Genomic DNA, 144,179 nt, shown 5'->3' on the forward strand with positions numbered 1-144,179 from the left:
GCTATAATCTTAGCAAGGCTTGGGAACCAGCGATTGGGTTAATCAAGAGTAAATCGAGCAAACGTATAGTTGTCACGACCACGGCGGACAGAGCCATTACACCGACGTCATCTCAGACGCCGTCGCAATCTGTTCCACCGCGCGACTGTGGCGCGGGGTGCGGACGGCGGAGGGAGCGCGCCGCGGGCGGAGGGTATTTAAATCGGCCGCCACCGCGACCGAACCCAGTTCCCTCTGAGCAGCCATAGCGTACGGATCTCCGTGCCGGCACGTTCACAGGAGCTCAGTCCGTCAGTTCACCTGATGATGGCGACATGTATGATCGCCGAAATATTGTGCCCGTTGGACACTATAGACCGGCAGCACACCCGTGGATATTTTGACTATCAAATACGCCGGGAGAAACTCAAGAATAACAACATAATGGTTCTCACGTGAGAGAAGACTTCAGACGTAAAAGCAATTTTAAGTATGCCTCAGTGGAATGTTATAGAACCATTATTTTCCACTGTAATTATAAGTGACCTTGTATATAACAGCGGAATTTCCATGAGGATTTTTGCTGGCGATGGTGCGATATAAAGACAAGTCGGAAAGCTACAAAATTGTATTGAAGTGTAAGAAGACCTGCAGATGGTCGATGCTTGCTGCAAAAAGTGGCAGTTGACCATCAACAAAACAAATGTAAGGTGTTGCAAATACATAGACAGAAAGACTGTTTATTTATGATTACTGGAGTTCAGAATAATTACTTGGAAACAGCTACTTCGCAAAATATATCGGCGCATGCGTACGGAGTGATATGACGTGGAAGTGCAACTTAAACTTAATAGCAGGTAAGGCAGAAGCCGTTAACAGGTTTGGTGGCGGTGTTACACGCTGTTAGCTAGGTGTCTCCTGAGGGTGACTAATTTTTCAGTTGGGTTCACTTACTTGGCACCATTCTAACTTGCGAGAGAACTGTAGCGCGGCAGGAATACCTGGGCGCATTATAATACTGCTTTGCTGCGACAGCTAACAGAAGGGCAAAAGCAGTTAATTTTTCAGGTAGATGGAGCTCTACTATATCCATAAAGAGACAATGAGGGTGCACGTGGCCACCCCACTCCTATGAGGATTTGTCGTGAGTCATTTCTTTCTCCTTTGTACGTCATGGTTCCTTCAGTGATAGATTTTCAACTATTAACATAAAAAGACAATGAGAAAAATGATATGAAACTAATGCGAAATGTGGGAACGTACTCTGTGAGAATTATTTGTTGCCTAGAAGTCTGTCGCATTACACATTAGACTCAAATGAGGTGCATCTGAGATCGGTGAAATTTCAAGGTTCTGTCTTTGATATTTCAGTGATACGAAGTATCAAGATGTTATACAATTAGTCTAATAATCTTCGAGGGGAGATTAATCACACTGAAACAAATTACTCAACGCAGTAAAGCCTAGACCCGAAACGCTCGGCTATTACTATAAAATTTGTAGTTAGAAAACTGGATGGTTGATTCTATGACTAACTGCAGCGGTACACAATTTCTTTCTGTTTCTGTGTCGGGTATTATACAGAATAGTGTTTTATTGACTCAAAGGTCTGTGATCACTGCCATTACTAATACGTTCCGCGTTAACGGGCAGCTACACCATATTTTAATGCTGCGTAGGGCTTTACGTGTCAGGCTGGGAAACTACCTAATTTTTCTGCAACATATTATACACCACTTGATACGCATGGAGGTAGACTCCGGAAAAAGAAAGGTTTAACCGATGTACCACGAAGCAATTATCCGAACGGGACAGATACGGAAATCAGGTGTGATGTATACGTACAGACAAAAAAATAATTGCAATTTCAGAAGAACTGGCTAATTTCTTCAGGAGAAACAGCTTCACAATATGAGAAAGTCAGTAACGTGTTGGTCCATCTCTGGCCCTTACACAAGCAATTCTTCGGCTTCGCGCTAATTGATGGAGTTGATGGAAGTGGTTCTGAGGCACGTCCTTCCGAATGCTGTCCAACTGGCGCGTTAGATCGTCAAAATCCCGAGCTGGTTGGAGGACCCTGCCTATAATGTTCCAGACGTTCTCAACTGGAGAGAGATCGGGTGACCTTGCTGGCCAAGGTAGCGTTCGGCAAGCACGAAGACAAGCAGTAGAAACTGTCGCGTGTGCGGGAGGGCATTATTTTGCTGAAATGCAAACCCACGATGGCTTTCCGTGAAGGACAACAAAACGGGGCGTCAGTATCGTCGACGTAGCACTGCGCTGTAAGGATACTACGGAAGACGACCCCCGAAGGGGTGATGCTGCTATGAAATAAAACGGCGCCCGCGACAGTCATTACAGGTTGTCGGGCCGTTTGTCGGGTGACAGTTTGGCGTCTCACCGTTGTCCAGGGAGGCTCCAGACACGTTTTCGCTGGTCATCGGGGCTCAGTCCGAAGTGGAACTCGTCACTGAAGAGAACTACTCCTGCCAGTGAGATTCCAGACCGAATTTTCCTGACGTCACTACAAACGAACTTGTTGGTGTACAGAGGTAAGTGGCAGCTGGCGCAAGGGGCGTCTTGAGCTCAGCCCTCTTTGCATGCGTTCCGGTGCTCCGTTTCTAATGACCGCGCCATCGAAGTGGCGTTATGTCTGACAGTCGCATTGAACAACAGAAACAAGAGACAGATTTCGCTTCATAGTTTCAAAATATTCGAAGTCATCTAAATATAGTAAACAACAATTTTTGAGAATATTTCTCGTGAAGAATATCAGCACTGATAGTAAGATATTTTAAAATTGAATTAAAAACAAGCTTGGTCGCCACAAATTTCTGTTGGCTGGCGTAAATGGTTTCGGTAAAAAGGCGGTCATCTTCACCCCGTATTACACAATGATGGCAAACGGTGGCAGTGAACGGAGCATGTATCATGGATCCATGTCTAGGAAATTAGATAGTTATCCGATCGTGCCATCTGGGGTCTTCGATTTCGTTTGTGAAATATGTACATAGATAAAATATCTGTATATTTATATAGGCAGGTATAGATTCATACAAGCAGATTATTTTTATATCGGCAGGATGAAGTGACGAATGAACAGTTGTGCAAAGGTTTGGATTCGGACCCGGGTCTCCTGCTCGTTAGGCAGGAGCGCTAAGCACTACGCCACCATGGCACAGTGGCTTTGTAGAACCGCACGAACTATGCTAGCAAGCCTTTTTCTCAATCCAAATACCCATTCACATCTCACCCGACTTGGTATTCCCCCTAAACTTGAACAGCATTGCAGAGATTTTCCAACAGTACTGGAATAGCACCTCCGCATCGAACGAAACGGGATCCTACCTGAAAAAAGGCATAGGTGCCTTCAGTAAATGAAGATGTGTGATTCCAGAGATCTTCTCAAGTCTCGATCACTTATGATGTATCCAAAATGAAATTTTCAGTCTGCAGCGGAGTGTGCGTTGGTATGTACAGGATCGAGACTCGAAATCGGGACCTTTGTCTTTCGCGGACAAGTGCTCTACCGACTGAGCCACCCAATCACTATTCGCGACCCGACCTCATAACTTCAGTTCTGACAGTACCTCGTCTTCTACCTTTCAAGCTGCACAGAAGCTCTTCTGTGGACCGTGGTTATCTAGAGGAGCAAAGCGTTGCTAATAATCAGAAAAAATACGGATCATTCCAGTTTTCAAAAATGGCATTCGACACAGTTCTGCCGTACCGCCTAATGAATAAAATACGAGCTCTTCTGTGAAACTTGCAGAATTACGTAGGAGACGAAGCACTGGCAGAAATGAAGCTGTGAGAACGGTCGTGAGTTGTGCTCACTCAGTTGAGCACTTGCCCACGGAAGGCAAAGGTCCCGAATTTGAATATCGGTCCGGCACACAGTTTTAATCTGCCAGGACGTTTCATTTATGATATATATTTGCAGAGTGAAGCGACGAATGAAAATTTTTACCATGGCAGGAATTCGAATTTTAATTCCTCACGTCAGTGAGCATATATACATCATACATGTGTGAGACTTGAAAAGGTCTCTGGAACCATACAGTTTCATTTAAGAGGATTGTTTTTTTGTATCGTTATTCTACATCTTAGTTTCAAAACTTCCTCTGATTTTGAGGTTTCTTTTGAGCTTTCGTTTTCCTTAATGCCATAAGTAAGAGACAAGACTCGAAAGCGACTGGAGAACACAATGTAAGTTAGTGGTTGTAACATTATGTGATTGCCTTATCATTTTAAATCATTCACTAATCGAGCAGTCGCTCGGCAACAGCTACAGTTAGCAAATAATGTTGCGAGAGTGTAAAAGGTGAACGACCTGTGACGTAACTTGTTTATTGTCGAAGCACCGTCAGAGATGCAGTGAGTTATTGACTTTGAAAAACCGCGGCGCGAAAAACGGACAGAAGAAGAACACTTTTGCACATTCTTTTTGATGTACGAGATATTCTGGATGAACAGTTACTCATTTTCTCTTGTCTCTTGTAACTTGTGTCTGACGCGCATGTCTTGCCGCCGTATTATTATCGTTAAAAATAATATTATTTTAGTATTAAGTAAAAGTGCAATACTGCATAGCAGTAGATTTATTGTGCGCCGTGTATGTGAAAACGTCAAAGGAATTATTTTCATTACGGGGAGAGAAGTGCCAGTCAAAATGGCATCCATGTTAAATCCTTCATTGCAGCGTAAGTTCATCTATTAATTGCAATAAATTCAGAGTTAAATGGAACTGGTGTATGGACTATTTATTTAATATAGAATCTATGTCTCACTCCTTCATGAAGTTATTTAATTTTTTTTATGTTTCTGCCAAATAGAGAATTCAAGGTCACGAATTCTTTCGTGTAAATCGGACGGAAGTTGCATGCGGCGAAATATTTTCTCCTCGCCATATTCTACTGGTAAATGCATGATAAACTACGGCCCCTTAGGAAATTCATGTTGAGCTATCCAAAAATAATTATATTTTCAATAGGCATTTACTGTCCTCTGCAGTGCAACTTCCGACTGATCAAACGATCCAACAAGAAACAGCCGCACACGGTCGGCGTTCGCAAATATATTTCCACCGCTGATTATAGCTACGTGTTACAGCATAAAAGTGAACATATTGTTATAATTAGCGATTACGAACGGGGACATTTACAACTGTATGTTTATGTGTACACATTACGTAATCATATCGTTATGGTCTGTGGTGGAAATGAGCTGGCAGCTTTCAGCATCTGGAGCCGGCCGCTGTGGACAAGCGGTTCTACGCACTTCGGTCCGGAAGCGCGCTACCGCTACGGTCGCAGGTTCGAATCCTGCCTCGGGCATGGATGTGTGTGATGTCCTTAGGTTAGTTAGGTTTAAGTAGTTGTAAGTTCTAGGGGACTGATGACGTCAGATGTTAAGTCCCATAGTGCTCAGAGCCATTTGAAGCATCTTAGCACCTGGAGGAAGCCGGGAGACTGGTGTGGTAAGGTGAGGTGTGGTGAGATGTGGTGAGATGTGGTGTGGTGTGGTGAGGTGGGGTGAAGTGAGGTGTGTCAGGGCGGGCGGAAGGCGCCGGCATCGACCGGCCCGGCGGCGCCGCTCCTCGTAAACCCAAGCCCGCGCCTCAGAGGGGCCGCAGCCCTGAATTACTGTCCGCGCCGCGCCGCGCCTCCACACGACGCCGACGCCGGCGGTGACACCTGCGGCCCCGGCCTCGCCTCCCTTCACCGCCGCTTAATCGCTGTGTGAGCAGCTGCAACCCACAGGCAAGGCCGCAAAGGCAGGTTCGCTCTCCGACGGAGAGCGGCTTTCTGTAGCGCTGTTGCACTGTGTGAAGCTGGGAGGAGAAAGTGTGAAAACACTAACTCAAATTCACGGAAGTGGCAAACAAACTGTTACAGGCACGCCTATTCAAATACAGAGATATGAAAACAGACAGAATATGGCGCTGCGATCGGCAACGCCTGTATAAGACAACAAGAGTGTGGCGCAGTTGTTACATCGGTTACTGCTGCTACAATGGAGATATCAAGATTTAAGTGAGTTTTAACGTGGTGTTACAGTAAGCGCAAGAGCGGTGGGGCACAGCATCTCCGAGGTAGCGATGGAGTGGGAATTTTCCTGTACGACAATTTCACGAGCGTATCGTGAATATCAGGAATCCGGTAAAACATCAAATCTACGACATCGCTGCTGCTCTACACGCTGAAGCTCTACAGTGACTTTACGCAAACTAGTGGACTCCACAAGTCCATTCAACACATGGAAGCAGACACAGCCAGCCGCGGTGGCCGTGCGGTTCTAGGCGCTTCAGTCCGGAACCGCGAGCCTGCTACGGTCACAGGTTCGAACCCTGCCTCGGGCATGGATGTGTGTGATGTCCTTAGGTTAGTTAGGTTTAAGTAGTTCTAAGTTGTAGGGGACTGATGACCTCAGATGTTAAGTCCCATAGTTCTCAGAGCCATTTGAACCATTTTTGAAGCAGACACAAAAGAATCAACTGGAAAATTACCAAAAATACTTTCGCAAGCCAAAACTTTTAGTCATGAAGGGGGAATAAGGATTGAAGCAGCTGGCATCTCACTTTTCTGTCAGGGTTTTTCTAAAAAGCAAGACATTCGCCTTTTGTGTGCTCCAACTGGAGCATTTCTTCGTAGGTTCCCATCCTTCTTCTGCTACAACACCGTGTTATATAAAACGAACTCTATAGATCAGTACTGTCACATTTATATATTTCGACGTATTTATATATACTGAAGCGCCAATCAAACTGATATAGGCCTGTGTATTCAAATACAGAGGTATGTAAACAGGCAGAATACGGCTCTGCGGTCGGCAACGCCTATATGAGACAAGTGTCTGGCGCAGTTGTTAGACGGTCACTTCTGCTACAACGGCAAGTTATCAAGATTTAAATGAGTTTGAACGTAGTGTTATAGTAAGCGCACGAGGGATATGACGCAGTATCTCCGAGGTAGCGATGAAGTGGGGATTTTACCGTACGAGCATTTCACGAGTGTACCGTAAATATCAGGAATGAAATGGTTGAAATGGCTCTGAGCACTATGGGACTCAACTTCTGAGGTCATCAGTCCCCTAGAAATAAGAACTGCTTAAAACTAACTAACCTAAGGACATCACACACAGCCATGCCCGAGACAGGATTCGAACCTGCGGCAGCAGCAGAAGCGTGGTTCCGGACTGTAGCGCCTACAACCGCACGGCCACTCCGGCCGGCAATCAGGAATCCGGTGAAACATCAAATCTCCGACACCGCTGCAGCCGGAAGAAGATCCTGCTACAACGGGACCAACGACGACTGAATAGAAACGTTCAACGTGGCAGAAGTGCAACTCTTCCACAGATTGCTGCATATTTAAGTGCTGGGCCATCGACAAGTGTCACTGTGCGAACTATTCAACAAAAAATCATCGATATGGGCTTCCGTAGCCGAAGGCCCACTCGTGTACCCTTGGTGCGTGCACAACACAAAGCTTTACGCCTCGCCTGGGCCCGTCAACACCAGCATTGGACTTTCGATGACTGGGAACATGTTGGTAGTGCGAGTCTCGTTTCAAATTGTATCGAGCAGATGGACGTGGACGGCATGAGACCATGGACGCTGCATGTCAGAAGGGTTCTGTTCAAGCTGGTGGAGGCTCTGTAATGGTGTGGGGCGAGTGCAGTTGCAGTCACATGGGGCCCCTGATACGTCTAGATACGACACTGACAAGCAGGAGACACGCACATAAGCATCCCCTCTTATCACCTGCATCCAGTCATGTCCATTGCACATTCCGACGGGGTTGGGCAACTCCAGCAGGACAATGCGACACCCCACACGTCCAGAATTGCTACAGAGTGGCTCCAGAAACACGCTTCTGACTTTAAACACTTCCTCTGGCCACCAAACTCCGCAGACATGAACATTATTCATCATATCTGGGATGCCGTGCAACGTGCTGTTCAGAAGAGATCTTCACCCCCCTGGTACTCTTACGCACTTATGAACAGTCCTTCAGGATTCGTAGTTTCAGTTCCTTCCAGCACTACTTCAGACATTAGATGAGTCCATGCCACATTGTGTTTCGGCACTTCTGTGTGCTCGCCGGGGCCTTACATGATATTAAGCAGGTGTGCCAGTTTATTTGGCTCTTCAGTGTACAAGAAACGCGTAAGAGGTCCCATTTAGGACTATGCAAAACCAAGAAGCCAGAAGAGAGATCGAAGTACGTTTCACCTTATAGCTTCCGTTGTGATCGCAAAGTGGGGAAAAATAGATTCCATTTTGTTTCCTTCCTTTTTATCCCTGTGCAACCAAAATGCAGTATTGGTTTAACTTTAACCGAAATAGATTCCGAATGCACAGGAGATCATTTGGAGCACGTCACATCTTCTTAATACAGTACCCGATAAAAAAGACGAAGCACCTAGAAGATATGATGAGATGTCACTGTGACTGCTTACAGGTACACACTGTGTGTGAATGATACACTTACAATGCCCTGTGACAGGTAGAATGGCCATCGTGATTTCTCTAAATCGCTCTAGGCAACTTCCAGAACGGTTCCATTTAAAGGTAACGGTCGACTGCCTTTTCCATCCTTGGCACAATCCCAACTTTTGCTCCGTCTCTAATGACCTTGACTTCGACGGGACGTTAACCCAATCTTCTTTCCTTCCTTCCTTCCTTCTTAGAATGGCCACCAGAATGCATTAGTGTTGACATCATTTAGTATTGCTACCGGGATCTTAATGTATATAAGAGGCGTGAACAGGATCCAATGTTGAGTTACTACTGTGAAGGACAAGAGGATGCCATATAATAGTGTGAGACAGTGTTACCAGAATTTTACCGATTGATCGATTCGTGGAATATCCAGATCTTTTGGGCATTCATATGTGACAGTGACCCGATGTTGGACTGCATGGGAACTTGAGGGCGACCATCCTCGTCGTCAAGATTTCAACCTACCAGAATAAAGGATCGCCATATCGTGCACCAGACATCATAACCCCTCATATCTGCGGCTGTTGTGCGAGAAAAAGTAAAGGACTCCCGCAACACTCAACAGTCTGTGTCACTCCGCATCACAGTTCGGAGACTTGCAGCAGAAGAACTAGGAAAATGCAACGTAACTCAGCCTCTTCGGTATGAGGATTTCCTGCCCTTTGTAAAAAGAAAAAAAAATGGATTAATATTTCAACGATAAAATGAAGGAGTGGCATGTGATGTTCATCCAGATCAAAGACCAAATGATGAGAACGACAAAGAACAAAATGAAGAATAAAAGCGATAAAGCGCATGCCAATAAACGGGGAGTACTCGAGATCGAATCTCGGTCGGTTCACGGATTTTTTCAGTCTTGGATTTAACCTAGCCTTCGTCTCCCATCGATGAGGTAGTGACGAGAAATAAATCGTGTTTCGGATTACACTTTATACAGTAGGTGGCATTTTCCCAGTTGGATAACTGGAGTAGGTTAGAGACATGCATGTCGCCAAAGTAGCATCCAATAGGACATGCACAGGTCATTGACCAATACGAAATAATAGTAATAATTATCATCTATGCAGGACTGTCAGAAACAGTTTGAAAATCTGGTAAGGGTGTTGCCGGATAGGTTGTGCTGAGGAATAATTGATAAGAAAAAATTCGATACGTTGCTCCGGTTCCGAGTTAATTAGAACTGAAGTTAGCCAATCACGCCATTGTGCGCTCGAATTCGAGCAGCCAACCAGATACAATGAGTGTCAGCTGTTCTCGTAGCGTAGGTGATAGCGCACGAAACTGCTCAGCCTTTGGCTCGGGTTCGTTACTTACCACTTTCCCATGTCCTATTTTTGTACTGCTCTCTTCTTCGGTTTGAGGAAACCAATCGAAGAACACGTTTATCGACACCGTCAGTGTCTGGCCGCAAGAATTTGTAAACGAAACGGCCTGACTGGCTAACTTCAATGCTAATTAACTCGAAAACGTCTTTCTTAGTAATTATTTATCAGCACAACCTGCCCTGGAATACCCTTAACAGCTCTTAAGACCGTTTCTTATCACTTTGTATACATAATTAAATTTGTACGGAAGCCTCAGAGCGTGAGTTCTTCTCACACTTGTCCGGTATTTTTCAGTTGGATGATGCTCGTCCATATATATGTCGTCTCTCTCTAAATTGTTTGCATGATGTTGAAGTTCTCTTGTGACCAACAAGATCCACAACTACAACTACGATGGAACACGTGTGGGACCAGCTTGGACGTCACCTTTATCCCAGTGCCAGTATAAAGCGTATGAAAGACCGGTTACAACAACTGTGGCCTAGTTTGCCTCATAGGAGCATGCGGTTTTGTGACACCCCTCCCAACCCAACCAGTGCATGAATCCACGCCAGCGAGGATCGAATCCTGCCTCGGGCATGGATGTGTGTGATGACCTTAGGTTAGTTAGGTTTAAGTAGATCTAAGTTCTAGGGGACTGATGACCTCAGAAGTTAAGTCCCATAGTGATCAGAGCCATTTGAACCATTCATACTCATATGTGGGCCAAGTCCTTTATAAAGTTTATTCGATTTTGTAATCACCGGAGTAACATCACATACCTTCTCAACCCGTGAAGTTTCATTTCATTTCGTCCTATCCTTCTGATGGGCGCTCCACATTTTTGATAGCTGGTGTAGGACGGTTGCCTAGAAAGTAATATAAGGGAATATTCACAAACGCTTGTGCAAAGTCTATGGAACATCTGTTGTCGTCGGAAGTACAGTTAGTCGCTGGGCCCGGAAGGTGTCATCAGAAGACGGTTCGCAGGTACTCCACGATATGCAGCGGAGACCATCCACAGCTGTCACAACTGATCCAGCTCTTTCGGATTTCCACTATTTGGGTCATTAATGGATGCCATTCGTGCAGCACAGGCTCCGCCACCACGACAAGAACTGCTATCGACAGGGCATACACCACCTAGTTTCGCGCTGGATAAAGGCCAGCCGGCCGCTGCTACGGTCGCAGTCTCGAATCCTGCCTCGGGCATGAATGTGTGTGTTGTCCTTAGGTTAGTTAGGTTTAAGTAGTTGTAAGTCTTGGGGGACTGATGACCTCAGATGTTAAGTCTCATAGTGCTTAGACCCATTTGAACCATTTTCGAGGAAGGCCATAGAACGGGATGGAGATTACATGGAAAAATAGGATTTGTAGATAAAACACCATTCTTTCGTGTATGTAATTCTCATTATGTTCAATATAGAATTGTTGAAGAAAAAATGTGGCGCGTTACCTTCATGGGAACCCTGTATTCAAACCTAAAAAAAATACCGTTGTAAAAGAGGATGCACATTTAAAATTGCTAATGGAAGACGTAGACTCTGTTAAAGAAATTGCATACAAGACGCTCGTAGGATCAATGCTACAGTTCTGTTGCAGCATTTGGTATCCTCGTCAAGTAGGTGTGACAGAAATCAACGACAGAAGCCAAGAGACGTGTTTCTAGGATCCTAACAGGTCGGTATGGCCAATGGGAAAGTGTTACAGATGTGCTTGGGGAACTGAAATTGGCAGTTTTGGAAGAAAGGCGGCAGAGATCTCGAGGAACGTTTAACAGTGCCGATGTTTGAGGATCACTGTGCCGCTAAGCTTGTGCCATACCGCCCAATCCTCATACGGATCATGAGAATAAGATAAGAGAGATAACAGACAGACATATAGACAGTTATTTAGTTATTTTCTCTCACTCACTAAGCGAATAAAATAATGCCAATAGCAGCAATTTTCTGCCTTCAGTACCCTTCACCACGCACTGCACACTGGATTGCGGCGCTGAAATATACATAAAAAACAAATCTGAATGTATAAAATGGATTGATGGGTTTGCTATAACACATGTAACATTGATACAGAGCAAGCTTATCCTGAGCAGTGCTAGATAACGTACTCCGATCCGTACTGCCTTTTTTTGCTTCTAATCATGAGCTTACTTTAAAGCGAATGCTGTTATTTTTGCAGAACTGCAAGTCTAGGGTTACGTAGTACGAGCATGATTGCACCATGTAAAACGAGTTCTTAGATCACTTGATACCTCCTATGTCCAGTTCATATTAGAAACAAACGGACAATTGCGAATAGGACTCGGTCTCTGAGGGGTCTTGTACAAACTTAATTATGTTTATAGACAGTTCATCTATAAGTTTTGATGAATGAGTTTTCAATTGTCACTGTATGTGACATGAATGATCTATCTTTTGATTGCATTGACCTAGAACCTAAAATTTTTTATACCGCCAAGGGACCGTAGATCTTAGTACTTGACATAAATTTCCACTTGTTGCCTCTAACCGTCCCTTAGAAAAAGAGCTCTAAAGAGACGGACAACAAAGTGATTCCATAAGGCAGGGGCTGTACATATTTGAGAATACCACGGGCCGCAAACTCCTCACTGTGACTGCATAAGTACCGCAATATAACAAGACGATGCCTAATTATTTCACAACATTTCTTTCACAAAAATTTGCCTTCTCCTGTCGGGGAGGAAATGAAAAATGGGTTTAAAAAATTACAAGAACTCTTCACCGGGGACAACCTCAAGCGATTATATGTATATAAATGAAACTTGATTTCAAATTTCAGATAAGTACTTGTAAGTTTTATATCCTAATCTGACTTCAACTCGCGAATATCTGAAGGCACTGAAATTCTTCCTCGAACACATTTCCTCCCTCCCCAGCGCTCTTCGCAATGAGGCTCTTCGGCTATCTCTATCGTAGAGACATATGAATAGTTGATGTAAAATAGAATGTAAAATAGAATGTTGATGTAAATAGTATGTATAGTTGATGTAAAAAAAATAATTGTATATGTTCCAAATAAAGCGGTGTCCATATAACATACTTCATTTTTCTACGCGTGATGAGTGTGTCCTGAATGTTTGTCTACTTTTTATGTCTTATGTAATTGGACTTCGTATTAAAACTGTTATGTAGGGGAGAAGAAGATTCGTAAAAATTTGTATTAGCAAACAAGTGTCGATGCAAAATTAATGGATTGTGAAATTGTGGAACAGTATTTCGTATGTTTACCTTACATAGACACTTGTTGCAGCCGACTGCGCATGCCGTTAAAGGAAGATATAGCTTTTGTTAAGCACTCGCTCTGTTTACGGGATCTGCCACCTGTTGCGGTGAGATTCTCCCGTACTGTCCTGCTTTCATTTTGTTCACACTGGCCACCGCTGTCACGACAGTGCTGTCGTAATGAATATTCAGCACGAGGCAACTTTCATCTGGCTCGAAAATTTGGCCATTTCTTAATTAACTGTAACTCGCAGTGAATGGCTTTACAAGTTTGCTGTTTCCTTCGTTTTACCTAAACTTCGAGCTTCTCGGAGAAAAGTGTGACGCAACAACAGCTAGCACTTAAAAGTTTTGTGTGCATGAAGACATTCACCTGCTTTACGGCATGTAAAATCAGAATCCAAAGAGAGAAAGAATTGTTCGACAAATCTAACATGCAACTGGTCATTCTGGGAAGGAAAGATTCAGTAGACAGAGATATACAACCAGAAATTCTAAGACTTTTATTGGTGTGCATGTACTGGATAAATTAATATGCACACCGTGGAATAAGAACCTAATTTTGGGAACTCAATCATTTACTTATACATAACAATGTGACCTTCTCTATGGCTTCCTTCTTTGTTGTAACTTCTCTGAGTTTGTCCTGAAACACCGGTGCATTAGCTATCGCTGTATAGCTTTAACCCTGCATCGTCATGTAAGACAATACAGATTTCCAATATACATAAATTGTCTATCGGATCGTGTGTCAACATGTTCCAAAAAGCTGTCCGCGAAATAGCATTTCTTCAGGGCGCCATATGTCAGGTCTAGCAACCACTTGTGTAGCTAGCGAAAGAACGGATGTATTGTAGCAATCCTTCTTTACAGGGTCAAAATTTAAACATTACCTACTTCCTCCGACCCAGGAAATTTGAGCAAATCGGTTGGTTCTTTTTCATCAGGTATGGACAAAGGTGGCCTATAAAAATCACTTCTTCACGGGTGGTTCCAGAGAAAATTCGGAAAACCACGATGCTTGTGTAAGAAGACTACCACTTGTGGAAGTAGCTATTTCTGTAACTTTTAATCAGAGCAGATCATCGAAATTTGTACCGTGTGTTCGTAAGATGATATTCTCCGGTAAGTTTTAAACTCTTTTTGTTATCACTATCGCTTGCTGAGATCGAGAGGTTCAAAGTTACTGTACTTACGCACTTAAAATTTGCACATAATATCCGGTCTGAGGAGTAACTGTAGTTTTAACTGACATAGTGAACACATTCAAGGGTTTGTAGAGTCATCGCAAGGGTTTTGACGTCACCAACCTGTGGTTTTAGTCAAAGTTGTTTCACCAATAAAACCTTATTCCGTGCTGTCTCTGTGTAATAAGCAATTGACTCCTATCCTAATATACCCAGTGTAGTGCTGCAGTGACAAAAATGGGATAGAAAAGGTCTTTAAATGCCTGAAAAAACCTTAAATGACTGTCGAAAATTATGTAAAACGATAGAGACTGCTAATTCAGTAAAATATATATAATAACATTTTTACCCTTTTAAGGTTCAAATTATAAGCTGAGTGGTTTTCGATTAATTACGATCGATAAACGAAGTATACAGATAAAATGCAAAGCAAACGATTTTATTTTAACCTTACTTTATGCATACTTATTTTTTTATATGTGTCAAACAGCAGTGAAGAGCTACCTGCCTAATATCATGTAGGGCCCCCGTGAGCACGCAGAAATGCTGCAACACGGAGTGGTCATGACTAATGCTGAAGTAGTGCTTGAGAGAACTGACAATATGAATTCTGCAGGGCTGTTCATAAATCCGTAAGAGTACGAGAGGATAAAGATTTCTGAACAGCACGTTGCAAGGCATCCCAGATATGCTCAATAATGTTCATGTCTCGGCGTTTGGTGACCAGCGGAAGAGTGTTCCTGGAGCCACTTTGTAGCAATTCTGAACGGGTGGGGTGTCGCATTGTCCTGCACACGCCCCACACCGTTACAGAACCTCCACCAGCTTGAACAATGCCCTTTTTACAATCAGGGTCCATGGATTCATGATGTTGTCTCCATAACCATACCCGTTTATCCGCTCAATACAATTTGAAGCGAGTCTCTTCCGACCGGGCAACATGTTTCCAGTCATCAACAGTCCAGTGTTGGAGTTGACGAACCCAGGCGAGACGTAAAGCATTGCGTCTGCAGTCATCAAGGGTACACGAGTGGGCCTTTGGCTCGTTGAATGGTTTGCACGCTGACACTTGTTGATGGCCCAGCATTGAAATCTGCAGCAGTTTGCGGAAAGGTTTCACTCCTGTCACGTTGAACGATTCTTTTCCGTCGTCGTTGGTCCCGTTGTAGCAGGATCTTCTTCCGGCTGCAGCGATGTCGGAGATTTGATGTTTTACCGGATTCCTGACATTTACGGTACACACGTGAAATGCTCGTACGGTAAAATCCCCACTTCATCGCTACTTCGGATATACTGCGTCACATCGCTCGTGCGCCAACTATAACATCACGTTCAAACTCACTTAAATCTTTATAATCTGCCTTTGTAGCAGAAGTGACTGTCTAACAACTGCGCCAGACACTTGTCTTATATAGGGTTTGCCGGCCTCTGAGCCGTATTCTCCGGCCGAAGTGGCCGTGTGGTTAAAGGCGCTGCAGTCTGGAACCGCAAGACCGCTACGGTCGCTGGTTCGAATCCTGCCTCGGGCATGGATGTTTGTGATGTCCTTAGCTTAGTTAGGTTTAACTAGTTCTAAGTTCTAGGGGACTAATGACCTCAGCAGTTGAGTCCCATAGTGCTCAGAGCCATTTTGAGCCGTATTCTGCCTGTTTACATATCTCTGTATTTGAATACTCAGGCCTATATCAGTTTTTTTGGCGCTTCAATATATATAAATACGTCGAAGTACATAAATCGGACAGTAATGGTCTATAGAATTCGTTTTATATAAGCAGCACACCCTGTTGTAACAGAAGAAAGAAGGAACCTACGAAGAAATGCTCCTGTTGGAGCACAAAAGGGCGAATATCTTGCTTTTAAAAAAAAAAAAAAAAAAAAAAAAAAAAAAAAAAAAAAAAAAAAAAAACCTGACAGGAAAGTGAGATGCCAGCTGCTTCAATCCTTCATGACTAAAAATTTTGGCTTGCGAAGGTATTTTTGGTAATTTGTCAGTTGATTTTCTGTGTTTGCTCCATGTGTTGAATGGACTTGTGGAGTCTGCTAGTTTCCGTAAAGTCACTGTAGAGTTTCAGTTTTTCTATGGATAAATGATTGGTGTCTACATTTGTATCTGCGATCTGTATTTTTATGCTACGTCTAGATTTTCGCTTTGCGTTTGTGTGTGTGTGTGTGTGTGTGTGTGTGTGTGTGTGTGTGTGTGTATGCGTGTCTACGTGTAAGATGGGGTCAGGAAAAGTTTCACGGTAATTATCCCATCCGGATACATTGTTTTCCGTAGCGTGTGCGAATTCCCCACGTAATCTTTTAAGTGAATTTTCTAAATTATGGGTTGTTTTGAGTTCTTTTGTCTGTGGTATAAAGCGCATGTGGAAATAAAGAATGGCTTGCATTTGCTTGCGCTTCTCCGTAATTCCCCCACCGTTTTTGGTATTAAAGTGACTCATATTCTAAATTAATTGAATTCTAGAGGTCTTTACGCGATTTATTTTATGTATTTCGTTGAGTTTCCTTTGCACATTCGGTACACGTGGACCAAGAGACATCGTGATGCGAACAGCATTCAGATACTGAGGCGTTGACACACAACCTTTTTTAAATACCTTCTGCTACTATGAAGGACAGACCATGCGATATTAAAACTGATTGCAATGTGTCTTCTGGTAATAGTATCGTCTTATGTGGCTAATCACTTTCGCAGGACGCAGATTCTTGCTCAAGTCACTGACGGTAACAATCTATTAATTCCATGTGCAGGCACCTCCGGCACCCGTAGCATGGACGGCGGAGTTATTTGTCTAACGTAAAACGCAAGAATCAGCCGAACGACCAGTGGAACTATTCGTTCCATTCTGTCCTGCGGTCTACCTATGACTGAAATCTGTCTTATGTGTAAACTGAATTGTCTTCACCGCATAGTCCTGATTTCAGTTAAATTCCAGAGTATATCTAACATTTGGTAAATAGTAAACCTTTCCCCCTGTTTTTATTGATTGATGTTTGAAACAGCTCACACATGTTATCCATGTAAAAGGTCCGTTAAAGGAAAAAATCCGTTGCGCAGATATAAGTGTCCTGACGTTCTTTAACAACAGGGAGTGCTGTGGCTACCGACAGTCAACCGGTGCCAGGCACAAACTGCACTAGACGAGTTCAAAAACGTGGCATGTTGCAAATGTCAACTGAGATACATTCTAAAAGTCCGAAGTAAACAATGATAAAAAAAACCGGGAACCCTTCAGACCAACGTTTACAGACAAGTACCGTTTCTGAGAGAAAATATATATCTTGGAAGATTAATATTATTTCACAAAGAAAATAGTACTAATGTAATATTTTTTGAAAAAGAAAATAGTGTTAACGGAAACATTGCGTCGGAAAAGTACATATATATAATGTGCCGATGGCAGAATTGTCGTTACCAGACTTTTTGTAAACGAGAGAGGAGCAGAGACATTTGTTCAGCAACAGCCTCGGAGCCACTGGAAACGCCGTTTCGGGCGACAGGTCTCACCTCTCTGACACAGTCACAGTGATCCGCTGGAAACGATAACGGAGTAAGGCTTGTGTGACAGAAGGCGTACTGCAGTGCGGCAGACAGAGACTGCACTGGACTCATTTTCTGAAGGGAAGACCTGCAGTCCTCATCTGACCGTCTCTGTATGTATTCCCGATCTCATTTGAGACAAATGTTGAGTGCCACGACCCCTTTCCTCTCTCAGTGCTCCGCGGCAGAGCTAGTCCCCTGACACAGCGAAGACTAGCTCCAGCAATACAGAGTATGTGAACTTAGTGTACTTAATCACAGCTACGTTTAAATACTTACACAAAGGGTTGTCACAAACGTTTAAATATTGTCTCGAAATAATCGGTTCCCAGGATCAGACTTGATGATCGTGTCAGTCCTTCTCCACATGTTCACTCTACGACGAGACAAATTTTTCCCTGGTGGAGAGGAGGAGGAGATTAGTGTTTAACGTCCCGTCGACAACGAGGTCATTAGAGACGGAGCGCAAGCTCGGGTGAGGGAAGGATGGGGAAGGAAATCGGTCGTGCCCTGTCAGAGGAACCATCCCGGCATTTGCCTGAAGTGATTTAGGGAAATCACGGAAAACCTAAATCAGGATGGCCTGAGACGGGATTGAACCGTCGTCCTGTCGAATGCGAGTCCAGTGTGCTAACCACTGCGCCACCTCGCTCAGTCCTGGCGGAGACCTTGATTGTAGAAGTCTGCCTTTTCGCCGTTTAGAAAACGTTCCGTCTAGAACATCATCTTGTCTTTATTTTGGAAATACCTACCATGCAATGATTTCTTCATTCGAGGAAAGAGGAAGAATTCACTGTATTTCATACCAGCAGAATACGGGAAGGAAGGGAGGAGGAACTTTTATAAGCCAATGAAACAACATGTGTGGCCGCATTCCTACGCAGAATGAGCTTGGTCATTGTCGCGGAGTTGGAAAGTTTTGCGCGGCGTTCCGTCCTGTCAGACTTCCGTAACTTCGTTAGTAGATTTCGTTAGTATGCTCCTGTGAGGTTTCCTCCTTGTGAGCATAATCCTAAGCTCCGCACCAAGGAATTCCCAATCATACATTACTGACAGACTTTAACCATATTACGTTCCCTCAATATAATCGCCCCACATCTCTATCACGTTCCCCCACAGAGATGGGAGGCGTCGTACACCGTCAGCGTGTCCATCTCTCTCGATGTGTCGGTGTCTCGTAAGGACCACCCTATGGCACGGATAATGTCATCTCTTGTGTTTTAGCACGTTCAATGCAGAGATTCTTTCATTTTTGGGACCAGATCGTAATCTCATGGACTCCTGACAGCCGAATATGGTGAATGTTTCATCTCCTACCCCAATCTACGCACGACCTCCTGCACGGGTTTCGCCTTTTGGCATCGTGCACTGTCATGAAGGATGGTGGGATGCAGTGCTAGAAGGTGCCGTCGCTTTCTTCTCAAAGCGGGACGACCGTAATGTCGCAAGAAGTTGCCGTTGTAGTCTGCAGCGACGATCTTCCTCTGCGGTACAAATTCATTCACGAATAACCCATGGATACACCACAATAACCATCACTTTTGTACCAGCTGGTTCACGGCGTACGTTCTATGAGCAGGGAGAACAGGGCGTTTGCGTTCATTGGATTGTCACTGCATTCATGGTTCGTACGACCGAGCCCAGGTTTCGTCCATAGTGACGATCCTTCCAAGAAAGTCTTCGTCCTACTTGTGGCAGTGCTTCAGTAATTTCTCTGCAAGCCCATAACGATGGCACTGTCACTCATTTACCATTGCGTGAGCTACCCTACGCGCTGCAATGTTGTAGACTCCACACATCGTCCTAAATGTGGGACGCTGTTTTGTGGCACGCGCCTACTAAGGCGGCTAACTCACGAGCAGCCCACCGCAGCACTCAGCAGGGAGGCAAGGGGCTCAGTCGTCATATTGTCCGTGAGGGAGGCGCGGGGGAGCGTTTATCGAACCGGGCTGTTCTTGAGTGACATACGTGCCATCCCGAAACAATTTCAACCATCTCAGCACTGTAAGATGTCACAATGCTGCATCACCACACATCTCACACAGTCCCCGAAACATTGTTGTGCGCTCTGACCACGTGCCACCTCAGTCTTCATCTATACATGTTGTTCGTGTTTCTTAAACGGCTTGTAGTGCGCTTGAACTGGCCTCCCACACTTTCAAACAGTTTACACTGCAACTGATTCAAACACAGCCGTTGCTGCTCACTTCACAACTTCGATTGACCTTCTGCCATTAGTTACATACAGTGCACATTCTTCATATTACGACACTGTTGCCACTACCTTTATCCAACCCTCGTACGCACCATCACCTTGCACAATCACGGCCGGATTTTCTCTGTGATTAATCCACATGTTTCCACTGACTGATCTACCTGAGTCTCATCGACGGCAAACTGTGGCGGAACTAATATCATACTTTAATTATGGCCACAGTACAAGTATGTCTGACCATACAGTGCACCAAACACTCCTAACAATGGATCTCCGCAGCCGACGACGCATGCATGTCCAAATGTTAACACCACTACATTGGTAACTACGGCTGAAATGGGTACGTCAACATCGGCGCTGGACAGTGTCGCAGTGGTAAAGCGTTGCACTGAATCCAGATACCTTCTTCAGCATGCCGATAGGTCGGCACGAATATTCCAGGGGAACAGCTCCTTGACACATGTACCTCGCAACGGAGACAAGCTGGCGGTGGCTCCATTGTGCTCTGGGGAACAGTGAGGGTCGTGCGACGCACTATGACGGCCAGGGAGTATTAACCTGATTGGAGACCACGTGCATCCCTTCATGTCAAAGATGCTTCCGATGGCAGTGGCATTTTTGAACAAGATAATGCGCTATGTTACAAGGCCAGGAGTGTGATGAAGTGGTCCAAACATCACAGTGACCAGTTAGAATTGATGAGCTGACGCCCCATCTCACCAGATATGAAGCCGATTAAACTCATGTGGGATGTGATTAAATGTGGTGTCAGAGCTCATGGTCTTCTTCTCCGGAATTTATGGGGTATTAGGTGACGTGTGTGCAGATGTGGTTGCAACTCCCTCCAGCTATCTACCAAGGCCTCATTGCTTCCATGTGACGATGCTCTGCCCTGCTATCCGTGGCAAAAGTGGACATACCGGCTATTGTGTAGGTGGTCATAATGTCCTGGCTGATCATGGCACGTCTGTCGCGAATTTATGGGCGCCTGAGCTAACGACATACTTACGCGTCACGAGGCAACAGCGCCAGGAGTTACAGCATCTAACATACAGGTTTCGATATTTTATCGTAATGTAAATACACGGCGTGACCTAACAAGCTTCATGCGGTTATTTGGCGTATTAATAATTTTATTTTGTAATGTCGCTCATCGATAGCAGAGGAAGCTTTCTTATGTGCCATTCGCACTTGTAGGACCGATTGAAATGGAGGTGTGTGTCACAATGCTGTCCGAAGACGAGCACAACGGACTGCCAAACGCAAAAGTGGAAAGGTTACTTATGAACACAGTGGTAAAGAAAATGAATTTTCCTTCGTCGTCAGGTGAGGGTAATCATGTTATTGTTGATACTGGCCCTCAAGCATCTCGCTGCTGAGGAACTAGTTCTTGGCGCTTCACGCGCTCGCCTTCCAGGATTAAAAATGTTGAAGGCAACGGCTATTCGTAGCAGAAGCGTTGAGACCTGCTCTCACTCCATTTCAAAACGTATCTATTGATGATATTCATCTGCTGGTCAAAGGATTGCTAGCTTACAAACAGCAGATTCCTTCAAAAGAATAAAACGCTTGTTCAAGTATGAGTCTGTAGCTGTACTTGTTCTGAATTTCTAAATTTACACGGGCGGAAAGATTTATATAGCAAGGAGTGATTGTTATTCAGGAGGGAAAAAAAAACAATATACTTACAAAATTTTTGGAAACTTAGATCGACAGGAAGTGCAAAATGGCTAAGCAGGGATGGCTAGAGGACAAATGTTAGGATGTAGAGACGTATTTCACTAGGGGTAAAGTAGATACTGCCTACATGAAAATTAAAGTGACCTTTGGAAAAAAGAGAACCACTTGCATGAGTATCAAGAGCTCAAATGGAAACCCGGTTCTAAGCAAAAACGGGAAAGCAGAAAGGTGGAAGGAGTATATAGAGGGCCTATACGAGGGCGATGTTCTTGAGGACAATATTATGGAAATGGAAAAGGATGTAGATGAAGATGAAAGGGGAGATATGATATTGCGTGAAGAGTTTGACAGAGCACTGAAAGACCTAAGTCGAAACAAGGCCCCTGGGAGTAGACAACATTCCATTAGAATTATTGAGAGTCAGTCCTGACAAAACTCTACCATCTGGTGAGCAAGATGTATGAGACAGGCGAAATACCCTTAGACTTCAAGAAGAATATAATAATTCCAATCCCAAAGAAACCAGGTGTTGACAGATGCGAAAATTACCGAACTATCAGTTTAATAAGCCACGGCTGCAAAATACTAACGCGAATTCTTTACAGACGAATGGAAAAGCTGGTAGAAGCCGACCTCGGAGAAGATCACTTTGGATTGCGTAGAAATATTGGAACACGTGAGGCAATACTGACCCTAGCACTTACCTTAGAAAATAGATTAAGGAAAGGCAAACCTACGTTTCTAGCATTTGTAGACTTAGAGAAAGCTTTTGACAATGTTAACTGGAATACTCTCTTTCAAATTCTGAAGGTGGCAGGGTTCAAATACAGGGAGCGAAGGGCCATTTACAATTTGTACAGAAACCAGTTGGCAGTTATAAGAGTCGAGGGACATGAAAGGGAAGCAGTGGTTGGGAAGGGAGTGAGACAGGGTTGTAGCCTATCCCCGATGTTATTCAATATGTATATTGGGCAAGCAGTAAAGGAAACAAAAGAAAATTTCGGAGTAGGTATTAAAATTCATAGAGAAAAAATAAAAACTTTGAGGTTTGCTGATGACATTGTAATTCTGTTCGAGACAGCAAAGGACTTGGAAGAGCAGCTGTACGGAATTGACAGTGTCTTAAAAGGAGGATATAAGATGAATATCAACAAAAGCAAAACGAGGATAATGGAATGTAGTCGAGTTAGGTCAGGTGATGCTGAGAGGTTGAGATTAGGAAATGAGACGCTTGAAGTAGTAAAGGAGTTTTGCTATTTGGGGAGCAAAATAACTGATGATGGTCGAAGTAGAGAGGATATAAAATGTAGACTGGCAATGGCAAGGAAAGCGTTTCTGAAGAAGAGGAATTTGTTAACATCGAGTATAGATTTAAGTGTCAGGAAGTCGTTTCTGAAAGTATTTGTATGGAGTGTAGGCATGTATGGAAGTGAAACATGTACGATAAATAGTTTGGACAAGAAGAGAATAGAATCTTTCGATATGTGGTGCTACAGAATAATGCAGAAGATTAGATGGGTAGATCACATAACTAATGAGGAGGTATTGAATAGAATTGGGGAGAAGAGGAGTCTGTGACACAACTTGACTAGAAGAAGGGATCGGTTGTTAGGGCATGTTCTGAGGCATCAAGGGATCACCAAAATAGTATTGGAGGGCAAGCGTGGACGGTAAAAATCGTAGAGGGAGACCAAGAGATGGATACACTAAGCAGGTTCAGAAGGATGCAGGTTGCAGTAAGTACTGGAAAATGAAGAATCTTGCACAGGATAGAGAAGCATGGAGAGCTGCATCAAACCAGTCTCAGGACCGAACACCACAACAACAACATTTGGAAACGGGACGCACACTGACGCACAACTGATGTAGAATGTGAGTTGAGATTTGTGCCAACATGTGCATGATATAGTAAGTAACGCAGTAGGTACAAAACACTAACACAAGTTGCAGAGAGGAGAACCGAAATTTACTCGACAAACAAATTGTTGTCATTGCAGTGGTGCGATAGAAGAAATGCATGTAGGTTGTGCACATGTCATTCAGCTAAAACGACATCAATAGGAAAAACAAACTGTCAATGCAAACTCGAAAAACTAAAGCCAAAAGGTATAATGTACCACAATGAATCAGTGGGAACAACGGGCAAGTGTAGAATGATACTAAGTGCAACTGAATTATTCAAAAACCCAAAAATGGCTAAAAAATCTTTTTTTACGTACTTGACTTATGAATAATATATTACCATGTTATTTGCTAAGATCACACATAGGAAAAACCTATACTTTTTTTCTCCTTATTATTCATGGAATTGTACGGCAACATCACGAACAAACAACTGAACAAGAGATCGTGACTACTAGGAACGCATCTTTTAACCATTAGCGGATCGAAGATAAAGCTACGCTGTGAGAAGATGCGTTGTTTTCAGCAAGAAAAGAAGGAGAAGGAATCGTGGCACCTTTATAAATAATGCGATGTGAGAACTGAGATATTTTGTTCAATGTTTCTAACTGTGGCGCACCCGAACGAACTTGTGAAATGAACTTTTTTTTAATTTTGAAGTTTTGTTGATGTTAATAAAGAAATAAGCAGGCAGAGCAACGAAGACGCCTTGGCTCTGTAGGCACACATTTAGTGCTTCAGTTACGTCCAGCTTTGACATGATCCTCACAGTAACACACGCAACAAGATCACAAAAGTACAGTCCAACAGTAAGGGATACTTTCTTTCTAAATCCAACTATCTGTAATGAAACGAATGTCATCTCTGTAATAAATGATTTATTTAACCATCATGGTCAAATGGCAGCAATAAAGCTTCCCCAGCAATCATGCTTTTATCGAAGAAAAGAATAGTAAAACTTCACAGAACTACAAATGATGACTCAGTTAAAAATGTAGAGAAAATTTACAGGATGAAAAATTGGAAGTTTACCAAGGACACACAGCAGCTGAAAACTTTAATTGTTTCCTAAAAATAGTCTTACAACATTTTGAATCAACTTTTCCTTCACAACTGGTCAGGGTTATTTGCAGTGTAAGCTGAGAAATGTTGATTAATAAGTGACATCAAAACGCACAAGAAAGAGACAGCTTTATTTAATGCACGGGACAAGATGTAATCAAGACACAAAAATGCACTGGAACTATTGTTGCAACATTTTGCAGAGTGTCATAAAAATGAAAAGGCTATGTACTCTACAGAAGAAATTCAGTAATCCAAGAGCAAGGCAAGCACAGTTTGAGCATTACGAAACATGAAAGGAACAAACTCGCAAAGCTAGTAGTGTTGTATTCCCAGACGACATAGCATCGAGACAGATAATATGGAATTCCATTAATTAGGTTCTAAATTGGATGAATTCTTCCTGAGCTCAAAACACACGGGCAATAAATGGTCCACCTAAAGCTGATCCAATACAATTCCTTATACAGGCAATGCCTACTCCACCACTAGATATCAGTTTTGCAATCCCATATGTTAGAGATGCCACAAAAATCATAGGTCACTAATATACAAGATCGTTTCTGGCTACGATGGCGTCTCAACCAATGTGCTAAAATATTATGCTGACTTGGTAGCACGCACCTTGAGTTCCCTTTGTAGTGAGTCGATTAATCAAAGTGCACTTCCTGAAAGGCTATGCAATTCTAACCTCCTGTGTTCTCAAAATAATAATATAATATAATACTGAACCATCTATCACGGAATAGCGTCTAACAATAACTAACTTTCAATTCCATAAAGGCTTATCTATTGAGAAAGTAAAATGTGGTCTCCACTCAGTTCCACTTGAAGCAAACATTAAAAATTACGGTATTTGGCATTTCCTGTGCTCTTGCCAAGGCCTTTCACTATGTAGTTCCTAAAATTCTGCAGTGGGAACTAAAGGGGTACAATCTTAAAGGTCTTCCCCCTTTCATGGATGTATTTTAACTACAGAAAAAAACATTTTAACAACATACGATAAGAATAAGATTAAATACGGAATGTGAAAGCATTATCAATGATGTACCGCAGGATGCGGTGTTTGTTCCGCTACTACTGTTCGTCTACATTAGTAATTTACCTGGGACATTGGAGGACTCTTGAAAAGCTCTAATGTTTAGAGATTCCACAAGCACATTGATGACGAGCCTAACCACGTCCATATCCAGAGAGAGCCAAGAGAATAATGAAAAATGCTTACAGCTAGTTAAAAGTCAACCGTTTAACAATTAATCATCCAATTCTCATATAAAAAAATAAAAATGAATAATGTGCACACACTTGATGAAGCTCCATGCGTGCAGTTCCTGGGCATCCACACAGACAATAAATTGCGATGGCGCTAGCGGGTGGATAGGTTAACAATAAAGCTCTGAATTGAGTGCTTTGAACTCAGAAATATTTCTCATTGAGTTGACCTGTACACAGGATTGCTAGTATAATTTCTATAGCTTTATTCAGTTTTGTTTTATGGCAGAACCATCTGGATTCATTGAACCCTCTCCCAGGCACTTAATTGTGAATAGGATAGTAATCACGTAGATGTAGGCATTGCAGCTAACGTGAATAAACTGTTAATTATACAGAAGTATGCAAAGCTGGTAACCGAACATCTTGCTTAGACCTCTTCTTGGACCTGGGCATTCCTACAGTTCCTTGCTAATACATGAAATCACTGGTGCTGTTTGTGGTTAATTATGAGACTGATTTTAGGGCGAAAACAGAAATTCATAAATACTGGAAGAAAATATTCTCGTATGGACTAAAAACGCCTCTCTAGAATTCGAAATGTAGTGTTGTACTCTGATGCAAAAGTCTGAAACATGTTGTCAGTGAACAGCAGGCAGGAAACTGAAAAGTAGAAAATATTCCAAAAGAAACAACAGAATGCCTCATTAGCCACTCCTTCTACAATTTACCGGAACCCCTGGTTCAAGACAGTAAATTTTGCCTGTCTCGAATAGTTGTATTATAAAGATCGCAACCTTCCTGGCAACATTAACTAATCTAAAAGTAACGACCGTAATTTTCATTTTGCGTATAATAGTGTGCATGACGGAAGTAACCATCAGTGGGTTCAAGCAACACGATTTATGAATAAATGAAAGGATGGATACGGTCATCACAACCGGGACTGGCATGAAGGGAACCACATCGCATACAGCAGGCACACTTTTAGCGCCAACTCAGCGGCGAAAGGGTTCATATTCGTACGAAGTAGCCTCAATCATACAACGCAAAGTGTCATGCGGTGCGTGTATGGTGCTGAAAAATTCTCCATATCCTACGTTCCTTACGGAATGCAGTACTTATGATTTAATGGCTAAGTCTATAGTACTTTTGCTAATGAAGCTTGTGGGAATGAATATATGATTTTCTTTTAATGAGGTGAACAATCAGTATGTGTTTCCTCTGCTTCGGATATTATGTATACTTCAACCCGTCGCCTACCAGGATATCTCTGTATACATTCATGTTAATGTGTGTCATTACCCTTATCATCACATTACAAGGTGACGTTAATATCATCTTGTGACTGCCGTATGGGATCAGAAACTGACATACTGTATGAATGGTAATTTTATATGTCCATTTTAGCAAGACCAAAGAAAAATCAAGACCCGTTTGGAGAATTTTTCAAACCTAGAAAGGTATTCAACAGTGCATGACGCTTGAAATTCTCATACACCCACGTTCACGAGGGGGAGGATACAGTATGTATAAGAATCAGGAGGGAACAATGATAATAGGAGAGCAGCAGAGAGGTGAGAAATAAAAAGACTGAATCGCAGGGGTGCTATCCTTCTCCTCCATTGCGCAAACTGTACCGAAAAGACAATGAAAAAAATAATAGAAACGCTCAGAAGTGGAAAAAATGTCTTCAACTGGACTATCTGACGAGACTGATGTCTTCTGAGAAAGTCAGGACGACTTGTAGGACGATGTTGACCGCTTCACTGACTCATTGTTTCTGGGTTTCGAGAAACACCTACGAAGACACGAGAGTTTTGTTTATATGATCGTTAACTAAATACAAGGTGTTTCAAATTGGTAAGTCTATATTTGTTGGTGAGTAACGCAACCAGCCACAAATGCTTTTATTTTAGAGCCGTAACAGGTTTCGAGTATTCATGTACCTGTTCAGATGGCTCGAACATTCATGTGCCTGTTCAGATGGCTAACGTTGCGAGTTCCATAAATGTTTTTAGCAGCAGTATGTCGTTATCTCCAGCACTGCACAACAATATTTCAGTGTTTAGTGCCACTTTTATGTTACCTGAATAGTAAAAGCATGCTATTATGCCTGCATTATAATGTATCAATAAATAAATACAGGCATAATAGCGTATTTTTACCCTCGAAACAACACAGAATGGAGTTAAACATTCAAATATTCTTGTGCAATACTGGAACTGAGGAGGTATAGTTGTTGAAAACACTTATGTAACTGGAAACGTTAGCCATTTGAAATACTCATGAATGCTCGAAACCGGTTGGGGCACTAAAATAAAGTAATTTTAAAAGCATCTGTGGCTGATTGAATTATTCACCAATATTCATTAACAGCCTCGGAATTCATAAGAGTCAGTATGGACAAAAGAAGAGTATATCATCCAAATGAATAAAGATAAAAACTTAGGATGAATTTTATCTTACATATAAGACTATAAAATGTCAATTTCAGGATAACGACCCGATTTCACAAAGGACTTGTTTTGCTTGCATGCACATACGACATTAGGGTGTCTTTTAAGGTCTCATTTTGATGAAAATTTTCATTTATTTTCAGAGTCTGGAGGCGTCACAATGCTCACAACGCTGTAGAAAGAGGGTGAGGGGGGGGGGGGGGTACATTGTCAGACATAAAAATCACCACAGAAAGCAATCGCACGCCGACACCGCCAGATGAGGCGGTGTTGGAGGCAGGCTGTGCAGTGTTAGACCCGAAAGCCTGCTGCGATGATCCACAGTTAGACAGTTCATTGTTATCAAATGATCCTTTATGCGGACGGTGGCATTGCGGTAATGCTCCGTCCTGTTGAAAAATAAAATTTCCTGCGTCTCCTTGGAACTGCAGAAAAAACCTAATCTCCAAGATATGTGATTCCAGTTACCGTTTTTTCTGTGAAAAAGCATGGACCGCAATTCGTAGCTCGGGATATAGTGCAAAACACATGAAGCTTTCAACTGTCTCTCTCTGATGCTCTATTATGGCCTCGTGGTTGCTGCGATCCCAAATTCCTAGGATGGGGCTATACAGTTTCCCACTTCAATGGAAATAAGCCTCTTTACTCAGCGCTCAATGTAAAAGAAATCTCCAAGCTTAGAATAATTCATAAAGCTATCCATGGTGTAATTTATCACCAACATGAACGAACTTTAGAAATTGAAGCCTGTGTTGGTTAAGACATACTTGCCAACGTCGCAATTAAAAGATGAAGAGACAAAGGAAGTATATGAGGGTACTGAACGGATAATTAAGTATGTAAAGCGAGATGGAAATCTAGCATTCATGGGCGATTGTAATGCGGCTGCAGGGAAAGGAAAAAAGAAAGGGTAACGGGGTAATATGGGCTTGGCAGTAACAATGAGAGAGCAGAAAGACTAACTGAGTTCTGCAATGAATTTCAACTAGCAGTAGCAAGTACTCTGTTCAACAATGACATGAGGAGGTGGTATATCTGGAAAAGCGTTGGAGGCAGTGGAAGAAACATTGTGGTCAGACACAAATTCAGAAATCAGATACTGGATTGTAAGGCGTAGCCAGATGCAGATATAGACTCACATCACAATTTATAAATAATGAAGAGTAGACAGAGGTTTAAGAGAATCGTTCGGAAGATCAGTGTGGATGGAAGTGGGATACTCAAGTACTGAGGAATGATGAGACGCGTTTGAAGCTCGCTAAATATGTGGATACGGCTATAAGGAATACCATAGTAGGTATTTCGTTGTGGAGTGGATATCACTAAATAGAACAATCACAGATCATGGACAGTGAAACAAAGGTACGGGGAAGGTAACTGCGAAGAAACCTTGGGTAATAGAAGAAATACTTCAACTGATCGACAAAATGAGGAAGTACATAAATGTTCAGGTAAAGATAGGATCACACCAATATAAATCCCATAGAAATGAAATAAATAGGAACTGCAGGACAGCCAAGGCACTTTTTTTGGGGGGGGGGGGAGGGGAGATACGTAGAACTCGAAAAAGGAATGACTGTGGGGATGACTGACTCAGCAAGCAGAAAAATGAAAACAACCTAATGTGAAATTTAAAGCAGGGGTGATAACATTAAGAGTGCAATGGGAATTCCAATCTTCGAGGGGAACACTTGCTGATGATGTGATAGATGAAATAACTGAATTCGATACAAAAGACATAGGGAACCCAGTATTATAATCAGAATTTAAAAGAGCTTTGGAAGATTTGAGAGCGAATAAGGTAGAAGGGATAGATAATATTACATCGTCAATTCTAAAATTATTGGGAGAAGTGGCAAGCAAACGACTATTCAAGTTGGTGCGTGGAATATATGAGACTAACGACATACTACCACGCTTTCGGAAAAATATCATCCACAAAATTCTGAAGACAACAAGAGGAAGTACGTGTGATAATTATCTCACAATCAGCTTAACAGCTGACGCATCCAAGTGCTGAGAAGTATAATATACAAGAGAATGGAATAAAAAGTGAGATGTGTTAAATGAGGATAAGTTTGCATCTAACAAAAATAAACGCACCAGAGAGGTTGTAACACCACAGCTCTTATGCTGTATGGATTTATTTTTGCTTTTGTTTTATTTAATGTCATATTGTTGATCTTTTGTAAATGTGTTTGAATCGATAACATAAAATTGTGTACTCTTTTCTTTGTCAAACTTTGATGTCATGATTTGATCGTATGCTGTGTAACATATCTCTCGTTTAAAGTTCTTTGTCCCATTTGGAGGGAACAATACTTACTGTATATGATTGTAATTTTGTGTGAATAATTTTTTGTTGAAGTGTCAATATGTGAAAATGTTCTGTTTTATTTAATGTATTTGTTTGCTGTTATGTAAATTGCTGATCCTCACTTAGGGTTATTAGTTAGTTTGTATGTAAATGGTGTAGTGGTTCCCCTCTGGAACGGAAATGCGTAGCGCGCGCAAATTGTGGTTGGCCTAGGTGGAAAAGGTGGAACTGATAGTCAGTCGGAGATGAGCAAGCAGTCGGAGACGAGCCACCAGTCTGTGCACTGTCAATGTAAAGGTGCATATCATGCTGATTCAGAGAGAGGCTTTTACTGCTTCTTTCCAATGCCTCGGATGGGTGGATAAATAGCTGGATCTATTCTGGAATTTGTATGAATCATCGCCATGAAGATACGATAAAGTCCGGCAATTCTACCTGTAATTCCACATACCAACATGCAGTTGCCACCACATTGCGCAATCACTGTAACGTAATACTATATTGATGTACAGTGAAGGATCAGCCTAATGGATGTGTTAGTGTGCTGAAATATAAGGTAATTTATATCGGAATTTATTTACCTACCTTGATTTTACTCCTCATCATAACACCTCTCAGGTTCCTTTCCGTTTGAACTAATCACCGAGTGTCCCTACTGAAAGAACTTTTATGACCAATGTTATGCTAATTAAAACCTCTTGAACTTAGTAAAAGGATTTTTAAAGCTATTGTGGTAACAGAGTGAGTTAAAACAAATGTTATTTGTCCAATAATAATTTTCCTATTGAAACTGTTATTTAAAATGCTGTTACCAACTTCAAACTTTAGGCTGAGTCTTATAAAGTAAATGATCACGTTGTTGTCTGTAGTAAATTCTAAAAAGGAGAGTCAGTTTCTTGCAATTTTGTCAACATTGTGTTTCGTTGTAGTAAAAGTGAGAAAGCTGCAGTTGTGAAACGTTACATTTTCATGTATGCCAAGTGTTTGTCTCTCTTGTGTGCATATTAACAGTATAAAGACCACTCAGTTTGTGTAAACCCTGAAAGTGATAGTGTTTTTCTGTACCTGTTATAATCTTGAAAATAGTTCCTGCTGCTCTAACTGTTAGCTTCAATCTTAAAACATATGTGTGTTAGAGTTCATTGCACTCGCGTGTTGCTAAGTCTAGGTTGTGTCTGTTGTGTTGTCCATTATAGTTACTTATACCTACTTTCATAAACGAGAATGTTAATCTTTCTCTTGCCTAATTAGGCTGGCGACCGTTTCCCTTATTCTATAAACAGTATAGCTAGGCAAAATTTGTTTGTCACTATTCTAATATTAACGTAATTCTGACTCTCATTTCCGATAAGCCACTTCCATTAGGAACAATACGGTCAACTTAACAAAATTCCTCTCAGAGGGTAACACTACTCTGTTGTTTTATACCATAACTGCTATAACAAAATAATTCTGTTTTTCAAACTGCCTCCTGTTTTGAGGTTAGGGTAGAGCAGTAGCGGACAGGGAGTGTTATACGTGGCGACCGTGACAGGACGTTGTTCAGTTTGCATCTACAGACGGAAAAAATTATAAGTAGTTAGCATTTTACAAACATTGAGTGAACATAAAACGTCCAGCGGCACGAACCTGTACATTACTTGACAGAACTAGTAGTGAAAGTTCAGTTTAAATTAAAAATAAAAGGTATCAGTACTTAATAATAGCTAAAATGGACAGGAAATTAGAAATAAATTTAGACGCGCGAGAGCAGAATGCAACCGAGAGCAGTTCAGGCAGCACACCAACAGATGGCATGACGCGCGAGTTAAATTACGTACGTTATCACGCAGACGTTAATAAACAGATCGAAGCTATGTGTGTAGCGCGTACTAAGCAAGACAATGTAGGCGATGTTGTCGAAGACAGTGGCTATGCTGATGAATCGAGGGATATGTTTGAATCACCAAAACCAGAAAGGGGTGTAGGATCTGAACACGAAAAGGCAGTAGAACCTAAAAGTGAAAAGACATTAAATCTGACTGACTTGCTTAAAATACTGTCTGCACAAAATGACAATATTAAGGCACAAATTGCTGCACAAAATGACAATATTAATGCACAAATTGCAGCACAGGGGCAGTTAATTACCACACAAGGTAGCGATATTAGTAAACAGATTGAGAAAGTTGATGTAAAAGTAGACATTGTGAGTAATGAAATTAAAAACCTTAAAAGCGAAATTACTGTCATCAATGGCAATATTGCCAACATACAGGGACAAGTTGATGACATTAACGAAAGATTTGACTCTGAAGTAATTAAAATTCAAGATCAAATTGAACCCTTAGTCTGTACTAAGGTTGACGAAAAGGTATTCGGTATTAAATCCGAAATACAAACCGAATGTAACGCGGAATTTGCACAGATTAAACAATCTGTAACAGAAACAAGCAGAGCTCTAACCAAACAGATTCTTACTTGCGAAAAGAAGTGTGAACATAACACTTCACAAATCCAAGGCAAAGTGTATGACTTGGAAAGGAAAATACAAACCGGACCTACACATTTTACTGAAAGAATGCCTCTCAGTAAAATATTAGAGGGCGAGGAAAAATTCGACCCAGCGAAGAGACATAACGGCTGGCACCCCCTAGACTTTGTAAAGAATTGCGAAAGAAATTTTCCTGAATATTTGTCTGATCAGGAAAAAATTAATGTTGTAATTAGTGCACTAACGGGAGAAGCAAAAAGATGGGGGTTGAATCTGGATACTAACCAGATGTATTTTGAAACGTTTAAACAAAAATTTATTGACGAATACTGGTCAGAACAAAAACAAGACCAGTTGTGGCGTGAATTTCTAATGGCCAGGTTGTATGACATCAGAGGTAGGAAAACCATGAAAGAATTCTGCGAATCATGGTACAGAAAACTGATACATTTGAAGGCTAGAAGAACTGAAGCTGAGATCGTTTGGGTTCTTTGGCAGAAACTGCCTGAGGATTCGAAACGATATGTTGGGAGTACACACAGTAGTTTTTCTGCGTTCTTGGAAAGGGTAGAAGATGAAGATCACTGGCGAAGAAATCGCGAGTACCATCCCCATAATAACAATAATTATTTGCGAGAACGTAATGACCAAAATGAACAACCTGAAAACGAAAGATATCGTGTAAACGCGATTCAAAGAGGTCGTGCGAGAGGTAGAGGAAATTATACGACGCGCGGCAGAGGATACATAGCACGAAATTCCCAAACTAGAGACGAAATGGAAAACTAAAGACCGCGTGTGTTACGGGCCGGATTCACGCGGAAACCGATTTTGGGCCCAAAGAAAAGATGCCAAATATTAGATTCGAGAAGGAAAGACGTGAACTACGGGGCAGGAAGGTTAAGGGCGCGCCTATAGCAGACGGGCGCGGAATGATACATAGTGGCGTTCCCAGTGCGAAGTCACGTGACCGTTCGTGCTCGGGCCAGCCGTTGCCGAAGCAGAGTACATTGCACTTGGCAGCAGACACAAATGGCAGACGTCGGAACAAGATGGCTGCCGTAGAGACAGAAGAGGCGGGATCGGACACTTCCGATGGCCGGTTTCAGTAGTGGATGAATGTAGAAATGAAAATAAAGTTAATATGTCATATGATAAAGATAACTCAGTATCGGAATCGTGCGAAAAGACTTCATTAAAGAATGAAAGGGAAATAGAAAACGCGAGTGAAAAAGAGAATATTGGTACTGTTAATAATGTATATGAGGTAAAAGACGTAGATGTGGGGGAGGTTATGATGAATAAAGAAGAGAGGAAGGTAGAATACGCCACGCAAAAGACGTGTGCACAATTAATGATAGGTGAAAGTGATATAGAGGAGGACGTTAGTAAACATGACATTATAAGCAGTGCAGGTGAAGTTATTGTTGATGGAAAGGTGCTTAATGATTTTAATGCAGAAGGATCTGATAGGGATTTCGCACGATTACCTGAAAATGACAGCATGGAAGAAAATGAAATGAAAGTTATCGAAGTACATGACGATTATACTAAGTATGAAGTTAAGGCTGAAATCGTTCAAAGTGATAAAACAGAAGTGTCTGACTGTCCAAACGATGTGCATTGTGTAGAAAATGAGTTAAAAAACGAAGTGGCTGAAACATCTAGTGATAATCTGCCTCACTGTTTAAAAGTTGCCTTACTGCTCGAATCTGATAACGAAATAGAACCTAGTGATAGCTCAGACGAAGGAGAGACGACAGATCCAGATACAGATGAGTTTTCGGAGGTAGACAAACATACTTATACCTTTACAGAAAGAGGTTACGAAAAAATTGACGACATCTTTTCGAAACAAAATCCGGAATGCGTAACTGAAACAAAACCGAAAGAGCCGCCGGATGACACTATATTAGGGCAGGCTTTACTTAATGTAATGACAGAAATAGATTTACAGAAACCTAAAGAATATTCAAAGATAAATATAGTAGAACGTGAACTGTTAAAGATCTGTAAAGATGTAGAGGTCCACAAACCCAAAAAGCCACCTGATACACAGCTGAAATCAGTAGGTAATATTTCCTGGAAAGACATTATGGTTGAGCAGGATTTGTTATGGGAAGAACAGGAGAAAACGGAACAGAGAATTATTAAACAAACTATAATACCTGTAAATGTTTGTAACACTGAGCTGCAAGTACTTTTAGACACAGGATCCCAAATCAGTGCCATATCAGAATCATTCTTTGATCATATTTCATGTAAGCCAGGGTTAGTAATAATGTCTGTTAGTGGAGTGAAAATTATAGGAGCTACTGGCAGGTCCAGCAAGCCCATTCAAAAACAAGTATTGATGGACTTTGAAATAGGAAGCCAAAAATTTGAACATGATTTTTTAGTGGTCCCTGATCTAAGTGCTGAAATGATTCTAGGTATTGATTGGCTAGACAAGGAAAAAGTAATTTTAGATTGTGGTAATGGAACTGTTAAGATTAATAGGAAAACCGAAACAATAGAAATTAAATTTGAAGGTGACAACCAGGTCCAAGCTGTGAATGTAGAACCCATTTTGTTAAAAATAGAATCTGAAAATGATGGTTTGTCCCAACTATATGAAATATACCATGTGAAAGGTCTATTGCAGGATGATCAAAAAACTGACAGTTTTAGGGAAATTATTGATGTTATTCAAGAAATATCATGTGAACAGAAATATGATTTATTTGATATCTTGAATAGTAATAAGAAAGTGTTCTCTGATAAACCAGGTGTCGTAAACAACTTTGAATACCGTATGGATATCCTGGAACATGAACCATTCTTTGTCAGACCATATCCAATACCTATAGCTAAGAAAGAAGCAGTACAAGCTGAGATTGATAAAATGTTGGAATGGGGGGTAATAGAAAGAAGCAATAGTGAATACAATAGTCCACTTATTATAGTCAATAAAAAGGATGGAGGTGTAAGAGTAGTCATTGATGCACGGACATTAAATAAAATTGTCAGGAGAGAAGTAGACAGGCCAGAAAATTTAGATGATTTATTACAAAAGTTCCATAATGTAAAATATCTAACCAGTTTAGACCTTACTGCTGGATATTGGCAGATCCCATTACACAAAGATTCTAGAAAATATACAGCTTTCTTGTTTGCAGGAAAATGTTACCAATACAAAGTTGTACCGTTTGGTTTGAATACTTCTGTTTCTGTTTTCATTAGGGCTTTGGATTCTGTATTAGGAAAAGAACTTTCTGCCAGATTGACTGTATATGTAGATGACCTATTGATTGCTACTGATAACTGGGAGGAGCATTGTGACCTATTAAACAAAACCCTTATTGCTCTTCAAGCAAGGGGCATAACTTTAAAGTTAAAAAAGTGTGAATTTGTGAGACAAGAAATTAAGTTTTTAGGACACATAATAACCACATCTGGGATTGGCAAGGACCCAGAAAAGCTTAATGCTATTGAAAAGTGCCCTCCTCCAAAGAACAGGAAACAGTTGAAAGCGTTTTTAGGTCTTTGTGGGTTTTACCGCAAATTTGTGAAGGGGCAAGCTTTCAACAGCCCACATTTGAATAGCTTGTTAAAGAAAAATAGTGTATATATTTGGACATCTGAATGTCAGAAAGATTTTGAAAATTTGAAATCTGAGTTAGTAAGGGAAAACATTTTACATCACCCAGTTTTAAGTAAGCCATTCCACATGATTACAGACAGTAGTGCTTATGGTATTGGTGTTGAAATATTTCAGGAAAACACAGAATTTGGGGAAACAAAACATAATACCATTGCTTTTGCTAGTAGGACTTTAACTAAATATGAGAAAAACTATACTATTTCAGAGAAGGAGGCTTTAGCAATCATTTGGGGATTAAAGAAATTTAGGAATTATTTATGGGGACATAAAACTATAATTCATACAGACCACAAGGCATTAACCTTTTTAAAAAACTGTCGACTGTTTACTGGCAGGTTGAGTCGATGGGCGTTGTACTTACAACAGTTTGATCATGAGATATTATACATTAAAGGCAGTGACAATTATGTAGCTGATGCTTTATCACGGTTGCCTGAGGGTATGAACAACTTACCAAGGGAAGATAATGAAGATGGCAAATTCCATGTAAGATATATTAAGGAGGTTCCAGGTAGGAAAAGAATTGAGCAAATTTGTAAAAGTATGAGGTTCCACCAGAATGAGGATGAAATTTGGAAATCAGTGAAAGTTAATTTTAGTAACCCAAATTACCCACAAATCTGTAGATTTTACAAGATATTTAATGGAATTTTATATAAGAGAAAGAATACCAGCACTGAAGAATGGAAGGTGTGTTGGCCTAGGCAATTTGAAACTGAAGTGATTGATTACTTTCATCTTGCCTTAGGGCATTGTGGTCCCAAGAAGTGTATTGAAAAGTTAACCGATGTCATTGCAATTAATGTAGGTGCTATTAAGAAAATTACTGAGAGAATAAGATCTTGTGATGTATGTCAGAGGGCAAAAGTAACAAATAAAATAAATCAAGGTTTCATGCAGAATACAATACCAGAGGACACATTAGAATTACTGTCAGTGGATTTGTATGGTCCTTTACCAAAAACCTCAGGTAATTGGTCTTACATTGTTGTAGTATTGGAAGTGTTCTCCAAATTTATTAAATTATATCCAATCAGGAAAGCCACTGCTAAAGCAGTCTTCAGCAAGATGACTGAGTATTTTAACACCATTGGTAAACCTAAAGCAGTTTTGTCTGATAATGGACCACAGTTTATCTCAAAAATCTGGAAGGAAGGCATGAAGAAACATGATGTTCAAGTTAAATATATTTCAGCTTACCACCCGGCTAGTAACCCTGTCGAAAGATATATGCGTGAATTAGGAAGGTTAGGTAGAACCTACTGTCACCATAACCATAAGGCTTGGGGCAGATTTGTAAATGACTTTGAAAAGACCATGAACACCTTATACCATGAAACCACAGGTTTTACCCCTGAAGAAATTCTGTTGGACCATAAAAGTAAAAGTATTATTGAAGAGGTCTTGCAATTCCCCCCTATTGTAGGAATTAACCTGCATGAGAAAAAAGAGTTAGTTAAGAAAAGAATGAAAGAGAAAGCGGCCGCTAGATCTAAGAGGCATGATAATAACCTCAAAACAACTAAATTTAAGCTTGGAGATTATGTTTTAGTAAAGACCCATGAAAAATCTAGCGAAATTAATAATGAAATTTCTAAATTCAAATATATTTACAATGGACCTTTTGAAGTGCAAGGAACTCCACATGCAAATGCTTATTTTCTTGTGTACCCTAGGTCAAGGAAGCCTTTAGGAGTTAGAAATATAGTTGACCTGAAAATGTATGTCCACAGAAACCAATAATGAGTGAAATGTACAACCCTCAGGGGGCAATGCACTCTTTGCATTGTCAGGTGCCTGACGAGCACCAGGGACCCGAGTCGTTGCTAGCACTACTTCCATTTCTTTCCGTGCTGCCAACCTTCCTCTTCATCATTCAGAACTTTTACTATCTTCTTTCCTTCTTCTCTATCAGAGTGTATTGAATAGTGTGGCAATGATGTAAGATATTGTGTATTGTTTGTGGACAAGTGAATGGAAAAATAATATGGGTACACTAGAAAATGGCAAAGAATAATGAAAATATAGTGGGTACTGTAAAGGAAAAATGAAATTATAAAGTAATTGGAAAGAGAAATATGGATGAGAAAAGGTAAGAATATTGAAAAGAAAAGGTAAATGAATGCCATAATATAATTAAATGTAAATGTTTTTGAAAAAGAAAGGGGCAAATATGGTGTTGAAAAACTGTATATGTGTTTAAAACTGAGGAGATGAACCTGGCTAAGGTATGTGTAAAGTAGATGTGAGGTATGTGTCTAGTGCCAGCAAAAGAGTTGGCAGAAATCACTTGTAGTAGGATGTAAAATCATTATTCTGATCTTGACATAATTGATAACCTAAATGAGTAATTAAACTGAATATTGACTTCATAAGAAATATTACTGAGTAAGAAAGTGGGGAGAAAAACCACAAATCTGGGACTCTCAAATAACTCCTAAACATTGCCATTATGCCAAAAATAACATTTAAAATTTTCTTGATTAATGTATATCTTGCCTGATGTTGTCATTTGAAAAGAAATGGTTTTGTTGCCAGTGTCTAATTACTGTTTCAAAGTTGCAGGTTTTATGTTTTATACTATTAAAGCAAACTTTACCAAAGATGTGACATAATGATGGAAAAAACTTGGAGATGAGGACTATAAACTGCTCAAAAATATATTATTGGGCAGCAAAACAACACAAAACAACCAAAAATGCTGTGGTCCTGATGCTAAGGACTACAAAATATACGATGTGAGCAGTAACCAAAGGACTTGCCATTGTGGGGCAAGGAGCTGATAAGTGGTCATGAGCTACCAAACCTAGAGGATGGGGCAGTGAATTAATTTAAAATTGTGTTTTTTTTGTGTGTGTTCTTAATCTAAATTGTGTTTTGTGTCTAAATGTTATAGGTAAAGACTGCCAAACCAATAACGGGCAGAGTGTGTAACATGGACTGCTAGTGCTGAGGCAAGCAGTGAATTAAGTTAGGTTTTTTGAGCAATATGTTATGAACTGACTATTCTTATTGAAGTCAGTGAAAAGTTATTATAAAATATATATGCAACTTATTTAAATGGATGTAGATGTTTTGAGACTAAGTTTTCTTGGATAACTTAAAGTTATGGACTGCCTTGTTTTAAAACACTGCAGTGATGATTAAAGATAGGCTCTGAATAGGTTAGTATGTTTATGTGCAACAAAAATTTTGGACTGCTATTAATGAAGAGCAGCTTTATTTTGAAACATCCTTGCCAAGTTGCTTTGGTATTTAAAGAGTCAGTTGGAAAAAGGTTTCCATAGCTGTTTGTGTAAATATTTGTACATATGTGGATGCAAACTGATATTTTCAATATTTCATTAATTGCTGAACCTTGTAAAATGTACTGTGATCATGACTCTACTTGTGTGTCTGAAACTTACATTCCTTTTAAAATTATTGAGAGACAAACTTCTGTTCTGCTAAGTTAGAATGTTCTGTGTTATAGTATATGTGTTTATTCTTTTATTATTTGTTGAAGGCTATACCTTTGCTACTAATATGAAGCTTATTTTGTGTACTGTTATTTGAACTATATGTGTATGAAATGAACATGCTCAATGATAACTTGTATAACGATGCAAAATTAGTTTCCTTAAACCAGTCTGAAAATGAAAATTACTGTAAATGCTTTACTTTGAGGATGTTTTGGAAGAAATGTATGAATCTTCTTAGTGTATATACTGTATATTTGTAATATGTGTATTTTTTTTGTCCCAACTGATGTTGGATGGTATAATTTTTTGCAGCTAGCACCACTTAGGTGTTATGGATGTTTCCTTGAAGTATCCCTGACGGGAAACTTCAACTAAACATGGGGCATGTGTAACACCACAGCTCTTATGCTGTATGGATTTATTTTTGCTTTTGTTTTATTTAATGTCATATTGTTGATCTTTTGTAAATGTGTTTGAATCGATAACATAAAATTGTGTACTCTTTTCTTTGTCAAACTTTGATGTCATGATTTGATCGTATGCTGTGTAACATATCTCTCGTTTAAAGTTCTTTGTCCCATTTGGAGGGAACAATACTTACTGTATATGATTGTAATTTTGTGTGAATAATTTTTTGTTGAAGTGTCAATATGTGAAAATGTTCTGTTTTATTTAATGTATTTGTTTGCTGTTATGTAAATTGCTGATCCTCACTTAGGGTTATTAGTTAGTTTGTATGTAAATGGTGTAGTGGTTCCCCTCTGGAACGGAAATGCGTAGCGCGCGCAAATTGTGGTTGGCCTAGGTGGAAAAGGTGGAACTGATAGTCAGTCGGAGATGAGCAAGCAGTCGGAGACGAGCCACCAGTCTGTGCACTGTCAATGTAAAGGTGCATATCATGCTGATTCAGAGAGGGGCTTTTACTGCTTCTTTCCAATGCCTCGGATGGGTGGATAAATAGCTGGATCTATTCTGGAATTTGTATGAATCATCGCCATGAAGATACGATAAAGTCCGGCAATTCTACCTGTAATTCCACATACCAACATGCAGTTGCCACCACATTGCGCAATCACTGTAACGTAATACTATATTGATGTACAGTGAAGGATCAGCCTAATGGATGTGTTAGTGTGCTGAAATATAAGGTAATTTATATCGGAATTTATTTACCTACCTTGATTTTACTCCTCATCATAACACCTCTCAGGTTCCTTTCCGTTTGAACTAATCACCGAGTGTCCCTACTGAAAGAACTTTTATGACCAATGTTATGCTAATTAAAACCTCTTGAACTTAGTAAAAGGATATTTAAAGCTATTGTGGTAACAGAGTGAGTTAAAACAAATGCTATTTGTCCAATAATAATTTTCCTATTGATACTGTTATTTAAAATGCTGTTACCAACTTCAAACTTTAGGCTGAGTCTTATAAAGTAAATGATCACATTGTTGTCTGTAGTAAATTCTAAAAAGGAGAGTCAGTTTCTTGCAATTTTGTCAACATTGTGTTTCGTTGTAGCAAAAGTGAGAAAGCTGCAGTTGTGAAACGTTACATTTTCATGTATGCCAAGTGTTTGTCTCTCTTGTGTGCATATTAACAGTATAAAGACCACTCAGTTTGTGTAAACCCTGAAAGTGATAGTGTTTTTCTGTACCTGTTATAATCTTGAAAATAGTTCCTGCTGCTCTAACTGTTAGCTTCAATCTTAAAACATATGTGTGTTAGAGTTCATTGCACTCGCGTGTTGCTAAGTCTAGGTTGTGTCTGTTGTGTTGTCCATTATAGTTACTTATACCTACTTTCATAAACGAGAATGTTAATCTTTCTCTTGCCTAATTAGGCTGGCGACCGTTTCCCTTATTCTATAAACAGTATAGCTAGGCGAAATTTGTTTGTCACTATTCTAATATTAACGTAATTCTGACTCTCATTTCCGATAAGCCACTTCCATTAGGAACAATACGGTCAACTTAACAAAATTCCTCTCAGAGGGTAACACTACTCTGTTGTTTTATACCATAACTGCTATAACAAAATAATTCTGTTTTGCAAACTGCCTCCAGTTTTGAGGTTAGGGTAGAGCAGTAGCGGACAGGGAGTGTTATAAGGTACATCTTATGTTGCGTTTGATAATAGAAGTAAGACTGCAAAACTCAAGACGTCCTCATAGAATTTGTCGAACAAGAAAAAGATATCAACAATATAAAATGTTGCAAGGTGTTCGAAATTCTGAGAAAATTACGAGTGAGCTACAGGGAAATATGGGTAATATAGAATACGTACAAGAACGAAGAGGGAACAATGCAACAGGAAGACGAAGAACGAAGTGTAAGAAAGGGATGCTGTCTTTCACTCCTACTGTTCAATCTATACGTCAAGAAGCAATGACAGAAATAAAAGAAAGGTCCAAGAGTGGATTTGAATTCAGGGTGAAAGTATATCAACAACAAGGTTCATCGATAACATTGTTGTACTTTGGGAAAGTGAAAAAGAATTACAGGATCTTTTGAATGTGATGACAGGTAGAATATCCACTAAGATTAAATTGAAGAAGGACAAAAGTACCGAAAAGTAACAAAAATGAGAATACCGAGAAACTTAACAACAGAATTAGTGATCACGAAGTAGTGGAAGTTAAAGAATTCTGCTACCTTAACAGCAAAATAATCCATGAAAGATGGAGTAAGGAAGCCATAACAAACAGACTAGCCAAGCCAAAGAGAGTTTTAGTGGTGTCAAACATAGGTCTCAAGGAAGACATTTGTGAGCATGTACGTTTGTTGCATAGAACTGTATGTTTGTGAATCACGGACATTGGGGAAACCGAAACAGAGGCTAAACGAAGTATTTTAGATGTGGCGCTACAGAAGAATGTTGAAAATTATTTGGACTGACAAGATAAGGAATGAGGATGGTACACGCAGAATTGCTGAAGAAAGGAACGTATGAAACCACTGACAAAAAAAAGGGGAAGGATGATATGTCATGTATTAAGACGCAAGGGAATAAGATCCACAGTACTTGAGCTTGTTGTGGAGGGTAATAACAGTAGAGGAATACGTCAATCCATATTCTTATAGAGACTGCGGTCTAATACGCGCTGTACCATGCAGCCACAGTTATAATATGTGTTGAAAATGGTTTCCATGTTCCTCAACTCATGTCCTTGTAACTTTGATTTGATTCCAAAGATGAAGGAAAACTTCGTGGCATTCGCTTCAGAACTGTTTCAGTGACTAGACCGCTCCATTCGCACCATCAACAGAACAGGCTCTGCTAACGGTATACTACGCCCTCCACATCGCTGGCAACGGGTTCTACACAACGATGGTGACTACTTTGAAGAACAGTAGCAGGTGCAAACATGTAACTCTTTTGTATCGGTTGTGAATAAATAGTTGCCACTATTTAAGTTCCAACCCTCGTATTTGAAGTTATTACAACTGACTGTAAACCACTAGCTCGCAGTCCTGAAAACAGATAATGTTAAAACAGTATTTACCCTTGGGACAATCCCTGTTAAAGTAGACCGGTGCGTACTAGCTAGTTTCAGATGCAGATTTAAGTTTCGGTTCTGGGATAAGGGGAAGCGAGGGGGAAAAGGTCATCGCTAGTTATTATCTCTCCCACTTGCCAGATATAACTCATCGTCAGCCTCATTTTTGACGTTTCGCAGATGGTTAGGATTTTAATGAAAAGGTCAATGAAAGACACAAAATGTATTACTACAACTGTAATAATTTGTTCTATGACAATAAAACTTATGAAATGTTTAATATACCAATGTTATTAATAGTAATTTATTTACATCTGTGGTTAGTGTACCGCTTTACCATAACTATGAAGATGTTGCAGCTCATATAAATACATCAATTAAAAATCGACCGCCGAAAAATTTGAGAAGAGTATGTCTCAGGAATTTATTTACATATGAACTGTAATCATAATAATAATAACAAATTCTCAGAACTTTAATGTTATAAGCTACATGATATGAAATCTAAGTGTGAAGTCATTAGCAGCTTTCCTCGAGCACTGTGACTGGAACACAATCGGAAGACTATATCTGTACAGAAGTGTGAGGGAATGCTATTTCTTGTCGTTACCGCTTCCGTTGGGGAAACTCATGCTTTCTACTATTGTTTTTCTTATTGATGGGTCCTTTCCTTTCTGTCTTTATTCATTCAACATCCTATGGTTTCCATGGCCTACCTGTGGTCTCATGAACCGTCTCTGATTTGTTGTAGACAGCAGGTAGGTGCCAAGTAAATTGTACGCAGTGAAACTGGTGACTTGGAGAGGTCGAGGAAAGGTCCTCTAAATCCGGTGCCCGAAATGTAGGTGGAAGAGGTAAGGACTCTTACGTGGTGTCCTAATGAAGAGGACTGGAGATGTTCAAATAAGAACGGTAATACCACATTTTTTAGGGTTGATCATATTTTTTTTATTTTCTGTGGAACGCAATTAGAAATTTTTCAATTTTGGCTGGATCTTCAGAGACTAAACGCAAAACATGAAACCGAAATTACAAATACGGCATTTAGAAATCACGTCTCTTCTGCTTGACGCGTCACAGTTTAAAATAAAATATAGTTTATACCGTGGTTCAGCGAATAGTAATAGTAATGTGGATAAGATGTGTTGTCATAGTAACTAAAAGGCAAGGATTATGAACGTGTATAGATGATAAAAATGGCTCTGCTTGTGTGCGTCCTCTTATGTAAGTTCAAAACCTGATAACAGTTTTCGTTATAAACACACGGCCCAGCCACATTAATATGAGCTGCGCCTATGTTCAACGGCAACGTGCAATAACCACTCACAGACGGCAGGTAGCAGCAGCAGTACCAGTGTTTCAGTGGGACGCGATAAATGCTGTTGTCGTCGTAATAAGGAAATACAATTATTTATTTTACGTTCAAAAAAGCATTATCATTGGCTTACTGATGAAGGGTTCAGGCATTTCGAAAACGGCTAAGTTTGTAAACCGTTCGTATACCGCCGTGGTTAAAGTATACTGTGCATGGCAAAATAGCGCTATCCAAACCCGGCGCCGAGGCAACTGTGATGCACCACTGGCAATAGATGAGAGGGATCAAGAACAGTTGCGGTGATGTGTAAGGGCGAGTAGACGTATGACCTCTGGGTATGAGCCTCCCCTGCAACAGCCTGCTTCATGCAGCCATGCTTACTGCTGTTTATCGGGGCGACGAACGTAACTGGACGTCCACTGAGTGGCGACAGGTAGCCTTTCCAGATGAATCAGGTTTTATGCTCAGTCGGACAGATGGCCGTTGGCGTTCAAGGCCCCGCAGCAATCGTCGAAAGGGTACAGGCGAGAGTATGGAGCGTTACTGTCTGCGGAATGTTTTCATGCACTCACTGGGTGATCTTATCATTCTGGAAGGCACAATGGGCCAATGAAAGTATGCATCCATCCTTCGGGACCACGTCCACTCCTACATGCAGTTTGTTGTACGTCCGCGAAATGTCATCTGCTAGCTGGACAATGCAACGTGTCACACAGCTCGCAGTGTACGTGCGTGGTTTGAGCAGCACCGGGAATGGGTTTACCGCGCTCCACTGGCCACCACAGTCGCCCGATTAAACCAAGTCGAGAACCTGTTGGACCACTACAATCGGGATCGGGGTGCTCGCGCCAAGCATCCTCAACCAAGAAACGCTGCGCTTCTGGCTACTGCACTGCACTGTATTGCCGGCCTGAGTGGCCAAGCGGTTCTAGGCGCTACAGTCTGGAGCCGAGCGACCGCTACGGTCGCAGGTTCGAATACTGCCTCGGGCACTGATGTGTGTGCTGTCCTTAGGTTAGTTAGGTTTAATTAGTTCTAAGTTCTAGGCGACTGATGACCTCAGAAGTTAAGTCGCATAGTGCTCAGGGCCATTTTGACTGCATTAGACACAGCTGCACATCCATGTCGGTATCTTCCAGACGCTCACTGACTCTTTTCCTGCACGTTTAGCAGTGGTGTACGCTGCAAAACCCGGTTATTTAGGCGTCTGACAGATGATCACGTTGGTGTGACTGGACAGTGTTTCATTCTGCATGTCATTGTCAGCCGGCCGGTGTGGCCGTGCGGTTCTAGGCGCTTCAGTCTGGAACCGCGTGACCGCTACAGCCGCAGGTTCGAATACTCTCTCCTCATGGATGTGTGTGATGTCCTTAGGTTAGTTAGGTTTAAGTAGTTCTAAGTTCTAGGGGACTGATGACCACAGATGTTAAGTCCCATAGTGCTCAGAGCCATTCGAACCACTTTGTCATTGCCATTGTTTTCTGTGCAAAATATATCCGCAATATAAATTTGTAGATTAAGTAAGGAATTCTTCGAAGGGACAGAATATGTGTCATAAAATAACTCATTCCTCAAGAAAAAAAATTTGATGTAAGACTGCATAACGATTCTTCGTATCAGGACCGAGTATGTATTATCTAAATACACTACTGGCCATTTAAATTGCTACACCTAGAAGAAATGCAGATGATAAAAGGGTATTCATTGGACAAATATATTATACTAGAACTGACATGTGATTATATTTTCACGCAATTTGGGTGCATAGATTCTGAGTAATCAGTACCCAGAACAACCACCTCTGGCCATAATAACGGACTTGATACACCTGGGCAATGAGTCAAACAGAGTTTGGATGGCGTGTACAGGTACAGCTGCCCATGCAGCTTCAACACGATACCACAGTTCATCAAGAGTAGTGACTGGCGTATTGTGACGAGCCAGTTGCTCGGCCACCATTGACCAGACGTTTTCAATTGGTGAGAGATCTGGAGAATGTGCTGGCCAGGTCAGCAGTCGAACATTTTCTGTATCCAGAATGGCCCGTACAGGACCTGTAACATGCGGTAGTGCATTATCCTGCTGGAATGTAGGGTTTCACAGGGATTGAATGAAAGGTACAGCCACGGGTCGTAACACATCGGAAATGTAACGTCCACTGTTCAAAGTGCCGTCAGTGCGAACATGAGGTGACCGAGACGTGTAACCAATGACAACCCATACCATGACGCCCGGTAATACGCCAGTATGGCGATGATAAATACACGCTTCCAATGTGCGTTCACCGCGATATCGCCAAACACGGATGCGACCATCATGATGCTGTAAACAGAACCTGGATTCATCCGAAAAAAATGACGTTTTGCCATTCGTGCACCCAGGTTCGTCGCTGGGTACAGCATCGCAGGCGCTCCTGTCTGTGATGCAGCGTCAAGGGTAACCGCAGCCATTGTCTCCGAGATGATAGATGGGTCGAATGAGGTACGGAATCCTTTACTTGTAACCCCTCTGCAGGAATGTCCTCTACAGGCAAGCCTGTAGATGAGGGCAGGCATTCACGCAACCAACTTGATAGAATCCTGTGAAAAACAGCCTGTACTTATTAGAATTCGCCGTCGTTATCGAGTCTGTTACTTTTAATTCTTCCTTGTCTCCCAAAACTACACGAGTTTGAAAAAAAAATGAAAACAACGCGAGAGATGCATACTTGAACATAAATGCATATGCTAGCCGAGCCTGTCGGTAGCACTGTTGTATTTGACCACGAGAGGTACTTGTGAATTGTCATTATTACGTTGCAAGTGCCAATCCCAATCAGAAGAGTTGTCTGTGTAGTTGTGAATGTATTATTTCGGGGCTACGTCACTTCAAAAGAAGGAAAATTGTTGGTGCTCTTATGATGGTCCCTTCCATAGCCAAGGTAACCGACGCCTCTCTTGTTTCAAGAAGCACCGTATCGAAGATTTATACCGCATACGGGTAAAGTAGAAAAACATCATCGGCTGCGTCACAACGCTGACGCAAGTGTTTGTTGAGTTATCATGAAAGATGGCCAGCGAAGACGATGGTGACAAAAAAATAACAGGACGACAGTTGCAAAAGTCATTATAGAATCGAAAATCGCACTCTCGAACAATGTCAGCACCATAACAACACGAAGTCAGCTCCAGAAGCAGGGAATTGCAGGCGACCTAGTGTGCCAACACCACTCACCTCTGATTTAGATGTCCTCAACGGGGAAACGTGGTGCTGAAGCCGTAAAACCTGGTCTGTGAAGTAATGGAAGAAACTCATGTGGTCAGATGAATCTTGTTTCACACTGTTTCCAACTTCCAGCAGAGTTTACATCCCAAGAGTGAATCATGATGGGCGTTCGGCGGTGATTTTGACAGCTATGTCGTGCTACATCATGGGGTCCATGATTACTCTCCAGGGTCGTATTACTGCCAAGGATTATATGACGGTTTCGCCTGTTCAGGACCATCCCATGGTACAGTGTTTGTACCGCAATGGTGATGCTGTGTTTCAAGGCGACAGCCCACGTCTTCACACAGCTCTCAATGTCCAGGAATGGTTCTGTGAGCATGAAGATGATTTGTTGCATCTCCCCTGGTCACCACAGTCAACATAGCTCAATAATATTGAGCCTTGGTGGCCATGTTTGGAATGTAGGATGCGTGATTGCTATCAATGTCCATCACTGTTACCTGAACTTGGGACTATTTTGCAGGACGAATGGAATACGACTGCCGCGGAAACGGTAGAGGAATTCTACTTAGACATTCGGAGGTGACTGAAAGCCGTTTTCAGTGGCAACGTTTTTCCTACACCGTATTAAACATCGTAATGTACTGTTCATTGGCGTCTCAGTATTTTTGCCCACCCCTGTAACTGCGAAATTTGTGAACTGATGTACGTAAAAGTGCTCGTATAAGCACTTTTACCAAAATTTTCTTTGGGGAAGGGATGTGTGTCAGGGCCTCACTACCCTCCATCTCCTCTCCCCCCTCTTCCCCTCCCCCCCACCCCCACCCATCCTCCCGCCATGGACCGCGCCTGCCTTATTTACTGCAGTTAGAGGAGAGCGTGCGACAGCTTCTCACTCGCTACCGATCTGCCCTCTCCTCTTTGGCGTTGGGCTCACGTACAATGGTGCTCAGAACAGCCGGAGGTCCTTGCGCCAACCAGGCGGTGCGCCACTGCACGCCACACACTGGCGCGTTGAGCGCCAGCCACCAGCCGCCAGCCAGCTGCGTCCCTGAGGGGCGCTGGCGCCAGCGCACGCTGCGGCAATATTTGCTTCACCCCGCTCGCGCCAGTGTTCTCGGCAAACACGGAAACAGGCAACTCATGGCGCTCCTGCAGCGCCGCGTGTGTGCTCACGTGTGTAAGAGAGGGAAATGGAAGGACAGGCCGCGTGCGTGTGTGTGTGTGTGTGCACTTGTATGCCAGAGAGGCGACAGAGAGCGCGGTGCAGCAGAAACGGAAACGGAAATATGCCGTCGCGACAAGTGAGCCGTGCGAGGGGGGGGGGGGGGGGAGGAGGGGGGAGCGGGGGGTTGAGTTGAGGGGAGGATGAAATGTACCACAGCGCACCTGGTGACACTACAGCGTACTTACTGGCGAAGCTAGGCGGGGTAGAGGATTTACCTGCGACAGTTTTCTCATCCCTCCCCTAAGCACACCTCGGAATTTCAGAGCCCCGGCCTCATCTGATATTCTGGCTACGTCTGGAAAGCAAATCCTGCAACCGTCCATCGTAAAGACCGCGGGAAGCTGATATCTGTTTTGCTGTGGAGAAAAATGTGAACCTATACACCTATACTTCTTGAGAAAGAAGACGCTGAATCAGCATCACTGAAACTACTTTCATCAGACTACCTCAGGGTATCGGGAAATTTAGATTTAAGTGAAGATTGTAAGTCAGGCTTTACCGTGACAGTTATTGATATCTAATGAAACAACAAATTTACTGTTACTAGTCACTGTTTCATTCGACAGTATTAGCATTAGCAGTAGTACTTTCATTCGTCTATAGATCACTTTCACAAGGAGCCCTGCAGGGCGATCCAATAAAAAAAAAAAGAAAACTGCTCACAGTAGCCACAAAGGAAGTTGAGGACCTTGAACTCGGAAAATCAAAAAGGAATACTTGTTGATGAAACATGAGTGAAAGATCTCCGGTTTGTGGGTGAGACTGATGTTCTGTTGGAGATGACTTTCAACAAGTAATGCAGGAATTTGGAAGTAAGACTGAAAATCAAACCCAGAAAAACTAGAATGTAACGTAAAGGACAAAGAAAAGAGAATGCAGTATAAATGATTAATTATGACAGAAAACCATTTAATGGATGAGTACGAAGTCTTTCGCAACGGAGTCCTTGCATAAAAAGTTCTCGGTTTACTTGCCGCGTCAAATTCGGATAAAATCCCAAGCTTTCGATGACTACCTCCGTCATCTTCGTCAGGGGTAAAACTGACTGTCGTGGACCGGTGAGGCTTCCGCTTTTATAAGCAGTGGACGGTTTCTCATTGGCTGGATGACGTCACGGTGAAACCGATGCGTACTGAGGTGGCGGCTTCTATATCCTTAGATTTTGTTTGCGCGCTTTATCCAGCGTTGCTTGCAGCGCCATCCATCGCAACAGCTTAGGAGGCTTGGCTGTTGCTAAAATCAGACTAGTTGCAAGCCTTACCTCATCTGCTGCCTCTTCAGGAAGGTGCCGAACCGCACCTATAGTCGGTCACTGTAGCCATCATATTACTAACTCAGAAATGTTTGTTGACATTATAAAGCAGATGAGGATAGGTCCGAATGACGTCATGATCAGCCTAGATGTGGTCTCTTTGTTTACAAAGGTTCCAGTGGAAGAAACGTTAAAAATGTTGGCTGCTCATTTCTCTCCTGAAATACTAAAGTTATTTCGACACACTTTGACGACCACCTATTTTTTGTGTGGTGGAAAGTATTATGAAATGATTGACGGAACAGCCATGGGTTCGCCACTGTCACCAGCCATAGCTAACTTCTTCATGGAGGATTTCGATGAACGAGCGTTGAACAGTGCTCCCTTACGTCCATCCTGCTTCTTCAGGTATGTTGACGATACATTTTTAATCTGGCCACATGGCAATGAGGCACTGCAGCAGTTTGTTGAACATTTGAATGGTATACATCAGAACATAAGATTTACACTGGAGGTGGAGAAGTATGGAAAGTTACCCTTCTTAGATGTACTGGTGGAGCGAAAATCAGATGGACGTCTCGGACATTCTGTGCACAGAAAACCGACGCATACAGATTTATATCTAAACGCGCGTAGTTTTCACCACCCAGCTCAGAAGAGAGCTATGCTGAACACCTTGGTACACAGAGCAAGGACTATTTCAGACAAGGATCATCTCGGCTCCGAGATTAACCATCTGACGACGGTATTCATAAAAAATGGTTATTCTGTTCGTGATATCAGATCTACTCTGGCGAAGAAACCAAGAAAGGACGCTGTTCGAACAGATCAAGAAGACCAACACATCGCGCGGCTACCATTCTGCGGTGCAACGACCAGCGAGATCGGCAGAGTCCTGAGCCGGCAAGGAATCAGACCAGTCTTCCGGCCACCCAGGAAGATTAAGGAAATGCTGCGACCCGTGAAAGATAATCTTGGCCTGAGAGTACCGGGAATTTACAGCATTCCTTGCGAGTGTGGCAAAAGTTATGTGGGCCAGTCTATAAGAACTGTCGCCGATCGCAGTGTGGAACATCAGCGTCACCTGAAATACAGGTATCTAGAAAAATCAGCTGTGGCTGAGCACAGTTTGTTAAATAAACATAAGATTTTATTCGATGAAACAAGACTACTTGCTCACGCTTCAAACTATTGGGACTCTGTCATCAGGGAAGCAGTTGAAATTAGACTCTGTGAAAATAATTTCAACAGAGATTCCGGTTATGCACTCAGCAATGCATGGAAGCGCGCAATTGATATAGAAAGAGCACAGAGGGAGACTTCTTACATTCCTCGCAGTTATCCGCCTGTTGCGATGGATGGCGCTGCAAGCAACGCTGGATAAAGCGCGCAAACAAAATCTAAGGATATAGAAGCCGCCACCTCAGTACGCACCGGTTTCACCGTGACGTCATCCAGCCAATGAGAAACCGTCCACTGCTTATAAAAGCGGAAGCCTCACCGGTCCACGACAGTCAGTTTTACCCCTGACGAAGATGACGGAGGTAGTCATCGAAAGCTTGGGATTTGATCCAAATTTGACGCGGGAAGTAAACCGAGAACTTTTTATGCATTTAATGGATTTTTGTGATTAGGACAGCTACAGAAAATGCCTGGATAAACAGCAAAAAGATTGATCAATAAAAATCACATAGAATACTTTTGGTAGTGTAAATGAAAATGCATTTTTAACATCTATATTTACATCATTACTCTGAAATTGCTACGTAAGTGTTTGTCAGTGTTCATAAAACCACTCTCAGACAATTTCTCGACCGTTCCACCCTCGAATGAAGTGTAGGATAAATGAGTACCTTTTCCGCAATCTGGAACCCTCCCCAGGTTGGATTAAAAGAAGACATAGACGACATCCAACTGAAAGTGGCGCATTTCGTCATGGCATCCTTTGGTCAGCTTAAGAGTATTACGAGTATTACAATACCTTCCGGGAAGAGTCGAAAAAAATATTACATCTTCCCACAAAGATTGTCACAGCAGTCGACAATTAGCCTTCCTATTTGTTATTCACGAAAGGAACAAAGAAGGGAGAAAAGAGATAGTGGTACCAGAAGTACCCTCTGCCACAAACCGTAGGGTGGCCTGCGGAGCGCAAATGTTTATATTTTCTCCTGCACACTTCGTGGTTTTTCACCGTAGGTGTGATGTGAAGTTTCCTTACGTTGCCGACATGACTTCATCAGTGGTTTGTGTCCTTTTGGGCTCTTAGTATAATATTAACAATCAAAGGACTACTACAACCTACTACGAAAAATTAGGCCCAGTTATTTATCTGAACAATGTTACAATTAGTGGGTAGTGTATGAAATCCACCAAAAGTTCAGCCGACCACGCCATTCAATCTGTGGTTAGGGAGTGTTGCCAAATTCGTTGTTTTGAAGGAACAAATGAAAGGTAGCAAATAGCGTGGTTTCTCACAACATGATTCGGACTCTTTTTCTCAGTGCCTGTTAACACTTTAAGTGCTTCATGGGTGGCACCCACTTCATCATCCTGCTCCATCCACTCTCTCGATAAGGTGTCACAATTCGACAGCCCCAAGTGTCCCACTGTGAGCCCACTACTTTGCCTAAGACCAGGATGTATCCGTATCATGGCTACCTCACTGAATAAGACTAGCGCAGCCAGCAAGGAACTGGTTTAGAATAGTTGGCCTACCGCTATAGCCTCCCCAAATTTCACCTTGTCAAGCCATCTTCCTTCAACCTCATGTTATTGGCAGCCTTTAGGTAAGCGCCAAATATCTCAACCAGAGAAGACTTCCCACCTACAGCTGCGAATTTCAGTTTCCATATTCCATAGCAAATTTCCAGTGTCACCGCTCTAGCTAAGTGGTGACAAACCAATTGTCACACCATCACATACTGCAGCCTCTAACTGAGCTACAGCATATGCCACCGATTGCAAAGTTCGACGAACTCACAATCATTCACTAGGCCCATTACATTGGTCACTGACGTAGACAGACGTGGAAAGAGTGACATCAACATTCAGTAAGCCTCAACATTTATCACAAAATTTGACCTATTCCGACCGCATGTCCTGGTCACATAATGAAATAGTGTGTCAACTCGGAAATGATTTTGAGTAAGACAGCCATCCGGAACAATGCCCAAAACAGTTTTGTACCACCTACACATCCATAAACGCGTGTAAGCTCACATTCTCACATTCAACGGGCAGCTGTATGAGAGAATAAGCCTTTTTGTTGTTGTTGTTGTTGATGTTCAGTACAAAGACTGGTTTGATGCTACTCTTCATTTTAGTCTGTCCTGTATAAGCTACATCGTGTCTACATAAGTAGTGCAACCTACATCGACTTGAATCTACTTGCGCTATCGAATTCTTGATCTTCCTCTAAAACTGTTACCCTTCTACGCTTTCCTCCGTCAACAAACAGACGATTGATTAATGCCTCGAGAAACAAGAGTTTGGCAAAATATTGAAACACCGCGGGAAATGCATGCTTGAACATAAATGCAGGTGACAGCTAAGTCTGCAGGTGCATTATCGTGTATGACAATGAACGGCACCTGTACAATGCTTTCGATATGTTGTAAGTGTCAGTAGTGTTCCGTGTAGATGTGAGTTATGTCGGAACTAAGTGAATTCAGATGTGGACTAATTGTTAGTGCTGGTATGGTGGGTGTTTCCGTCACCATGGTGACCGAAGTGTTTGGTGTTTTCAGAGGCACCGTGTCGAACGTTTATACCACACACTCGAAAAGTGGAAAAAACATCATCCGCTACGTTACAACGAGGATGAAATTGTGTGTTGAGAGCCGGCCGGAGTGGCCGAGCGGTTAAAGGCGCTACAGTCTGGAACCGCACGACCGCTACGGTCGCGGGTTCGAATCCCGCCTCGGGCATGGATGTGTGTGATGTCCTTAGGTTAGTTAGGTTTAAGTAGTTCTAAGTTCTAGGGGACTTATGACCACGGCAGTTGAGTCCCATAGTGCTCAGAGCCATTTGAACCACTTTTTTTTTGTGTGTTGAGTATCGTGACAGAAGATCGTTGAAAAGAATTGTGACAAAAAATAAGAGACGACAGCTGCGAAAGTCATTGCAGAAATGAATGTCGCTCTCACGAACCCTGTCAGTACCAAAGCAGCACGAGTGGAGGTCTGGAAGCAGGAAACTGCACGGCGGGCCGGAATTCCAGAACCACTCATCAGTGATGCAGCTGCTCTTAACAGGGAAACATGGAGCCGAAGCCATAAAACCTGGACTCTAGAGCAAAGGGAGAAAGTCATTTGATCAGATGTGTCTTGTTTCATACTGTTTCAAACTTCTGACCGACCTTACGTTCCAAGAGTGAAACATCGTGTCGGTTCGGTGGTACAGCCATACGAGATATTCAGTGTGTCCCATGGATACTCCGCAAGACGGCATTTCTACCAAAGGTTATGTGATCATTTTGGCTGATCAAGTCCATTCCATGACGCAATGTTTCTTCCCCAATGGTTACTTTGTCTTCCAAGACAGATCTTGACTGAACTGTTTATCGTCCACACGACCGCTACGGTCGCACGCTCGAGTCCTGCCTCGGGCATGGATCTGTGAGATGTCCTTAGGTTACTTAGGTTTAATTAGTTCTAAGTTCTAGGTGACTGATGACCTCAGCAGCTAAGTCACACAGTGCTCATAGCCATTTGAGCCATTTTTTTTATCGTCCTCGATACATCTGCTTACAAGGTTACATTCGGAAAAAATAGCTTTAGAAAAGACAACCTAAAATATTTATATTCGATTTAAAAAATCGGTAACATTCTTTATCTTGTAGCTCCAACTCATGCATTTTAATGTGCTTGTAATCTCCTTGGCATGCAACCCACGAGATGGTCAAGGTGTAGCTGGTCAAACTAGTCCAACCCCTCGGCGGTGACTACTGAGGAAATCCAGTGCCTGGAGATTGCCGGCCGGTGTGGCCGAGCTGTTCTACGCGCTTCAGTCTGGAACCCCACGACCGCTACGGTCGCAGGTTCTAATCCTGCCTCGGGCATGGATGTGTGTGATGTCCTTAGGTTAGTTAGGTTTAAGTAGTTCTAAATTCTAGGGGTCTGATGACCTCAGATGTGAAGTCACATAGTGCTCAGAGCCATTTTGAGCGGACATTGTACCTGCGGCATGTTTCCAACAGATCCAAAGGATGCGTACCTGGGCTTAAGTCTGCAGATTCCACAACTCATTCCTATCGGTTTACTCTCACCTGCTAAAGGACGGTGTTTTTGCCATGTGTTATATTCTTAAAAGACGACATGTGCACTGACTGACCACCATGTTGGACACTTCTGACTGATTACATGACACACGCATTGGTACGTGGCCACTTCCACTCTCTTTTACGACGAACATTAGGCGTCAGAGAAAAGGAAACACGGAGCCACTTATCATTGTTAAATTATGGGTCTTCTCTTATCCAAATTCTTTACGTACCAAGGTTATGGACTGGGAGTGGGGTTGGTACTGCAGTTTCTCGGGATGGGAAATGATAGGTCGATACAATAGCGTTGCGCCACAGATAACTGGTTATGTACAGTTGAGTAAAATTAGGACAGCCTGCTACGGTTAATGGAAGAGCCCCTATAAGCTGATCATACCTCAGTTCTCAGTTGACGGAACATTATTACACTAGTATCTGCTTGTTGATACAACGGGGACTGCCATTACGCCATCGGGCGGTTACCACATCGCCAGATGCAGCCGGAATTCCAGAGATGAAATATCACTGACACAGCAGAAAGCAGATCCAGTGAAGTGTTAGTGGTCCGGTCACTTCACATCCAAGCCACGGAATTCCTGCAATCGAAACCTATGTTCTAGCAAAACAAGGAAGGGCCAAGATTGTATGAATACGTGAAAATTTTTTAGTCAAAGATATCGCAGTACCAGCACCCTCCGACTTGCGTTGTTTGTGGTAACAGTTTGCCACGAGACACTCGCCTAGTCTCTAGGCAGCGCTGCCTCCACACACTCGCCCTCTGCGCCCTTTACGATAGGTAAAGTGTGTCTCAGATACTACCACATGAGAAGACTCCTTTAGTAAACATCAGGCCACTTTTGTTACGTACGAGACAATTTATGAGGGGTGTTTCATATCGATTTATAGTGTATTTTTCCCATCGTTCACGGTGCGCCATTTGATTCACCACTATACTGTAGCTGCAGGTATACAGTTCTTTGGTCTAACCGTAAGTGGCAGGAAAATCACTAGAGGTGTAATCCTTGCACAGTGCAACCTGTTTTCTAACATGAAATGTATTCGCAGTTACGAATCTGAACCACTTCCAGGCGTATAATGGAGTAATGACAATGAAAATTTGTGTCGGATCGCTTTACGCGAGCGATCGTCCTAACCGTGTTGTTATCCCGAGTACGACTCACTGCCAGTCAGAAACTTCCATATGTCGTCGTCCACGTGCCATACCTGCAATCGTACAGCCCAGTAACGATAGTCCATTGCAAGGGAGACAGTTAATTTGTTCGTAAGTTGCAAACCCGGTATCGACTGATTTATTATCGGTTGTCACCGCGCCTGCGACTTACAAACAAATTAAGTGTCTCCCTTGTATGGAAATAATATGTATTAATAGTATGTAAGAGTACAGATACGAACATGAACGCGGACATATGGAAGTTTGGATCTGACTGTGAGACGTGTTTGGATAGACGAAGCTGTTCGAGTTCCGCTGTGGCACAAATTTTCACTGTCGTCATTCCAATATACAGCTGGAGGTGATCTACATTCGCAACTGCAAATACATTTCACGTCTTTCACAGCACCGGAGGTCATCTCAGTGCCTGTTCTTATACGTCTCAGAAGAAACTTTGCATTGCACTTATTCTTTCGTGTTTCCCCACTGCTGTCATAATGTGAGCGGACAGCATCGAGCGTGATCATCAAAGACAGCGCTGCACGGCGTCGTTTCTGCGGAAGGACGCTGTGAACACTGCGGATATTCACAGGGAACTGGTGTGCATCATCACGGAAAAGTTCTCTTGCAGCACGACTACGCTCGTTCCCGTACGAGTCGGAATACCACATCTGCTATGGCTGAAATGGGGTTTTAGTTACTCTCAGACCTACCTTTTCCTCCTCACTTGGACCCTTTAACTCCAGTGGGCCTTCCTCTGATCACTTTTCTTGAGTCTATTGCACCCATCGCAGGGCAGCTGCTCGCAATTCCTGGAAGTTTGCGATACGATGTCCCCGCTGATGCTTTTTCATAGCCCCGCTCAGGTAGTAATCAGAAGGCGTCAAGTCAAGAGAATGCAGTGAGTGTTGCAGTATTGGGAACCCCTTTTCAGCAACGGCAGCCGTGGGTTTCCGATTCGTATGGGGACGAGCGTTGCGTGTTGCAAGAATTCTTCTCCTGGCGGTGCACATTCTCCACACACTGCGACCAATCGTCTGTGTATTTCCGCAGTGTTTACAGCTCCCTTGTACAAATGGTTCAAATGGCTCTGAGCACTATGGGACTTAACAGCTGAGGTCATCAGTCCCCTAGAACTTAGAACTCCTTAAACCTAACTAACCTAAGGACATCACACACATCCATGCCCGAGGTAGGATTCGATCCTGCGACCGTAGCGGTCGCACGGTTCCAGACTGAAGCGCCTAGAACCGCCGGCCCCCTTGCACAGAGACCACGTCGTCTAGCTCTCTCTTTGATGACCACACTCCGCGTCGTCCGCTCACGTATGTAGCATTGGGGAAAATGGGTTGTACTCTGCTGGTTTACTCTTCTAGTGATTGTCCTACATTCTACATACTTTCAGCTGTAATCATGCGTCGGATGAGGCACCATGAACTATGGGAATGAATGAGGTGTAAATCAATAAGGAACGCCACTAGTGCTTGACTTTTAACTGTGGTTTCGTCGAAATTCCTACTTGCTGCTCCGTTGATCTATCTTCATACTTACGTAAGTCGTAATTCGCTTCTGTAACTGAGGTCGTTAAGGCAAGTCTTTGCTGTGGGGATCGACTCGGAGGAATGCGCATTCGTATCCTGGTGATACAAAATTTTCACTGCCAGTATTCGTCCGGCAAGAGCAGGAGAGAGGGTGACGTAAACTGTTGATGGCGATTGGTTCGTCAGATGGGCGGCGCCCTTGGCGCCGTCGAGAGAGTTGGGCTATGTGCCGGCACCGGGTTTCATCCTCTCCCTTCCTTTCATCCACAGCACAAACCAAACACTGCACTGTACAAGCAATAACCATAGTCTTCTATACGAATTAGGCACACACTTGACACGAAAAACATTTCGGAGGAAGGCAATGCCAAATTGCGTTCAATAGCACCCTCTCTAGAACGGCTTTGCTGCATTCCCTTATATTCATATCCTGAGTGTGAGACTTCCATACCGGCCAGGGTGGCCGAGCGGTTCTAGGCGCTACAGTCTGGAACCGCGCGACCGCTACGGTCGCAGGTTCGAATCCTGCCTCGGGCATGGATGTGTGTGATGTCCTTAGGTTAGTTAGGTTTAAATAGTTCTAAGATCTAGGGGACTGATGACCTCAGAAGTTAAGTCCCATAGTGCTCACAGCCATTTTTGGACTTCCATGTTAATCGTACTCCTCTGCACTGCACCGGTAACGATAACTTGATTGTTACCTCGTATCTGAATGAAAATTATAACTCGCAGCGTTGAACTAGATTTAAAATGACTCAGCTTCCTTTGAACGTTTTACGAAACATTGTTGTTCTTTGTCTTACTGAGACTGCGAACTCGTTCGAATAGAATACTGCTTTAAAACATCTCTCTGCCGGGCACCCTGTTCCGCAGGTTAGTCATTGTTGTTTCGATACACCTTACACTGAAGCAGTTGCTTGCAGCGAGACACAGGGTAAGTTTAGTGGTGTGCAGGAACACTGTGTCGTGGTGTTTATTTGCGTCACAGGACGGGGCGTGCCACACGCTAGCCATTAGCACGTCCGCCTGGTGGACGGGTCGTCCCGTCGTGATGTATGGAGCAATTATCTGCGCCGCGGCGCACCTGCCGTCCGCCCTCTGTCGTACTGCGTCTGCGGTGTCACCACATCCGTGGCTCTCGCTTTCAGAAAGCGCCACTTGGTATCCTTTGACTCGTTTTCGTGGAAACTCCGCTGTCGGCGTCAGTGCCCTGATAGACTGCACGCTGTTTTAAGAGGCGTGGAAAGGGGAAGAGGGTGGCGGATGTCCGAGAGTGAGACTCGGTCTGATGTCGTCTGTGCAGCTCAACCTACAACAAGTCAGATCAATGCCGCTCGATAATGCCGACTCGGCAAGACTCACCGGAGGAGAAACACCCCTCTGAAGATGTCCAGCGAAGCACTGGACGAAACGTTAGGAGCTGAAGAGTTTCATGGACCACGACCTTACATCCCGCAAGGTTTACCAGAAGATGTAAACAATCTCTTTCGTAGATTTGTTGCATCTTATAAACGTTCCATAATAAAATGCATTCCTTGGTTCGCCTTCCGAACGACATTTTCTATATTTTGTAGCGCAGCAGTGCTGCAACTGCGAGATCCATTCGCCAGTATCACAGTTAACAAGAGCTATTCGCACTTTATTTCTTAACCGATTCCGTTTATAAAGACATTCAGTGATAGCTTATATAATGCATCTTCTGTATCTCTGGTAGTATGTGATACACTCATACAGGAATGCTGACTCGTTTCCAGCAGTGCAACAGTTCCTGGGGGCGTCGGCGTCCTTCTTGCTCAAGTACTGTGTCAGTTTGTGTGGCACAATTCTACGCGACTGGCGCAAGCTACCCATGGTCCCATAGCAATGGCAGAAAGCATACAGGCAGCCAAAGTGGAACTAGGACCCTCAGAGATTGGTGTGTCAGGCGACGCCAGACACTGAAAGTCCTCACCGCAGTGGATCCCGTTCGAATCACAGTACAATTAGGTCTCGCTGTTGTCTTGTAGCGGCTCTGACTAGTTGGCGACGCTGCATGGTATTGTCTATCCGTACCTACTACCGATGGGCGAATAAAAGATACAGAAAGATTTTTCTGGCTGAGCTTAGAGTATTTATGGATTATGATAAAATAGCTATAAAAGAAACGAAATCATGTATTTATACGTTTAATGAACACTCAAAACTCTGTAGACGTGAACAAGATCAGAGATGATAACAGTTTCTAAGTATTAAGAATATAAACAAAGCTCAGAGACATAATTTACAAACATTAAAACCTTAATCCGCCACACACTCCCTCCGTAGTGACAGTGTCCATGTACACTCCTGGAAATTGAAATAAGAACACCGTGAATTCATTGTCCCAGGAAGGGGAAACTTTATTGACACATTCCTGGGGTCAGATACATCACATGATCACACTGACAGAACCACAGGCACATAGACACAGGCAACAGAGCATGCACAATGTCGGCACTAGTACAGTGTACATCCACCTTTCGCAGCAATGCAGGCTGCTGTTCTCCCATGGAGACGATCGTAGAGATGCTGGATGTAGTCCTGTGGAACGGCTTGCCATGCCATTTCCACCTGGCGCCTCAGTTGGACCAGCGTTCGTGCTGGACGTGCAGACCGCGTGAGACGACGCTTCATCCAGTCCCAAACATGCTCGATGGGGGACAGATCCGGAGGTCTTGCTGGCCAGGGTAGTTGACTTACACCTTCTAGAGCACGTTGGGTGGCACGGGATACATGCGGACGTGCATTGTTCTGTTGGAACAGCAAGTTCCCTTGCCGGTCTAGGAATGGTAGAAGGATGGGTTCGATGACGGTTTGGATGTACCGTGCACTATTCAGTGTCCCCTCGACGATCACCAGTGGTGTACGGCCAGTGTAGGAGATCGCTCCCCACACCATGATGCCGGGTGTTGGCCCTGTGTGCCTCGGTTGTATGCAGTCCTGATTGTGGCGCTCACCTGCACGGCGCCAAACACGCATACGACCATCATTGGCACCAAGGCAGAAGCGACTCTCATCGCTGAAGACGACACGTCTCCATTCGTCCCTCCATTCACGCCTGTCGCGACACCACTGGAGGCGGGCTGCACGATGTTGGGGCGTGAGCGGAAGACGGCCTAACGGTGTGCGGGACCGTAGCCCAGCTTCATGGAGACGGTTGCGAATGGTCCTCGCCGATACCCCAGGAGCAACAGTGTCCCTAATTTGCTGGGAAGTGGCGGTGCGGTCCCCTACGGCACTGCGTAGGATCCTACGGTCTTGGCGTGCATCCGTGCGTCGCTGCGGTCCGGTCCCAGGTCGACGGGCACGTGCACCTTCCGCCGACCACTGGCGACAACATCGATGTACTGTGGAGACCTCACGCCCCACGTGTTGAGCAATTCGGCGGTACGTCCACCCGGCCTCCCGCATGCCCACTATACGCCCTCGCTCAAAGTCCGTCAATTGCACATGCGGTTCGCGTCCACGCTGTCGCGGCATGCTACCAGTGTTAAAGACTGCGATGGAGCTCCGTATGCCACGGCAAACTGGCTGACACTGACGGCGGCGGTGCACAAATGCTGCGCAGCTAGCGCCATTCGACGGCCAACACCGCGGTTCCTGGTGTGTCCGCTGTGCCGTGCGTGTGATCATTGCTTGTAAAGCCCTCTCGCAGCGTCCGGAGCAAGTATGGTGGGTCTGACACACCGGTGTCAATGTGTTCTTTTTTCCATTTCCAGGAGTGTATTTTCGAGGGAAGGTGACCGTCGACCCGATCTGGTGATCTGTGGTGAAGGTGCACTGGCTTGATTGCTGTCTGTTGTCTTCTGAAGGTTGAGAGTCTTTGGAATGGAATGTGATAGAATATCCAAAGTGGGGTCTCCTGCTGTGTCTTCCATGTTGTCCAATGAATAGTCTGTCAAAAGGAAGCCGGTTTCAGTCGGTCAACGATAACAGTTTGTTTTTCTGTTGGTGGCTCCACGCTGAAGTACTTGACATCGCGAACAGGACTAGATATGACCCGTCATATTTTGGTTAAAATGGTGTTCTGACAACACCATGTCGAACGAAGACGAACTTGCTTGTCATCAGTTGTGGGTGAATAAAGATCTTCTTCTGGTCGTGATGTTCTGTTGGACTGGTGTTAAGCTTCTCATTTGATCCCTCAATTTGAAAACGAAGGTTGGACTGTGAGTTACTAATTTCTGTTCGTTGAGACATGCTCCTGATAAGCCAATTGCTGAACCGTAAGTCATTTCCACTGGCGAGGTATTGACTGGCGGGATTATGTAGAAGCGAAGCCCCAACAGGACCAGAGGAAGCTTCGAAACCCAATCATCAGATATCAGTACTTTTAAAGCAGATTTTAACTGACGATGCCATCGTTCAGTTTTTCCATTTGCTGCAGGATGATATGATGTAGTTTTAATGTGAACAATGCCCAGAGTGCTTGTGAGACATTTGAAAAGTTGACATTCAAACTTCTTTGTGCGCTCAGTAGTTATGATATGAGGCACGCCAAAACGAGATATCCATGTTCAAACTATGGCAAATGAAACTGATTCCGCTGTGATGCTAGCTACACGAACTGCTTCAGGCCATCGGGAAAAACGATCAATAATTGTTAGTAAGTAGAGAATATCCGGAGTTAGGAACCCAACTATGTCCACGTTTAAGTGACTGAAACTTGTTGTTTGAGGATAATGTCCCATTGTGCTGTTGGTGTGTCTCCAGACTTTACTTCGTTGGCAAGCAATACATGCAGAAGTCCAGGCCTTCGCGTATTTTCTTAGTGAGGGCCAAAGGAAGAGCTTTCCCACCAAGTTAATGATTGCTTGAACACCAGTGTGAGTTAGATTGTGTAGCGAGTTGAGAATTGCTTGTCTTAGTTGTTGAGGTACATATAGGCGAATCATATCTCCAGCTATGTCACAAAGAAGTTATTTACCATTTGGCAACATTATTGTTTGAAGTACAAGGGACGTCGTATTTTGATGTGTGGATCCTCTTCGTCACATCTTTGGCTTTCCGCTATTAGTTCCATGGTATCAGTTGGAGGCATAGTGATTGAAGAAATTTGTGAACAATCGTCGGCTGCGAGGTTCACATTCCCTGTAGTGCAACGTATGTCTGTGGTGAACTGTCCTATCAAACTAATGTGTCGGATCTTACGTGGAGAAGCTTTGTTCGAACGTTGCTTGAACATGAGGGTAAATGGCTTGTGGCCGGTGTAATTGGAAAATCACATCCTTCAAGTATGTACTGAAAGTGCTTCATTGCTGAGTAGGCAGCGTGGAGTTCTCTGTCATAGGTTGAGTAATTCCTCTCTGCATTTGTCAGTTTCTTGGAGAAGAATGCTAATGGTTGCAGATTATTGTCTTTGATTTGTTGTAAAATGTACCAATAGCAGAATCTGAGGAGTCAACCATTAAAATTAGAGGTAAATTTGAAGATGGATGAGTCAGAAGTGCTGATTTGGCTCAGCTACTTTTTAGGTCATTAAAGGCTTGTCGAAGATTTTCTGTCCAATTACTTTTCATTTTATGATTTTTCTTAGTCCCATGGAGTAGGTTTAAAAGCCGTGCTTGTTTACTGGCTGAATTTGGTGGTGCTCTTCGATGAAAATTAATGAGGCCAAGAAATCGGCTCAGTTCTTTTATTGTTGCAGGTAGCGGATAGACAACAATGGTTTGTACTCGACCTCGTAGTGGTCTAATTCCCTTTGAAATTACGACTTATCCCAGGAAAGGTACTTCTATTGAACTGAAAATGCATTTTTTTAGATTGATTCTGATGTTTAACTTACTGAGGCATTCGAAAAACAATTGAAGATGCTTCTTGTGCTCTTCTTCATGTTGTGATGTCACTAGAATGTCATCTATATAATAGTACACGAAACCGAGGCCTCTCAGTATATTGTCGGTATACCTTTGAAACGTTTGTGCTGCGTTTCGGAGTCCAAACGGAATTCGCAAAAACTCAAACAAACCTAATGGAGTTATCACTACTGCGTTAAGGTACATCGTCTGGATGTAAAGGGATGTGATAAGAAGCTCTGGCCAGATCTACCTTCGAAAATATTTATTTTCCACGCAGTTGACTGTTAAAATCTTGAAGGTTAGGAATAGCACGGTAGTCTCCGCAAGAGCTCCAGGATCCATCTTTCTTTGGAACTTAAGGGGCTTGCCCAGGCGCTCTTTGACGGCTGGCAGATTTCCATATTAATCATCTATTGGAACTCTGCTTCAGCTGCTTTAAGCTTATGTGGTGGTAGTCGTCGCGCCTTTGCTGTTACAGGATGAAACACAGTGGTATCTGAGATGTCAAAATTGATGTTTTCCTGGAGCAAGTTTGGAAATTCTTTAGAATGGCAGCATATTTTGATCTGGTGGCATTAGATGAACTGTTTCTGTGCCCGAGACCTTAATAAATGTGCCAGATGTTGCTGCTGACGTTACCGGATCAATGACTCCTCTGTTCTTGAGGTGTACTAAAAGATCGTAATGGTGGATGAATTAGGCTCAAGTAATCGGCAATTGCACATCTGCAGTTACGAAATTCCAGGAGAAGTTGCGCAGTAAACCCAAACTGAGTAATAATAGATCCTCTCCGTAAATATTAATAGCAGTGCCATTTGCAGCATAAAGTTTACGATGTGTTTTCTTTCGGCGAACACTATTAGAAGGCGGAATCACAGAAATGTCAGCTCCAGTGTCGATTGGGTATCGACTTCAGCTACTTCTGTCTGTGAGAAATAGCCGGCGTGAAAGATGGCTCCGATCACCTGCCGCCGCTAGTGTGGAGCGTTCAGGTTTCACTGTTTGTTGGAATTTTGCATGGGAGATGGAAGAAACGAGCATTTGGCTCTGACATGTCTTTGCCCTGTGGCGATATTTAAAGTGATACCAACATAGTGCTCCATTAGGATTAAAACGCTGGGCTGACCATGACCTCTCTCGTGATCTACTTGGTGAGGAATGAGATGGACTCATTGACTGTTAGCGTTAATTCAGAAATCTTGTTTCAAGTTTTGAGATTCTATCATTACTGGTATCATTAACTTTATGATTGCAACAGTGGATGATGCCTGCAAGGTTTGAGCACATATATTCCACCCTGTTTGTGAAACTTCGACAATTTTGTCAACCACAGTGGCTATGGTGTCAAGATCATCTTTACTTGTAGCTCGTATAGAACTTGCGGTGACAGGAAGCCGCTGCATAAATATGGTTTTCAAAAAATCGTCATTGACTTGCGTACCAGCTAAAGTTCGCATCTCACGTAAGAGCTGAGTTTGCTTCGTATTACCTATTTCCACTTCTGTGAATAGTTTCGTTGCCCTTTCTATTTTCTCACTCTTCAAATTTCTGAATTAGTCTCGTATTAAGCACTGTGAAGGGAGTGGTAGATTATGGTCGAGTCAGAAAGTCGGAAATTGATTCTACAACATCCGCTTCCAGTGACGAAACGACATGGTTGGATTTCGTGGTTTAAGTAGTGATACCCAACGTGGTGAAGTATGCTTCAGCTTGAAGGAACCATACCTTTATGTTTTTCTTCCAGTCGGGCCGAACCTTCACTGAAACACAAGCCACATCCGCTTCGTTCTGTACTGATGCCGGCGTTGGATTTGCGTCGTTGCTGTCTCCGATCATTTTTACATTTCACTACCACAAATGCGTTCCGCATCTTATTATACACGTCGGGGTCACCGTTATGGTAGAAGGACCATAAAAGACGAGTAATGATGTGTTTATACGTTTAATGAACACTCAAAACATTGTAGATGTGAACAACTTCAGAGATGATAACAGTTTCTAAGTAATAAGAACGTAAACAAAGTTCAGAGATATAATTTACAAATATTAACACTCGAGTCCGCGACAATACTCCCTACAGCCGGATATGTTGACCCAGGAAGTAGGCACCCGTCACGTATCCCCTATGGAAACGCCGCTTTGTGCCGCAGCACGTGATAAAAGAGGCGCATCATCCAAGACTGCAAGCAGAGTTGCTGGCTCCTGGTGAGATTACGACAGTTTACGCCAGAAATATTGCAGCAACCAATCATCTAATTGTCGTCGTGCCCGGACTTTGTATTGCTTGGCCGTCTGCGAAGACCGACTTGCAGCGTAGGCCGCTTCATGTGTGATGGTTTCAGTTTCACTTTCCATCATCGTACTCGCTAGGTATTTTGTCGGATTAAGAACTTTTAAATTTGTGTGATATACCATGTAACTGAAATGTAACGGAAACTTTTTGTTATTATTGTGTAACGCTTTATATTTTACAGAGTTAATTGTCATTTTTACACCACACAGTCATTTTCGTCTAAAACATTTTGCAATTCGTTTTAATATTCTGATGAATTTACAAGACACGGCGGCATCTACGAATGATACATGAGGGTTGTTCACATTTTCTCCTACAACGACTGTATGAAGATAAAGGGACCTGAAACGTAGTCCTAACGATCCGCTTGTTAATGGGCAAGAGAGATGAAAATTCAAGACACGTTCATAGGATTTGCCCACCTGGAAAAAACGTTCGACGATGTAAAACTGTCCAAGGTGTATCAAATTATGAGAAAAACAAGTATAAGTTATTGGGAACGACAGGTAATATACAACGTGCTCAAGAAACGAAAGTGGATTTTTTAAGACCAAGAACGAAATGCTCAGATTAAATGGGTGTAAAACAGGGATGCAATCTTCCGCCCCTACTCTTCAATACATACAAAGAAAAAGCTATGACGGACATAAAAGATAGGTTCAAGAGTGAAATTAAAATTCAAGGTCAACGGATATCAATGATAAGATTCATTTGATGACATTTATATCCTAAGTGAGGGTGAAGAGCTTTTACAGAATCTGTTGGATGGAATGAGACGGCTTATGAGCACAGAATACTGATTGAAACTAATCACATTCAAGACGAAAGTAATGGAAAGGAGTAGAAATGAGTATACCGAGAAACTTAGCATTAAATATGGTGATCACGAAGTAGATGACCTGGACGAAGGAAATGTATTAGTATCAAACATAGGTCTTAATTTCAGGAAGAAATTTCGGAGGATATGCGTTAGGAGAGAACTGTTGTACAGTAGTCAATTATTAAATGTGGGAAACAGGAACAGGAGGGAAGAGAAGAGTTTGAGATGAGGTGCCACAGAATAACGTTGGAAAATACGTGAACTTAGGGGACCAAAAATGAGGAGGTTCTCCGCAAAATCAGCCAAAAGGAGACAATATGGAAACACAGAAAAGAAGAAGATGCAGGATGATAGAACATGTTTTAAGACATCAGTGAATGACCTCCATGATGATAGAGTGAGTTGTAGAAGATAAAAACTATAGGGGAAGACGGAAACTGGAATAGGCCACATACAATAAAAAATGGACATATGTACACTACTGGCCATTAAAATGCTTACACCACGAAGATGACGTGCTACAGACGCGAAATTTAACCGACAGGAAGAAGACGCTGTGATATGCAAATGATTAGCTTTTCAGAGCATTCACACAAGGTTGGCGCCCGTGGCGACACCTACAACGTGCTGACATGAGGAAAGTTTCCAACCGATTTGTCATACAAAAACAGCAGTTGACCGGCGTTGCCTGGTGAAACGTTGTTGTGATGCCTCGTGTAAGGAGGAGAAATGCGTACCATCACGTTTATGACTTTGATAAAGGTCGGATTGTAGCCTATCGCGATTGTGGTTGATCGTATCGTGACATTGATGCTCGCGTTGGTCGAAATCCAATGACTGTTAACAGAGTATGGAATCGGTGGGTTCAGAACCGCCTTGCTGGATTCCAAGGGCCTCGTATAACTAGCAGTCGAGATGACAGGCATCTTATCCGCATGGCTGTAACGGATCGTGCAGCCGTCCGCAGCTCGTGGTCGTGCGGTAGTGTTCTCGCTTCCGACGCCCGGGATCCCGGGTTCGATTCCCGTCGGGGTCAGGGATTTTCTCTGCCTCGTGATGACTGGGTGTTGTGTGATGTCCTTAGGTTAGTTAGGCTTAAGTAGTTTTAAGTTCTAGGGGACTGATGACCATTGATGTTAAGTCCCATAGTGCTCAGAGCCATTTGAACCATTTTGATCGTGCAGCCACGTCTCGATCCCCGGGTCAACAGATGGGGACGTTTGCAAGACAATAACCATCTGCACGAACAGTTCGACGACGTTTGCAGCAGCATGGACTGTCACCTCGGAGACCATGGCTGCGGTTACCCTTGACGCTGCATCCCAGACAGGAGCGCCTGCGATGGTGTACTCAATGACGAACCTGGCTACACGAATAGCAAAACGTCATTTTTTCGGATGAATCCAGGTTCTGTTTACAGCAGCCTGATGGTCGCATCCGTGTTTGGCGACATCGCGGTGAACACACAGTGGAAGCGTGTATTCGTTATCGCCACACTGGCGTATCACTCGGTGTGATGGTACGGGGTGCCATTTGTTACACGTCTCGGTCACCTCTTGTTCGCATTGACTGCACTTTGAACATTGGACGTTACATTTCAGATGTATTACAGCCCGCGGCTCAACCCATCATTCGATCCCTGCGAAACCCTTTATTTCAGCAGGATAATGCACGACCGCATGTTGCAGGTCCTGTACGGTCATTTCTGGATACGGAAAATGTTCGACTGCTGCCCTGGCTAGCACATTCTCCAGATCTCTCACCAACTGAAAACGTCTGGTCAATGATGGCCAAGCAACTGGCTCGTCACAATATACCAGTCACTACTCTTGATGAACTGTCGTATCGTGTTGAAGCTGCATGAGCAGCTGTACCTGTACACGCTATCCAAGCTCTGTTTCACTCAATGCCAAGGCGTATCAAGGCCGTTATTACTGCCTGAGCTGGATGTTCTGGGTACTGATTTCTCAGGATCTATGCACGCAAATTGCGTGAAAAGTCAGTTCTAGTATAATATATTTGTGCAATGAATACCCGTTTATCATCTGCATTTCTTCTTGGTGTATCAATTTTAATGACCAGTAGCGTAGCATGTGTTACTTTGATATGAACAGGTCTGAACAGAAGAATAATTCATGGTTAGGCTGCATCATGACAAGGAAGAGGGAAAAGAACAGAAATTGAGCAGGTAGCTTATAATGATCAGTTACGGAACCCCAGATATAACTTCATTTACACTACACAACCTTCTGTTAATTTTTGCAAACTGTGCTATTCGGAAGGCACAGCGGAGACGATACCACAAGGGCAAGCAGTTAAATTAGAAACTGCTAGAGCAAATACGTCAACCACCATCTTGATATCTGTAAATGTAGAATCTACTTGAGATCTTCCGCCAACAGCTCTCATTACTTCGTGTGAATAAAGAGTCAATTGTGTTTCATAAGAACGATGTTTCCAGAATCCGTACTGCTTGTGTGTCAATGGATTGATCTCGTCGACTTGTTTCATAATATTGTTCTACAACAAATCGATGTCTTATTCGACCTATTTCATAGTTTGGCCTACAACAAATAGAATTCAGTTATGTATAATTCAATGATCTGTATTTCAAAGCGTTATTTCTGTTCCTTTTCTTGTCTATTGTTGTATCGTGCGCTACTTTCCTGGATCTTTCATCCTTCGATCGGTTGCTAAAAAAATGCAAGTACTTTATCAGAACGCTCAGAAGCGAGCCTAATTAGTATTTAATTTGAACCTCATAACTGTCCTTTACTGAGCATCTTTAGTTCATTCGTTACACCAATAAGACCTACTAATAAGATAGACTGTTGACAGCTGTTTCTTATCACAAATCTGGAGTATGCATTGCAACTTCTTTGGTAAAAGAATTACGGAAAGGTGTGTTTAATGACTGTGCTTAAGTGGTTCTGTTACCAGCTTGAACAGTCCCCAGCTGACATGCAGGGACCACGGATTTATGAGGTTGTCTCCATACCCGTACACGTCCATCCGCTCGATACAATTTGAAACGAGACTCGTCCGAACAGGCAACGTGTTTCCAGTCATGAACATTCCAATGTCGGTATTGACGGGTCCAGGTGAGGTGTAAAGCTTTGTGTCGTGTAGTTATCAAGGGTACACGAATGGGCCTTCGGCTCCGAAAGTCCATATCCATGACGTTCTGCTGAATGGTTGGCAGGCAGCAATTTGCGGAAGGGTTGTACTTCTGTCACGATTAACGATTCTGTTCAACCGTCGTTGGTCCCGTTCTTGCAGGATCATTTTCCCGCCGCAGCGATTCCTGATATTCACGCTACACTCGTCAAATTGTCTTACGGGAAAGACCCCACTTCATCGCTACCTCGGAGATGCTGTCTCCCTTCGCTCACTCGCTGCCTGTAACACCACGTTCAAGCTCACTTAAATCTTGATAACCCGCCATTGGAGCATCGATAAGCGATGTAACAGCTGCACCAGACACTTGTTGTCTTATATAGGCGCTGCGAACCGCAGTGCCGTATTCTGCCTGTTTACATATTTCTATATTTGAATACGCATGCTTACTACAGTTTCTTTGGCGCTGCAGTGTATAAATTCGACCTGAACCTATTTGTACTTTCTGTCAAATTTAGAGGTACAATTTTGTTGTGGAAAGAACTAAAAATATCTCGCATCGAAATGCTTGTTAAGTTTCGAGTATCTGTAAAACGTCCTGAGTTTTCTCGTTTATAGTGTGGAGTCTGATCTCTCTATCAGTTTACTAGGTATAAAACTCGCAATTACTGTCAACCTGTTTACGTAACAGCAATCGACATTTCGTGAAAGCTTGTACACTTAGTATGGATGGAATATTGACAGTCTCGCAGGAAGGTGTCAAACCGATTTTTATCAGATTTTTTAAACGTGTATATATATTTGTCTATTTTGGTGAATTTTGTAGGTACAAGAACTTTGTGGACACTAATTTCTGTATATGTTATAACGCTCTCTATTTGTTCAGCACTGTTCGTGCTTCCAAGCACCATTTTAACGTTAATTTAAGGCTTGGAATCAGCATAAAACAAGTGCAACTGAAGATTTCGAAGAACATTACATCTTCAAAAGGAATGTTCACCTTGTAAAAGATGAGAATAAGTGGTTTTACGAGAATCTTTTGAAATGAGGGAAAATAGGTATGATGGCTCTTGTATCGTTGTTTATGTTCAAGGCATTGCATACAAAACATTTTATTTTCTTCAAATTTTATATCATTTTGTTCTTAAACCCACTCTTGTGGAATAAAAACACACATGTGACATGAAATCTGTAAGGTTTTTGTGATCGTGACGCGATCCCCAACTTTTATGCTGCTTTTGTACAACTGCTATACGCATGAAGTTGATTATATCGAAATCAGAGTTTTGCCGCTTGACCCAGTATTTACTTAAATGCCATAATTGTTCTGCATTGACCTTAACGAAACTTCCCGTTTTCTCCTTTAAGTAAGCTGACACTGAGTGTCTCAGTTTCAGACTACTAATCTTTTACCACTAATCTTCTCATTATTAACGACACTCTCGAAAAGATTGGATATGTCTGCAGACAAGAAGTCTGAAATATTTCCTTCGCTGTGAACATCGGAAGAAAAAATTCGATGTCTCATTTTGCCTTTACTGTGCCTGATCCTTGAAATATGAATTCAGTGTCAGCATGTATGAGAAACGTCACATAATGAACACAGCACCTGGAAACCTCTAGATTTTTCTAAAGCAATGGCTAAGCTGAAACAAACTTCCCTAGTACAGTATTAAGAGATGTGGCTTTAGCAGTTAATTAAAAGTTTGTTGCTCCTGTGTTAATCCTTACTGTACACGACTGCTCAGAACGAATGATATGTTAATTATTTGTGCTATCCGCACTTCATCGTTCTACAGTTAAACGGAATTCCATCGAAAATGTTCTAAAACTTTGTAGCAGTTATCGAGAACCACTTAGAGATTGGTTTTTAATTCTTTTTTAGAACATCTGCGTCCCTTCGGCTTAACTGTGTTAGCTTTATGATATTTTCAACATCCATCTTTTTGTAAATGCTGTAGTAAAAACGGGATATTTGTGTTCGGGAAGCACACTACCTTCAATTTATCGATTTACTCCGTACCACTGACGTATTTCCTTCGCAGCTGGTTCAGAATCACTGTTGAAAATACGACTTAGGCACACAAATGTAACATAAAATAGTGCGATAATCTACATTTTTACAGGTACTCGAGAAATACATTAGAAGATATGATTTATGCACACAGTGACAACATTTAATGTGTTATACTTTACATTTTTAACAGCTACTCAACGTAGCAACACAATTTAATTGATTCCGTGGCTTTTATCGTAACTCATTTAATATTCCGAGTTAAATTTATGCAATTCAAAAACTGACGTCTTCGACAGTAATGAAGAACTAATCCTTAGCAGCATAGTTATTAAATTGTTAAAATATTTTTTTTTAATTTTTTTATTTTATTTATTTTTTTTATTACAGGACTTCTAAGAAAGCAATTCTTGTTGCTGTCAACCAAATCATATACTGTATAGTCAATACAAACAACTACTAAGCATGTCATAATTAAATGTATAAGAGAATATACAAAGTAACAAGATTCAAGTAAAACTTTCGATTATCCTTTTTAGCGGCCAGTAAAACATAGACTATCCAGTACGTTCAACTCATCCTTGTGCTTTTCACTGTAACTGATTGCTTTCCTGAAAGCAAAAACAGATGTGTAAAAATTACGTCACCTCGAAAATTATTGTATTGAACAGACAACGTGTGATATTTTATACTGTGACAGTGTGCAATAAAACAAACAAAAAAATCAGATATTAAAGAACTTCAGTACATATGAGCACCTGTTGATAAAATGTTCTCTTTCACACGCATATGGGAGTCCAATGTTTTCTGTGTAGCTTCTTTCTGTTTTGAGGCAGGATGGTTATGAGCACTTTGCCCTAACATGCTACAAGGTCTTCTTAACGAAAGTAACGTTATTTTTCGAGTGCGTTTTGGGAATAACCTATTTATGCACATGCTGAAACATTCTAAACCCAATGAATTTGTTTAGGATTGGAATAAGCTAACGTTTATGAAAACGAAATGACTTTTTTGTTTCGTTTTATGACAATACATACTTCCATACTTCCAAAGACGGAAGTGCGATCTCATAAAACTCTAAAGAAAGCATTGAGTTGGATGTGATTCTTACCAGGTCAACATACAGCAGCACCCTATGCCAGTGACTTATTTACTGAACGCAGAAATGTTAAGAAATTACTTTATGTTCCCAATGAAAAAGTAATTAATTATACGGAAGGCCACCGCTATGAATTATGACAAACTTCTGGACATTGGAATAATTATTCTCAATAATTAGTTTATTATGGAACCAGTAGATTGATTTATCTTGTTTTTTAATTTGCCTTTTAGAAACTACTAGCGTTAATGGCAGTATGAAAACTTGCAAAACAGTACATCTTAAAGCTATAAGAAGATAACTGCCAAATGACAATTAATGACTTTCAACATTTTGTAAATAAAGATTACTGTTTTGAAACAGAATCTCATAATGTCATGTAGGTACCTCTGACTTACATAATTGTGTGTGTGTGTGTGTGTGTGTGTGTGTAATTAACAATAAGAGTTTAAGCTGATCATTGAAATTTTAATAAAACCGGATAATATGTTTCGCAACAGGACAAAATTCTATTCAATATTGCAATGGAAAATGTGCTGTAGCTGTATTTTTAAACGGTACCGTGTAGAAATTTGTATTATTTATAGTTGTATTCGAATACATAGGTTGAATTTCTCAACTGCAGCCGTAAAAAATGCGTCACATACTTCTGAGAAAGTATTGGATTGATTTTTTTTTTTTTTTTTTTTTTTTTTTTTTTGTTTAGCGACGAGAGGCGACGAATTTTAAATGTTTATGCATTTGAAGCGCCAAGTTTCCTTGCGTGTGACGCTCAGACTTAGCTGATAGCAGTTGATAACTGTTACATGTATCTAGGATAAAAGAGACGTAACAAAAATATCGACAAAGTAAAATGTGATCCAAACGAAAAGGAACAATTATAAGGCGAATGTGTGCGAAAAATTCGAAGGTAAAGGGTAAATGCAAGTAACAAACTACGCTCACATAAATCTAAATCAGGAGAGACGGTGGAATATGTAAAACAAAACTCAGCTACAGTTTCTGATTCACTCTACGAAAATATCGCGGTATGAACTGTATTTCATCCAAAAATGTCTACGGCCCGCAATAAGGCTTGCTATGGTTCTCGTAGTTCCGTTTGATTACCGTTTTTTTTTTTTGACAAGACCCTCTAAACTCACTTGTAATCTTTCTGGATATCCTAGTATCTTTGCTGTTACTATACATTACTGTATATATTCTGTATTTTTCGAAAGATGGCAATGAAATATCTTAAAGCACAAACGTTCAACCCACAAAAATATTGACGCGACTTACTTTGAAAATAAGCTCTTCTGCTAGAAAGCGCACTGTCTCTGCCGCCATTGTATCGCAATCCCTTAAGCTCTTCTGACTAATTTATCATTTACTGGCGTAAGTTACAGGTGCAGCAATTAATTTTAAATTTTTTAGTGCTCTATAAAAGTCATTCTGCAGTCAATAAACTTCGTTTCCGTTCAAGGCGTTTATAAGATAGTTAATTCTTGTACCACTGATGGTGACTGCAGTGCACCAATGACAATGAAGCATCTGTACTACCAAAAAGTAGAAAAATCGTTGTGTACCCTACAGAGCTAGTACATCTAATTGATATAGTTTTGATTTGTAGCTGCTTGCGTAAAATCTGTTGTCCGTATCTTCAGCAGCTTAGGCGGCTTGCAGATAATCCTGATCAAGCTAGGAAATAAGAAACATCACACACTATGTAGAGAAAATCAATTAGAGGCCCATGTGAAGTTCGTCAAAGGACTTGAGGAAAACATCTTATACTATAAAACATTATAAATACCAAGAAAGGTGCTGCTCTAGAACAGTATTCGATAAGATGGGGGCTTCAGTCCCCGTCTAGCAATCCGAATTCACTCTGCCGTCATTTATACTTACTTACACAGTGCTATAAACTTTATGCACTGAAATGATACACACCATCTTTTGCTTCTACTCGTACATTCGAAGACGGGTGCATTTCACATCTGCCATTCCCAGCTTCTGTCTTCCCTCTATCCTCCTTCCACTGTCCTGTTAGGTAATACAAGTATATCGTCCTATTACAATATTGGATTCCTTATTAATCGAATTTTTCAATGATAAGAAGGACAGTAGACAGTAGCAACAGCTGTCGTTTCTGTTTAATGTACGTAAAACAGTTCACATCGAACAGCCTGACGTCTCGACACTATACATCAGATCTGAAAGTGTCTACCGAAATGGGTGGAAAAATTTGTTTGGAACATTTGGCAACAAACCGAATTACCTACACGACATATAATATAGTTTAGTAAGTTCTTCATTAACACAAACTGTTAACAGAAAAATAAAATAAAACGAAAATTTTTCCGATACAAGTTGCAAAGTGAATTGTAAAGGAGACAGGGGTTGGCCGGCATAAGGTGCTAGTTGGCATACAGTTTTTATTTCCTGCCACCGTAGAGCTACAGCGCCGTCGTCGTGGTAGAGGGGAGTGTATGTAAAGGTCCACCATCTACCGACACTACAGTCTGCTCGCTAACGTCAGAGGGGAATCTCCCCTATTTCATCGTTTTCCTGACAAGTGAGGAAATGTTTTCGTAGTCACGTGTTTTTTTTTTTTTTTTTTTGGTGAGCCTGTATACCGAACTGAAGTGCTGTTGATGACTGTTTTTGCAAGAGCTGTTAAATGTGTTGCTGCACGTGTCGTAATATTTTGTATCTCGTGTTTTGAATTGTGCGGTGTTGATTTCTTTTGATTTCGGCGAGGGCTAGTTAGTTATCGGGTCAGTTGGGACACACCTCATACCTACATCAGTTTACTCCTCGATTACTGTTAATTAAAAAATAAGCACTTTCTATAAAAATGAATACATATATATCATCTTAGTAGAGATTTGCCCTTTACCCAGCACCAGGTCACGACAGCTGTCTAACGAAGGCCGAAAAACAAGGTTTACTGCTATTGTAACAGCCAGACGCATCAAATAGAGAAGCGCGGCTGAAAGGGTCGACAACAATAATATGCCATGTACAGTCAACAACGGCGACACGCCAAAAGTTGACATGTCGAAGAAGGAAAAAAAAATAGAAAATGTCGAACTGAATTTTCTTCTACGTATTCAAACGACGGCGCCTCTGGAGTTAACTATGTCAAAAGTAGCGGCATATTGGCCTTCCTCAAACCTAGATCAGACGCTGATGAACTCCATGTCGAAGAGCTTTCACCCTCAGCCTCACGCCAAGAGGAAGGTGAGTTCATCATTCGACAGTTCTCACTAACCTCGGAAAACCTTAAAAAGATGCCAACAGGTCTCATCGAAGAAGGATAACTATCTCATTGCCCTTTCTGGTGAAGTACCATGCCTATCATTACCCTTGGAAGAGTATAGAACACGTGATAACGAGATTCGTGTGTCCACTATCGTGAAAAAGGGGGAAAACTGAAGATCGCCAGATGAATATGATTCAGTTTGCTATGGCCAAAGTAAAATTATGTGGAATTTGAACCCATTTTTCAAATAAACATGCGCCCAACTCCAACATTTGCGGCTGATTTGAAACATTGAACTTGTTCTGTTTTAACAACTATAGCTAAATATAATAATAAACAGAATTTATTTTTCTTCAAGGATTTGTTGTTTTTTCATGTGTTCCAGGTCATGCTGCTTTTTTATACATCTAAGTAGAATTTATTTTTGACATCAAAAGTCCAGAAGAGGGCCACTCTAACTGTGGCCGAAATATTGGTTTCTCCAGTAGATTTTTTTCACATTATGACTAGCCACGATGGTCAGAAAACTTTTATTTTAACTGATTCTAGGTGCGGAAGCCTGCGCAGTTATAAAACTTATTTGTGTAAAAGTGTTACTTCTTCATAAGAAAGTTACATTTACATTTTGATACAATAGTATGTTTCTCCTGGATAACTGCAGTTTTCTGTCTAAGTATCCCTGTTCACACCAGTTTTTGCCCTCTCACACCTATGGGTATGCCAGCTAATCCCACACCCGAGACTAGTTTGCATAGTTGCAAGCTTCTAGTGAAGTGATTTTAGGGGTGACATAAACACGCATTTAATTAATGCGTGGTACACGATTTTGTATTCAAAGTCTCCTGCTATCCGCTGCATTCGCCAGAATGTTGCCAAGTATTACACAAAAAATAGGAAAATTAAAAACTAAAATCTATGCCAATAGGCCATGGTGTTCCCTGAAACAGTTAGGGTTATCTGGGAAACATCACAAGAATGCCACTGTAAGTCGTTCTGCACGACATATTTTAATGTTCTTGTGTGTTTTTTTTTGTTTTTTTTTTTTTGAACGAATAAGTTACGGCAAAACTGTTATCGAAACATTTCTGTATAGGACGATCGAAGGAAATTCTGTCTTTGTTTGCCGGGTATGGGCTTGGTGAAGCCGGGTTTCCCTACTTGGGGACTGCTAAGCAACTTCAGTCTTCTGTAACCATAAGCTGTGGGTAAGTTCAGGGAAATCACGCGGCACTGCGGTGAACCACTGTATGTCACTCGGAACGGGCATATCGGCTCTGCCCACCGTATCAGGACGACTGTAAAAATAATAAATAAATAGAAAATAGCCCTAGCCGATGTGGTGGAGGGGTGTTGAGGCGAAACAGGGAGCCTGCCGCAAATCTGCTCTGTAAGTCTTATTGGGGCATATAGGCCTTTGAGTTCATCCTCACTTCCATAGCTGCTCGTGGAACGTCCATGAAGCGTGCTTTCTTTATATTGTTCTCAGCTCTTCTTATGGAATGTTAGGCTATAACAACACCTGAAACTCGAAGAGAACTCGTGTGGCTAATCCACATGATACATCTGTAAGTATAAGGTGTTGCTACGGCTACTGACTAAGAGTTTAAAAAAACTAGACATCTGAGTCACTAACATGCTCTAGGTGTAGTGTCTTTGACTAGTAACCAAAATTTCTTGGGTTCCGGGTCCGTACCCAGGCACTGGTTAAATTTTGAATAAAAAATCCTCTGCAGTGACGGCGCAAGTCTTTCGGCATAGGAAGTCGCCTTCGTTCTGCCAATTGTCTTGTTAAAGAGGAGAGGAGAGGAGAGAGATCAGGGCATTGTCTCGCCCTAGGGCTGGCCGAAGAATCAGCAACCATCAACGACATTAGGGTCAGACTGCAATGAAAACCACCGCATTGAAGACGCATGATGTGTAACCACAGGCTCTGTGTCAGCTCTCCATTGAAAAAATATTCCGGATTAGACCCCCATCCGAACGTCACAGACGATATGACCATGATAAAGTGGAAAATGACCATGAGAAAAGATGGAATACCAAGTAACGGCATAGCAGTCTACGAATCAGAGCAGGGGATGTCAGAAGTGTGAATGTAGAAGGAAAGCTAGAAAATCTGAAACGGAAACTGCAAAGGCTCAGTCTAGATATAGTGGAGTCAGCAAAGTAAAAGTAGGTAAGTATATCCGGTCAGTTGCACGCAGGGTAATATCAGCAGCAGTAGAGAATGGTATAAATGGAATAGAAATTGTTACGATAGGATATTAGGGTAGAGAGTGAGCTACGGAGAACAGGTCAGCTACGGATTTGTTCTCGTCAGATTCAACAACAAACCTACGCCGACAACGATAGTGAAGCTATACACGCCAATATCGCAGGCAGAAGTCGAAGAGATACAGTGTATGCGGATATTAAGCGCGTAATTCATTACGTGAAGGGGAATGAAAATCTCATAATCAGTGGAGATTCTGTTACCGTTGAAGGGGACGGAATAGAAGAAAACGTTACGTGAGAATATGGCTTGGCATTAGGAATGAGAGACGAGAAAGTGCAGGTGATCTCTGCAGTAAATTTCAGCTGCTAATAGCAAATTCTCGGCTCATTACTCGCAAGAGGAGGAGACTCGAAGACACGGGAAGATCACAGGGATTACATCATTGACAGAGATTCACAAATCAGATACCGGATTATAAAGCATACCCAGATGCAGATATAGACTCAGGTTGCAATTTAATAACGATGAAGATTTGACTTAAGATTAAGAGAGTCGTCCAAAAGAATCAAAGTGATAGGAAGTGGGATACTGAAGCCTTGAGAAATCATGAGAAGCGTTGGTAGTTCGCGAAGGATGTGGATACGGGGTTAAGGAATACCAGAGTAGGCGGTTCAATTGAAGAGGAGTGGACATCTCTACAAAGAGGACACATACTGGACAGACAAACATAGGTTCGCTCTAAGACATAAAAAATATGCATCACGAAAGAGTAATCCGAATGGGACAACAAACAAACTATTACAATATCAGAAAAGATTGGATGATTTATTCCAGAGAGGGAGCTTCACAAAATGAGCAAGCGAATAAAGCGTTGGCCCTCCTCTGGTCATTACGCTAGCAGTTATTCGGCTTAGCATTGATTTAGAGAGTTGTTGGATGTCCTCCTGAGGCATAGCGTGGCAGATTGTGTCCAACTCGTGCTTTAGATCATCAAAATCCAAAGATGGTTGGAGGGTCCTGCCCAGATTGCTCCAAACGTTTTCAATTGGAGGAGAGATCCGGAGACCTTGCCGGCCAAGGTAGGGTTTGGCAGGCACGAAGACAAGCAGTAGAAACTCTCGCCATGTGCAGGCGGGCCCAGGATGGCTTGTTATAAAGCGCAAGAAAATGGAGTCTCAGTACCGTCGACTTACTACTGTGTTGTAGGGGTGCCGCCGATGACAAACAAAGGAGCCCAGCTATGAAAGAAAACGGCGCACAAAACTATCATTCCTGGTTTGGCTGGCGAGTCAGGTTGATATGCCACTGCTATCTGGAGCGTCTCCAAATATGTTGTCACTGGTCATTAGGGCTCAGTTCGAAGCGAGACTCATCACTGAACACAATTCCACTCCATTCAATGAGATTATGGGCAGGAAACGTGTCTGGAGACGCCCCGGACAGCGGTGGGATACCATCCTGACCGTCGCCCGCCGTGTAGCCAGGCAAGAGTGCCATTTCTTTTCATAGGAAAAAACTCTTTTTCAGTAATCTGCGGCATCTTACAGCACAGTAGTACGACGACGATATGGCTAGCCATCCTGGGCTTACATTTCAGCAAGATTATTTCCGTCCGCACACGCCGAGGGTTCCTACTGCCTTGCTTCGTGCTTGCCCAACCCTGCCTCGGACAGCATGGCCGCCGGACTTTTGTTCCTAGTCAAATGGTTCAAATGGCTCTGAGCACTATGGGACCCAACATCTGAGGTCATCTGTCCCTTAGAACTTAGAACTAGTTAAACCTAACTAACCTAAGGACATCACACACATCCATGCCCGAGGCAGGATTCGAACCTGCGACGGTAGCGATCGCGCGGTTTCAGACTGAAGCGCCTAGAACCGCTCGGCCACAAGTGACGGCTTCTCCCCAGTCGAGAACCTTTGAACCACTATACGCAGGGTCCTCGAACCAGCTCTGGATTTTGGCGGCCTAACGCGACAACTGAACAGAACTTGGCACGATATCCCTCAGGATGACGTCCAACAACTCTGTCGATCAATGTCTCGACGAAAACCTACATGCATAAAGGCCAGATGTAGACGAACGCGTTACCGATTTGCTCGGTTTGTGAAGCACTTTCCCTTGAATAAATCGTCTCTTTTTCTGAAATTGTAACCATTTGTTTGTCTGTACCGATTTCCGTACCAAATAGAAAATTCCTTCCTTGTCCATCGTTATTTTTTATTTTTATTTTTTATTTTTTAAATTTTTGTCTTAGAGTGTACTATGAACCTGCGAAGAAATCTTCGTTTACTGAAGAAACACTTCAGTTCGTCGACGAGATAAGAAATGTTCGTGGAAAACAAGAATACAGCAATATAAATCACTCTAGAATAAAATAAAAGGGAGGTGCAGGGCAGCATTGACTACATGGCTACAGGAAAGATGTCAAGAAACCGAGTAAGAACTGATCGTCGGGAGGACTGACTCAGCATTTAGAAAAGGTAAAACAACCTTCAGTGAAATTGAAAGCAAGGGTGATAATATTAAAAGTACAATGCGAAATCCAATGTTAAACACAAAAGAGAGCTGTTACGCGGAAAGAATAAAGTTAAGTCTTCTGTGAGGGGAGGTATTGTCTGATGACGTGATAGGAGAAGACATTTGATTCGGTACGGAAGGTATAGGGGATCCAGTATTACAGTCAGAATTTACAATGGCTCTGAAAGACTACAAAACGTTCCGACGGAGTTTCTAAAACCACTGAAGGGAGGTGACAACCAAAGAAATATTCAAGTTGGTGTGTAGAATCTACGACAATGGCGACGACGAAAAGTCATTCGGAAATATATCGCCCATACAATTCCGAAGGCGGCAAGGGCCGGTAAATCTGAGAGTAACCGCATAATTAGTACAACAGCACATGCATCCAAGCTCATGACAATAATAATATACAGAAGAATGGAAAAAAAATTTGTTTTGATGACGATCAGTTTGGCTTTATGGAAGACAAAGGCACCAGAGAGGCAGTTCTGACGTTACGGCTGATAATGGAAACAAGACTAAAGAAAAATAAAGTCATATTCATAGGATTTGTCGACCTGGGAAAAACGTTAGACACTGTCAAATGGTGCAAAATGTTCGGAATCCTGAGAAAAATAGGAGTAAGCTATAAGAAAAGACGGGTAAAGCGCAGTATGTACAAGAACTAACAGGGGGAAAATTAAAAGACCATAACGAAGTGCTCGGATTAAAAAGGGTATACGACAGGACTACAGTCTTTCATCTCTACCGTTCAATCTGTACATCGGAGAAGCAATGATGCAAGTAAAAGGAAAGTGCCAGAGTCGGAGTGAAATTCAGGATGAAAAGAATATCAATAATAACATTCGCTGATGGCATTGCTATCCACAGTGAAGATGAAGAAGAATTACAGGATCTATTGAATGAAAAGAACTGTTTAATGAGTACAGAATGTGGATTGAGAGTCAGCCGGAAAAGGGCAAAAGTAATGAAAAGTAGCTGAAAAGAGAATGGTGAGAAACTTAACTGTACAATAGGTGATTACGAATTAGACCGTTAATCATTTCTGCTGCTTGGAAGTAAAATAACATATGACAGTCGAAGCAAGTAGGAAATGAAAAGCAGACTAGCAGTGGTCAAAAGGGCATTTCTTTCCAAGGGAAGTCTACTAGTACCTTAATTTGAGGAGAAAACATTTTAGAATATGTCTGGAGCACAGAATTGTATATTATGAACCATGGACGTGGGCAAACCAGAAGGAAAGGAATTTGAAGCATTTGAGATGTACCGCTAAGAACAACGTAGAAAACTGGGTGGACTGGGAGGCTCTCCGCAAAATCGATGAACAAAGGAACATAAAGATACCGAGAAGGAAAAGAGACAGTTCGACAGGACATTTGTTCAGATGTCAGGGAATAACTTCCGTGGTCTAGAGGGAGGCTGGTCCTGGCGGAGGTTCGAGTCCTCCCTCGGGCATGGGTGTGTGTGTTTGTCCTTAGGATAATTTAGATTAAGTAGTGCGTAAGCTTAGGGACTGATGACCTTAGCAGTTAAGTCCCACAAGATTTCACACACATTTGAACATTTTGAACTAGAGGGAGCTGCAGAGGGTAAAAACTGTAGAGAAAGACGGTGATTAGAACACACCCAACAAATAACCCAGGACGTTGGTTGCAATTGCTACACTGAGACGAAGAGATTAGCGTAGGGGAATAATTCGTGGCTGGTGAAATCAAACCATTCAGAAAACGGAAGACTATACGGAATCTGTGTACCGTCATCAATTTCTAGAATTAATCCTAAGTGCAAGTGTGAGAAAATTCTCTACATATTTGAGTAACATGCATCGGAGGCGAGAATTGGTGACATGGAACACCATTCTTAATTTTAAAGACACGATGAGGTTCCTGAACCTCACGTTTGATTCTAAACTTACGTGGTTGCCTCACTTTAGTGAATTGAAAAAATAACCCTTAAAAGCTGAATATATTTTTAAATGTCTTAGACATACGGGGGAAGCAGAACGAAGCTGTCTGCACCAAATTTACACAGTCTCAGTGAGATCTCAGGTTTATTTTGGGTGCACGATAATTAAAAATGTTGGATGTAGTGCACGGTGAAGGAATTAGGTTGGTCACAGGGGCCCTTGGAACCAGCTCTATGCTCTGAGGCTGATGAACCACCGCTCCACAACAGGCTACGATTCCTCATGGTGCGACAGGTCTACAAAGTTCTGTCTACACCATATTCACCTGCGTACCGTAACGTTCCTCAGCCACCAATGGAAAGGCCTTTTCATAATCGACATGAGATTCGTGCAAAGGACTGGCTTTTAGAGATGAATGTAGCTCATATCGGAGCCATCTCCACCATGGCCTCTACAGAGATTCAAAATTATTTTGGACTTGACATCAGGGTTTTAAGGTTGTGTACACTGGTTGTTCAAGACAAGGGGACTCCCTTGGCTGTTCATTGTGGTTCCCCGACCGTTACTTCAGGATTTGTCTTCCCCATGAATACGTTGTTCTTACCCAGAAATTCACGCCATTTTGAAAGCACTGGAGCAGATGAGGTGTCTTCAGAGCCAACAGTTCCTCATTTGCCCCGATTTCCTTACCGCCTTCAGACCTTACGGTCATTGTACCCAACAGAGAAAATTATCTAGTTAATAAAGTATCAACTATAGTTCGTTCAGTGGAGGGGGATGCAGCTATCATTCTGGTAGCAGGGCACGTGGGAATTCGGGGAAACGAACAAGGAGATCACGTTGCCAAGGAGACCTACAGCGAACATGGCACGACACGATGTGCTATCCCCTGCAAGCTGTCGCTTTGCTGGTGAGTCAGAGATACATGTATTTGTTGGAGGAGGATTGTCTGGCAATGAGGGACGATGAGTTACCGTTTTTGAGGCCAAGTATCAGGCCGTGGCGTTCAGTGGGATGAAGTGATCCTGACTCGCACCTCAATAGGACAGCGTCGTCTAACACATGACATCATACTCTGGCTAGAGGATCTCCCAGTTTGTGATACCTTTGGTGTGCAAATCAGTGTACGCCACATTTTAGCTGGGTGCATTTTATTCTGTGATAAAAAAGTAGAAGAAATTTTAGGTGAGAATCTGCCTTATGTTTTAGCCGATGACGAGACGAATGTTGTAAAGCTTTTAAAACTTGGTGATGTATTTAGACTCTTGCCTAACTTTTAGGGTGGAGATTTTAGTGGTTGCAGAGTGGCTGGGTGCACGAGTGTGTGTATGTGAGTGTGTGTGTGTGTGTGTGTGTGTGTGTGTGTGTGTGTGTGTGTGTGTGTGTGCACGCGTGGTTTTAGGGCGTTCTTTATATTTCTCGCTTACAAAGATTTTTTTTTTAGTTTTGTGACCTTTATCCACATTCGTCTCATAAAATTTTAGTACTGACGCTTTAGACCTTGATGTCGTACGCCCACACGAAGATATCCCCATCACCGTCAGCGTCACCGCTGTCATCAAGGCGGAAACTGGTGCTACATGATACTAGGTGGCTGTTTGCATAAGACAGTGCCTTATGACTGTACTTGTTACATATAACGACAAGTGCTTGTCTATCGAGAAATTTCAATGTAGGAACGCACAATTTTAAATTATTTATCTCATCTGTGCTTCTTTCTTCCTTCCGGTGCCTCCTCTCTCCCTTTGAAGGTAAAGCTGTCCAAACACAAAAAGTTGCATTGGACGTGGCCCTATGAGTCGTGGGATCTCCTTGAATTCCACAAACTTTTTAATGAATTACCCAGCCAGCTAGAGAGGCACTTACATTTTTTTTTGGAACTAGGCATTTTCATACATATTAAAATCGTTAAAAAATCGAAATAAAATAAGTGACAGGTAATAGGACAAATCCTAAGACCGACTGCAGTCTGGTCCCCGCACTTTTCGGGACTGCTACGGTCGCAGGTTCGAATCCTGTCTCGGGCATGGATGTGTGTGATGTCCTTAGGTTAGTTAGGTTTAAGTAGTTCTAAGTTCTAGGGGACTGATGACCACAGAAGTTAAGTCCCATAGCGCTCAGAGCCATTTGAACCATTTGAACCCCGCACTTTTAGATGATGAGCGACTCGCCAGGTACCCACGTAGACACACACTCGACATTTACTCACTGCTCCATTTGGACTTTCCTGCTATGCCATTTACGCACTAACATACACAAATTTTATCCTGCAAAATTTTAACACCAGTTTTGCGCGTAGTCTCCATTTCAAAATTGTGAATCGCGATTTTAATGATCCTGTTTGAAAGGATAACCATTTGTTGCCGGTCCAGAGGATAGGTAAAACGTGTAGCATCTTAATAAATTACTTTCATTCAAAAATAAGAAAAAAATTAACAAACCGCAACGTTGTAGCAACTGCAGTTTCAGTGTTTCTGACGCAACAGTCCTGCAACTGCTACTCCATATTGCGGCTGCCTATGCAGTATCAATCATACAAAAACTTTTCAGTGTCGTCAAACTGTGTAATATCATGTTTCGCATCTAGGGTGGCTGTGCAACGCTAAATCATGATCTTGCTTCCTTCCTCGTGTTTCATAACTGCCTTGTTAGCTGCAGGTTTGTTGTCAAAATACGTAACTGGTTTCCAAAACATCTGGAGTTATTACAGTAGATAATTACTTCCAGGTACCTTCGCTGTGGTGTTTACCAGCTCACCTTCCTCTGACGGCTAACGAACGCGGGTTGCAATGATATGCATTGTGGTTTTGATGGAGTGTGCGCACACGTTAATACCGGGCGAGTAAACGCGGGGATGAAATAAGTAAAGACGGGTGGAAGAGAACGTGTTGACCGCTATTCCAGCCCGCAGGGATTAGACTTGCAAAGCGAGTCGCGGCGCTGTGGCGGGCCGAGTGTGCGTGAGTGCGTCGTGCGGGGTCGCCGTGTCAGCGGCGCAGGCCGTCATCATCATCATCATCACCGTCATCATCATCACCGTCATCATCATCATCATCATCTGGCGCGAAGCACTCCTGATGACGACGGATGCTGAAGAGTGTCTGGCTTCGCTCAAAGATCGCAGTACTAGATGCGTAACTTTCCTCCGAAACGTCTGTACAGCTTCCACCAAGGTCAATGTGAATTAGAAGTCATTTCGTACAATAGTTGGCTGTAGATAGTCGGATCAACAAGGCGTGGCCAGTCGCTGTGGCCGAGCGGTTCTAGGCTCTTCAATCTGGAACCGCGCGACCGCTACGGTCGCAGGTTCGAATCCTGCCTCGGCCATGGATGTGTGTGATGTCCTTAGGTTAGTTAGGTTTAAGTAGTTCTAGGTTCTAGGGGACTGATGACCTCAGATGTTAAGACCCATAGTGCTGAGAGCCATTTGAAACATTTGAAGAAGGCGCGATGTGTGAATTTATGGAACGGGAGAAAATCGAGTGACGTGAAGTTATACAAGACTTCTGTAACAAAAAAAGGGTTCTAACCTCAACCGAAATTCATTCGATTGTTGAATCTTCCTTGCCAAATTCCAGAGCGTAAAAATCAACAACCAGATTTAAATTATGCCGTAAAAATGTAACTTTTGATCCATGCGATGGACGTTCGAGATACTAAAAACCGCTGAAAATCTACCTAAAAGTGAACGTTATCATGTATAGTGTGGTCCAAAGGAAATACTACTGTTTAATTTGGTTATTACGACGCTTACAGTATTTTTAGACCAATACAACTTATAGATAACTGTTCTACACACATTGCCGTTACTGAAAACCCAAACACAAGTTTATTGCTTAAAAAGTGCATCACAGAAATGGCTTCCAATATTAGCAATGCATGCTGAAACTTTCGAGGAACGTCCTAATTACGTTTACAATGTTTTCTTGAGGGAAGGCCTGACGGCCGCCTTGGCCGAGCTGTTTTAGGCGCTTCAGTCCGGAACCGCGCTGCTGTCACGGTCGCAGGTTCAAATCCTGCCTCGGGCATGGATGTGTGTTATGTCCTTAGGTTAGAAAGGTTTAAGTAGTTCTTAGTCGAGGGGTCTGATGATCTCAAATGTTTAGTCCCATAGTGCTTAGAGCCATTTAAACAATTTGAAGGAAAGGCCTCTATCTCATTCGGGTTTGCAGGTTTCAGCTCATCAGTATTGTGGAGTCGTCGTGAAATCTTTTCTCTTGAGATAACCCTACAGAAACAAAAAATCAGGGGGTGAAAGGTCAGACAGCCGCTTCTGCCATAGGATACCACCGAATCATCTCAGTGTACTCATTCAATTACGTGCCATTTGATTCGTAGCTCAATTTTGTTGAAACCACATCGCGTTTAGACGGCAGCGTCCCTGCAGTTGTGTAATGGAGAAGTTTTTAATCATGGTCGTATTCCACACAGGTATGATACTCACTGGCTAGCCATTTTTTCTTCTTTTTTTTCGGAAAAACGGGGCACAATGATTCCAGTATACGGTTCAACAGCACTCCAGACGACGACCTTTGGGATACACTGGGCTGAATAAGCTGCGGCTTTGTTGCGAGTAATACTTAAAGTTTTGTTTCTTGACCGGTGCATTCAGATGGAAGTTTGCCTCATCATATATCACAAGATTTGTCAGAAATGCGTCTTTCTAGTCAATTCAGACCAGTAATATTGTGTAGAAATAATGCTCACTCTCCAAGCTACTCTTGCAGCTCATAAGAATGTTACTTTAAAACTGTTTTACAATCCTCTGCAAAGACGTGCGAGAAGTTTGTACTGTTGTGGAATGGCGACGGATGGATTGCTGTGGGCTTCGTTGCAGAGTTGCACGAATTCGTTGGGCAATTTCCAGCGATCTAACTGTCAGGCTCCTTACGCTTCGCACTGGTTACAGAACCCCTCTCACGTCAGTGGATTATTCACCTGGATATTGTCCTATATGGACTACGAAAATGGCGATGTCTTCCACACTGCATTGCGCGTTAGACAACCGCAACACACTGCACACGACAGAGCTTCTGTACAGCCTCAATACTTAACCTGCACTGGCCGACATCCCAAACGGAACTGAAGAACATTCTATGCGGGTCAGACGAGATGCGGTAAATGTCTCGAGATAACTATGTCTTAGCAGTGTGCCAGATTAAAAATGTACTATTTCCCATGTGCCATACTGTATATCGGCGTAAGAAGATGCATGAAAGTGCCCAAATAGTGTTAATTTCCAAAGATCATGAGGACCACACGAATAAAACTGGGCAAGTACATTTAATTAAGAAATGAGTTTATGGCACATTCTGATAACCAGAGGGCGGTACTGCAAGGCAGTTAAAGTATCTTTCAAATGGCGTGCAAGTCACTGAAACATAAACGGTTTCATTTTTAGAGGTAACGAAAAGAACATTCTAAGTCAGTCTTCACCAGGAAAGAATGGTGCAAGTACAAGGCTCTCTTCCACTGCTCACATTACACCTGTTAGCTCAGTTGGGTTGGGACTGCAAACGTCATCGGTTTAGTTTCTTACTGTGTGTCGTTTCCTTAGCAGTAACAATGTTTAGTTTGAAGTGTGATACGACTGTTGTCTTCTTTGGATCTACAAAATGTGAGGATGATCAAAAGTCGAACGTGAAAAGCGTTCTGATGATCAGTCAGCTAAACAGAGAAAAAAATATGACGGAAAGTGTAATGTTTGTACGGACCTTTGTGCAGTATCTCAAGATTTAGGAGTGAATGAAAACACTCATTGTCTGAGAGTTTCAAACAAATTAAACCCTACGAAATATAATAGGTCATCGAGAATTTTAATTTTTTAGGTAATAACATTTATCAATCTTCCTAGATAACCAGCGTAATCTTATTCCTAGTGGAAAGCGTAGCCATGACTAACACAGTGTCAGACATTGTTCTTTCCGAAACATTGAATGACACCATGAGTGAAATTCCTTTTGCCAAAAGCCCTTGTGAAGGATACAGGAATATCTCGCAAATATAAAAGGCCTTGGAAACTATCCGAAGAAAAAAGTGGTAGCCGTTAGTAACCAAACAGATGCATTTAAGGCAGAATGGGCCACTATGGCAAGGGAAGGACGGACAGAATTTATCTTCCAGAAGAACTCGCAATTACAAATGTCTTGAGTACCATGAACTTCCTGTTGCATGTGAGACATAGCGGAAAATATTGACAGCAACATCAACTTTGGTTTGATAAAAAAGAAATCTGTTGTAGAGTTTTCAGAAGCCAGGGGTGATGCTTTTGAAACCGCAAGTAAAAAATTCAAGGCGTTACAAAGTAATTCCTATTCAAAAAGAATTATACGAGATCGGGCGACCTTTTTAAAAGCATCCAGAATGAGATTTTCACTCTACAGCGGAGTGTGCGCTGATATGAAACTTGCTGGCAGATTAAAACTGTGTGCCGAGACTCGAAATCGGGGTCTTTGCCTTTCGCGGGCAAGTGTTCTAGGAAAGGTAAGTGCTTTGCGAAAGGCAAAGGTCCGGCACACAGTTTTAATCTGCGAGGAAGTTTCTTTTTAAAAGCATGTTACAAACTGAAGTGTTCTTTCAAGTCACAAATGTTCAGAGAAGTTGTTCTTGTGATTGAAAATAAGTTGTTCAAATACAGTTTTACTACAAATAGATAATTACTTACAATGGAGCCGGTGCACTAGTAGATTTGGAACGTTCTGGTAGCCTACAGATACACGTCGAGCCTGAGTATCAATACGATAGGCCGAAAGGATTCTTATGGCTTTGTCGAGTGTACATCGGTAATGTATATGAAACTTCTGTAGCGTAAATCAAGACTGTTCTGCAAATAACTAATTCTATGGGTATATTTTCAGAGATCCAGTCAATATCTTAGAAGAATATGCAGACTTTCAAGAGATTAGACATTTTTGTGGGTAAGACGCAAGAAACTTGTATCCAATCCACCACATAACGAACGAAAATCTAAAACCAACACAGAGAAAGTTCCAAAGCTAAAACAACACAATTAGAGGCGCAAACCTACCAAGAAGTGGTGGACTTAATGCGTTCTTTTCGTGGCAAAAATATTTTGTTTATCTCAACAAATACACTCCTGGAAATGGAAAAAAGAACACATTGACACCGGTGTGTCAGACCCACCATACTTGCTCCGGACACTGCGAGAGGGCTGTACAAGCAATGATCACACGCACGGCACAGCGGACACACCAGGAACCGCGGTGTTGGCCGTCGAATGGCGCTAGCTGCGCAGCATTTGTGCACCGCCGCCGTCAGTGTCAGCCAGTTTGCCGTGGCATACGGAGCTCCATCGCAGTCTTTAACACTGGTAGCATGCCGCGACAGCGTGGACGTGAACCGTATGTGCAGTTGACGGACTTTGAGCGAGGGCGTATAGTGGGCATGCGGGAGGCCGGGTGGACGTACCGCCGAATTGCTCAACACGTGGGGCGTGAGGTCTCCACAGTACATCGATGTTGTCGCCAGTGGTCGGCGGAAGGTGCACGTGCCCGTCGACCTGGGACCGGACCGCAGCGTCGCACGGATGCGCGCCAAGATCGTAGGATCCTACGCAGTGCCGTAGGGGACCGCACCGCCACTTCCCAGCAAATTAGGGACACTGTTGCTCCTGGGGTATCGGCGAGGACCATTCGCAACCGTCTCCATGAAGCTGGGCTACGGTCCCGCACACCGTTAGGCCGTCTTCCGCTCACGCCCCAACATCGTGCAGCCCGCCTCCAGTGGTGTCGCGACAGGCGTGAATGGAGGGACGAATGGAGACGTGTCGTCTTCAGCGATGAGAGTCGCTTCTGCCTTGGTGCCAATGATGGTCGTATGCGTGTTTGGCGCCGTGCAGGTGAGCGCCACAATCAGGACTGCATACGACCGAGGCACACAGGGCCAACACCCGGCATCATGGTGTGGGGAGCGATCTCCTACACTGGCCGTACACCACTGGTGATCGTCGAGGGGACACTGAATAGTGCACGGTACATCCAAACCGTCATCGAACCCATCGTTCTACCATTCCTAGACCGGCAAGGGAACTTGCTGTTCCAACAGGACAATGCACGTCCGCATGTATCCTGTGCCACCCAACGTGCTCTAGAAGGTGTAAGTCAACTACCCTGGCCAGCAAGATCTCCGGATCTGTCCCCCATTGAGCATGTTTGGGACTGGATGAAGCGTCGTCTCACGCGGTCTGCACGTCCAGCACGAACGCTGGTCCAACTGAGGCGCCAGGTGGAAATGGCATGGCAAGCCGTTCCACAGGACTACATCCAGCATCTCTACGATCGTCTCCATGGGAGAATAGCAGCCTGCATTGCTGTGAAAGGTGGATATACACTGTACTAGTGCCGACATTGTGCATGCTCTGTTGCCTGTGTCTATGTGCCTGTGGTTCTGTCAGTGTGATCATGTGATGTATCTGACCCCAGGAATGTGTCAATAAAGTTTCCCCTTCCTGGGACAACGAATTCACGGTGTTCTTATTTCAATTTCCAGGAGTGTAATTTCAGTTCTTATTTTCTCTTATTTTCAGTTCTTATGTTCTCTACAATCATTAAATTTGGCATCGTAATTATCTTCGTTACACTTCACAGAAGTGTTTTAAGTATTTTTGATGTCTGAAGAATTTCAAATGGTTCAAATGGCTCTGAGCACTATGGGACTTAACTGCTGAGGTCATTAGTCCCCTAGAACTTAGAACCACTTAAACCTAACTAACCTAAGGACATCACACACATACATGCCCGAGGCAGGATTCGAACCTGCGACCGTAGCGGTCTCGCGGTTCCAGACTGTAGCACCTAGAACCGCTCGGCCACCCCGGCCGGCTCTGAAGAATTTAATTAATCTCTCCTGAAATATAAAAAATGGGACTTACCCCATTTTTTTCCGTTGGCTCTTCAGATGTATGTTACATTTTTCATGCAGAATTGCACATGGGAAAGCTGCTGAGGCTGCATCAGAATTGAATTTCCACGACTGTTTCCGGACGTAGGTAGCGCGTTTTCATTAAAACTGAATGGATTTTCCGCATCGGCACGTGACAATAGGTGAAACACGGATTCACAACTATGATCCAGATTCAAAACTGCAGTCTAAAGAGTGGAGAGAAACTGATTCCTCAGCTACAAAGAAAACAAAAACAATGTCATTAGAGGAGAGGGTCATAGCATGGACGTTTTGGGATGCAAAATGAATTCTATTAATTGGCTATCATCAAAAAAGTAAAACAAAAGTTCATATTCTACTCTAAACATGTAACGGATCTGGATGCTGAAATTCGAGAAGGGAGATCTGGCTCATAGAAAAAGAGTCATCTTTCAACAACAAGGCATACCTGTGCAGAAAAACTGGCCGACCTGCACTATGAAGTGTTGGAACATCCTCCCTATTAGCTCAATTTGCTTCGCACATTCTTACATCTCTTCCAAAAATTCAAAGTATTCCTAGCTTGTCGGTGTTTTACATCCAGCGAAAAATCAATTGCAGCTGTAGGCGAATATTTTGCAACACTTCCATGGGAACATTACATAAATGGAATAATGACACTGGAACACAGTTGAGTGAAGTGCATTTATTTTGGGGGTTATTACGTGTGTGCCAGCGCTAGGTTGGGGTGTCATGGAGGCGGTCTAGCTGACGTGTCCTGCTGCTGACCACGACGCACTCGAACCACACTAGTTACCAAATGAACAAAATAATGGTCTAATCTATTGCGTTCTCCCTCTCTACCTCCACACTTTGTGACTTACATGGTGTGATTTATTGGCAGCGTTTGTAAACGACGTTCGGATTTTCCACATCAAACCACTACACAGTGAGTTCCCCACCGCTCACCGGTCCTTGTCACCTTCGTTACTCGAAGCCATTAGCCTTAATAGGTAACCATCTTAGCTTAAAATGTAGTGCGCGATTCACAGCCTTGCTGTAGAACCCGATGTATCCGTATTTCCCTATATAGTGGGCTGTCTTCTTGGTTTTTTGGTATTAACATATAATTTTGAGTAGATAGTCAGCACTTTTGGTTCCTAATTTGCGGATTTCGTTTTATTCTGTAACTGAACGTTGTAATTAGTGAATTACTGGTACCTGATAAAAAATATGCAAGCGCCGTATGCCTCCTGTGATAAGCAATTTAAAACCCTAATTACTTGATTGATAACTGTAATTTCCAGAAACTGTAGTATATACTTCAGAACAAAATTCAGTTGTCAGTTGCTGATATTTTTATTTCGCTTTACCGGTTTCTAAAAATTAATTTGCCATCTTCAAAATCCGTCAAAATTATGGATGTCATAAATGATTAGATCTTGACTCTATGTTTAAGTAAATTATAAATAGAAATGCCGTGCGGCTAGGGCCTCCCGTCGGGTAGACCGTTCGCCTGGTGCTAGTCTATCGAGTTGACGCCACTTTGGAGACTAGCGGGTCGATGGGAATGAAATTATGATGATAAGGACAAGACAACACCCAGTCCCTGAGCGGAGAAAATCTCCGACGCAGCCGGGAATCGAACCCGGGCCGTGTGACATGACATTCCGTCGCGCTGACCACTCAGCTACCAGAGGCGGACAGTAAAGGATAGGAATTATATTACAGAAACTTCGTTAATATTTGTTTAGCAGATGTCGACAGCTTCTTCAAAGTAGCGTGATGGCATGATGTGTGCAAAAATGTACATGTTGTATAAGATTATCGCAAACACAGATTCACAGACTGATAATTTACAATCACTGAATCAGATCTACATACATGTCAAGCTATTGTGCCAGCAGCAAGTAACTATATAAAAGCATATGGAAAGTATAAGTGAGATTTATAAACAAGTTATATGTAATATTTTTGATAAAAAACGTTGCACATAGTTGTATTCTATAAAAGGAATGGGCTAATTTCCACATTCTGTAAGAGATGCTATATAATCAATAGTGTCTACTTAAAATGCAAGTTGATCATTCAACAAATCTTTTCAATTTAGGTGGGAACGTTCGCATATTTCAAATCCTTCTGAAGTGTTCATTTTGTAACCCTTGTCAACGACATTCAAATTTCTATATTAAGCAAACAACGGATGAGGCTGACTGTATTTCTCTATTTTGAGAAGTTCTACACAAGTTGATTTACATGAATTCTTACCGTCCTTGGTGACCAAGTGATCACGAAAGCGGGTCGTAAGCATATGTTCGAGCTTATATACATGACAGGTAGGAAGGCCATGTCTTTTCTCGAACGTATTGCATATAACTTCTTTATATACCTTAGTTATACTTTTTATATGCTTTTATTTATATTACTTGCTGCTGGCGAAACAACTTAACATGTACCCAACGACTTTCAGTTGCTGTAAATTACCAATCTGTCAATCTGTGTTTAGAATAATCTCATAGAATACCTATATTTTCGGAAATATCGTGGTATTATGCTTCTATAAAGAAGATACTGACATCTGTCAAACCAATACTAATTAAGTTTCTACAATATTCTTCTTATATATTTATAATATACCTAATTTTATAGGCCTTGGAAGATAACAAATTCATTTGCCAAAATCAATAAAGCGAAATAAAGTATTTGCGAATTACGACAGAATTTTATTCTGAAAAACAATAAATTTGCATTTAAAATTATTCTACTGATGAAAAACCAAATCACGAATGATTATCTTTAATGAATGATCGCTGCTTCTATATGGACACTTCACAAATCACAACAATAAATAAGAAATTATATGGAAAAAAGGTAATACATGCTTTATACGAGAAAGATCACATATTTGTATCAGAAAAGTCAGATTTGCAAAATACTATAATGTTGATGATTTTAGACGAAAATATTGAAATAACTTAGTGCAAGAAGTCTGTTAAAACAGTGTGAATATGATAACATTAATGATAAATATATTTTTTAAAAATAGGTCATGTATTAGTGGTTGAAAGATTGCAGATGTGATCACAGCTGTAGCCACATGACTCAGGATTTTCTCAGTCCTTACTTCAACTTGACTTTGCAAGTGTAATGACTGATCAGGGTACTGAATATGAAGAATTTCTCATTTCATATTGTAAAAGCCTGTGGACAATAATGAGACGCTTTTTAAAAATTGTCTGAGCAACGACTGCCCTATCTGGATAATATTGTCAGTACTTTATGTACCAAACAGTAGTTCGTACATCTTGGTATATTTTCGTAGATAGTGTGGCGTAAGGCACCCTCGGCAAGTTAGAATGTCACTTACAGCCATGGTGGTTGTCGTAGCGGCCCCTTATCAGTTAGAGGTCCCACACAAGAGAGAAGCAAGGTGGGCAGCTGACATCACTTCAAGAGCTCATTCAAAACATCTCCAGTGAATGTAAACATAAAGAGACTTTCCGCATAAACACGGCACTACTTCGTGCTGTCCAGCGGTGGTACAAGACGTTCTACAGCTTGTCTTCACGGTCATGTTCCCAAATAATTGTATTGGACGAAGGGGATCTGTACCTTGGCCGGCCTGTTCGCCGGGTCTGACCACCTTTGATATGTTTTGCTCCCGGGAAACCTAAGAGACAGATTTACAACGACATACCGACTACATCAGATGACAGAAAATACCCCCTGGTGTTGCTTGTACTAGAATGTGTCCATCACTCTTTGCTTAGCAGCCTGCGAATTTCTGCTGAAGCAAATAGTTGTCATTCGGAACACTACCACTGAAGGTTAAGCAAATATTTATCCACCTTTTCTCTTAATTTAGTGCTGAGACATGGAGCAGCCAACTACAGGTATTTACAATTATCAAACTGCAATTGCTCGTTGGCTACCTGTACCAGAATCCTAACAAAGAGACACCGTTCGCGCTCTAGTTTACTCTAGTTTCATTTTTTTTGATATCACTGGGCATTGTTGTACATAAAAAATTTCATTTCCTAAAACAAATACGCACTCTGGTGACTATTAAAATCTGTGTAGGCTACAATTGTGTGTCCTCGGTTACACTTTATTTCTGCGAAAATGGCGTATCTAAAGCAATTTGTACACGTCAGAAGTGTTAAGGGATTCGCGCTGTATGTAAATGACCTGCTGGACATCGTCAGGAAGTCCGTACTCTGACATTAGTATTATGTTCTTTTCACCGTGCACGCGTTAGCAAAGCTCCTGATACAAAAATCAGATTGAAGATAATAGATTATAGTTTATGTTGCTAACTTGGCAGTATGGCAAAAGCTGTTTGGCTCTACACCGTATTACTTGTTGTTGCTTGCTGTACTTGAGGCTAGCGCAGTGCACACACTACGAAACTGCCACAGCTGCGTTCCCACCCTTCAGTCCTCTGGGACGCTCACGCCTCCATCTCTCGCCAGAATCTTTACGGGTTTTTCCGCCCGCCGCGCTGTGCCGTCGGCTGGCAACCATTCCTGGTGACAGCGTGACAAATGGAGGTATTCACGAGGAAAGAAACCCCCAACAACTCAACAGATGCGCACCCGCTGCTGCCTTTCGTGAGCAGAATGCTACCCACCGCCGTCCGTGTATTACTTACGACTCTGAGTTAAGCGAAAGTTGTCAACGACACACAGGCACACTGGTACTGTGAAGCTAGGACAAGAAACTTACGACCTAGTTCTCTGACAATCCACAAGTATCAAAATTAATAGTCAGTTGTGAGTAATATTTCTGCAAATATTCTCCTTTCACGTGCTAGGTTAGCGAGAGCCAAACACCCTGCCGATAAACTATCTGTCTGTAGAGAGGAGTTCGTAAATTATGCAACAGTCTGGCAACACGGAATAGCGGTGTTTCTCATTGATAAGGGTCTGCTGCCTTGTGGGAATACTGTATAGTACACTACTTCTGACTGCTCCCGCTATGAGTGTTGACCAGTTGCCGTCATTACACTGTTCACTGTTCAAGAGACATTCTTTCAGTTTTGTGAATTTTTTGCTGATGAATTTTCAGAAACATCTATTAAAAATCAGATCTGTGTCTCATATAATAGGATTATGTCTAAAGCACATTCAAACAACAGTAGTGTTTTACGCGCAGGCAGTTTTTAGTTTAAGACTTCCTCTGTAGTCACAGCCCCTTGCTCATCTTAAACATTGGTTCCAGTCTAGGAAGTTCCATCAGATTCGACGTTGAAAACGTGTAATATAGTTAGAAAACTGGGACACCATATACACTCCTGGAAATTGAAATAAGAACACCGTGAATTCATTGTCCCAGGAAGGAGAAACTTTATTGACACATTCCTGGGGTCAGATACATCACATGATCACACTGACAGAACCACAGGCACATAGACACAGGCAACAGAGCATGCACAATGTCGGCACTAGTACAGTGTATATCCACCTTTCGCAGCAATGCAGGCTGCTATTCTCCCATGGAGACGATCGTAGAGATGCTGGATGTAGTCCTGTGGAACGGCTTGCCATGCCATTTCCACCTGGCGCCTCAGTTGGACCAGCGTTCGTGCTGGACGTGCAGACCGCGTGAGACGACGCTTCATCCAGTCCCAAACATGCTCAATGGGGGACAGATCCGGAGATCTTGCTGGCCAGGGTAGTTGACTTACACCTTCTAGAGCACGTTGGGTGGCACGGAATACATGCGGACGTGCATTGTCCTGTTGGAACAGCAAGTTCCCTTGCCGGTCTAGGAATGGTAGAACGATGGGTTCGATGACGGTTTGGATGTACCGTGCACTATTCAGTGTCCCCTCGACGATCACCAGTGGTGTACGGCCAGTGTAGGAGATCGCTCCCCATACCATGATGCCGGGTGTTGGCCCTGTGTGCCTCGGTCGTATGCAGTCCTGATTGTGGCGCTCACCTGCACGGCGCCAAACACGCATACGACCATCATTGGCACCAAGGCAGAAGCGACTCTCATCGCTGAAGACGACACGTCTCCATTCGTCCCTCCATTCACGCCTGTCGCGACACCACTGGAGGCGGGCTGCACGATGTTGGGGCGTGAGCGGAAGACGGCCTAACGGTGTGCGGGACCGTAGCCCAGCTTCATGGAGACGGTTGCGAATGGTCCTCGCCGATACCCCAGGAGCAACAGTGTCCCTAATTTGCTGGGAAGTGGTGGTGCGGTCCCCTACGGCACTGCGTAGGATCCTACGGTCTTGGCGTGCATCCGTGCATCGCTGCGGTCCGGTCCCAGGTCGACGGGCACGTGCACCTTCCGCCGACCACTGGCGACAACATCGATGTACTGTGGAGACCTCACGCCCCACGTGTTGAGCAATTCGGCGGTACGTCCACCCGGCCTCCCGCATGCCCACTATACGCCCTCGCTCAAAGTCCGTCAACTGCACATACGGTTCACGTCCACGCTGTCGCGGCATGCTACCAGTGTTAAAGACTGCGATGGAGCTCCGTATGCCACGGCAAACTGGCTGACACTGACGGCGGCGGTGCACAAATGCTGCGCAGCTAGCGCCATTCGACGGCCAACACCGCGGTTCCTGGTGTGTCCGCTGTGCCGTGCGTGTGATCATTGCTTGTACAGCCCTCTCGCAGTGTCCGGAGCAAGTATGGTGGGTCTGACACACCGGTGTCAATGTGTTCTTTTTTCCATTTCCAGGAGTGTATATGCAAAGGAATCACCGAATTGGCTGCGTATGGGCATTAATTGAAATTAATGGGGAAAGTTGAAAGTTTGAGCCGGATTGGGATTAAAACCCGGGTCTCCCGCTTACCAGGAAGATGCTCTGATCACTAAGCCACCTGGACGCAGCGGTCATTGCAACTGCGCGGACGACCCTAGCACGCCTCCGGTCGTACCCAAATTCTCAACTTATCCGCACACTACTAACATAGTGCACGAAGGAACAGGCACCACATATATACATTAATACAGTCTAATATATTTCTGTACAGAAGCCAGGTGTCGATCTAAGAGCAAAGCACCACACTAAAGGTGACAACATCTCGAAGTGTGAAAACCTGAAACGCAAAAGAAAAGGAATTGGAAAAGATGAATCTTCCATCGTATTTCACCGTATCAAACGGACTTCCTGCATTACCAGAAAACAGTGAAACCGCCTCCTTTGCGCTCGAAAATTTTCCATCTCTGTGAGCAAACCTCGATCATGCTGACCCTGTGAACGAACTAAATATGTGATTTCTGCAAATAAACTAAGTTGCATACTAAACTACAAAAGTATACTGTGAATTTATGCCAAAGTCTCATTAAAACTTATTTATTGCAGGTCACTTCTTCACAAGATATAACTATTCACTTTTCCTTTTTCCTTGTCTCATTGTGATCACTTTGGCAGTAAATTTCCTCACAACATCTGAGTACGGTTGCCATTGCTTACTGTTTATTGCATTGTGAATAGAATGATTACTAAATATCTGATCCACTCTGACTTATGTACTGAGGGTGTCTGCACACAGGAGCAGGGGGACAGACGTTATCCCTATCATAAATGACACCATCACAATAGTTAATGACATCGCCATCCTTATCATAACGCCTGCCCCTGCCGTATGTCCAGACAATCATAGAGAAATATTAAAATGGAAGAACCAAATGCCAGCGGGAGTGGCCGAGCGGTTCTAGGCACTACATTTGGAACCGCGTGACCGCTGCGGTCGCAGGTTTGAATCCTGTCTCGGGCATGGATGTGTGTGATGTCTTTAGGTTAGTTAGGTATAAGTAATTCTAAGTTCTAGGGGACTGATGACCTCAGAAGTTAAGTCCCATAGTGCTCAGAGCTATTTGAACCATTTTGAAGAACCAAAAACATCTGAGGTGGCGCAAGTAACTCAGCTGTGTTAATGAAAAAATAAAAACTCTCTCCTCTCACCCTTTCCATTTTCTTATATCCAGCCAATCAGAGAGTAGTATTAAAACTGGAAAAAGGAGAAAGATAATGGACATTGCACAGTTGTGGTAAACTTAAAACCCCCTCCTCTTTCCAACCAACCAGAGTATAATATTTAAATGATGTGTACAAATGGCACCAGATACGCAGAAAAATTATGTGACCTGCATTTGAAAGTTAAAAAAAAAAAAAAAATTATTCATTTCATTTCCTTGAAAGTCAGAGATAGTCATCATTTCTGGGATACAAAGGGTGCTATGTTACGTTTTTCATGTTCACAAAAATACCTCTGACTTAACATTATAGTGAAGCCAGTCTCAGGATTATGCATTACTTATGCACTCATACTTCTGGCATAATATCAAATGAATCCAAAGTCAAAGGTATGATTTTAACACACACACACACACACACACACACACACACATATATATATATATATATATATATATATATATATATATATATATATACCTGTCACAAAGTGATATTTTCTTTCTGTATTTATTACTTCGAAAATAGTGTACACACATATGAGCTCTTTCATTCAGAGTATTTATTTCTCATCAAGGTCTATACTCCTTACAAACATTTGATCTCTCTCACGCAAAATAACCATTTCTTGATTCTCTCAGTCTCACACATCATCTCACTATAACATTTTACTGATGGAATGAAAGGAACAAGAGATTATATATACGAGTAGCAAGGTGTCCACAATTAAAGATTCAGTTTCAAAACGCCTTACAAAGAGAACCACTGTTTAGAATGGCCAATGAAAATTTAACCAATAAATAGCGTTTTTAGTGTCAGAATATGCACAGCAACAGACGCACCCCAAAAGGTCTGCAGAAGTTCCGACTATTCAAGGGTATCAAAAAAGACATATCTGCTACCGGGTTGGAGAAAACGATCAAAAAATTCGAGAAGACAGATTCTTCAGAAGTGCAATGTTGCAAACAGAGGAAAGCAGTAGATTCGATGTCTGTCGAAGATGTGGCCACATCATTAGCGGAGGGGTCTACGGGGGTGTGCAAACATGCAGTGCACAGGGAAATGCCCTAACGATGAATACACCCGCGAGCACGGTGCATAAAATCATATGAAACATCCTGCATTGCTATCCATACAAAATCACCCGTGTTCAGGAGAACCTTCCTGCTGACCTTTCAGTAAGTGGGATTCATTTGGAAATGTTTGTTAAAGTCTTATGGGACCAAACTGCTGAGGTCATCGGCCCCTAAGCTTACACACTACTTAATCTAACTTAAACTAACTTACGCTAAGGACGACACACACACATCCATACCCGATGGTGGACGCGAACCTCCGACGGTAGGATGGTTCAAATGGCTCTGGGCACTATGGGACTCAACTTCTGAGGTCATTAGTCCCCTAGAACTTAGAACTAGTTAAACCTAACTAACCTGAGGACATCACACACATCCATGCCCGAGGCAGGATTCGAACCTGCGACCGGAGCGCTCTCGCGGTTCCAAACTGCAGCGCCTAGAACCGCACGGCCACTTCTTCCGGCCCGACGGGAGGAGCCACGCGGACCGTGACAAGACGTTCCTGACCGCGCGGCTACCCCGCGCAGCTGGAATTCCTTGCTCGCATTTAAGTGGACAAGGAATGGCCACGGAACATTCATTGGGCCGAACAAGAGTATTTCCATCTCCAAGTACACGTCAATACGCAGAATTCTAGAATATGGGCGACGGAAAATCTCCACCCACATCAGTTGGTACCTCTTCTGTGGTATCGATAGCAACGGCGTAAATACAAGTTGTAAAGTTGGCACTACGACAGACACCGACGACAGCGCACTCTAGCCGGAGCGGGAGAGCTCTACGAGCTCCGCTCCTGAAGCTGCCCATTTGATCAAGAGCAGACGACCGGGCCACTTCGCACTTCTTTGCAAAGTTATGTAATATGTTTGCATATGTTTATACAATAGTAAAGGTTTCCAGAATGAGATTTTCACTCTGCAGCGGAGTGTGCGCTGATATGAAACTTCCTGGCAGATTAAAACTGTGTGCCCGACCGAGACTCGAACTCGGGACCTTTGCCTTTCGCGGGCAAGTGCTCTACCAACTGAGCTACCGAAGCACGACTCACGCCCGGTACTCACAGCTTTACTTCTGCGAAGAGCTTCTGTAAAGTTTGGAAGGTAGGAGAAGAGATACTGGCAGAAGTAAAGCTGTGAGTACCGGGCGTGAGTCGTGCTTCGGTAGCTCAGTTGGTAGAGCACTTGCCCGCGAAAGGCAAAGGTCCCGAGTTCGAGTCTCGGTCGGGCACACAGTTTTAATCTGCCAGGAAGTTTCAATAGTAAAGGTGCTTTAACTGTATTTGCAGTACCGACGTGTATTACCTTTTCCTGCTCCTACCCACGCGCCGCCTTCCAGGCGGGATACAAAATCTTCATTCTGCAAAGGTGACTATGTGGTATGGGCTGAAAGCATCGTCTGTCGTAGCGCCGTATTTTGTTGAGGAAATGAGCCCTACGGTGCCCGTTACCTGTACCGTCAATGGCAAACGCTATGGAAGTCACTTGCGCACCAATGTGTATATGTGGGTAGGATCATTTCTAAGTAAGATGGTTCCTCCACACACAACACAGTCAATGAAGCGGCAGCTGCGGAGGCATTTCGGAAATTTTAGGATTACCAGCCGTCATATTCCTACACCCTGGCTGTCCAGATCACCTCATCATAATCCGTGTGACTTTTGGCTGCGGGATAATCTGAAAGATGTGGTCAGTGCCTCAGTTACGAGCGTAGGTTGAAGCCACGCATTGTGCTACACATTCTGAACGTGACCCACGAGATACTACGATCTGCTATGGAACATGCAGTTCCTCTACTTCAACTTGTCGTAGAAAATGGTGGAAGGCATATCGGACATGTCTTGCTCCAGTCTCACGATAATCGATGTCACTTTGTATTATATGACGTTTCTGGCCTGAGGACAGTTAAAAACAAATTTTTCTCATCCGTTGTGATACGACGTTGCGGTAGTGGATGGCCTTATCTTACTAACAGTACGACAACTTCTGACTGCCGAACTCGTGCAGCTATGCACATTGAACAGTGTGGATGGTGTAATGTGCAACTCAAATCACAGCCGTCGTATGGCGGGATCTGTCATTTTTAGCAACATCATTCACGTTAAAATAGTTGCAGCGCCATCTATTGGTAATTTTTTTCGAATGACGTTTCCCCTTGCGTCAATAATATGCTGATCACATCTGACGTCATTCTGAGCAGTGGTTCTCGTTTTACAGAGTTTTGAAACTAGAACTTTAATTATACGATACCCTGTACAGTGTATGCGTGGGGCATGCATGGTATTCAGTTGTAGATCTGGGTCGGGCTTTGTTCGGTAATGATCATTCTAAAATATTAGCCATTTAGAATGGCGCGAATGGCGAGACCGTGGTAAGTGCCAGTCACTGCACTGCCGTAGCATTTACACAGATACACTGGTAACGATAACTGTTCACAGCAAGCCGACTACGTTACGAGAGAACAGTTGGGTTAAAAAGATCACAACGAGGGCTATAAATATAAGAGACGATCAGTTTCCGTTAGAAGGTGAAATCGCTGTGAAGATGGAGACAATCATCCCACCGAGCCATCGTTTGGTATAGCATCGCGTCCTGTTGTGTGAAGAAGTCCATACTGCCTGCCGCACATCCTTGTCCGACAGGACTTACCGAATATTCTATATATATTTCTAAGGGAACAAAGGCGTGATAATCGTGTGGGGGGAGTTGAGGTCTGCAGGCTGGGTGCTTTGCCACTTGTCCGTAAAGGATGAGGCTGGCCTCCCAGATCCACCGTTGTCTTGCGTGAAACCACGGCCAACACAGAATCTGGTGCACCATTACACAACGGAGGCGTTTCGACAGCATACTGCCCCATATACATTCTTAATTCTCGGGTGGAAATCTATCAGTTTTTGTCCTTCGACAGCAAAGAAAAGAATAACAGCGAATTGATCCAGTTATAATAACGTCGCCTTAGTCCACTTTTCCTCATTTACTGCACGCACGTCGCAAAGACACGAATATCATACTAATCCATTACTTACATGTCGTTGCTTATACACTCACATCGGAGTCACTCTACTCTGCATATACGCTGTAGCAATGCCCACAAAAGGAAACTTCTTCATCGGCCCTTATATTTGACGGCCGCTTCTCGTCACAATTTGAAACCGTTTCGTTACACTTACTAAAAAAGTAAGAAATGAATTTTAAGAAAGAATGGAAACCTAAAACGTCACTTTCTACCAGGGATACAACAATGTTTTTAAAAAATAAAAAATATTTATGTCTTCATGAAAATTACGCTTCATTCATTTTTTACAAGATTTATGTGAACAATCACATAAGACAGCTGCCAACAAGCAACTAATTGTACGTTATTTCCCTCTGAATGCTTGAAAATTGCTCTTATAAGAACCACGTTTACCGTGAAAGAGTCTAACTAAATGTGTGTCTGTTTTGTAGAAATATCACCTTCACAGGCATCAGTTGAGTACAAATTCCTATACGAAGCTATAGATTGTTCTTACATGATGAGAAGCTGTAATTTACAACAACACAGACGAACACTGTGACAGATTCCCTATTAGTATACAAAAGCGTAGAAAATATTTTGTCTGTAGTGTAAAAAGCTCATTTGAGTACAGAACGATAGATGTTGTACATGCTGCACTACCTGAACGACGAACCTTACACTGCCCTCCCACAAGGACAGAAAAGCGCTCCTTTAAATAGGAAGACGTCGCCTGATCGATTATCTGACATGCTGAACCGTGGCCGACAATAGAACAGTATTCCGAAAGGACAAGTTATACACTGCTGGCTATAGCTTTGTCCGGAAGGTCCCTAGCAGTAAGCATCGAAGCATAGTTCGTCACAGTCGTAACATGTTAACATCTATCTACTAACACGCTGTTACCAGGTGAATTTTTTCATAGGAGTATTCAGTTTTTAACGGTTCAAGAGCACCACTACACGCAGCATTTGGTTTTGTGTGGAACTATTTTGAATTCTCTGTCCAGGTCAAATTTACTCAAGTCATCCTTACAGACTGGAAGAGCTACAGCTGAATGCTGAAAACACTATTGGATCCACCGCTCAGACGAAGCTACTATGCCGTGCCTTACAGTTGGATGTATCGAGTACAGTGCTGCACTGCCGTCAACAGTGGCCTCTTCCCACACTCTTTTGGACTGAGCAGCTGCACAGTCAGGAAGAACCACATCTGAGATACTAACGTCATTTTAATTCAACGAGTCCATAATTTTTTTTAAAAAAATGGAATGTAGATACGGTAGTCAAACGATAGCACAAATCAAAAAGACGAATTTCAGTTGCAACAACGGGAACCCAATTATTTCAGCATTAAGAATCTGAAGCCCGCTAAGGTACCCTATGTGGTCAAAAGTATCCAGATAACTGGCTGAAAATGACTTACAAGTTCGCGGCGCCCTCCATCGCTAATGCTGGAATTCAGTATGATGTTGGCCCTCCCTTGGAAGGCGTACGTTCAATCAGATGGTTTCTTGGGGAATGGCAGCCCATTCTTCACGGAGTACTGCCCTGAGGAGAGGTATCGATGTCGGTCGGTGAGGGCTGGCACGAGGTCGGCGTTCCAAAACATCCCAAAGGTGTTCTATAGGATTCAGGTCAGGACTGTGCAGGCGAATCCATTACAGCTATGTTATTGTCTTGTAACTACTCAGTCACAGGCCGTGCATTATGAACAGGTGATCGATCGCGTTGAAAGCTGCAATCGCATTCCCCGAATTGCTCTTCAACAGTGGGAAGTAAGAAGTGACTTAAAACATTAATGTAGGCCTGCGCTGTGATAGTGCCACGCAAAACAAGAGGTGCAGTCCCCCTCCATGAGAAACACCACCACACCATAACACCACCGCCTCCGAATTTTAGTGTTGGGATTACACACACCCTGCCATCGGATCGCCACATTGTGTACCGTAATTCGTCACTCCATACAATGGTTTACCACTGTTAAATCGTCCAATGTTTACGCTCCTTACACCAACCGAGGCGTCGTTTGGCTTTTACTGGCGTGATGTGTGTCTTATGAGCAGCCGCTCGACCATGAAATCCAAGTTTTCTCACCTCCCGCCTAACTGTCGTAGTACTTGCAGTGGATCGTGATCCAGTTTGGAATTCCTGTGTGATGGTCTGGATAGATGTCTGTCTATTACACATTACGACCATCTTCAACTGTCGGCGGTCTCTATCAGTCAACAGACGAGGTCGGCCTGCACGCTTTTGTGCTGTACGTGTCCCTTCACGTTTCCACTTCACTACCACATCGGAAATACTGGACCTAAAATGTTTAGGAGTGTGGAAACGTCGCGTACAGACGTATGACACAAATGTCACCCCATCATCTGACCACGTTCGAAGTCATTGAGTTGCGCGGAGCTACCCATTCTTCCCTCTCACGATGTTTAATGACTACTGATGTAGCTGATGTGGAGTACCTGGCAGTAGGTGGCAGCACAATGCACCTAATATGAAAAACGCATGTTTTTGGGGTGTCCGGATACTTTTGATCACATAGTGTATTAATGTTGTTGCTGCAGTACAAAATGGTGTGTGTGTGGCGCGTGCCCCAGGACTCCAACGCGTGCTGATGTAGTCGACGCCGTAGAGCCGCTACTGCCACAGCTCTCTCGGCAGAGTAGACACACGATGCGATATAACGTCAGTTCCCTTAGATTAACGGGAGAAAAAAACCTGAAAAACTTTCGAAAAGGCGTTGCTCGCGTAGTCGTTGTATCTCAATTACAAGTCCGGTAGTGTTTCCACTTACACGAACTCGTATAATTGATACATTTTATTATTAATATTGTATTGTTAATTGCACGGATTTGCAGTAGTTATTAATTCTTCTCTCGTTCGCATAGCACACACCACTGATTGCGAGGAAATATGTTAGTTATAAATTTTTTCTTACTCTGTTGTCTCGTTGCTATGGAATTGTTGTGCTGGTATGGAGCGAGATCCAGAGATACTCTTTGATTCAGTCTTTGTAAGATTGCGTCGTAATACGAAAATATTTTAAAGTTTACTTCTCAACTAATGACGTGAATATTTGCACTTCAATGAAATAGTCTTTCATGAGTAGTCATTAATTTAGTCATTTATCAAACTATTTAATGATGTAGTCCACACCGGGTATTTAACTGGTAACGAAAAGTTTATTGTTATTTTGTTACTAAATACTTATAACTCCCGCACCACACGCACACGGAATAGTTTAGTTAAGTCAGTCCGATTGAGTTATAGTTTCTTGGCAATTACCACAACTCAACACTTAGCTATCTTCATGATGTCGTGTACTTGGGTCCTACTCAAGACTAATTGCGTGTATTCTCTCACAGAATGTTCACTTCTCCTTAAGGTCCAACTAATTTAAAGTCAAGTCCAATGTTCACTAATTCAGTTATTAGATTTCAATTAACCCGTAGTGCACGGTTAAATGAGTCTATCTGTCCCTGTCTCTGTTCATAAAATCAGTTTCTTAAGCCGTGAATCCCGTCACGGAACAAACACTTCTAAACTCGAAAACAATCTCGTCACGATTCGCAATCTCAATAATTCAGATCAGAACTGCTCTCGTACGTCTGCACTGGATGAGTTCTAGCAAGCGACTTCTTCTGTGGAAAAGCATTGTAGGCGCACTGAATTCTTAGTTGTGCTTACAACTCTCTTCCACAGAAAAGTTATCTCTAATGATATTATTTTGGACTTAACTTTTGAGATATTAATTTCACATTTGTCAAATGGATATTTGTCCATTGCTGAAATACGATGTTTCTTCTTTCTCTTTCGCTAACAAATACGCTCAGTGGTGTAAAATGTAGTCGTTGACAAAACTCTTTCGTGTTAGCTCATCGGCAAAGATGTCGTAACTGCCAAGATAACTTTCCCTACTTCTTGTTTTTTCTTAATTGACTTTAAGGTGGTCGTTGGGTCGTTGCAAATACCTGTTGGTAGTTGTAGGATAATGTAATGGAATTCTGTTAAGTGTTCATTGCGCCTCTTGCTCCGACACTCGATACTGGAATTAAGTAATCTTCTGTACCATTAACAGTTGCCTTGTAGCACTCTGAGTGCCACTCAATACACCACACACGACATGTCATGGACTGGAACAGAAAACATAACTTACAGTCAACATAAAAACACCTTCTACTGCCTCAAAGGACAATCCTGAAGAGGAGAAGGGCTCCGAATGAGAGTGAGAAGATACGAGAAGGAAACCGTCTTTCCCAAACAGCCAATTCAGCTTCCACTGAAACAGTACAGTTTACGTATCTAGTTAAACCCAACACCAAAATGCCCATTTTTTTATTGTTTATTTTTTTCCATAGCCTTCTCCGTATTATAATTAGCACTCCACTCTGAAACGCGTACGTCACTGTAAAGTTACTTACATTTCAGCCGACCACGAACAGAGCCGTAGCCTCACTTCCGGCTTTCTCTGCGAAGTTGGAGCGTACGTCCGTTGGTCCTTCTTGGCAACGAATATCGTTTGCAAAAACTACGAACCTTTCGAAGAACAATGGACTCTGCTCCGCAGAAAAACCGAGAGAACCCACAACTTCTCTCTGCAGAAATACAGGTTTTACTTGCGGATCCAGATCGGAGTGCTTTCGGAAAATTGTTAAACATTTCGGAGTTCCCGACAGCCAGTGCTTATGCACGGTGTGGTTGACTACTGTTACAGTCGCCGAATTCTCCATTGGCTCTGACTTATTTTCAGGAACTCCGATCCTCCGTGGGATACTGCCTCCTGTCAGGAAGTCTAGTGCTGTGGTTAAACTTCATCAACATCTACATCTTCAAACGTAGTCCGCAAGACACCCAACGGAGCGTGGTGGAGGGTTCGCTGTACCGCTACTTCTCATTTCCTTTCCTGTCTCATTCGCAAATAGAGCAAGGGAAAAGCGACTGTCTGTACGCCTCCGTATGGGACCTAATTTCTCGCATCGTGTCTTCGTAGTCCTTACTCGAAATGTCTGTTGGCGGCAGTGGAATCATTCTGCAATCAGTTTCAAAGGCCGGTGCTCTAAATTTCCTCAGTAGTGTCCCTCGAAAAGAACGTCGCCTTCCCTCCAGGAACTCCCATTTGAGTTCCCGAAGCATCCCCGTAACACTTGCGTGTTGTTCGAACCTACCGATAACAAATCTTGCAGCCCGCTTCTGAACTGCTTCCATGTCTCCCATTGATTCGACCTAGAGTGGATCCCAAACACTCGAGCAATACTCAAGAATAGGTCGCACTAGCGTCCTATATGCGGTCTCGCAGTGATCGGAAAAGTTCCAGTGACGACATTAGAAAACCGTTGGCAAACAGGTAAAACCAGGAACTTCTCCAGTAGCAGTCTCCGAACAATGTTAAAATACCTTAAACGAACTATAGCCAACTTACAAAATATAGTTATAATTAGTAACGTTTATTTGTCGATAGAGAGGATAGTGCAGAGGCGCGATGTGTCCATTTGGTCAGAAACCCAGGTAGTCATTTCGCTCATCTACGCGGTATGAAACTCCAATGAAAATAAGGCAGTCTTTCAGATCATTCTGCGCGCACACTCGTTGCTTACATTATACACGCTGATAAAAAAATCCTGCTGGAAACACTGCAAAATCGAAAACTACCAGATTCAACATATGGTATTCTCGAACAACTTTCCACCAGAATGCAGCGCGAACCCAGCACCTGCTTTCCCAGTTGGCATAACACTGCCTGATTCGCAGACCGATTCAGTGCTTGTACTGGCCACTAATAACCCTCCACAATTTTCAAACCCCACTGAAGCTTCTCTGCCCATACTGTTGGGCACACATTGTCGTGAAAAATAGGACCTGAGTGTTGGCTTCTCCATTAGCCATGTGATATGACAGGTTCTCTTTCTAGCGAGAAGTACTTTATGCTAAATGCTTATGACAAAATAAGACCGCTGCTTGGATTCAGCAGGCGCTTCTCAGTCATCTGAGATGTAAATGTACTGTCGTGAAGTAACTCAAAACTTCAACTTGATGCTAGCTCCTCTCCGATCTTCCAGAACCAGACACAAGATGGCCTCTAAAAGTGGTGTACCAGAAACAGGGGGCAAATCGATGCATTGAAGAGTCTGACATCAATGTAGCTTTGGTTGTCATTGAAATCGAAATCACGCAGTAGCTGCTCGAGACAATCACTCAGATTGTGAGACGTATAGTCATAAAGAACAATACTATCTGCGACATTTATGTGTCTGGGATCGAATTCCGATATGATACACACATTTAAATTTCTGCTATGATCAATAACATGGATGAATGGACTTGGAAAAATAAAAGTTGTTAAACTTTTTAAGGGTCTTGATCCCAATAAAAGATTAATTTGCAGTTTGTTGATAATCAATTTCGGTTCACTGACAACCGTATTCCGTCATACTCATTGTAGAACCATTCCTTCAGTACAATGAAACGTGCTTATCGTTGTTTTTACGGGCAACGACGGTCTCAAGGACTGGCTCCGTAGTGAGCGTGATCTTTATTCTCACGAAATAATGAGTGTCCTTGGCAGGACATGTTAAATTGATTCAATGTATTTAGATTTCCAGAATCGTTTTGATACCATACCTCACAAGCGACTTCTGATCAAATTACGTACCTATGGACTTTCGTCTCAGTTGTGCGACTGGATTCGTGTTTTCCCGTAAGTAAGGCCAGAGTCCACAGTAACTGACGAAAGTCATCAAGTAAACAAAAGTAATAATTAGCGTTCCCCAAGGACGTGTTATGTGAGAAGTACCAAAAGGAACCGAACTAATTTGTTGGAGGGCAAAGCTCTTGTAGTACCTCGTTTTGCCGTTAGGAGCGCATAGAGCAAACACTCAGGAGTCAGTACGTCGGGTGTCATGGCTGAAGAAGGTCAGGACTAATTTCGGCGAGTGTAGCCTTAGATTGCCAACTATTTTCGTGATTTTCGTTTTATTAATGGCTGATTTTCATGAACAGCATGCGGCGGAGATATTATGACTTTTTTCCCAGGAAAAAACTCTTGAAATGTTAAAAACGGCCTACATGGGCGATGCTATGGAGAAAATTCAAGTGTTTGAGTGGCTTTTCCGTTTCAAAAATGATGAAACGTCAGTTGATGAGAAACGTGGTTTTGGTCGTCCTTTCACAGACCGAACATGTTGAAAGCATTCATGGAATCATCAACGAAAATCGAAGACGGACTGTTGAAGAAACTGTAGAGCTGTCTGGAGTGCCTTGGAAACCAATGCAGTGAACTGTGACAGGAAAGGGTGGCTGCCAAATTCGTGCCACGAATGCTGAACAAAAAGAAGGTCGCATGCAAGCATATGTGCTTTGAAAGAAGAGTCCCGAAATCATCCAAACTTTATTTCAAAAATTGTTACAGGTGACGAGACTTCGTGCTATACTTATGATCCTGGATCAAAGCAAAAATCAAGCCAGGAGAAGATTTCAAGTTCGCCTGGCCCCAGTAAAGCTCGTCGGGTGAAATCAGACATTAAAACAAAGGCGATTTGTTTTCTCGGCGTGAGAGGTGTCGTCTGTTCAGAGTCTGTTCTACTGGGTCAGGTTGTTAAACTGGTTTTCTAACTGGAAGTTTCGATAAGATTGCGTAACAGTGTGCTGCAGAAACGGTCTGACTTGTGGCAGGCTGGTGACTGGTTTTTCCGTCATGACAATACCCTTGCTCACACAGCTTTGACTGTGCGACAATTCTTGACTGAAAATAATAATACCCCTATTCCTCACCCCCATACTTACCCGACCTTGCCTCGTGCGACGTTTCTTTTATTTCCTAGAATGAAAAGAAACATGAAAGGAAGGCGTTTTGCTGATGTAGCTAAAAAAAAAAAGAAACACGGAGGCGCTATCAAGCATCACAAAGGATGAATTTAAACAATTTTTTGGAAAGTGCAAGTGGAGAGTACTTTGAACGAGATTGAAGGTTTGTGCTTAAAATGCGAATAAAGAATTTCAGAACAAATAAGTTGGGTTCCTTTTGTGTACCGCCCTCGTACGCCCTCTGTTGTTCCTGATATACATAAACGATTTAGGGGTCAATCTTAGTAGCACTGTGACGAAACAAGCGCTGTATGGTTTGAGAGATACGGAGGCGAGAGAGTGTGCCGGACTTACAGCAGTTCGTTGCTACTAGCGCCACTTCACCATAACGCATCTGTGCGTATCATACTAGTATTGCACCATAATCAAAGGATGAAATTAAAAATTAAAGTAGCTTTTCCAAACTTTGCCATCATACGCTTCAGTATATTAATGTTCAAATTGTTAAATCTCAGATTGATCAGATGAACACGTTTCCCTAAATAACGCTTTAAATAAAAAAAAACAAGTGTCGCTAAATATTAAAGCTAGAAAGACAAAAATTGGTATGAAGCCTCACTTTGATATAAAAACTTTAACAATGTGACTCCAATGAGCTACCTCTAATAGTTTCCTAGTAATTTACTGAGAACTAAATACGGAACAAAAGCGTCCTTATTTGTAGTAAATTAAGTATAATTTATATTAATAATAGAGGCTTTTGATTACAGTACCTGATGAAACCCATTAACTAATGGACTTTGACATAATTAACGATCAACATAAGGTCTCTTAAAGGTGTAGTTCAGAGGTCACGTTCTACTGCCAGTTCCGTTCTAAAAATTCTCGACGGCAAAGTTTAAATGCAGGAGAGGTAAATCTTTTCCTGTGATTATAGCCAACGTAATTCCATTGGTGCAAAAAATACAAAGATTATAAATTAATAAATAACTTTTTATAAAATATTATGTGTACGAGAAAGCAGCAATTTAGGGGGTACTACAGCGGGATCGAGCGCCTACCGGCAGGTGTTCCTTTCGGCCATCCGCTGCGCCTATATATAAATACGGCCTGAGAGACAATGACTTCACTTCGCATGCAGCTATCAATCGGTCCACGCCAGTCGAACGCCGGCTTACGCGCTGCCTCGGGTGACTTCACAACCCGACCGTTACTAAAAGCATGTTTTCAGTGATAATAGAAAGTGAACTCGCGAGGACTGTACACCGTTCTGGATCTCTTAGATTTCGCAGAAGTAACTGTTTATGAGCCGCCACTGTTGAGGCGACCAATTAAATTTGATTATCAGAAGTCAGGGCGAAAGACCATTAATTGGGAACTTACGGTAGAGGTCACCTCTGAACTGCTCATAACACTGTTTGTGACAGAAACATCATTATTATTGGATTTCTTTAAGCTTTCCCGGCGTGGCGTTGTCATGTTGATTAATCGGGTTTCTGCTGGTTATTCGCATCTTTCCTGCACAATATTATAACTGCGAGACTCGCAGTCTTCTTCAGGTGCTGTCTGATACTGATTCCAGTGTGGAACGAGTCCGGTATTCATGCCTACGTTGTGCTAGGAGTTCCCTCTGCGGTCCGCGCCGCGTCTGGCGCTCTGTAACTTATGTGGAGCTGAATCTGTCCGATAAGGGAAGCATACACCCAACGGACCAACGATTTCGTTCATCTTCCAGAAGATTTTTTACATGAACACAAATAATGGTGCCTTACTAGGATCCCTTCCTCGTGGGTTTTCAAGAAATAGGGCTCAGAGTTTGGCGAGCCTGTTGAAGACCATGCGAAAACGCCAGCCACTGTTATAAGAAGAGCTAACTTGGTATACTAAAAGTCTACAAGTACTGTGGCCGAGTTTCTTGGTTTCCCTTCTTTCTCTTTTCTTCTTTTCTTTTCCTTTATTTTGTTTTCCTTTTTATATTTTCTTTGTTTTCTTATCACACACAGATGTCTGGGTGTTGTGTGATGTCCTTAGGTTAGTTAGGTTTAAGTAGTTCTAAGTTCTAGGGGACTGTTGACCATAGCTGTTAAGTCCCATAGTGCTCAGAGCCATTTGAACCATTTATCTCACAAAAAACACTTGTATCGTTATAACGAATCACTTTTTTCCGATAGGAGAAGTAATAATAATAACAATAATAATAATAACAATAACAATCACTTCGTACATTCTTGAGATGTTTAATCGAAGTGTAATAAGGAATCGTCCTGAAATTTATATTAATTTATCAATGAATTCAGGTGCGGTGTCGCAGTGAAATCATACTCGACCATATCTGTTTTGAATAATGTACATTGTGTTTGAGATAGGCGCACGAATATATCGAAAAGTAAATGATCATTATATGTCGTCCTGGCACATGTAAATTATGTTCGGGGCCGAGATTCGAAGTGGGGACCATTGCCTTCTACGGGCTACTACTCTCCCGATTGAGCTAACCAAGTACGGCTTATAGCGTGTCCTCACACCTGTACTTCCGCCTGTAATTTACTTCCTACATTCCGAACTTCACAGACGTTCCCCTGCCCAATTTCCTCGTGGAAGAAAGGATACTGCCGAGACGTGGCTTAGCCACAGCCTGGGGGATGTTTCTGGAATAAAATTTTCACTCTGGGTGAGGTACAGAAGGAAGTAAAGCTGAGAGGAGGAGAGCGAAGTCGGACTTTGGTAGCTCAGTCGATAGAGCAGATACCCGAGAAAAGTAAAGGTCCTGAGTTCGAGTCTGGGTCCGAGCGACAGTTTCAATCTGTCAGAAAGTTTCATATCAGCGCACACTCCGTTGCAGAGTGAAAATCATTCTCGGATGATTATCGTTATTATTATTGTTGTTGTTTTCCGAAGAAAAAATATTCATTGTAACGATATAAGTATTTAGTGGAAGACAAAAAAAGCCAGGTGCGAGGACTCCGTACGAACTTAATTATATGTATAGACACTTCATCGATCATGGGAATCGTGAATGTTGCATGTTGATACTGGAAATATCTCTGTCCCAGAAATTCCCAGACATTCGGGATTGTTTCAATTTTGTCTGAAGTCAGATAACATAAGACAAAAGGAATATATTTTTCGATTGATACAACTATTAACAATTCTCGGATTTTTCCCGTTAGTTTTCCTGTGAAAGCTAGCTGCTTGCAAAATTTTGAGATTCTAGGCAACGGGAAGTACCCTATAGCATAAGATAAGTGAGTTTGCGAGCTGGTATTAGTATGTCACATTAATTTCAAGTTGATAGCCCGATCCGTTCCTCAGAAAAAGGGTTTTCAATTGACGGACAGACAGACAGACAATAGAGTTATCCTATTAAAGGTACCATTTTTACCTATTGAGATACGGAATTCTATAAAATAAATAAAAATACAGGAATCAAACTCAGTGCGAACAAACTTCTAGTCCGTCGCTTTAGTCCACTGCGGTAACACTGCTGCTACACGACTGGCGCTGTGAGTGTGGTAACTATCTGGCTCGTAATCCTCTATTTCTCGAAAAACTTTGAGATATGCATCGTGTTCGAACATCATTTCTTGTATCTAAGTATTACTATGGCTCGTTGTTGTTAGGCACTCCGCTTTGTTGTTCCAGATGAATAATTGAACTGTGTATTGTTCATACCATAGCTTTTCCGCATGCTGTGAACTCCGCTCATCTCATAATTGGCGGTCCAGGAAGCCAGCGAACTACTGATATACTATGCTAACAGACCCAAGTTGCAGTGGCCGAAACATGGAGGTGTCCAGCCACCGTCATCGTAGGTGACCGGTTCAGGTGGTACACCGCCCGACACACAGCTGGCTCCCAGAGGTCTGGTGCGGCTACCGTGCACGGCTGAGCGAGCTGTTACCTGGGGCCCGGGGCGCTGTCGGGTGTGCTGATGCGACGGATGTCAGCGCCCGACCGGCAGTTGTTCATGGCGCGGCTGCTCGCGGAACACTGGTCTTCGGGGCAGCGGGTCCTCCGGTTATCTGTTAGCTCCTCCAGTGGCTATCAGCGCATCGAGCTTCGGGCGATGCTGAGGCAGCGCTCCTCTGGCACAATGGGCCAGCGACGGCGCGCCCGCCAGCCGCGCCGGGGTCAAGAGCGAAGCCAGGACCGACCGCCTGCTCCCGCACGTACCCAGCCGGTAGACTCCTGAGGCACACGGGAAGGCCGGGGCCCAGTGGATCAGGTTGTGCAGTGCTCAGTTACCAAATGTTCCCCCTGATCTGTTTCGGTGACCAAGGTATTTTGGGTCAGGGCGGTGCTCACCAGGGAAACTCCCAACCGCACGCCCTTAGATTTAGTGATAATATGGTCCAGTGGATATCCCGCCAAAAACTGGATGCAGATCAAGCATGAAAACAGGAAGAAGGTGTACTGGACTGTGAAAAAAGGAGAAAAATAGGAACAGTGAACTGCCCAAGCTCAACATGTGCAACATCGAGCGAATTCGGAAAGCCACGGTGTCGTTGTTATGTAGTCACGATATCGGACTGCACAGGGAGAAATCCGAGTTCGAATCTCTCACGCGCCCCTTTTTTTCTCACAAAATTATGCACGGTCCGTCTGCTCATCGACGTGTCTGTTCGCTGTATCCATATTTATGTCCGTGCTGTGGTGTAAGGTCCGTTCGCAACAGCGAGGTGTAAGGAGGGTACCTCCTGACGTTGTTGTTGTTGTGGACTTCAGTCCTGAGACTGGTTTGATGCAGCTCTCCATGCTACTCTGTCCTGTGCAGGCCTCTTCATCTCCCAGTACCCACTCCAGCCTACATCCTTCCGAATCTGCTTAGTGTATTCATCTCTTGGTCTCCCTCTAAGATTTTTACCCTCCACGCTGCCCTCCAATACTAAATTGGTGATCCCTCGATGTCTCAGAACATGTCCTACCAACCGATCCCTTCTTCTAGTCAAGTTGTGCCACAAGCTCCTTTTCTCCCCAATTCTATTCAATACCTCCTCATTAGTTACGTGATCTACCCATCTAATCTTCAGCATTCTTCTGTAGCACCACATTTCAAAAGCTTCTAAAAATGTGTGCAACATTCACGATTCCCATGATCGATGAAGTGTCTATACATATAATTAAGTTCGTACGGAGTCCTCGCACCTGGCTTTTTTTGTCTTCCACTAAATACTTTTCTTCGGAAAACAACAACAATAATAATAACGATAATCATCCGAGAATGATTTTCACTCTGCAACGGAGTGTGCGCTGATATGAAACTTTCTGACAGATTGAAACTGTCGCTCGGACCCAGACTCGAACTCAGGACCTTTACTTTTCTCGGGTATCTGCTCTATCGACTGAGCTACCAAAGTCCGACTTCGCTCTCCTCCTCTCAGCTTTACTTCCTTCTGTACCTCACCCAGAGTGAAAATTTTATTCCAGAAACATCCCCCAGGCTGTGGCTAAGCCACGTCTTGGCAGTATCCTTTCTTCCACGAGGAAATTGGGCAGGGGAACGTCTGTGAAGTTCGGAATGTAGGAAGTAAATTACAGGCGGAAGTACAGGTGTGATTTAGTGATAATATGGTCCAGTGGATATCCCGCCAAAAACTGGATGCAGATCAAGCATGAAAACAGGAAGAAGGTGTACTGGACTGTGAAAAAAGGAGAAAAATAGGAACAGTGAACTGCCCAAGCTCAACATGTGCAACATCGAGCGAATTCGGAAAGCCACGGTGTCGTTGTTATGTAGTCACGATATCGGACTGCACAGGGAGAAATCCGAGTTCCAATCTCTCACGCGCCCCTTTTTTTCTCACAAAATTATGCACGGTCCGTCTGCTCATCGACGTGTCTGTTCGCTGTATCCAGATTTATGTCCGTGCTGTGGTGTAAGGTCCGTTCGCAACAGCGAGGTGTAAGGAGGGTACCTCCTGACGTTGTTGTTGTTGTGGTCTTCAGTCCTGAGACTGGTTTGATGCAGCTCTCCACGCTACTCTGTCCTGTGCAAGCTTCTTCATCTCCCAGTACCTACTCCAGCCACAAGCTCCTTTTCTCCCCAATTCTATTCAATACTTCCTCATTAGTTACGTGATCTACCCATCTAATCTTCAGCATTCTTCTGTAGCACCACATTTCAAAAGCTTCTAAAAATGGTTCAAATGGCTCTGAGCACTATGGGACTTAACATCTGTGGTCATCAGTCCCCTAGAACTTAGAACTACTCAAACTTAACCAACCTAAAGACATCACACACATCCATGCCCGAGGCAGGATTCGAACCTGCGACCGCAGCAGTCGCGCGGTTCCGGACTGCGCGCCTAGAACCGCTAGACCACCGCGGCCGGCAAAAAGCTTCTATTCTCTTCTCGTCTAAACTATTTATTGTCCACGTTTCTCTGCCATACATGGCTACACACCATACAAATACTTTCAGAAACGACTTCCTGACATTTAAATCTATACTCGATGTTAACAAATTTTTCTTCTTCAGAAACGCTTTCCTTGCCATTGCCAGTCTACATTTTATATACTCTCTACTTCGACCATCATCAGTTATTTTGCTCCCCAAATAGCAAAACTCCTTTACTTCTTTAAGTGTCTCATTTCCTAATCTAATTCCCTCAGCATCACCCAACTTAATTCAAATAAGTTCCATTATCCTCGTTTTGCTTTTGTTGATGTTCATCTTATATCCTCCTTTCAAGCCACTGTCCATTCCGTACGTACGTACCTCCTATTTGTTCTACATAAGTACCATTTTGTAAGTATTGACTCTTGAATTCCGTTGCTGTAACATAGTTTACATCTGTTTATTTGTTGTTTTCATTTCTGTGAGAAGTCTAGGAGGCATATCGTCTGCTCTTACTATTCATCACATTTACTTCCGACGACAACACAGATCAGAAAAAAATATTTTTTGAAAGGTGTTTCAAATTTGATAACTGACTTTTATGTACTGATTTCAAAAATGCCATCAATTTTTTTTTAGTCACGTCAGGTTGTCTCTCAAAAAAGAGAGTATTTTTGGGCATAATAACGAAATTTAGGAAATTTATCACATTGTTTCCAATGTTATAATTTTTTTATTTATAAATCATGTTCTAAACCACATTTCCAGTACACTTCCATTTCTCTTTCAGATTATAAGTCCTTATAATAACGCTTTCGCTTTCTGCCGAAGCTCCTTTTATTGCTTTTCCGGCTGTGGACTAATCTATTTTTTTCATCCAGCAGTAGTCCTCTATCATGTTTACGTTCCATCTTCCTTGATATCTCCTTTCCATTTCTTTAATGTCTTGGTGGAATCTTTCGCCCTGCTCTTCACTTACATCAACAAGATTTGCACGGAAATAGTCAAGATGTGAGTGGAGAAAGTGCATTTTAATGCTCATGTCACAGCCCAGCTTCTTAAAGTTGTCGAGCATGTCTGCGACAGTTTTCTTCTAGTTTTTATCACTTTTGTTTCCTAGGAAACCGGTAACAACTAATTTAAAAAATGTCTATTCTGCCTTTTCTTTTGTTTCCATTTTGTCCACAAAGTTGGGAACTATTAGTTTTCTAATTCCTGGTCCGACAAAGATTCCTTCCTTTAGCTTTGCCTCGGATAAACCAGGTTCCTGTCCACAAAGATATCTGAAACACTCCCATTCTTTTGGCAATGCCGTAACAAATTGTTTCATCAGTCCCAATTTATTGTGAAGTGGAGGAAGTAAGGCTTTTTTTTGGATCCACAAGGCTTTTTCTCTCAACATTTTTAACCCCTACCTGTAAGGTTTTTCTCAAGGGACAAGCTTCTTTTATGTAGTGTTGCTTTCTGTCTCTACTGTCTCATTCACAGAGAAAGCAAGAGAACTTTGTATAGCCACTTTGTTTACCAAGAAGCACTGAAATCACTTTTAAATCACCACATAGTGTCCATTTGTGGTCTGAATATCAGAGTTTGCTTAAAACCAGTTCAAGGTTTTCGTAACATTCTTTTAAGTGAACCGAGTGTCCAACTGGTATAGAAGCATACTTATTGCCATTGTGTAGAAGTACAGCTTTAAGGCTTCATTTTGAAGAATCAATAAAACGTCTCCACTCATCAGGATCATATTCTATTTTGAAACGTGCCGTATGTCCAGGAACATCACTGCAAACCACCAGGTCACCTTCTTGAGAGAAGGATACAAACTCCTTTTTCCTTGATCGACACCAAGAAAAGGATGTAGCCGGAGCCAACATATGTTTATCTTTCAATCGAGATCCTAAAACCACTGCCGATTCTTTAGAAAGGCCTACGTAACTAAATGGTTCAGTTCAGATTGTGAGAATGGAATGAGATCGGTTGTGCCAGGATCGTAGTAATCTCTGTCTTCTTCACTATCACCTTGCTAAGCCAATGGCTCGATATCATCTACATCTTCCAAAGAATATACTTTTTGTTTTTCGAATTGAAACCTCGTTCGTTGCAAGAACAAAACTAGCAGTCATCACTATGAGTTTTGGGCTCCCTCAAAACCATTGGTATTCGACAACGTAAGGACTGCTTTTTACGTTGAAACCGTTGCCTCAGTTCGTCAACACACACTGAACAAACTTTGTGTGGGGCCCAAGGCTTATCCCGATCGCCTAACTTTATACCAGAATAGGCGAAATATACTTTTTCAACAAAATCGGAAATGTTTCTTTGTTGCTTTTTAACGTTATAGTTACCACAAATGCAGCATAAGCAATCTGGAGAGTTTATACATCCTCTGGTAGCCATTGTCCATAAAACAACTTCACAAAACAAGAAAACAGTCACTACTTTAAAGCACTAGTAACAACAACACGTGAACAGCACAGAGTGAAGAGGTACTGTGAACTGATGGACAACAACAGAAGCTCACTGCTTGGCGGGGAAAGGGCAGCGCGACATACAGGCACCGACATGAAAATGCTGCTGGTTTCTCCTAATTACTCTTTATTTTATGTATATCTAATACAAAAACGGCTAAATAACGGTTTATGGAGATCCTAAAAACCAAAATTCAAACTGACTAGAGTGCCGAAATATCGAAAAAAGCTAAAACTAGACAAGCAATTTGTGAAATAACTGTACGTGATGGAATTTTTTCACTATTTTTTTCTGAAATCAGCGTTGAAAACACTGTAAAAAGCACTTAATTTGAAACAATTTTTAAGTCGTAGAGCTGTGTAATATACGAGTATTCTTTCAATACGACTGACGTTCTATAAACAATGTAAAGCATGATAAGGAGAACCGACACGGCAATGACCGGGTGGACAGTTCATAATTTCCTGAAAAAGAAAACACAAAACAAAACAAATTGAGCGCAAGGGAGATTTGAACACGGATCTCCCGCATTGTAGTCCAGCATAGTGACCACGCAACCGCGGAGTGTAGTTCTTAAAATTCATTTTAGACTGTACATCTTAAGCTTGGATCATTCACTATTTCTATTTTGTTTTTCTAACAGTTTAGTTACCTTCTTCCTGTTTTCATGCTTGATCTGTGTTCAGTTTTTGATGGGCTATCCACTGGGCCATCTTACTATCAAATATGAGGGGAATGCGATGGGAGTTTCCCTTGTCAGTTGCGAATTGTTCCCCTGATCTCTTTCGGTGACCAAGGTACTCTGCGTCAGGGCATACCTCCTCTAATAAGAAATATGTGTTACCCTGTACTAGCATCTACTGCAAGCAGTGTATCCGCTGATGACTGTCCCTTAATCAAGGTCAACAGCATATTCGTCAAAAAGCGTTCAGGGTAAAATGGACATTGCTCCTTTGTTTAGTGCATACTGGATTAGCTGCTTTGTCATTCTACTTCTACATCTACAACCAGCTATTGTAAAGTGCATGGCAGAGGAAGCCTCCCATTGTATCACTATAGAGTTTCCCGTTCCAATTGCGTATGGACTGCGGGAAGTATGGTTGCTTAAATACCTCTGTGGGCACTCGAAATGGTCTAATTATGTATTTACAGTCGCTATGATAGCAACATGTAGGGGCTGATATATTTACCTAGACCCCACAGTTAACATAGGTTTATGAAACACTGTAAGTAGCCTTTCGATGACTACTTAACATGTAATTTCAAGCTTCGCTTCTGTGACTTCAGATTTGTCAGCATTTCCATGCTGCTCTTCCATGAGTTAAACTGGAATATTGCCATTAGTGTTCCCCTTGTTTCCATACGTTCAATATCCCTTGTTAGTCCTGTTTGGTACGGACCCAATACACCTACGCAGTGTTATAGTAGGGGTCGCACAAGTGGTTTGTCAGTAGTTTTCTTTGGTATCTGGTCGTATTTTACGAGTATTCTTCCAGTAGACCAGTCTAGATGGTATGGGTTCTTCACAGCACGTCAGTGCCCTGTGCTACCCTCATTACTTCACACTTGCATACAGCGCCCGCCGGGGTATAGCTTTACGCCTGCGAGCGGTGATGTAAACCTGCCTTACAGAATTGTTTGTAAAATATATATATTGCCCGTGCCTGCTATCTGATGTGCCATAGCTGTTCGAAATGTACAAGAATAGGCTATTTTCGTATGTTAAAAATATGGTTCGGATTGTTGTTATTCTGACTGATTATAACATTTAAATAGCGTTTATGGGCTCTCAAAATATCTTTTATATTTTTGTAATTAAAGCTTAAAATCAATAAATATCAAGATCTGGTCACGTGATCGAAAACCTCTGTTATTGGCTGATGCTCTGGCGAAGTCACAGACTAGGAGTAAGACGAATCTAAACGTGTGCTATAGGAGCGAGGTTCTTACGTACTGTCTCTGCAGACAGCTTAGCTAATTAGTGATGAAAACGCACTTACAACTTTTAACTAACAATAGAGAGGAATTTCGCGAAAGATGATAGTGGAAACCTTGCCAAAGTTGTTGCGTTTATGCTCCACCCATTTAGAGCGGGAATATGTGCAACGACGGACACTATTTTCCCTGTTCCTTGCAACATCATTAAAATCATTCAAAACTAAGGAATTGTAGAACTTTTCAAATGGGTCCTTATATTATAACTGGATTATCGACTATCAGTCATGAGCTACAACCCTGAGCACAACACAATTACTCTTGGCAACAATGAACGCTGAGTACCTCTGTAGAATACACTCAGCAGACATACTGTTTCCGGCAGGTGTTTGACAGCAACAGCACGGTAGCTTAGCATCCTCAGTCAGAGAGCTGGTTGCTGTCTGTAATAAAGGGCACTGGGCGAAGGGATCAACGATGAACTTTAACTGGTGTCATGTGATGTCCGCTACGACCAAATGCCAAAAGCAACGGAGAAAATTTCGGGAAAGGTTATATGTTTTTTTAAAGTTTTACACGAAATACGAAAACAGCGTTAGCAAAAGCTGATTGTCGCAGTTGTTTCGATTGTGGTAAGTATTATGTACAGCTTCACATTACTATTAGTCTGAGAAATGAGTAGAAGATAAGTGCATTTACTTTGCGAACAAACAATTCCACTTTTTTTGCAAATCAGTACTAGTAGTGAAGATATCACCATACGCTGGAGTACAACGAGATACGTAATGGCTATCATGTTTATGAGTCTAAACCGACGTTAGCGTCTGAAGCAGACTTACTTCATCTTTATGTAAGATGGTTAAAATGCAAAAATTTAAACAATGAGGATCATAGCTGGACAGTACGACGATAAAAACATTGTTTCTAGTAAAGTAAAAAGTGTGTGGTCAGAGATTAACTGGAATATTTCTTTTTCAACATGACGCCGGCCAGAGTGGCCGAGTGGTTCTAGGCGCTTCAGTCTGGAGCCGCGCGACCCCTACGGTCGCAGGTTCGAATCCTGCCTCGGGCATGGATGTGTGTGATGTCCTTAGGTTAGTTAGGTTTAAGTAGTTCTAAGTTCTAGGGGACTGATGACCTCAGATGTTAAGTCCCATAGTGTTCAGAGCCATTCGAACCATTCAACGCGACGTTTGTAAACAGCAATTATAAATGTAAGCATATGTAAACAACAAGGAAAACACAATAATATTATGTTTCTGATTGATGTTGTGAAGTTTTTTAATTGTGTTTAGGTTCTCGTATGGGAGGATTGTCGTTTTAGAATTAACTTAAAATGTTCTTTGCAATAGATTCGAACCAGCGATATAAGGACATAATATTTAAATTTCGACGGTCTACCGAATAACTTAGGCGTAGTTGCTTAAAACGACAACTCTCACTACGAGTTTAATTTCGTTGAGTGACGCTATCCTTCGTTCAACAGTGGGAGAGTGTACCTCGTAGGTAAGTTATTTAACTTCACAGTGCAACACATTTTTAATGAAGTTGGTGAACAACCACGATGACATGGTGGCAATTTGCTGGTACATTGCAACCACATTTTACACATTCTCTGGAAAAAACAGCTTTTCAGGAGTTTTTATAGATATGTTTGTGCAGTATGGTACTACAACCATCTGTAACACATCTCCCGAAAAAAAAATTTCCAAAACAAGACATCATTGAAAATTAGCATTATGACAGTAGGACCAGGGAGCTAGCTAGTGACGTCACAGGCGTCACATGACTCGAATGGAGCGTTTTAGCGGGCTTTCAAATTATTTGAATTTCATTTCTGTTTTTATAGAAGAACACTAAAGCTTAAGAGGAGAAAAGCATTTTAGGAGCACAACATAACATAATTAATCATTTAAGGCGATTTACAGAAAACGGTCAAATACCCTTTCCCTAAATCCACACCTGTACTTACACGTGGCGCAACAAAATTTACAACATAATGTCCAAAACACTTGAAATTTTTCCGTGAGTAAAGGCGTTATGATTTATACTTCCAATAATTTATGTTGCACTAGCATAGTGCGGTTCCGTCTCCACATCACGCAGAAGCTTTTACTGTAACTAGGGAGGATTTTCAGAACTTTACGTTGACTGATCTACGAGATGACGTAACCTGAAACATGCTTCATCAGACAAAAGAGCATTCCACAGTCGGCCTCTCCACTGTGTGGAGACTTCAATAGCCAGTTCCAGTACACACGTCGACTAACAGCGTCTGAATTGGTCAGTCGACGCACAACCCATACTCTGTAAACTTTCAGCCTTAATTCCGACACACTTCTGTAAGTAAACGTTGCTGACACTCTAGTCTGAAGTTCAGAAAGGTGTGACGAATTTCTCGGATTTCTTTCCACGGCCGTTCCCACTTCCTCTGTTCTAGGCTACAGCCAACCAACCAACACACTACAAGCCACAGGTGAACGACCGGAGAGTAATGTTGTGGGTGTGTGCACGACTACCACCCAAGGCAAAAGACAGCACATGTGTCATACGTCAACCTCCCTTTGCTTTGAAAACCAACTGTAGAGGATTTTCCACAAGATTTCGGGATTGCAGCCGGATCTCGTCGACTTCTTTCCACGATATTTCGGCTGACAACCTTACAGCCATCTTCAGGCGAGTGTTTGACACTGCCAAACACTCGCCTGAAGACGGCTGTAAGGTTGTCAGCCGAAATATCGTGGAAAGAAGTTGACGAGATCCGGCTGCCATCCCGAAATCTTGTGGAATATTCGATACGCCGGGAAAACTTCAAGAGTCACAACTGTAGAGGAATCTACTAAGGTTATTTATATTCAAGTTAATTCTGCATTTAACGCCTCAAAATTCCTACGTTGCAACAGGGGCAATGAGGGAAGGAAATAATCTATGATATCGCCAAATCCACCTTACACCAACGCAGGGACGAGCGGCGCATTTATGACGCTCATTATCTCGTGATACAGATCTGATTGTTTCTCAGAATGCTCGTGTGGAGAGAGCTCGTAACCCCTTCAATATAAGTTACACACGTTCAGCACTATTTATAATCATCAACAATAATAGCATGATCTGATGGAAGAGGGCATTTATTTGGTACTTCCTGGCAGATTAAAACTCCATGCCGGACCGGGATATATATCTGTCGTAGTATCAAGCTATAGTCGTACGCACAAACTTTTCGTTAAAATCGTCAAATTCCGTAATGCCCGTTTTCATTTACATCACTTTCTTGGAGCATCAAAACACGTGCCCACATCTAGAGATTCTGCCTTTGTTGGTACACTGTTGATACGGAATAGAGTCGATTCGGCAATACAAGAAGATTTTGTTGATATTTTATGAACTATCGCAATATTTATGTTATTCCTGGGTTCTTCACTGTTGGCCAGATCAGTGAAAACTCTTCACTAAGTTAGATAAGAGAGGATAGAAACTGCAGCCTAGAAAAATACGGAGTGATCTCCGCGAAAAAATTCATGTACCTGCAGCAGAGACCCCCATTTTTTGTCTTTTCGGCTTGATTATATATCCAGAAAGTGTAGCGATGGACAAAACTTTTTAATGGAATGCAGGGACGGTGCAGCACCAACACCGAAGCTCTGTATAAAATTCGCTTACTGCATGCTGAGGACAATAGTCTTGCAGCATATGTGGATTAAATTTTGGTTTCACAAAACCACACCCAAAAACATATTTTGTTCGACTTCAACGGAAATATTGACCTGAAAATACCTACAATTACTTTTGCATAGCATATATCGGCGATCTGAGTGATGGGCACAGTGACGATGGGCCAGTAAGATGTGCAAATAAATTTTCAGGAGGTAGTGAGTATTTTAATAGTTTTCTTGATGAATGTTCGACTGCTGCCCTGGCCAGTACATTCTCCAGATCTCTCACCAATTGAAAACATCTGGTCAATGGTGGCCGAGCAACTGGCTCATCACAATACGCCGGTCACTACTCTTGACGAACTGTGGTATCGTGTTGGAGCTGCATGGGGAACTGTACGTGTACACGCCATCCAAGCTCTGTTTTACTCAATGCCCAGGCGTATCAAGGCCGTTATTACGGCCAGAGGTGGTTGCTATGGGCACTGATTTCTCAGGATCTATGCACCCAAATTGCGTGAAAATGTAATCACATGTCAGTTCTAGTATAATCTATTTGTCCAATGAATACCCATTTATCATCTGCATTTCTTCTTGGTGTAGCAGTTTTAATGGCCAGTAGTGAAATACGTGGTGTAGCCTCCACGGGCGGCAATGCATGCGCTCACTCCTGTATCGATTCAATGGTACAATGACGAATACTGTCCGGGGACGCGTTTTGCCACATCTGCTTGATTTATTCATCTCATTTTGTAAGAGTTGTTGGCTGAAGAGTCGCACGAGTCACTTCCGTCCCATCGTATCCTTCACGTGCTCGACTGGAGACAAGTCCGGAAACAGTGCTGCCCAGGAAAGTTGCTGCAAGTGTTGCAGAGTACGTTGACTTGCACGGGCAGAATGTGGGGGAGCATTACGGAACAACACATCACCTTCCTCTTGCAAGAAAGGCAAGAGAACCGGTGAGCGTCACCTCCAGATACACCGAAGATGAGGGAGGGTTGTAGGTTATCGCATCCGAGATCATAAGGCTTGTGACGCGGCCTAAGTGTCTTGGACGAATGAACTCTAGGAGACAGCGCTCGCCATGTCAACGTTGTACACGAAAACGACCATCACTTACGTACAGGCAGAATATGCTTTCATCGCTGAAGACACGGCGCGTCATTCCGTCTTCCAAACGATCCTCTGATGGAACCAGTCGTGCCATGCACGTCGACGCTGTGGTGTGAACTGAAGACGGTCTAGAGTTGTGCGTTCCCATAGTCACATTGCAAATAACCGGTTCGCAACAGTGCGTGTTGACACGCCTGGTCTCACAAGCCCTCTTATATATATTGTGGTAGATCTGCCACTGCTTTCCATAGAATACGACTATATTGGCGGGCGTCTGTGCTGGATGGACGTTTAGAACCTCGTCTATGGGTGTGAGTATGTTCACGTGACCACTGATACCAGCATCGTCGCACAGCTGGCGCAGGATATCTAGCTTGTTGTAGCAATTCTGCGAGAGGACCATCCTGCCACTGGGAAGGCCACAATTTGATCCCTTTCCCACTCCCTCAGCCGGCTGTAGGAAGCTCGAAAGTGTCTCCGTGGCATGGTTACCTGTTACCTTGACACGTTTGTACCACACTGAGCCTTCTAGCTGCGAGCATTTCCTACTAAAGGGCAGACAAAAATGGCGATCTGGTAGCTATGCAACTATGCTATCTTTTGGCTGATGACGTTGAAACGATTATCAGTAGATCTATTATCCCAAGGTGGCAAACACTATCATCGGATCAAACTCAGTGTCTTCTATCCAGGTGTACCTTTTCTTCCCAGCAGTGTAGAAAGATGTTATTCAAGCTACATTACAGACTAAAGGTCATGATGTATTTTAGACGTCGTTACTTTTTGTACTATTTTCTTTTCGATATGCTATACTTCATTTTCTTCCCCTCCGTAGCCTAGTAGTCAATGCGACAGACAATCATTAGGGGACCCAGGTTAGATTCTCGGTTCTACCAGGGATTACACGTTGGTGGTAGGACTGGGTTTCACTCAAACTCGGGATGCCAACTGAGGAGGTGGGTGGTTGAGAAGTAGCGGCTCCAAGTTCGAAACGTTGACAGCGACAGTGAATGTGGTGTGCCGACCCCATGCGCTTTCGTGCCGCATCGATGATGAATACCAGAGTATGACACGGCGGTCGGACGGCTGACGCGTGGGGATGGCGGTTTTCTGTTAAGTCAGTTTTTTAAAACACAAGTTTAATTGGACTATTAATGTTGTATCCACGGACCCAACCAACCAACCAACCAACCAACTCGCGCACGCGGACCCTTACCGTGACGTCGCTGGCCACAGTTCCTGTCGCGGCCGTCGGCGTCTCAGGGCGTTACCGCCGACGGAAGAAGTCGCGCCATGGTGAGCTCGGGTCCGCAGCGCCCTCTGCCTTTTGCATATAAGGAGGAGCGCTGGCTCCGAGACGGACAGTCTATTGTCGATTGTCTATTGCTAGCCTCTCGTGGAGTTTATAGCGGAGCCATTGCAGTGTGATATTTGCTATTGTATTCGACTAGGTTCAGTATACGGACTACTCTTGGATATTACTTGGACTTGTATTGCTGGTGCACGTTTCGTCAGAAATAAATATAAGTTATCTCCTCATTCTAACTGGCTTAGTTCTTGTCATTAATTATTTTTCGGCCAACAGACATAGCTACATCCTGGTCACTACCCACGCTTTATACAATCTGTGGTGGCTGCCCAAAAGGTACCGCCGAGGACCTTGGGTTTGGGAGCCGTCACAAAAATTGAAGCCGCTCAAAATAACCGATTTCCTGTTACTGTAATAAAAGTAAAAATCGGACAAACACTAAAAAATATAACTCTCTCAGTTTCAAGATACAAGGAATCACAACTTTAAATTAAATAGGCAAATAAAACAAAACTTAGTTCATCCACCGTTCGCTGCTTTTCTCGAAGAATGACAAGTTATTGACGGCTACAAAAAAAAATCGCCATTATTCTTCTACTGATTCTACTTTTTTGAAACTTTGCTAAAAACTCATGTTGTAGTTGGGGATCATACTACTAATCGTTACTAATAGTCAGAGCTAAAGGGTGAAAATGGGGTTGAAGAACTCTATTTTTCTCGTTAATTTGTTCGTTTTAAAGGGCTACGAGTAGATAAACTCATGTTATGTAAATAAGGGCAGAAGATTAGCAGCTTCCTATTTTTACTATACTATGAATGAACTGTTAATTTTTTTGTTTTCTCCTTGTATTGTGTCTCAAGTTGGTTGTGGCTCCTCTCGTTTTTAATCTTGTAAAGCGAATGAAGAAGTGTGCTATATTGGTACTTCTCTTTGTAAATTTACTTCCAGACTAGGGATGGTGCGATTCTGTAACACAATTGATGTCCGACGACGACTGTGAGAAAGTATCATATAGACTAGATGGGGCAAGTGTTGCACACTGCATATACACGCGTACCATCTAATGGAATTATGTCACATGTTAACAGGTACAATAGTGTCTCAGCAGTGCTCTGTCAAGTTCAGGTGTGTGAGAATTCCTGAGGGACGGAACTGCTGAGGGCATCGGCCCCTGGACTTACACACTGCTTAAACTACCCTAAACTAACCTATTCTACACACACCTACGTCCGAGGGAGAACTCGAACCTCCGGGGGGAAGGGTGGCGCAAACCGTGACATGGGGCCACAAACCGCATGGCCACTCCGCGCGGCCCCTGTCAAGTCTTATGGCATAAATTTGTTATCTTTTTCTGTCGGTATTGATAACAAAATAGCACTGCTCGCTTTTCTCATTTTCTATACTAACGCAATATTTTCAAGCCATGCAAAGTTTACAAATAAAAGTAACCCGTTCTTTTAAAAAAACGTTTATTTGACAACGCAAAATTTTTGCACTACTGCTATGATTAACCCTCCGGTGGTGTGGCCGAGAGGTTCTAGTCGCTTCAGTCTGGAACTACGCAACCGCTACGGTAGCAGGTTGGAATCCTGCCTCGAGCATGGATGTGCCATAACAATCACCTCTGGCCGTAATAACGGCCTTGATACGCCTGGGCATTGGGTCATACAGAGCTTGGATGGCGTGTACAGATACAGCTGCCCATGCAGGTTCAGCACGATACCACAGTTCATCAAGAGTAGTGACTGGAGTATTGTGACGAGCCAGTTGGTCGGCCACCATTGACCAGACGGTTTCAATTGGTGAGAGATCTGGAGAATGTGCAGGCCAGGGAGGCAGTCGCACATTTTCTGTATCCAGAAATGCCCGTACAGGACCTGCAACATGCGGTCGTGCATTATCCTGCTGAAATGTAGGGTTTCGCAGGGATCGAATGAAGGGTAGAGACACGGGTCGTAACACATCTGAAATGCAACGTCCACTGTTCAAAGTGCCTTCAATGCGAACAAGGGGTGACCGAGACGTGTAACCAATCACACCCCATACCATCACGCCTGGTGATACGCCAATATGGGGATGACGAATCACGCTTCCAATGTGCGTTCACCGCGATGTCGCCAAACACGGATGCGACCATCATGATGTCGTAAACAGAACCTGGATTCATCCGAAAAAATGACGTTTTGCCATTCGTGCAGCCAGATTCGTCGCTGAGTACACCATCGCAGTCTGTGATGGAGCGTCATGGGTAGCCGCAGCCATGGTCTCCCCAGCTGTTAGTACATGCTGCTGCAAACGTTGTCGAACTGTTCGCGCAGATGGTTGTTGCCTTGCAAACATCCCCATCTGTTGACTCAGGGATCGAGACGTGGCTGCACTATCCGTTACAGCTATGCGGATAAGACGCCTGTCATCTCGACTGCTAGTGATACGAGCCGTTGGCATCCAGCACGGCGTTTCGTATTACCCTCCTGATCCCATCGATTCCATATTCTGCTTACAGTCATTGGATCTCGACCAACGCGAGCAGCAATGTTGCGATACAATAAACCGCAATCGCGATAGGCTACAATCCGACCTTTATCAAAGAGTGACACGTGATGGTATGCATTTCTCCTCCTTACACGAGGCATCACAACGACGTTTCACGAGGCAGCGCCGGTCAACTGTTGTTTGTGAATGAGAAATCGATTGCAAACTTTCCTCATGTCAGCACGTTGTTGGTGTCGCCACCGGCGCCAACCTTGTGTGAATGCTCTGAAAAGCTAATCATTTGCGTATCACAGCATCTTCTTTCTGTCGATTAAATTTCACGTCTGTAGCACGTCATCTTCGTGGTGTAGCAAATTTTAATGGCCAGAAGTGTAATATAATTTCGAAGTCAGTGTCCACTTGTACGTAAACGTCTACCATCGAGACTGGTATTGGAACTGCAGTGCTCATCTCCGGCAGCAAGTCTAAAAATGCGGGCCTCTCGCTTTCGGTGATAGCCTGGCAGCCGACCGCAGGAGGCCAGCCAAGGCCGCGGGCTGCGGCCACCGCAACACCAAACACCGAACACCCACCAAACACCGACGCCGACAGCGGCGCGAGGGCGTGAGCCATATTTCAGGTGCTGCGGCTGCCGATTTGCCGCAAAAGGTCACGCGTGCCGGCCCGTGCCGTCCAGCTGCTGGCGACTGGCGGCTGTTAACTCGCTGTCGCTGCATGCAAAGAGCGGCGTATCGCGCCAGAAATCTGAGAGCCGCTGAAATATTACGTTCCCCCCCCGCGCTGCGCCAAGCCGCGCAGCCCCTCAGCCCCACTACCGGATACCTCATTTTCGTCCGTTCCGGCTATGAATATCGTTTCCAATTTAAATACGCCATGCAAATGAGTGCAGGCTGCACGGCCGTTCTTCCAGCGCTGCATCGCCAGAGTATACTACCACTTCGGGTACGAGCCATTCTGAAAACATCGAGGCCAGTAACTCATTAGGAGAAGGGAATCATCCTGAACACAAAACATTTACTGCTGCCTATCTCCATATAATTTCTTTTATAATGTTCTTCAATAGCTGTAACTGTAGGTTACAGCTCTCTTCGGTATTTGCATATAACTATTTTAGGACACCACAATCTCGCTTATGCAAAAACAGTAATTTACTGATTGAACGTATTATTCAAACACAACTATAGAGGCTGGCATGAAAGTACTAAAATACAGCTACAAATCAGCCAATATTTCACAAAAGAAGAAAAATATCATAGCGGTAAAGCCTTAGGGAACGGAAATATGTTTCTAATGAACACGTCAGACGTTTCAATTGAATGCCTTTTCGAACACCGCAGACTTTTACACTTCTTGAATCAGTTTATTACACCACTTGCTTTGTCTCCATGCCGCCCCCGACCTCACTCTCTCTCGACTGGGGGCCTTCACTGATAACCGTCATTCTAACAAGATGCGCCAAAACTAAACGAAAACAAAACAAGACTGCGATCAGCTGAATATCAGTTGTGTTGTAATAAATAACAACACAACTATCATGTACAACATGGCGTGTGGCATTCATGTTAAACGTTGGTATTAAATTGTACCCATTAAAGTTTGACATGTGTGTTTCTGTGTGTGTGTGTGTGTGTGTGTGTGTGTGTGTGTGTGTGTGTGTGCGCGCACGTGTTCTACAGATCTTTTCATTGATTTATTACCAATTTGTTTGTTAATTTAAGAGACCAAGCTATATTTCAGTATGAGTTATTCACCATATCCCTGTAATTTGTTTCACCTAGAGGTTGATGCCTTTAGGGTAGGCAGCAGTGCAAATTTGGACTGTCTGTATTAGAGTACCCTGAAGTCAACAAGTAAACAGAAAAAAAAAGAATATATAAAAAATTTATATTAAACATACCATATGCAATAAAACTCACAAACGAGTTATTTAGTTACAGACTGTGGTGTGCGTACTGTAAGGCCTTCGGTACACACACCATCAGATTAGTTGTCTTCTCGCTCTAACGAAGTAGGTGAGCGTCAGCAATATGCCTCGTGGTCTTATTGTGGCGTGTTTATCTCCTGCCGTTAGGTCAGACGATAAAAATTCCACTTGCACGCTTAGAGTAACAGATTGACGGTGACCAACTTTAAACAGAACTTGATTAATTTTCACACACATTTATTAAAATAATAAAAATCATAGATATTACGTAACTTGATTCTGGATGCTGTTTACAATTGACAATCTGAAGTTCCTTTGGTCTTGGTACGTTAATCTTATTCTCACATATCTCTGATACTTGACAAAGCGTGTATTCATTAATCTTCATGGCTATGTACAGGAATATGGTAATCTCATTAGGCGCAGACTGAAACTTGACTGCAGACTAATGCGTACTCGCTCATCGGAGGTCTGTACAATCGTTGTAATACCTCGAGCGTTCAGGTATCACTGCGCGAGTGTGATCCGCGAGGAGAAAAGGTTCTACGTTAGCAGCAACCTCATTGGCTGCGTGACATATTAATACGCTGATTGGCGGAAGCAGAATTTGGTCCGTCTCTTACGTAGCGCCATCTCGTAGTGCGGAGATGGACGAGCGCTGCGCCTCCGCTGTTGTGCTTAGCGGGGCGCGCTGTAGTGGGAAACTTGTGTACGCCCTGACTACGCGGAACTGCGTACACAACATAGACCCAACAGAATTTAACGTTTTATTACTTCAGAATTTGCTGCCGGCCAGGTCAAGGTACAAGAACTAGGGATCCGCTCTTCTTTTCCCTGCTTTCAGCTAACCTTTCACTGTACTGAAGATGCCACTCATCGTCTTTCCAACTTGGTATCCTTAAAAGATATGCGTTAAGAACGAAATGAAATTTACTGTACACCTGCCAAGTAGAATAACTGAAATGAAACTTCCTGGCAGATTAAAACTGTGTGCCAGAACGAGACTCGAACACGGGACCTTTGCCTTTCGCAGGCAATTGCTCTACCAACTGAGCTACCCAATCACAACTCACGCCACGTATTCACAGCTTTACTTCTGCCAGTACCTCGTCTCCTACCTTCCAAACTTAACAGAAGCTCTCCTGCGAAAAGTTTGGAAGGTAGGAGACGAGGTACTGTGTAATTTTTCCTCCTCTCTACGTAATTATGTAGCTCTCAATTCGTTCGAGCAGTCAATCATTCATAATATGAAACACAGTCATAGCTCAGTCACTCAAAATGATTCAGAAATTTTACTTGTTAGAATGAAATCAGGCGATGATTCTTCTTCTCTGCATGCTCGTGCTTTGCGGCAGTCTGCTAATCTGTACAAATAGAATGCCTCGTAATTTTGGGAGCGTTGTATAATCAGTCGGGAAACCTCAGATCAAGCGAATATTTGGCTTTAATGAAGTTTAGCCTTCCGAAGAAGTAATGGAGCTCTTGGATTATGAAATGCAGGTTCGTATCCAGTCTTTCGGAAGTTCCCTTCTGATTAACAACTACGCAATATATCGATGAATATCATTAATTCACAAATGTCAAATACACACCTTTTGTACGAAGGAGCAATATATATATATTTCCCTTTTAATCGTACAATTTCGTATCAGTTATCTTCTGTCATACATCTCAGTAATCAGATTACAGTTCTTCAAAACAAAGCTCAGGCTAATCGGCACGAAGACAATCCCGGAAGCTTTTTTTTCTAACAACCACCAGAGAGAGTACTACAAAGAATAATTATGCACTCATGGCATAGCTATTGTATGAAACTACTTTGCGCATGGATTCTGCGAGTATGAAGATAGAAAATTAGTAAATGTCATTCAAGGGTAGAATTGTATCAGAATAATTCATCGAATATAAAGAGATATTACAACTGGCAGAAGTAAAGCTGTGAATACGGGGCGTGAGTCGTGCTTGGGTAGCTCAGTTGGTAGAGCACTTGCCCGCGAAAGGCAAAGGTCCCAAGTTCGAGTCTCGGTCCGGCACAAAGTTGTAATCTGCCAGGAAGTTTCATATCAGCGCACACTCCGCTGTAGAGTGAAAATTTCATTCTAGAGAATAACTGAAAAGTTCACTTTTACGATTTGCAGTAAAAAATCTTTGTGAAAAGAGTAGGAAATGTTGAACACCTTTCATACAACACATGTATTTCGTCTTTGAGGAGAGTAACTACGTGACACGTGCGCCGTACCATAAAATAATTCAGCCGCTAGAATATAACGTAACATTCACGTGCAGAAAGGAAAAACGAGTAATGTAGTGGCCCTAACAAATTTAAACATTAATTGCAAAACAATAGTGTACACACAAACAATATCACAGCAGTAACTCAACATGTTTGGATGAGAAGAAAATAGAACTTTATTTTCGGGTTAGGCAGACCTGTTTTCCGAAACTATGTACACTCCTGGAAATGGAAAAAAGAACACATTGACACCGGTGTGTCAGACCCACCATACTTGCTCCGGGCACTGCGAGAGGGCTGTACAAGCAATGATCACACGCACGGCACAGCGGACACACCAGGAACCGCGGTGTTGGCCGTCGAATGGCGCTAGCTGCGCAGCATTTGTGCACCGCCGCCGTCAGTGTCAGCCAGTTTGCCGTGGCATACGGAGCTCCATCGCAGTCTTTAACACTGGTAGCATGCCGCGACAGCGTGGACGTGAACCGTATGTGCAGTTGACGGACTTTGAGCGAGGGCGTATAGTGGGCATGCGGGAGGCCGGGTGGACGTACCGCCGAATTGCTCAACACGTGGGGCGTGAGGTCTCCACAGTACATTGATGTTGTCGCCAGTGGTCGGCGGAAGGTGCACTGCCCGTCGACCTGGGACCGGACCGCAGCGACGCACGGATGCACGCCAAGACCGTAGGATCCTACACAGTGCCGTAGGGGACCGCACCGCCCCTTCCCAGCAAATTAGGGACACTGTTGCTCCTGGGGTATCGGCGAGGACCATTCGCAACCGTCTCCATGAAGCTGGGCTACGGTCCCGCACACCGTTAGGCCGTCTTCCGCTCACGCCCCAACATCGTGCAGCCCGCCTCCAGTGGTGTCGCGACAGGCGTGAATGGAGGGACGAATGGAGACGTGTCGTCTTGAGCGATGAGAGTCGCTTCTGCCTTGGTGCCAATGATGGTCGTATGCGTGTTTGGCGCCGTGCAGGTGAGCGCCACGATCAGGACTGCATACGACCGAGGCACACAGGGCCAACACCCGGCATCATGGTGTGGGGAGCGATCTCCTACACTGGCCGTACACCACTGGTGATCGTCGAGGGGACACTGAATAGTGCACGGTACATCCAAACCGTCATCGAACCCATCGTTCTACCATTCCTAGACCGGCAAGGGAACTTGCTGTTCCAACAGGACAATGCACGTCCGCATGTATCCCGTGCCACCCAACGTGCTCTAGAAGGTGTAAGTCAACTACCCTGGCCAGCAAGATCTCCGGATCTGTCCCCCATTGAGCATGTTTGGGACTGGATGAAGCGTCGTCTCACGCGGTCTGCACGTCCAGCACGAACGCTGGTCCAACTGAGGCGCCAGGTGGAAATGGCATGGCAAGCCGTTCCACAGGACTACATCCAGCATCTCTACGATCGTCTCCATGAGAGAATAGCAGCCTGCATTGCTGCGAAAGGTGGATATACACTGTACTAGTGCCGACATTGTGCATGCTCTGTTGCCTGTGTCTATGTGCCTGTGGTTCTGTCAGTGTGATCATGTGATGTATTTGACCCCAGGAATGTGTCAATAAAGTTTCCCCTTCCTGGGACAATGAATTCACGGTGTTCTTATTTCAATTTCCAGGAGTGTATTTTCCTTTTGGTATAGCACCTGCAGTTTTAGTAAGTCCGCAAATGAGCGCATACTGTTACACCAGTTTTTATTTCCATGGTTGACTCATAAGATAAATAACTAGCTTTTCCTATTCGCAAAGACGTCAGATTCTCCTTCTTTCTGAATTACTTTATTAATCTAGGTTGATCTAAATTAAATTATTCCCCGTAATGAGAATTCTCGCAATATACCATCATTGACTCAAAATCGATTTGAGCAATTCGCAACTGATGTATACAATCTTCATCATTAAAATCCGAAGTTTTATAGAAATATAAAAAATATATATTTCAAAATACAGATGTCCATAAAATATTTGTAAGTTCATGAGAGGAACGACACAGTCATGAGAGGAAAAAATAGAAATGAACGTTCACAGTGACAGTTGTCGTTGAAAAGCTGGAAACTGACCTGAACGTGAAGGGAAAGTCGGCTGCCACTAATGTCTGCTGCCAACATCATCATCATCATCATCATCATCATCATTTAAGACTGATTATGCCTTTCAGCGTTCAGTCCCCCTTATAAAATTCCTCCATGATCCCCTATTCCGTGCTAACATTGGTGCCTCTTCTGATGTTAAGCCTATTACTTCAAAATCATTCTTAACCGAATCCAGGTACCTTCTCCTTGGTCTACTCCGACTCCTCCTACCCTTTACTTCTGAACCCATGAGTCTCTTGGGTAACCTTGTTTCTCCCATGCGTGTGAAAGGACCCCACCATCTAAGCTTGTTCGCCATGACTGCTACATCTATAGAGTTCATTCCCAGTTTTTCTTTGGTTTCCTAATTGTGGATACCCTCCTGTCATTGTTCCCACCTACTAGTACCTGCAATCATCCTAGCTACTTTCATATTCGTAACCTCAACCTTATTGATAAGGAAACCTGAATAAACCCATCTTTTGCTCCCATACAACAAAGTTGGTCGAAAGATTGAACGGTGCACAGATAACTTAGTCTTGGTATTGACTTCCTTCTTGCAGAAGAGAGTATATCGTTGCTGAGCGCTCTCTGCATTAGCTTTGCTACACCTCGCTTCCAGTTCTTTCACTATGTTGCCATCCTGGGAGAATATGCATCCTAAGTACTTAAAACCGGCACCTGTTCTAACTTTTTTCCTCCTATTTGGCACTCAACCCGTTTATATCTCTTTCCTACTGACATTTCTTTCGTTTTGGAGATGCTAATCTTCATACCATAATCCTTACATTTCTGATCTAGCTCTGAAATAATTACCTTGCAAACTTTCAATTGAATCTGCCATCACAACTAAGTCATCCGCATATGCGAGACTGCTTATTTTGTGTTCACATACCTCAACCTCACCCAGCCAGTCTATTGTTTTCAACATATGATCCATAAATTATATGAACAACAGTGGAGACAGGTTGTACCCTTGTCTTACCCCTGAAACTTCTCTGAACCATGAACTCAATTTACCGTCAACTCTAACTGCTGCCTGACTATCTATGTAAAGGCCTTTAATTGCTTGCAAAAGTTTGCCTCCTATTCCATAATCTCGTAGAACAGACAATAACTTCCTCCTAGGAACCCGGTCATACGCCTTTTCTAGATCTATAAAGCATAGATACAATTCCCTGTTCCACTAGTAACACTTCTCCATTATTTGCCGTAAGCTAAAGATCTGGTCCTGACAACCTCTAAGAGGCCTAAACCCACACTGATTTTCATCCAGTTTGTCCTCAACTAATACTCGCACTTTCCTTTCAAAAATACCTGAGAAGATTTTACCCACAACGCTGACTAAAGAGATAGCTCTGTAGTTGTTACAATCTTTTCTGTTTCCATGTTTAAAGATTGGTGTGATTACTGCTTTCGTCCAGTCTGCTGGGACCTGTCCCGACTCCCACGCCATTTCAATTATCCTGTGTAGCCATTTAAGACCTGACATTCCACTGTATTTGATAAGTTCCGACTTAATTTCATCCACCCCAGCCGCTTTATTGCACTGCAGTCTATTGACCATTTTCTCCACTTCCTCAAATGTGATCCTATTTCCATCATCATTCCTATCCCATTGTACATCGAAATCCGAAACATTACTGATCGTATTTTCACCTAATTGAGCACCTCTCCAAAATATTCCCTCCATCTGCCAAAGGCATCAACAGGATTCACCAGCAGTTTTCCTGACCTGTCCAAAATACTTGTCATTTCCTTCTTACCTCCCTTTCGAAGACTGCTAATTACATTCCAGAATGGTTTTCCAGCAGCTTGACCCAAAGTCTCCAACCTGCTTCCAAAGTCCTCCCAAGATTTCTTCTTGGATGCTGCAATTATCTGTTTGGTTTTGTTTCTTTCTTCAACATAACTTTCTCTGTCTACCTGAGTTCTAGTATGTAGCCATTTTTGATACGCCTTCTTTTTTCTTTTACAGGATGCCTTGACTGTGTCATTCCACCAAGCTGTTTGCTTCATCCTATCTTTACACACTACTGTTCCAAGACATTCTTTAGCCACTTCTAGTACTGTGTCCTTGTACCTTGTCCATTCCTTTTCCAATGACTGTAATTGACTACATTCAACTAACTGGTACCTTTCTGAGATCACTGTTATGTACTTGTGCCTGATTTCCTTATGCTGAAGTTTCTCCACTCCTATCCTCCTGCATATGGACCTGACCGCCTGCACTTTCGGCCTCACAATACCAATTTCACTGCGGAGTAAATAGTGATCAGTGTCATCAAAGAATCCCCTGAATACATGTGTGTCCCTCACAGCCTTCCTGAATTACTGATCTGTTATTATATAGTCAATGACAGATCTGGTTCCCCTGCCTTCCCAAGTATACCGGTGAATGTTCTCATATTTAAAAAGGAGTTTGTGATTACTAAGCCCATGTTGGCACAGAAATCCAAGAGTTGTTTCCCGTTACTGTTGGCCTCCATATCCTCTCCAAATTTATCCATAACCTTTCATACCCTTTTGTTCGATTTCCAATCCTGGCATTAAAATCACCTGTGACCAGAACACTGTCCTTGTCCTTTACACTAACAATTACATCACTGAGTGCATCATAAAAACTATCCATCTTATCTTCATCTGTCCCTTCATAATGCGAATATACTGACACAATCCTAATTTTCTTGCTAGACACTGTCAAATCTATCCACATCAGTCGTTTGTTTACATACCTTTTTGCAACTAGCCTGGGTTCCATTTCTTTCCTGATGTAAAGCCCTACACCCCATTGTGCTATTCCTGCTTCGACTCCTGCCAGCTCTACCTTCTTCCCAGAGTAGCCCCCATTGATATTAATAGCTCCACATCTCGTTGCCATTCGTTTGATGAGTCGTATCTTAGGAGTCCCAGGTTTGTCAATTAGAGGTGGGACTCCGTCACCTCCAAAGGTCCGAGACATTTTGCTCTGATTGTTGCCAGCATCATATTTAAAATACCAGGGAAGCAGGTTGCTAGCCTTACTTGCCCCTGGTCCCATTGAGTTTTACCCCTAACGTTTGAGGGACCAACCGGTGGATTTGGTAGTCTTTGCCGTCTGAGCACAAAGGTGACCACGACTCAGAATATGTCCGAGATGCCCAGCCTTATTCCAAAGTAACTGGTATCCCGACTGTCAGGACCACTTACTTGGCCACACATACGATGCCCGTGGCTCATGAACTAGGAAGTATCTGCTGCCATGAATCATTAAAAATTATGGCTTATTACTTCTGTCATCACACTGATACAATATCGATTTCATCAGTTCTTGTAGAAAAAATCCAGACAAACATCATAGTTGTGTTTGCCCTATAAGAAGTGTCCTGGGAAAAGTAAGCACATTTGAATATCTGAGGATGTACTCTGTGGTACTCTGAGGAGGGGCTCTGTGGTTCGCTTCGTAACTAACAGACTATAAATCCAATGATCCACAGTTCGATCGCCAGTCGTTCTTACTACAGGGAATGCCGTTGGTCCGCATTGTACCAGTATACTGGTCGACACAGGAGCCAAAGTTTTGCTGCATCAGTAGCCCCCCCCCCCTCCAATCATCAAAGTACTGCTCCCCTCAGAGTACATCCTTCATTGGGCCAAACAGATAGAAGTTGAAAGGTGCGAAATCAGGGGTGTAGGGTGGATGAGAAAGGACGGTACAATGGAGTTGAGTGAGATCCTCTCGGACTTGCAGACTTGAGTGAGGCTTTGCGTTGTCATGGACAAGGTTGAAGTTCGTTTGTATGTTTGTGACATCGAACACACTGAAGTCGCTTCTTTAATTTTCTGACGGTAGCACAATACACCTCAGAGTCGATCTTTGCGCTATGAGGAAGGACATAAGACAAAATAGCCCCTTGAGCTTCCCATAAAAACCGTCGTCATGACTTTTCCGGCTGAAGATGCAGCGTTGAACATTTGCTTCGGAGGAAAGGTGGTTTGGTGCTACTTCATGCATTGCCGTTTCGCTTCCGGTTCGAAATGATGAGCCCATGTTTCATCCCCCGGTACGGAATTCAACAAAAAATTGTCGTGATCAGCCCCTTAACATGGAAGTAATTCTACACAGGTAGTACTTCGTTGCTGTTCATAGCCTTCTGTTGGGAGGCTAGGAACCCAGTACGCACACAAAATGTTCAAATGTGTGTGAAATCGTATGGAATTAACTGCTAAGGTCATCAGTCCCTAAGCTTACACACTATTTAACCTAAATTATCCCAAGGACAAACACACACACCCATGCCCGAGGGAGGACTCGAACCTCCGCCGGGACAATAAGCACACACCTTTGTGTAACCAACCAGCGGACAATTGTGCCAGCACTACCAATAGAGACGTCCAGTTGAGGATCGAGGTATTTGATTGTGATCCTTCGATCACCTTGAAGACTGTCCGCACGTTCCAACATTGCAAGAGTTACAGCTGTGAGCGGCCGGAGGCTGCACAGAAGATCAGAAAGGTTAGCGAGACCTTGTTGCGATGCTGAAAGACGCCTCATCTGACGACTCACCGTGCTTTTTTTCATTTCCAGGTCTTCGTAGACATTCTGCTGCTAGGAACGCAGCTCCATTAGAAACTCTATTTCGGAGACAACGTATAGCGCCGCCACCTGTCGAAACTTCATGAAACTACAGGGGCGAACGCGGGAATATTCCACTATGTCCTACAGCAAGTTAAGCAATTTTTTCAGCTGAAGTTGACAGAGAAAGAACGTGTTGCATTAGTTATAGAATGCCCCTCGTATATTTTCTGCATTTATTGCGCCTTTCACATCTGGCTGTGGTGTGTTAATGCGAAAAATGTCAAGTAGCTACGGCCCAGTTAAATTGTAGGTCTACCTTCAGCTGATTGGGATAATCAGTTCAAAGGTCCGAGGAAGACAACCGCGTACCACACCCAAAATAAGGGTTAAAGACAGCTTTATTGTACCTCCCGTAAATTTCGGCATAACAGAGAGGCATGATTCCCCAGTGGGCTATCGATCTTCAAGTGTATTTGCGTACTTACATCTCATTAAGACCTTCTCGCAGTAACACTGCTTCCTCACGTCTCTTTGTAAGATATCGCCCTGTTGAAGTACTGCCCATGTGGGCAGAGAGGCATGTTAGCGTGAAGCTGAGGGCTATACAGGCTGTAGCGCAACCACTAGCAGCTTCCCCCCATGCTGGTCAGGGCTCCGGATATGAATCAGATTAAGTGTCCGACAATGGCCATTTCTCCCATATCCATTCCCTTCAAATGGTTCAAATGGCTCTGAGCACTATGGGACTCAACTGCTGAGGTCATTAGTCCCCTAGAACTTAGAACTAGTTAAACCTAACTAACCTAAGGACATCACACACATCCATGCCCGAGGCAGGATTCGAACCTGCGACCGTAGCGGTCTCGCGGTTCCAGACTGCTGCGCGGCCACTTCGGCTGGCAACCATTCCCTTAGTCCATCCCCAATTCCCAAGACACCCAACACAAGATGTGATGCGATCCATGCCAAGGGGTGCGTGGCACATGAGAAGATATGTCACTCGCGGACACTCAGTGATACCGGGCGACCTGCCTGAGAAATTAGACTTGTGCTGCGTGGTATCAACCGAATAAACCTCATTTCTCGTGGGACCGCAATAAAAATCAAGGAGACCTCAAACATGCAAGCATCGAGGATGGAACCAATAAAAGCTGTTTCCGCAGTTGGATCAAGCATAGACTGGTTCAGGATGTAGAAATAGTCACTGAAACGTTCGTCCAGGCGAAGGTAAAATTCTCGTCTGATGCTTAGAAGAGGAAACTTCTCAAGGAAGAAAAAGAAATGAAAGGTGAAGCATGGCTACATAAACAAAAATTGAGGGAACTAGAAGATATTCAACTTAAGAATTCCAAAGAACGAGTGTTCAGAACGAAGAGGGTAATCTGATCCCTTCTACGTCTAAGTCAGTGAACAACAGAACAGAGGAAGAGTCTAATACTCCCACTCCTCAGGATAAACGGATCCACAAAAGGCTGAGGCAAGAAATAGGAAAGTAAAACTATAGTACTGCAGTCTCGAGGGGTCCAGTATGGTGGTTATCCGACAGGGAGATCCTCTGGACAACATAACTTCACGGCACGTAGAATTTGTTCAGACGTCTCTTTTTGAGAAGACAGGTGAGTATGCAAGTCCAGGTCCCAAATTCAGGATGGTCTATC

Source organism: Schistocerca piceifrons, chromosome 2 (assembly GCF_021461385.2).
Source record: "Schistocerca piceifrons isolate TAMUIC-IGC-003096 chromosome 2, iqSchPice1.1, whole genome shotgun sequence".
In the NCBI taxonomy this organism is placed as follows: Eukaryota; Metazoa; Arthropoda; class Insecta; order Orthoptera; family Acrididae; genus Schistocerca; species Schistocerca piceifrons.